The 128,254-nt window shown below is 48.1% G+C and overlaps 1 protein-coding gene across 18 annotated transcripts; it reads left to right on the top strand.

Moving 5' to 3' along the window:
- Nucleotides 1-36,934: 36,934 nt before the first annotated feature.
- Nucleotides 36,935-112,702, top strand: TSPAN11 (tetraspanin 11). 18 transcript variants are annotated; one of them, XM_054238205.2, is made up of 10 exons: nt 36,935-37,278; nt 37,572-37,750; nt 67,754-67,848; nt 79,220-79,411; nt 94,233-94,307; nt 95,569-95,673; nt 98,774-98,932; nt 99,305-99,391; nt 99,547-99,685; nt 108,069-112,702. In XM_054238205.2, the coding sequence occupies exons 2-9, from the start codon at nt 37,636-37,638 to the stop codon at nt 99,640-99,642; spliced, it is 924 nt and encodes a 307-aa protein (XP_054094180.2). In that variant the 5' UTR covers nt 36,935-37,278; nt 37,572-37,635; the 3' UTR covers nt 99,643-99,685; nt 108,069-112,702. The 18 variants fall into 18 exon arrangements, with proteins under 18 accessions (XP_054094180.2, XP_078195078.1, XP_054094185.2 ...); XM_078338952.1 differs by having other exon boundaries at nt 37,572-37,779; XM_054238210.2 differs by lacking the exon at nt 37,572-37,750 and having other exon boundaries at nt 36,935-36,961.
- The last annotated feature ends 15,552 nt before the right edge of the window (nt 112,703-128,254 follow it).

The raw sequence follows: 128,254 nt of genomic DNA, 5'->3' as shown, positions 1-128,254 counted from the left end.
TAGTCTTAAGAAATAGCAGGTGGCCAGTTTCCAGGTCAGACACCAGGGAGCTCTACCCCAGCTTTCCTTATTACCAAGATCAACCCTTGCAGTTCTAGAGAGGCAGTTTCCCTGAAATAGTGGGACGTTTGTCCAGTGGCCTGCAAGTGACCGCAGCTTTTGCCAATTAAAATGGTTGATAAAAGAGAAAAGAGCCGGGTGCGGTGGCTCATGCCTGTAATCCTAGCACTTTGGAGGTTGAGGTGGGTGGATCATGAGGTCAGGAGTTCAAGATCAGACTGGCCAACATGGTGAAACACCATCTCTACTAAAAAATAAAAAATTTAGCTGGGCATGGTGGCTTGTGCCTGTAACCCCAGCTACTTGGGAGGCTGAGGTAGGAGAATTGCTTGAACTGGGACCCAGGAGGCTGAGGTTGCAGTGATCCGAGATCGCGCCACTGCACTCCAGCCTGGGCTACAGAGTGAGACTTCATCTCAAAAAAAAAAAGAGAGAGAGAGAGAGAAGGGCCATGGCTGGGACCCCAAAACCATAACCCATCACCTGACACCTCTTAGTCGTGTGGGAAATATAGAGGCACCATAGAAAAGCTAGAGTTAGAAATGAGCTTCGGGATCATTTCACAGGTGGGGAAACTGAGGCCCAAAGAGCTGAAGGAAATGTAGGCTGCTGGGCTGCTCCATACCTCCAGGTGGATATGCACCCCTTCCAGAGCCCCAGATCAGAGCCCTCTCCCCAAGTCCCCACCTCACTCACTGCCTGCAGCAACTGGAAGCCCTCACGTGGGTTGCCCCAGGAAAAGCACTCAGGAGGGATGTCATGCAGCCTTGAGCTGGAGCCCACCTCATGGCAGGCGGCAGTGTGGCTGCGTGTCTGCGTCCCTGCAGAGGCACAGAGGGACCTTGCAAGCCCACCTAGCAGCCGCCTGGGCCCCAGTCTCCTTGGGCATTGTACTGAGTTATCCATGAGGTTAATGACTCTGCTTTCACATAAGTCAGCCTGACAGTCTGCTCTTTGAAACATTAAAATAAAACAAAAAAATGCTGTAATTAAACACTGTCTTCAAAGTGCCTCTTTCCCAGAGATGGCAGTTAAGCCAGAGGGGAGCCAGGATAAAAGCTCAGACCAAGTCCTTTTTGTCCCCAGGGGCATGTTTCAGGCTCTTGTGCCAAAACAACAGAAGCTGAGCAATGGGGTAGGAAAACTCCATATCTTTTATATCCAGCCCAGACCAGTTAGCGCGACAAATTGGCGGGAGCCCGGCCTCCTGCGGGCCCTGGCGCCTGCTTCCTGAGGACCAGGGATCTAAGCAAACAGAGGTGAGCTGACGGGTCCTCCCGGGCAGGGCAGGGAGGGATGGAGATCAAGTTAATCTGCTGCTGCCGCTTCTGCAGTCAAGTGAGGCCCAAACCCAACTTGGAAGGTGTCCACTTCTGAGGGAAGCCTGCGCCATGGCCAGCAGGAATGTCGTGCTGTCCTTCCTCACCAGGGAGGCTGCCAAAGCCAGACTCAAGACCTGAGAGACTTGGTGCAGACATAAATGTCTGCTCCTAGGTGCTTATGGACTATGGAGATGGACAAGTGCCTTTCCCCATTTTTTAAAGTATGTTTTTAAGCTAAATTGAAGACATGGAGGAGGAGTGGAAAGGCTCTCTATTGGTAAGATAAGAAGAATGTCTTCCATTTTCCCTGTCCTTTCCAAAACATAGTCACAGTATCTCATCTTCACAATGGAATCTGTCACTCAGTATAATTTTTGAATCCGTCATTTTGAGCATTATTATTTTGGCTTGATTAACAAGGTGTGTGCAGTAGTTGCTACTCTCCCCATCCCGCGGTTCCTCCCCTCCCCTCTGAGCTGCACTCCGGCTGCCCTGGAGCAGCCCCGCCTAAGCACCTGCGAAGTAGCTGAGGACCAAGCAGGTGAGCTGAGACTCGTGGCCCATCCACAGAAACTGACTCTGGTCCTCTTACAAGCATGAATGGAATGCACCGAGAGGAAATCAGTCTGCTTCCAGACCTGACGAGAAAGCATGGAGGAAAGCAAGCAAGTTCACGCTGCCGGAAGGGATCTGGGCAGCACAGTGACCACCACCGTCGTCACCGTCACTGCAACCCCCCACACCACCACATCTACTGGACTCACTCTCAACTGGGCCTGCATTTTTGCATTGTTCTTTCTTTTTTTTTTTTTTGAGACAGAGTCTTGCTCTGTCACCAGGCTGGAATGCAGAGGCACCATCTCAGCTCACTGCAACCTCAGTCTCCCAGGTTCAAGAGATTCTCCTGCCTCAGCCTCCCAAGTAGCTGGGACTCCAGGCGCACGCCACCATGCCCAGCTAACTTTTGTATTTTTACTAGAGACGAGGTTTCACCATGTTGGCCAGGATGGTCTCGATCTCTTGACCTCATGATCCACCCTCCTCGGCCTCCCAAAGTGCTGGGATTACAGGTGTGAGCCACCACGCCTGGCCGCATTATTCTTAAGACATGAAGACCTAGGCATGCTCAACTCAATCCCTCTCTGCCAGGAGTCAGTGACCGCATCTGGCTTTTTCATCTTCCCAGTGGGAGACAGTCCCTGCCATGGAGGCTCATATCGTAGTGGGTCCCCAACATGGAAGGAGGTTTATAGGCTGTGCAGCCAAAACATGCAAAAAGACAGTTGCACAGTAGGTCACCTGTTATCTCCATTTTACAGATGAGGAGACTGAGGCCCATAGCTTCATTACATGACTTGCTCAGTGTCACACAGCCACTAAGAAATGTCACGCCTCTTATGGGTTGCTGTGCTTTGCTCACCAGAGCAGGACAAGCTATCTGGAGAGAGAGCGAGCTTCCAGTTTGCAGCCTTGCCACCCACCTCTGAGTCTGAAGACAGTGCTCTAGGTTGAGAATATCTCATACAAAGTGGGTGTTTCCATGCTAGCAGACAGGTCAGTACAGGCAGGCTCAACCTTTCCCCCTCTCCCCATTCCTGTGATCTTTCTCTGGATCCCTCTGGCCCCATCACCAAAGTATCCACACCACAATGGTCAGGGAACTGAACATCCTTCTGGCTGGGGAGCTGTATGAGGCCGAGCAATGGACAAGTCGGGAGGAGGCAGGAGCCTTGTGCTAAGGTGTGGGGGCTTCATTTAACCAGAGGCTGCTGGGAGCTTGGAAGGGTTTTCAGCAGGAGAGTGACCAGATTAGGATTTAGGAAGTAGGAGAATGGATAGGAGGGAATGAATAAAGAGTGGATATGAAGAGGCTTATTAATAGGCTTATAGTAGACGGGGTCATAGTGTGGATGGAGAAAAGTGAGCGAGTCAAATATTAAACAGGTGGAATTCAAGGTCTCAGTGATGGGTTAGACACAAGGTGGGTAGGGAGAGGGTAAAGGGGAAAAGTCAAGCTGCTTGGACAGCTGAGAGCTCTAAGGAGGAAATCCCTAGTAGACAAACAGGTAAAAGGAAATGTGATGCTTCTGGGGCTCAGGAAATGGAAAGGTCAAATGCAGCCTCCATTTGAGGGAGTGTGGATCACTCCCCTTCCTGCCTCTGTTCCTCCAGCTGAAGGCAGTGGTCGGTCAACCTCGCACTTCATCACCAGGTGTTGCAAGGCAAGTTAATCACCCGAGGCAGCAGCTCCGACAGGTAACAGCACGAAGCCAGGAGACCTGGGCTCTCCATTGGTTCAGCTGCAAACTAATTTTGTGGCCTTGAGAAAATCCTTGAGCAAATCTGAGTCTTGGTTTCCTGGCCATCACCAACATTACAGGGGTTTAGGAATGCAATGTGAGGAGTTAACTGCTACGTAAGTGTTTACTGCTAATAATCAACCATCCACAAAACACCTGTGTATCACCTAGACAACCTAGCGGCTATACAAATCTTAAGTGGCTCTTGTTCTTCTGATTCATCACATTCTATCCATTTAACTTCCAGAACAAATTTAGCCCTCAAAATATCCTGTACCTTTTCTACCCACCCCTTACTCTTTAAATCCTACATCGTTTAAATGCCACCTCACCGTTTCTGCACACTTGTTACCCAGCACGCCCTCATCCTTTTCCCCTTGAAGCAGCCAGTCCAGCCCCTCCCATGCTTCCTCCAGAGGAAACAAAGCTACTGGAGACTCTGCCTTTGGCAGAGAACAGAATGTGGGTCTGTTCCAGCCACATTCTAAAAGAAAAATCAGCAGAGCATCTCAGGCAGGGGCAGGGAGAGCAGGGCAGGGGAGGAGGGGAGAGGAGAAGTTTGCAGTCAGTGAATAGGTGCAAGGTGGCTAGAATTAAGGTTGTCAATTAAAATAATTTCAACCTACACACACGTGGCAGCCTTGAAGCCACAGGATGCCAACCGCAGCATCCGTTTCAAGACTTTCTGATCACCAGCTACTGTGCTGGCATCAAGCAGCCATCAGGCGGATCAGCTTGGAGTCCTAGCCTGTCCTATCACTTATATGCCCCATCACCTGCTCAAGGAACGACTAGAACTAAGGCTGGCCCTGTCCTGCCAGAAGCATTTTCGTTAGCCACTCTCAGTTCATGGTTACGTTAAAAAAGAAAAAAGCCTCCGAAATATCTAGTAATTCCCTTAAATGCAGGGCTTAGAATAAGCTCTGAAGGTTGCTTAAGAAAGAGCTGAAGAGCCTTTCAAACTGTTTGCAGTTGAGAAATGAACAACTCAGAAACGTTTGCCTCCTCTGGCAGCCTTAGCTATGGGCTCCTCTGCAGTTGGCTGGGGCTTAGATGGGAAATTCTTTCAGAGCAACAGGTGCCACCATCATGAAAGCTAACAAGAATGATAGAAAATGTTTACTGAGCACTTACTTTGTGCCAGAAACTGTTCTAAGCATCTACATGCATTCACTCAGTTACTCCTTACAACAACTGTATGAAGTAGCTACCATTATTTTTCTTCATTCTACAGATGGGGAAATCCAAGTACAAAGAGGTTAAATAACTGGCCCTAAGCTCCCCAGCTGGTAAGCAGAAAACCTGGGATGTGAAACAGACAGGTAGCTTCAAATAAGGCCTCTCTGAAGATAAAGCACACCCAAAGTGACTCAAGGAAAAACCAGTTGAGTAGATGAGACTTTTGTCTCTTATTCCTACCTCTTCTCTTCCCAGGTGCTGTTCTAAGCCTGTTCAATGATGAGAAGAAGAATTCCCAAAGCCTCACCAGAGAGATGTATGTGACAATACGGAACAAAGGCCTGATGGTGAAGTTTCAGAAACTGTAGTTCCTGAGAGTGCATCATATTTTAAGCTGAGGTCAAATTGCCAATCCCCTTGAAATGATGTCATGCTATCTCAGTGATACATAAGGTTCCTCCTACCCTGTCCAGCTCTTCTTCCTCATCCTCCCTAACAATTAAATCACCGAAATGAGATGCTTTGGATGACCTTTAAAATCTGCTTTCAGCCAAGTGTGCTGGCTCAGGCTCGTAATCCTAACACTTTGGGAGGCCAAGGCATATGAATCACAGGGGCAGGGAGAGCAGAGCAGAGGAGGAGGGGAGAGGGGAAGTTAGCACCAGTCTGGCCAACATGGCAAAACCCCATCTCTACTAAAAATACAAAACTTAGCCAAGTGTAGTGGTGCATGCCTGTAGTCCCAGCTATTTGAGAGGCTGATGCACAAGAATCCCTTGAACCCAGGAAGCAGAGGCTGCAGTGAGCTGAAACTGCACCACTGCACTCCAGCCTGGCTGACAGAGCAAGACTCCGTCTCAAAAAAAAAGCTACTTCCAAAACTCTGAGGGTCCTATTCTTTGTGAATAACATGAGAACTGGACACGTCTCTGCATTCCCAGCAATTTCTTAAATTAGCTCATGTTGAGTGACTAGCTTTTATGAAAGTTAATTCCTTGAGCTTAACCTCTGAGAATCTGCCAAAAATCTCCAGCCAAGGTGAAGACAAGACTCATTCTCTCGCCCCATCCCTGTTACTCTTTGATATTTGATCGTTACACCAGCTAATTCTAATAGGATAGACTTGAAATCCTTCCCCCCAAATAGACCTCTGTGCTGCAAGGAAGAGACTCCCAAGATTTATGTACTCTGCATCTCTTATTCAAACATCCTTGGTTTATAAATCTCCTAGACCTCCCCACTCAATTACAAGCCTCTGCCCAGGTACCTAATGGAAAGCCATTGAAAACCTGAAAAACTCTGGCTTCGGATCCACGTGGTAATTCCCTTGAAAAGGCTCCTTCTGCTAAAGAACTGAAAGTACCACTTTCTCCAAGCCCAGCACATTGGCTTATCATTATTATTTGCCACCAGAAACCTCACATACTGTTTGTTCTCTGCCCAAATTCATATTCCAGTTATTTGTTCTCAAGGCCAGCCCAACCCGCACCTGAGAAAAGGGACTGAAACCTGCAGGGGCCCAGCCTCACTCCAGGCAATTTCTAGTCTCTCCAGACCTGGGTTCCCATTACAGTGCCTCCTCCTGACATTTTCTTTACCTCCAACAGCACAACTTTTTTTTTTTTTCCAATGTCTGCTCCCTCCTGACTCAGGATCCTCTTAAATCTTTCTGAAACGGACACCAGGATCAAGGGAGGAAAAACCAGGCAGCAGAAAGCCTTTGCCAAGCTCCTGTAACAAGCTCTGTGCTGCCTGCTCCTCTTGAAAACCTTCTGCCAGCTCTTCCTAGCTGTGCCCCAGACTCTCACGAGCACATTTCTTGCAAGCAGCCCATCAGTCACTCCATGGGTGTTTACTTAGGCCCGCCTCATGCAAAACATTGTCCTCCATCCCCAGGAGCATGCCTCCCTACAGGAGAATTGATTCCTATCTTCCAAGACCCCATTGCCTCTTCAAGCAGATGCAAAATCAGCCAGAGAAAATACAAAGCCTGAAGAACCCTTTCCACATGAGAGGCAGAGGCTCTACTAGCTGAAGCAGCTGAAGATGAGATTTAAACCTTTAGGGATAGGTAGGAGAGAGGGAGGGGGAGAGATGCTCTTGATAGGAGATCAAGTGAGCAAAGACACAGACATAATTAGGGGCAATAAGTCCATGACTCAACATGAAACAACCAGAATAGGATTGTGGGAGTTTTCAGGAGTTACAGAAGAAGCCAGAGAAGCACGTGCAGTGGGGGGACCTGGGCAGTCTGAGGAGGGCTTTTTTTTTTTTTTTTTTTGACAGGGTCTTGCTCTGTCATTCAGGTTGGAGTGCAGTAGCACCATCTCAGCTCACTGCAATGTCTGCCTCCTGGGTTCAAGCAATTCTCCTGCCTCAGCCTCATGAGTAGCTGAGACTACAGGCACTCACCACCACATCCAGCCAATTTTCTTATTTTTAGTAGAGATAAGGATTCACCATATTGGCCAGGCTGGTCTCGAACTCCTAACCTCAGGTGATCTGACTGCCTCAGCCTCTCAAAGTACTGGGATTACCGGCATGAGCCACCACGCCCAGCTCTGAGGAAGTTTTTGAATGCTACACTGGAAAGGTGGCTCGTAGACACTGCCATCTCTTGTTGAAACTAACTTCTCCCCAAGAAAATGGAAATAAAGTAAGGAGTGGAGGGGAAAAGGCACCAACAGCCATGGCCTGGAGGTGCTTCTGCCTGGGAAGGTCCAGCTAGATCCTTCACTGGCAATTCTAGCCCAAAGCTATGGTCCCAGTCCTGCAAGGGGGAGCCCTGTGACTTCCCCAGCCTGCATTTACTCCACAAATTCTTCTGGAGAGAGCACCAGCCTGGGAACCAGGGGACCTGGTTCCTGACTCAGCACTTTTGCTAACTAGTTGGCAAGCCATACAGCCTCATAAGCCTCTGTGTCTGCATGTGTTCAATGACCATGAGAGGTTTGGAGAAGATGTACAAAGTCCTTTCTAGCTCTTAGGTGTTATTTTGCAATCATTTCTGTAGCCCCACCTTCAATCCTCCATTATTCAATAGGTCTCATGGGAGATATTTTTCAGTTCCTGGGTTGTTGTAATATTGTGAAATATATATATTTGGTCTTTATCCACTTTCCTGGAATACAGCTCCAAATCTCCATAGTGATGTCTTTTTGTATGCCAAGGAGTTGACTGGTGGCTGGCAGCCCCTAAATAGCTTCAGAATGGGGGCTGGTCATCAAGACTGAGGCTGGATGAGAGAACTGGGACTTTCAATCCTGTTCCCTGGCCTCCAGAGAAAGGAGAGGAGCTGAAGGTTAAGTTGATCACCAGTGACCAATGATTTACACAGTCATACCTAAATAATAAAGCCTCTATAAACACCCAAAAGGACTTCCATAGCAACCCCAACAGGTTTAAAGAGCTTCCAGATAGCTGAACACATGAAGATTCCTGGAGGGTGGCACCCAAGGAGGGCATCGAAGCTCCACACCCCTGCCCACCTGTCTTTCCCTAAGCATCTCTTCATCTGTATCCTTTGTAGTCGCCTTTACAATAAACTCAGTATTTCCCTGAGCTCTGTGAACCACTCTACCAAACCAACTGGACACAAGGAGGGGGCTGTGGGAACCTTTGATCTATAGCCAGTAGGTCAGAAGCACAGGTGAAATAACCTGGAACTTGCGGTTGGCATCAGAAGCGGGGGGCAGTCTCATAGGACTGAGCCCTCAACCTATGGGCTCTGACGCTAGTTCCAGGTAGGTAGTGTCGAAGTGGAGGACACCCAGCTGGTGTCCACTGCTGGAGGATTGCTGGCTGGCTGGTGGGAAGAAACTCCGCCCCCCAAACACATGTCTGGTGTCAGAAGTACTGTGTGATTGTGTTGAGAGAGTACAGTAGGAAAAAACTGGGCTTGTTATTCCTGTATGCTCTGAAGGTGTCATCCTTTTTGCCAGCTTTCTTCCTCTGCCTGCTATTTCCTGGCTGCCATCCTTTTCAAAATTCACATTTTTAAAATACGAAAAGACTCATATTTATTACAGAAGATTTGGAAAATACAGGCAGCACAGAGATAATATGGAAATCATCTATAATTCAACCATCCAAAGACAACCACCATTAACTATTTGACCTATATCTTTCTGGTCTTCCTACACAGACAGTTGTCCCTCAGTAGCCCGAGGGGAACTGGTTCCAGGACCCCTGTGCATACCAAAATCTGTGGATCTCAAGTCCCTTATATAAAATGGTGTAGTATTTTACATAACCTACACATACATCTTCCTATATAGTTTAAATCATCTCTAGAATACAATAGAATGTAAATGCTATGTAAATCATTATACTGTATTTTTATTTGTATTATTTTCTATTGTATTGTTTTTTTCCTGAATGGTCATGCACTGCATAATGACATTTTAGTCAATGACAAACTGCATATGTAATGATGGTTCCATAAGATTATAATGCAGCTGAAAATTTCCTATCACTAGTAACATCATAGCTGTCATAACACAATGAGCAATAACCTTACTCATGTTTGTGGGGGTCCTTTCAGAGGTATTCCAGAGGGAGGCATTGTTATCATAGGAGATGACAGTTCAACGCGTGTTATGGCCTCTAAAGACCTTTCAGTGGGACAAGAGGTGGAGATGCAAGACAGCGATACTGATTATCCTGGGCTTGTGTAAGCCTAAGCTCATGTGTGCTTTGTATCCTTGTTTTTAATAAAAACGTTTAAGAAGTGAAAACTAAAATTAAAGAATTAAAAAATAGCAAAAGCTTTTATTAATAGAATAAGAAAGAAAATATTTTTGTACGGCTGTAAAATATATTTGCATTTTAAGCTAAGTGTTATTACAAAAAAGTCAAAAAGTTTTTAAAAAGTTTAAAGTTTGTAAAGTAAAAATGTTACAATAAGCTAAGGTTAATTTATTATTGAAGAAAGAATAACTTTTTAAAATAAACAGTGTAGCCTAAGTGTACAGTGTTTATAAAGTCTACAGTAGTGTACGGCAATGTCCTGGGCCTTCGCATTCACTCACTACTCACTCACCAACTCACCCAGAGCAGTTTCAGTCCTGCAAGCCCCATTCATGGCAAGCGCCCTATACCCGAGTACCATTTTGTAGCTTTTTTTTTTTTTTTTTTTGAGACGGAGTTTCGCTCTTGTTACCCCATTTTGTATCTGTTATATCATATTTTTATTTCCTCTTTTCTATGTTTAGCTACACACTGACCATGGTGTTACAACTGCCTACAGTGCTCAGCACAGTCACATGCTTTACAGGTGTGCAGCCTTGGAGCAATAGGCTGTCCGGTAAAGCCTAGGTCTGGAGTAGGCGCTACCATCTAGGTTTGTGTAAGGACACTCCTACGTTTGCAGAGTGATGAAATTGCCTAACAATGCATTTCTCAGAATGTATCCCTATTAAGTAATGCATGACTCTATATTCCATCCTCAGTTGGTTGAATCCATGGATATAGAGAGCCGACTGTACATTCATACTGTCTTAGTCCATTTTCTGTTGCTATAACTGAATACCAGATACTGGGCAATTTATCAAGAAAAGACATTTATTTCTTAAGTTCTGGAGGCTGGGGAGTCTAATATGAAGCTGCCAGCATCTGGTGAGAGCCTACTTCCTGCATTATAATGACAGAAGTTGTCATATGGCAAGAGGGTAAGAGCATGCCAGCTCAGGTCTCTCTTCTCTTATGAGGCCCACCCTGATGACCTTATCTCATCCTAGTTACCTCCCAAAGGCCCCACCTCTAAATATCATCAACATATTAATTTAATGATTCAAGTTTCCAAAACATTCAAACCATGGCACATATCTACATGCTTTTAGTTTTAGCCAAGTTAGTATCATACAGCACATACTGTTTTGAAACCTGTTTTCTTCTTCCCAGGAAAAATTATATATTGTCGACAATTCCACTTCCTGTATGGACTGACTAAGTTGGTTTTGGACCTCACCTGAGAACTAGAAAAGCTGGATAAACATGTAATAAAGTCTGTTTGAAGGCTTCTGAAAAATGATCAAAGCTATGAGATTTTGGGGTGTTACAATCTGAAAGAGAAAGGAAATCAAGTGAAATGAACCTGGAATTTGGGGCCTCTCCACCCCTCAAAGTAACAAATAAATTCCGTAAACAAGAAGAGTGACTGGGGACTGAGAAATCAATGAACTTTCTGCAGTCTGGTGAGGCAATGTAGCCAAAATGGAGGCCAGGAATCACTAGGGAGGAGGGATCCTGGTAACACCCCAAGAATTCTGCTGGGACCCCAAAGATCTATGCTCTAGTTATAAGAGTAAATCCACCCTCACAAAGACTGAAGCCAAGCTTCAAAGAATGTCAATTCTATCTACCCTTTGACTAGCTAACGGCCAGAAGCAAGCCTTCCTCTGCTGGAAGATAACATCCCCTAAAAACCTCAGTTTATCCCTGTGTTTTTCAAACACAATGTTTGACCCTCAAAAAGGTATATAATAGAGAATCCTAGAAGGCTGTCTTCACTGGGGAAATAGCTGTGGCAGATCATTGCACCATAGAATGTAATTAGAAAAGAAGATCAATATGCAAGAGTCATCAGAGAGCTTAGGAGCCAATAAGAACTGTACAAATCAGATTCTAGGGAGGGGAGTCTGCAGAGAGGAAGCTGGGGTTCTCTGTCAATTCTGTGAACAGGTTAAAAGCTGAGAAACTTTGCCCAGGCAGTGAGAGACTACCAGGGGATTGAGAATCCATCAGAGCTTCAGAAGTTTCATGAGGTGTAAGGGATTACAATTGGAGACTTGAGGACTCTCAAAACTATGGTTTGTTTCTGCCTCAAAAAGTTGGCCAAATTCTGTAACTGTACAAGGCAGATGGCTAAAATTTCAAGCAGAGAATTTTGAGCAGTTTGATGGTGTTGAGGAAAGAAAGATTAGAATTTAGGGACTGCTCAGGAAACAAGCCTGAGTGAACATTTCAAAGACTCAGTTAAAAACCCTGGAGATCTATACCCCAGGATCAGGAGCTAACCAGAGGTAACAAGCTGCACTGGAACCAGAACTCCTCCATCACCCTCACAGTTGCTGCTACACCCTTCCTCTCAGGCCCTGAGCTGAAGCAGCACCCATCTCCCAGGGTATCAATACCTTGGCTACCCAGAGCAGTCACACTCCCTGGTGCTCATGCTAAAGTGCCACTGTGTCTCCAGGGAATTCTTGCCTTGGCTACTCAGGGTAGTCACACCCCCAGCACCATAGATAACCCACTGCTCCATAGATAACTATGGAGTTACCTGGAATTGGTATTGACATATGTGTTGACATTTCAGGTAATATATTCAGAGAAGGGTGAATTGAGAGGCATCAGGCATCAGCATACACACACACACACACACACACACACACACACACACACAGTGTACAAAGTGTTTAGGGAATAAGAAGGAAGAGGCCTGAGAGGGGAAATCAATTCTTACATGATCTTAAATATCACGTTTTTCTTGTCATGCCTGGATTAAGACAGATGAGAAATGCTGTCTCCAGCTGCTATAGGGTAATAAGCAGTAAGAGTGCAGGCTTTAGAGACAGACAGATATGAGTTGAAATCTCAGCACTGCCCCTTACTAGCTGTGGGACTTGGAGCAGGTTTCTTCATCTCTCTAAGACTGGTCTTCTCATGTAAATATATGGGTAAAAATAATGTTTGCCTCCCAGGGTTATTGTGAGAGTTTAAATGATAATGCACAATTATCATCAGTGGAAGCTAAAACCACTAGAAAAAGACTTATGGGGTTAGTCACACAACCTCAAAATATCACTCCAGACTACTGTTCAGACTCTTCAAAACTGTCAATGTCATGAAAAGGGGATGCAAAGGTGGGGGAGTGGCTGTCGAGAAACTTCTCTAATTAAAGGAGACTAAAGAAATAGGAAAAGCAAATGCAATGTGTAATCCTTGATTAGATCCTAAACTGAGAAAAAGAGAGGAAGGAAGAGAGGGAGGGAGGAAGGCAAGCAAGCAGAAATTATTGAGAAATTGGGGAAATTTGAACAAAGATTATAAATAGATAATGGAATTGTTTTAATGTTAACTTTCCTGAGTGGAGAGAGAGAGCAATTCATAAAACTAGACATTTCATTGCATATTCTTCCAGCTTTTTGCAGGTGTTAAGCATTTTCAAAATAAGGATTAGGCAGAAAGGATAATGCATATAAAGTTCACAGTCCATAATAAGGGCTCAATGCATAGTAAATACGATATGCTGGTGGTGATATCTCGACTTGATTGAAAATATTAAAATCTCAAAATGCTTATTTTATCTCCACATCTGTTTCTGACTTGCTATGTGAGTTGGCTCAAGCCAGTAACCCATTCTGAGGTTCAGTTTTCCCATCTAGAAAGCAGGAAGACATCAGAGCCATATGTGGAATGCCAAAAAGAAACAAATACTGAGAGGATGATAAAGATTATACACATAATGAAGAAATCAAATTCCTCTCTAGGGTTGGAATACATTAATCCGTGTTACTATAATTATATGGTAACACTCTCTGATTATTCAAATAAACTCTACCCTGGTGTATTTTTTTTTCTTCCTGCATCCTCCTTCATACTCTGATAACTTTACTGTCACTCTGTGCTTTTAAAATGTGCTATGAAGCTTAAAAGGGGGAAAACAATGCCTGTTTAAGAAAGCTTGAAGAGAAGGCAGGCCCCATTGCATGAGTAACACAATTCTACAAACATTGAATGAATACCTTCCTCTGTGTCAGCCACTTTGGATGCAAAAAGAGCAGTGAGATCATTTTCTGCTTTTGCTTAAAGCCCTCATGACCTATTGGAGAAAGAAACACATAATCAAGAAATTAGTCATATGAACCCTTTGCTGAACATTGCATCATGTAAAACACAGCAGGTTCATAGTAAGTAGGTATTCACTAAATCACTGTTGAATGAAAGAAGACTGGATGGATGGATGGATGGATGGATGGACAAACAGGCAGACAACAGAATGGAGAGAATGATATGAGAACCACCAAAAAGAATAACTAATTTCATGTGAAGTCTTTAGAAGGTTGGGGAAAGGCCACTAGTTTATTGGTATTTGAAGTGGATGTTGAAGGAACAGGATAATTTCATTTGAGATGAAAAGCATCTTAGGGGAACAGCATAATGTAAGGAATAATTTTTTACTTTTCAATCAAATCTGTCCTATTGGGAGAAATAAACCAGAGGAATACATTGTTAGTGATGTAGTCACCTAGGTAAACCCATTCTGAATCAAAAGAGAGGATGATAGCACTTTCTAGAAGAGGAACAACACAGTTTTGTTCCATGGGCATTACTGAACATGGACCATGTTGAAACCATTTCTCAGTCTGATGATACAAAGTCAGACATTGCCATGGGCCTGAGGGGCCTATAGCTCGGTTGTAAGATTTTTTTCTATAGATCTTTCTGTACTGACCCACAAAAATAAAAGTTAAAGGACAAGAGAAGAGCAGTCAAACTAAACACTAGCTCTTAAGTAAAAATCTTTGCTCACCAGTGGGTGGCATGTAAAACACAGTAGGTTCAGAGTAGGTAGGAATTCAGCAAATCACTGTTGAATGAAAGAATGGCTGAGTGAATGCATGGATGGATGCATGGATGGATGGATGGATGGATGGATGGATGGATGGATGGATGGATGGATAGATGGATGAATGGTTAGGTACATGGATGGACAAGTAGATAAAAGAATGGAAAAGTTGATCACAAATAACTAAATACAGGCAAAATAGAAATGCCCAGGGAATTGCCTCCTGAATAATTAGTCTATACTTAAGCTACCAGGGGTTGCTTTGGGTTCCTGGAAGGCTTACACAGGCAAAAGAGCTTTAAAATGCCTGAAATCACTTAGAAAATGTAAAAGAGTAAAGAAAGCCAAGGTTTAGAAAAGGATAATTGAAAACAGTACTTGAGTGAGACAATTTATACCCATTGCCATATTTTGATTTTGCCCTAATTATATATTTTCTTAAGAAATGTAAAGCCTACGTTATAATGATGATATAGCCTAATAGTTTAACTGCTGATCTAATAAGAAGTTTTCTTTTTAGAAAAAGCAAAATAATATGGCTGAATCATACTTTTCATCTCTTACCCTTTCTCTGTCATACAGAACTGGAGTAAATGTATTCATCTTCCCTCTATGATTCCTCTAGCTGGTAAGAAGGAAATGAAATTGTGGATACAGTCTAGGAGAAATTACCTGGCTTTTGAAGAATGTCTTACTACCATCCAGAATAAATGACAGTAAAAAACAACAGACTGGGTGTTGTCCCCAGCACACTCAGGGGCCAAAGTGGGCAAATTGCTCAAGCCCCAGGATTTCAGGACCAGCCTGGCTAACATGGTGAAACTCCATCTCTACTTAAAAAAAATACAAAAAAAATTAGCCAAGAATGGTTGTGGGCACCTCTAGTCCCAGCTACTCAGGAGGCTGAGATAAGAGAATCTCTTGAACCCAGGAGGCGGAAGTTGCAAGGAGCCAAGATTGCACCACTGCACTCCAGCCCGGGAGACACAGCAAGGCTCCATCTCAAAAGAAAGCAGGGAGGGAGAGGCAGAGACAGAGGCAGAGGCAGAGGCGACAACAAAGGCTTATTTTACTGGGGAAATGGGGTGGTGTAGCAGCTAATTGTGCTGACTCTGGAATCGGTGTATGGGCAACATCCTTAATCTTCCTAGGCCTCAATTTCCTAATCTGTAAAATGGAAACAATGAGAGTACCTATCTCATAAAGATGTTATAAAGATTAAAATTATAGAGGATGTAAATCATTAGCACACTGTACCTCATAATAAGTATAAAATAAATGTTAGCTATTGCTGAGAGATGATGAAAAATAAAAGCAGATAATTGGGAATTTGACATATGGTGTTCAACTGAGCCAATTATGGCTTGGTCACTCCACTGGCTGACTTCGCAGTGAATCAAAATTTGTTTAAACCAATGGCTGTTGATGGGAAGTGGTATTACCTCCATGAGAAGTTTGAAAGAAGTTGTCATGGTGACTAGAAAACTCCACTGGTGCTTACTAGGTGAGGGCCAGGGATGATACACGCCCTCCAGTGAGCAGGAGAATAAACTGTCATCTAAAACACCAGAAGCACCCTAATGAGAAATCCTGGATTCAACTCTCCTTGGGATTCCATTCCTGTTTCCATTTTCCCGGCCAGATTGCTTCAGCTTTGGATATGTGCCTGTTTTGGCCAACAAGACATAAAAGCCTATTGGGATTCTGAGGAAACTTTTCTTTGTGATAAAAAAAAAAAAATGCACAACCCCTACTGGGAGCACTTGGGGCCTCCGAGGCTGACTCGCAACCACGAGGGGAAAGTCCAGAGACACAGAGAACGCCCAGAGCCCTGACATTCCTGAGATGCTGAATTAGCCGGCCTTGGAGCTACCTACCTCCAGGTGTCTTTTGGGGCCAAAAAATTCATTTCTTTTAATTTAATCAAACTTTAATCCAATTTAATCTATCATTTGCAGCCCAACGCATTCTGAATAGTATATTTGGCCTAAAGAAAGTGAAAGGAAAAAAATCTTAAGATGATAGCTTTAATCCCATTAATTAGGGCTCTGCCGTCATGACAAATCACTTCTTAATGCCACCACACAGGGGATACAAACACATATGAATTTTGACGGGACACAAACATTCAGCCCATAGCTGACTTGCATGCTAAAAGCTACAAAACACCGTTGGAAGAATCAAAGATCTAAATAATGTAGAGACACACTGTGTTTGTGGTTTAAAAGACTCAACAGAGGAAAGATGCTCATTGTTCCTCAAATATATGTACAGGTTTAACACTATTTATCAAAATCTCAGCAAGGTTTTGATAGATATCACTTATCTTAAAATGTACATGGCAAGACAAGGGAACTGGAATAGCTAAAACAAATTTGAAACAGAGGAATAAAGCAAGTGGAATTAGTCTACTTGCTTTCAAGACTTGTTTTTTTTTGTTTGTTTGTTTTTTTTGAGACGGAGTTTCGCTCTTGCTACCCAGGCTGGAGTGCAATGGCACGATCTCGGCTCACCGCAATCTCCGCCTCCTGGGTTCAGGCAATTCTCCTGCCTCAGCCTCCTGAGTAGCTGGGATTACAGGCACGCGCCACCATGCCCAGCTAATTTTTTGTAATTTTAGTAGAGACGGGGTTTCACCATGTTGACCAGGATGGTCTCGATCTCTTGACCTCGTGATCCACCCGCCTCGGCCTCCCAAAGTGCTGGGATTACAGGCTTGAGCCACCGCGCCCGGCCAAGACTTCTTATTTTGAAATACGTCGCTGCAGTGACCAAGACTGAATGGTATTGATGGAGGGATAGACTCATAGCTCACTGGAACAGAACAAAGAACCCAGAAATAGACTTGCACACATATGCACGAGTGATTTTTAGAAAAGGTACAGAAGCAATTGGATGGAGAAAAGAGAACCTTTTCAACAAATGGTACTAGAGGAACTGGACATTTACAGGGGAAAAATAGCTTGCCTTACTATTTGCTATACAAAAATTAACTCAAAATATATCATGGACTTATGTACAACTATAAAACTTCCACAGAAAAGCACAGGAGAAAATCTTCATGATAGAAGATAGTTGTTAGACTTGACATCAAAGCATGGTCCATAAAAGGAGAATTTGATAAATTGGACTTCATCAAAATTTGAAACTTTTGCTCCATGAAAAACCCTGTCAAGAGGATGAAAAACAATCCACAAATAGAAAGAAGTTACTTGTAAACCACATACCTGACCAAGAATGAGTATTTGTAATAATAAGAATTCTTAAAACTCGACAGTTAAAAAAATTAGAAAATAGGCAAAAAATAGAAACAAATATTTTATCAAAGAAGCTACACAGATGGCAAGTAATACAAAAAGACATTCAACATCACTAGTGATTAGGGAAATGCAAATTTAAACCATTAAGATATCATACACACTTGCCAGAGTGACTAAAAGGTAGTTCCAATGAATGCAGCTGAGGACAGAGAGAAACTGGATCTCTCATACACTGCTAAGGAAAATTAAAATGGTACAGCCACTCTATAAAATAATGAGGTGGTTTCTCTAAAAACTAAATGTACAGCTGCCATATGACCCAGCAATTATACTCCTTGGCATTTATCCCAGAGTAATGAAAACTTACATTTACACAAAAACCTGTACACAGGGCCGGGCACGGTGGCTCAGGCCTGTAATCCCAGCACTTTGGGAAGCCAAGGTGGGTGGATCATGAGGTCAGGAGTTTCAAGACCAGCCTGGCCAAGATGGTGAAACCCCATCTTTACTAAAAATACAAAAAAATTAGCCCGGCGTGGTGGTAGGTGCCTATAATCCCAGCTACTCGAGAAGCTAAGGCAGAGAATTGCTTAAACCCAGAAGGCAGAGGTTGCAGAGAGCCAAGATCGTGCCACTGCACTCCAGCTTGAGCAACAGAATGAGACTCCATAAAAAAAAAAAAAACTCTGTATACAGGTCAGACATGGTGGCTCATACCTGTAATCCCAGCACTTCAGGAAACTGAGATGGAAGGATTGCTTTAAAAATTTTTTTAATAGAACATGCCTGTAGTCCTAGCTACTCAGGAGGCTGAGGTGGGAGGATCACTTGAGCCCAGCAGATCGAGGCTGCAGTGAGCCATGATCTTGCCACTGCACATCAGCCTAGGTGACAGAGCAAAACCCTGTCTCAAACAAATAGACAAACCAAAAAACCCTGTACACAAACGTTCATAGCAGCTTTATGCATAAAAATCAAAACCTGGAGACAGCCCTGATGTCCTTCAGTGAGTGAATGGTTAAACATCTATGGTACATCCATACAGTGAAATACTGTTGATACAGGCAACAACTTCTTGAATGTCCAGAGAATTATGCTGAGTGAAACAAAGAAAGTCAATCCCAAAAGGTTACATACTGCATGATTCCATTTGTATAGCTTTCTTGAAATGACAAAATTACAGAAATGGAAAACAGATCCGTGGTTGCCAAGGGTAAAGAAGGGGGCTTGTAGGAAGAAGGGGAGTGGGCATGGCTATAAAAGGGCAACAGTGATAGAAATGTCCTCTATCTTGAATGCGTCAATGTCGATATACTGGCTATGGTACTGTACTATAGTTTTATAAGACATTACCATTGAGGGAAACTGGGTAAAGGGTATGTGGAATCTCTTTGTAGTATTTCTTACAACTGCATGTGAACCTATATTCATTTCAAAATTAAAAGGTTAATTGAAAAAAACCCTGCGCCACAATCAACAAGTCTGTGGAGCCATGCAGCACAGAGCTGTGTGGCATGGACTTAGAAACAAAGGCAAAAACAGGCCCCTCGGGTGAACAAGAGGGAGGAAGCCAACAGCCCCACATGGGGTCGAGATAAATGTTCATTGATATTACATTTGCAGAAAGAGGAAAGGAAAGAAATCACCATATGAGCTGATTTACAAAAGAATCTTCTTTCAGCCTGAATCCATCTGAAGCCAGAGATTCCATTCAACCTGGCACACATTCAGATAGCAAGTCTGCCTGGTGCAGAAATCAGGCTCTCCTACTCACGCTGAGTAATTTGATCCATTTACTCCAAGTCAGCAGTTTGGACATATGTTTGCAATCTGAGGCCTTCCTGTGAGGTACACAGACCCATAATAACATTTTTTATGGGAACTTTCTGGTTTTGGATGCCAGGCCAGACTGGAGTTGGATTGCTGTCATGGTTGGATGTAAACAAGGGTTTTAAAGGTCAGTTCGCCAGCCAGCAGGCTGGACTGTGTGGACCTTGACGGTGGGTGGGGAAACTGTTCTCAATGGGTTTTCTCATAAAAAGGATCATTTATATGTGTTTCCTCATATCAGAGCAGAAAAACCCCACAGGACTTTTCCCCTTTGCTTCTGCATCTGATGGGAGGCAGAGGAAATGGCACAAAGCCAGTACCCGCAACCTTCACCCCCAATTCTCCCAGTCCAGCCTTGAGAGAAATGCTAGCATGCTGGGTCCCACATTATGCAAAGCCACTGCCTCTCCTCCCAGCCCCTTGGAGAGCCACTGCGCCCCACTCACCCTGGCTTTAGCACGGGGCCAATTTTACATAAGTCACTCCTAAAGGAACAAATTATCTTCCCAATGTGCTCCTTAGGCATTTCAAGTGATTCTGTAAACCACATGTTAAAAAAGTAATGTTCTCATGTATTCATTTGACCAATACCCCATCGAATATGCCCCTACTGCTCTCAATGTATTCTGCCAAACACAGGCATCTGGAAAAGCTCATTCTTTCTTACTTAACACTAACACCCTTTTAACAATTTAATCTCCTCCTTCTGCTGCAGGAAATAAAAACTCGGAGTGTGAAGGGAACACTCCCTTAAACTGTAGATACAGACACTGCCTCTGTCTGTGGCCTTTGATCAGTAGTCCTCATGCCTCAGTCTCCAAAGGGCTGTCCTCAAAGACGAGGGGCAAAGGAAAGTGGACTAATTTGGCAAGAGGCTCTTGACCAGGGATTCCTAACTCATCTGTGTCCTCTCCAGCCCCCCAGACAGGAAGTCTATAGTATTATAGGGAGAGTATGAATATGCATGTCTTCCACATATAAATAGATCTTTCTCATTTCCTATGCTTCTCTTCAACGGGGGATGGTGAAGGGCACAGACAGAAGGAAAACACAAAACAGGTCAAGAAAGCAAACTGCCCAAAGAAGTAAGAAACCTCGTGCCAGAACGGGTGATGAATTCTGAAGTCCTGGCTCCTGGCTCACAGGAATCAATCTCATGTCCCAGTGAGTTGCAGGGAGTGTCTTCCTGAGCAGGTGAATGGGGCAGTGGTGTGGCTGCTCATCACCGTTCATTGCCATACTGTGAAGGTCACATGGAAAAGCCACAGAGCAGATGAGGTGTGGGGCTGAGAACACTGAAGCTGGAGGTTCTCACTGTGGATTCAGCTATGTGATTATGTGCTGAGACAAGCCCATTGTCCTTCTGTGCCTCAGTTTCCTCATTGACAGGATTCAAATGTTAATATCCATCTCAGGAAATGATTGTGAGGAGTCAATGTTAGGAATGTGTTCTGCTGCAAGTAACAGAAAGCCCAACAACTATACCTAAACAAATTAGGAGTTTGTTGTTCTCACATAAGAAGTCTAAAGGTAGGTATTCCAGGGCTCAGATACCTGTGCCATTTTAATTGATTCCAAAACACATTGTTTTTCACATTTGAATATCTTGGGAATCTGATTGTGTCTTAAAAACAAGTTAAGTTGTAGTTTAATTAAGAGCAGTTTGTCTTTCCTAATGGTACTTAAATATTGCTGTGTCTTATAATATTGCTTATATATCCAGTGAAGACAGTATCGGGGGCTAGACTCTCTCCAGCGTTGATCTCCATCATCCTTAGTTTGAGGACACCTTGCTGCATCCTCAAAACCTCATGGTTGCAACATAGCTGCTGCATCTCCAGGAATCACGTCCATATTACAGGCAGGAGGGAGAGAGAAGTGGGAAGAATACAAAGGGAAAGAGATGTCCTCTCTACCAACTTTCACTTAACATATTATTGGACAGAACTATGCCGCATGGCCAGCTACCGAGTGCTGGGAAGTTGAGAGTTTAGATTTCCAGGCTCTCTAAAAGAGGAAGGAAGGCAAGGGAGGAAGAAGGTGTTTGGTGCTGAGTGAGCCTACCTATTGTGTCTGCCACAGTATTTAAAGTACCTAGCACAAGTCTCTGGCATGTATCAGATGTCAAGAGAGAGAAACCCTGTATTTACTACACACACACACATACACACACACACACACACACACATACACACATACACACACGTGATTTGTTTTGGAGATGAGGGAAGCCAGCCCACCAAACAACTTCATTTCTTGGAACACTACAATCAACACTCTGTAGGAATGCAAATGAGGTTAACCCAAGAAAGAGTGATAAATGCACTTCTGTCCTTTTCAATTCTACAGAGCCGTTTCCATAGGCTCATGCACCAGAAGATTTTGGCTCAAAATAAATTTAAAAAATGGTTTTGCTTTTCTCACACATGAGTTTTCCTTTCGTTTCCCTCCACCAAGCTGAGGCTATCTCTCCCTTCAGCTCTGCAGCAGCCAAAGCCCTGCAGCCCCTGCTTTCCTCAGTGGGAAGCATTTACAAGCTGGCATCTGTGAGCCATCCTCACTGCAAATCTGTGAGCAGGGGATAAGCATTTCTATCTGCCAAAACTGCATCTCAGAGAAATTAGGAACACATTCAAGGTCATCCAATTGGTAAGTGAGGAGCCAAGACAAACTGAGGTCGCTCTGGTGCCAGTACCCTTCCTTGTACACCTCCTTGCCCCCGAAGGATTGCTTTCTGTTTAACTGTCATTTCAGGCCAAAAAAATCAGGCATCTCCCCAACATCAGGATCCCATGTCAGGGTTGTCATAGTGATGATAGAAAGTGAAGGGACTATAGGGTTTTCTCTGTCCCCTTGTTCCTGGGCGGGCCTGAGGGGTCTACAAGCCGCCTTGGGACTCAACGAAGACATCTACACAGCAGAGTCCATCTCTGGGGGCTCACCTAGGGACTCCAGGGACTGTGTGCTTCTTTCTACTCAATAGATGGGAGACACTGAGACTTCTGCCAAGAGAAGGCAACACCCAAGGTCATAACAGGACTGAGAGCCTGTGTGAGGGCCAGACCAAGAGCTTCGTGCTGCCATCTGTCTGGGACCGAGGCTGCACTGGCTCCTGTTTTGTCCTTGATTAGAGATACCAGCTCTCAGGCTTCTCAAGATCACAGACAGTAGGGCTGAGCTTGGAGGGGATGGGTTGGGAGGGAGGGAGGGATACTGAGCTAAGACAGTGAGTCCTTGAGCAAGTGTTTGTTTAAAGAGCAACAGGAGAAGGAATGAAGTAGGGAAGTGGTGGAAGTGTGCAAAGAGCCATGGTCCTTGGCCGTTTTCGAGACTTCATCAGGGAGGCCTACCCTGACCTCATGATCTAAATGAGCCTCTACTTCATTATTTCCTCTGTTCCTTTCCACTGTGGCCCTCATTACAATTTTCTTTGTGCGTGTTTTTCTTGTTCATGTCTGTCCAGGCCACTAGACTCTAGAGTCCATGAAGGCAGGAAAGACATTGGTTGTTCATTTACCCAGGACCCAGAAGTGCCTGGAATATAGTAAGTGCTCAACAAATATGTGATGAGAAAATGGTTTTGGGGTTTGTTTCTCTTTTAAAATTCCTGATTCAGTTTGGACATTGATATGAACCAAAATGTATGATCACTGAATAGCCGCAACTTGTGTCTGTGAGTACTCACCATTAGGTACAAGTTTAAAGCAAATGTAATCTATTACAAAAGCAGTTTTTTGATCATCTGTGGGTTTTTTTAGTGCTGAGGCAGATAATAAAAGATTAGGCTGGGTGTCGTGGCTCACGCCTGCAATCTCAGCACTTTGGGAGCCCAAGGCAGGAGGATCACTTGAGCTCAGGAGTTTGAGACCAGCCTGGGCAACATGGCAAGACACTGTTTCTACAAAAAAGAAAAGTAAGATTAATATATTTTCCAATAGACATGAGTTAACTAAAAGTATAAGATTATTTTTGATCTTATTATTTCTCATATTTACTTCACAGCATAATGATCAAGTCCAGCACATCATGGTTTGCGGTCTGTCTTACTTTTGCGTAGAAAATGATGTTAAAGGGGTTTTTATTTTGCTTCTTTGACAGGAGAACATAGGGTAGAAGGTACATTTGAGCTTTATAAGGTACCCAAAACCCCCAGGCCCACTACGCACAGCCTCAGAAGGTACTGTTCCTACTGCTGTTCCGGTGAAAGGCACCCCTGCCATTGAGCAGTGTGCACCCTGCACAGCCTTGCAGGAGCAGCCTTGGGAAAACCCAAGCTTGACAGCTCATCTCCCTGTTTTTAGTCTTGCCCCTTTCTGTTCTTCCCATGTCATCCAGAATGATCTTTTCAAAACTTAAGTGAGAGCCTGGGATTTGTCTCCTTTAAAATCCTCCAGTGACCTCTCATTGTATTGAGAACAAAAACAAAACCCCTCTCATGGCCCTCGGGTCCCAGAGAATCTGCCCTTCGCCTGTTTCTCCTACCTGTTGCTTACCCCCACTCTCTCCTTTGCTCACTGAACTCAGGTCCTTGGTTAGCCAAGTTCATACCTGACTCAGGGGCTTACACCTCTGTGCCTTCTGCCTGAACTGGGTCTCCTATCTGGCTTTCTAGCTTTGACTAATCTTCATTGGTCTATCAGTCCGCTTTCACACTGCTGTAAAAGAACTGCCTGAGACTGGGTAATTTATCAAGAAAATGGGTTTAATTGACTCACAGTTCCGCATGGGAGGCCTCAGGAAACTTACAGTCATGGTAGAAGGCAAAGAAGAAGCAAGGCACATCTTACATGGGAGCAGAAGAAAGAGAGCGAGATCGGGTGAACCACCACACACTTAAACCATCAGATCTCACAAGAACTCATTAGAACAAGAAAAGCATGAGGGAAACCACCTCCATGATCCAATCACCTCCCACCAGGTCCTTTCCTCTACACATGGGGATTACAATTTGAGATGAGGCTTGGGTGGGGATACAAAGCCAAACCACATCAACTGGCTATTTTCTTCTCATCACCCAGATCTCAGCTTAAATATCACCCTCAGGGGGGGCTCTTCTCTGACCCTGATTCTGAAGTGCACTCCTCAGTCATCCTCCATGACGTCTCTGTGTCTCTCCTCTCTACAGAACTCATCCCTATCTGATATGTCCTTTTTTCTCTACATTTATTCACTCATTATCTGTGTGCTCCCCTAGACTTTCAGCTCAGTAAGAGCTGGGGCATTATCTTTATTATTCTTTGCTCCAGTGCTGAGAACAGTGCCCGGCCCTTGGTAAGTGCTCTAGAAACATTTACTAAATGGAGGAATGAAAATCCACAAGGAGATTTTGTGGCTCCCCAGCCTGGCTTGCTGAACAACTGGGGGAGTCTATCTGAGAACTCAAGAACCAACAGGATGTACTGGAAAGAGTCAAGAAGTCAAGAGGCCTGAGTCTCCTGCCTTTTCTTGTCGCAGCCATTAGCCTCTGTCTCTTTCTCCCTCTGTGTCTCTCTCTCAGTGTCTCTCATTATCTCAGAACTTCCATTTCCTCATCCATCTTATGAGGCATTTGGATTGGGAGGTCTCTGAGGTCAGAGGCTGCGTATCTTTGGGGTAGCCAAGTCTCTAACTCTCCCGAGCCACTGCAGGCCCTGAGCCTGGGACAGGGCCAGATCACACGCAGGCTTCCAAGAAGACACAGCTGCAATGTCCGTGTGCTGGTCCCTTCCTCAAGGCCACAGAAACAGGTGCTTGAGACAAAATGAGGAAGATGATAGGAACTCTTTGGTTGAAGAGACTATGTGGGTTTGGCTTCTGGGCACTGTATTCAACATTCAGCCCAGTGTGAGTGAGTCTCCCACTGCCTCAGTTGTTGGCCTCCACCCTCAGCCTGTACCCATGAGAGTCTGGCTGATATTCTGACTCTTCATTAACACAAACCCAGCAGTGCCAATGTGGTATTCCCAGACAGAGGCCTAGCTGGCCCTCAGCACTGCTGACTGGGGAGCAGATAGACCTTGCTGCCATTTTCTCTCCCAAACCCACCTGGGTTCAGCTCTGCCACCTCTTAGAGTAGGACTAGGGAATGGCCAAAGAGTAGCTAGGGGATAGGCAGGAAGAAAAACTGCCACAGACCTGAATGAAAGGAAGGAGTAAGGCACACCCGTGATCACAGGAGGGAGAAGGAGTCTCCAGAGGCTATTCAGCCAGCACCTGACCGTGTGGCAGCCCCTCCCTCTTGAGGGATCAGTCTCCTGATTGTGAGATCAGGCTAGATGACCTCTAAGCCATCTCCCAGCCCTAGAATTTTCAAGTTCTCAGTAAGTGCTAATTTCTAAAGCCGTGCTCATCACATGTGCTATGTAGGAAATGGGGCAGGGAGAGAGACCGCAGGAATTCCTGTCTGATAAGAAGAAAGTGCATTGGTCAGCTGACTCCAGGCTTGCTTTCAACAACACCACGTTGTTAAAGGCTAATTGAGAGTTTAACATACTCCCAGGGATTTTTGTGGACTTCAGTACAGATACAAAGGATCCAGGGTTATGCATGATTCTTAGAGGCTGGGGATTAGGGGTTGGGGTGACAGCTATAACATTTACCATATCACACTAGTGTACTAGACACATTTAAGAGCCACTTAAATCTGCACCAGCAGACCAGATTGGAAAACGTACATTAACAAGGCTATAGACCAGGCCCAAATCATGTTGCACATCATCAGCAGAGTGTCTTGATGGTTTTATAATTTATTCTACATGTATTAAGTTATCTTATTGCCCAGCACTGTACTAAGGCCTAGGGAAGTAAAGATGAAGAGAATCCAGCCCTTGCTCTCTAGCAGTTCCCAAAGAACCTGCTGTGGCATCCAGGTTTGCCCAAGCCAGAGCCCCCACCATACTCCAAATGATACCTTTTGTGCAAATTTTCAAAAGGCCTGCCTTTGAGACGGATGCAGACCAGGGTGTACACAGTCAGGTGAGCACATTAAACTGACCATTGGTTTCCTTTTCCCCCACCCTGGTGCAGTCAACAATCCGTGCAATTGATCCTGGTGATCACGGCGGGCTGCCAAATTTCAATTAATACCTGACATATATTTTCATTCTAATGGGATATACATGTTAGCAATGTCTGTCACATGGAGCACAGACCCAAAAAATCATATCACAGTGGAGCATGGGCACATACGCTGACTATGATATGAGGTAAGAAATGTAAAATCTGGCCAACTTGGTGTTTATCAGAACATAAAAATGTAACAGAACAGAAAATCAGTATTAAAGAGAGACCAAATAATAGTGTGGTAACAGCTGGATGCTTCTACAGTTGCTCTGAAAGCCATTCATACCGCAATAGTAACTGCATTGCAATGATTCCTGACTTGTTTAGTGTGTGTTAGTATTTTAATGCTGTGACGTATGCACACACACACAAAATTGGGAACCATCACTCTAGTGATTATAGTGGAAAAGAAGTATATAAAAAAATTCTGTTCCATGATTAAGTTCTTCTTAGAGACATGAGATTAAAAACAAGTCACTTAACTCTACCTGGAGAGGCCAGGGAGGGCTTCCTAAAAGAAGTGATAACTCAAGCAAAATTTGAAGATTATATAGGAATTCACCAAGCAGACAGGGTGGGAAAGGGCGCTGCGAGCAATGGAAACCACTTGGGCAAATGTGTGGAAGAAAGGACAGGTTGTGTGTACTGAACTGCAAGCTGTGATACGGCCTGGAGAGGAAAGCATGAATAAGAGCATCAGGAGGTGAAGGTGAAGCCAGCTCACAAGAGTCCTAATGGATGTGGCTCTGGATCCTTCCCACAAATTGAAACCTCCCACCACCGCCTCCAATTCTGAAGTAAAGGTAAGAATTTTCCCAAGACACACATGATGTGTTTTCGCTTTGGGCTCAGTAAAATGCCACAAGCTTTAATCTTTTAACTTGGGTAGAAAATGTATAACACTAGCTGGTGTTTCGCAGAAATATCAAGGACCAGTACAAAATGAAAACATGGAGCCTCTTTCTCAAAAATTATTAAGAATTTCAGGATAGCAACAGCAGAGCATTAAATGAAGTGCTAGGTGCCTCTAAGTGTGGGGCCTTGTGTAACTGCACAGATTACACACCCATATAGCAGGCCTCTGAAAAAGGAAGAAAGAAAGAGTTGGGTGGGGAGGAGACAGAGAGAGAGAGAGGAAGAGAGATTGAGATGCTAATTCTAGGCAGTCCAAACCCTTTTTTTAAATTGAACTTCCTAAATTTTGTCCTCAAATATCCCTAGTAACAAGAAGGATCTATAGGAGAGCAACCGTCCACAACCACATAATTGATTTGAGTTCTTATGTCACTGAAAACTATTTTGCGTGAACTCTTTGTAATGATACATCAGTGTTTAATATGAAAAGTGTCTTTAGTAAGGTGACTGGTTATGAGGTAAATCTACAAAAACGTACATCTCATGATACATCAGGGGGTCAGAGAGCACACCAGCTTCTACATCTTCACCTACACAAAGCACCATGAAATAACAGAAATTGTATTTTGAAAAAAATAGATTTATAACATAGCTGGAAATCAAGGAAGAAGGCTACCTGCAGACTAAAAATATTGAGTATAATTTTTTTTATAAAGACAGGACTGAATTGATTAAAAAAAAGAGAGAGAGGGAAAGAAAAAAAAAACAAGCAAAAATTAGTAGGAAGAACTACACAAGGCAAGATAGTTCCAGAGCACCCCAAATGAAGAGTAATGAGATCCATGTGGGGAAGAGAGTCTGGGATCTCAGTGTTATCAGTTGAATATTTCAGAATAGCTGAGCCAGTCAGGTCTGTCCCCTTCCAGGCCTCCACTAACATGGAGCCATTTGTAGACAGGGCATTTCCTCCTAGGCTCAAGCTGTTGTCACTGCACTCCGAAAGGGGAGTTCTGACTCAATAAATCTTGTGAGTAGGACCTCTGGTGCCACGGACTTCCGAGAGAGATAGAGAATTCCTGCCATCAGGGTCATGCTATCTGCAGACCCCGCCTGCATAGACACCTCCCCATAATCACTGGGGAGGGCAACAGAAATTGGTATAGGCAATGGAGATTTCCATCTGAGCTGGGAAAAGCATTGTGGTTGGATATCAGAACCTTTGCCATAGCTAGTTTTCAGATATTGTTGAGATCTTCCCATAGTCAGGTGATTGATCAATTTATAAATATTGTGTGACTGAAAAGAACATAAAATCTGATAAGTCAAAATGTTTCTTTTATGTAATTATTATCCCATATCTGTTATTTGTGTTCATTTAAATCCTCTTCAGTGCTGTCCAATAAAAATACAATGAGAAACACGTTATTTTAAATTTGCTAGTAGTCACTTTAAAATAAGCAAAAATAAACTGATGAGATTAATTTTAATAGATTTTATTTATTTATTTTATGTTGCAATCTTTTTTAACTTTTGTTTTAGGTTTGAGGGTGCATGTGAAGGTGTGTTACACACGTAAACTCATGTCGCAGGGGTCTGTTGTATAGATCATTTCATCACCGAGGAATCAATCCCAGTACCCAATATTTATCTTTTCTGCCCCTCTGCCTCCTCCCCACCTCCACCTTCAAGTAGATCCCAGTGTCTTTTGTTTCCTTCTTTGTGTTCATAAGTTCTCACAATTTTAATAGGTTTTATTTAACTCATATCTAAAATATGATCTTTTCAAAATATAATATTTAAAATATTAGAGCTATTTTACTTTATTTTTTCATACCAAGTCTTTGAAATTCAATGTATGGTTTTTTTTTTTTTGAGATGGAGTTTCACTGTTGTTACCCAGACTGGAGTGCAATGGCATGATCTCGGCTCACCACAACCTCCGCCTTCTGGGTTCAAGCAATTCTCCTGCCTCAGCCTCCCAAGTAGCTGGGACTACAGGCATGCACCACCATGCCCAGCTAATTTTTGTATTTTTAGTAGAGACGGCGTTTCACCTTGTTGACCAGGATGGTCTCAATCTCTTGACCTCGTGATCCACCCGCCTCGGCCTCCCAAAGTGCTGGGATTATAGGCGTGAACCACTGCCCCCGGCCGTATATTTTACACTTTATAGAACATTTCAACAGGGAAAGTGGACTAACTAGATTTGAAGTATCAAATAACCTAGTGACTATTGGCTATGCTGTGTGGCTAGTGGCTACTATATTGGAAAGTGCACCTCTCAATCCTTGGTTATTTTTCGTCTACTTGTCCTATCATTTTTGCTTTATGCATTTTGAAGCTATGCACGAAGGTTCACGGTTGGACGTGAAGAAAATCAAAGGTCTTCTTTGGCTGGGCACAGTGGCTCACTCCTGTAGTCCCAGCACTTTGGGAGGCCAAGGCGGGTGGATCAGTTGAAGTCAGGAGTTCGAGGCCAGCCTGGTCAACAAGCAAAACCCCATCTCTACTAAAAATACAACATTAGCTAGGCATGATGGCATGTGCCTGTAATGCCAGCCACTTGGGAGGGTAAGGCAGGAGAATTTCTTGAATCTGGGAGGTGGAGGTTGCAGTGAGCTGAGAAAATACCACTGCACTCCAGCCTGGTGACAGAGCAAGACTCCATCTCTAAATAAATGAATAGTCTTCTTCAACCATTAATTCTTTTGGCTTTTGATTCATTTTATCTCATATTAATATTGGCACATCTACTTCTTGGTGCCAGCATTTCATTAGTTAATATATTTTTTCCACTCCTTTATTTTGAAACTTTCTGTGTTGTTTTTTCATGTGTCCTAAAAGGGACATATAACTGCATTGGTTTTGTTATCCAGAGAGTTGCCGTCTTTTAACAGACACATTAACCAAATTATATTAATATGAAATATGGGCATATTTGGACTTACTTGTCCAGATGCTTGTACTTTTTAGTTACTGTGTTTTCTTGTCTCTTTTATTTTTTTTCATTTCTTGTTTTGTTGGATTAATCAAGGTTTTAGGTGTCCAGCTTCCTTTTTTCTTCTTTTAGCAGTTTAACATTTACACATCCTATTTCTATTCTTCCAGCAGTTACCATTAAGTTTTTTCAGCAGAGGAAGCAGATTGTTTTATTTGCAATGATGTGTGATTGTCACTTGATAACCACTTTATCTTGTCCATTTATGGTTATTGGTACCCTTTAACTAATTTTAAGTTAAACACATATTTTCTCCCTGTGAAAAAACTAAAACATTATAGGTTTGGTCAAGTTTCTCTAACTGCATCCCCAATCCCAGTCTTTTCTCAAGAAGTAAGAACTATATTTAAGTTTAAAACATTTTTTATTTTTTATGTATGTCTATATGTATACATACATATGCATGTATACGTGTGTGAATGTCTCTATATATACATATATATGTATGTCTACATGTGTGTATGTGTATGTGTGCACATATCTATATCTGTGTGCATGTGTGTGTCCAGCTATCAAAAGAAATACTTTCTGTGACTCACTCTCTAGGAATTTGCCATAAATAATTGAATAAGTAGGCAAGTATGTATATGAAAGAATGTTTCATAACATCATCATCAACATTTTTTAAAAATTGAAAACATCCCAGCTAGGCACATGGTTCATGCCTGCCATCCCAGCACTTTGGGAGACCAAGGTGGGTGGATCACCTGAGGTCAGGTGTTCGAGCCCAGCCTGGCCAACATGGTGAAACCCCATCTCTACTAAAAATACAAAAATTAGCTGGGTGTGGTGGTGCATGTCTGTAACCCTAGCTACTCAGGAGACTGAGGTAAGAGAATCAACTTGAACTCGGGAGGTGGAGGTTGCAGTGAGCCAAGATCATGCCACTACACTCCAGCCTGGGCAACAGAGTGAGACTCAAAAAGAAAAAAGAAAGGAAAGGAAAGAAAAGCTCCTAAATATTCATTCATAGGGTTTGGTTAAATAAATTGTGTTATACCCATATATTACATTTAATATGATGTATTATATTCTTAAATCCATTGACATAAAAAGCTGACTAGAATATAGTCTATAATTTTAAAAAATCAGATTACAAACACATATTCACAAACACACGAATAAAAGATATTCACCAAAATACAAAATACAGTGATTATTTCTGATAGGTAAAGAGTTCAAGTGACTTTTTACTTTCTTATTAAATATTTTATACTGATAAAATTGTCTAAAATGAGCATAGATTAGTTACACTTCTGAAAATACTTTTTTAAAACATAATCCCTTCTTTCCAAAAAATCTTATATAAAATCTTAAATAGAATAGTTGCTCCAGGAAAATTCATGACATTTATCCAAAGTGACCTTGGGTCCAGAGAACCTGCCTCCTTACAGAAGCAGGCTTTAGAAAGCTGTAAATAATTGTCATTTTGTATGTTATTTATATATTTGCTCAGTTGTCTATACTTATGTTTTCTGTATACTAAATGTGCTTTTCTGTTTTGCCCTCACTAATGTTCTCCCAGGAAAGAACCAAACTGTAAGTTCCTTCATGTAGAATGCCAAGAGAGCACAGACATTTGAGCAATGCTTTTGACACTGCTGATGAAGATCAATATTTCAAGCACTAATTAGTGCAACTAATGTTCTTGGTATGATGGAAGTATGCCTGAAAACAGTTGAAAACTTCTACTTGTAACATCTTTTTCATGGGAATTATACGGGTTCAATTCCATAGTCATTTCTTTACCTATTAAGTCCCAGGTATTATTGCAAAAATCAGCAGGCTCAGTCATCAAGTTCACAGCCAAATGCAGGCTGCATTAAAGATAAGCCTAGCTGATCAATATTTAACATCTGTTCATTCCCCAGTCCTTCCAGAAGAAAGGTAGATGCTGAAAAATGGCTTTTTAGCTCTATTTTTCACATGGATAAACCAAGGCTACTTTCCACTCTCTAAGAGAGAAGAAAGAATCTTAAGTTTCTCCCCATGTTAAAGATGGAGAAGCAGGCTGAGTGAGACTAGCTGTCTCTGATGTATATCCTGAGGGGCATGTTTTTATTAATATCTCCAAGAACCTAGCTGTTCCTCCTCAGAATGGCTCAGTTGAGAGTTTATACAGCATACTTATCAGGGCCTTATCAGGACAGCAGCTTAACCAAGCATGAATGTCAGGGAGGCAGGAGTAGCTTCATTTCCTTGCAACCCTCCTGGGTCATGACTAGAAATTGTTTTGAAAGACAAGCTTGTGCTCAGAGGATGGAGAAAAGCAAGTTTTACAGTTCCTGACCTATGAGGGTTTACTGTGCAACCTGAATGCCAAGTTAATGTGCCATATATCCTGAGGATGCCAACAATAACAGATCATTCTCTTCACTGTTTTGTGTGTGTGTGTGTGTAGCCATCCACAAAACAAAAAATGGTATTTTCTGTAATTCCATTTCTAGGAATGGATATAGATACTGTTGCCGGGTAGAGAGGCTATCAGGCCCTGTGCTGGCATGGAGCAGGGTCTCACAAGATCTACACTGTATCACTAAGTAGCAATAGATATAGGTCATTTCAGATAAAAAAACAAGGAAGTCTAAGTTTTGTTTTGTTTTTTCTAAATTTCTAACGGAGTCTCTACAAACTCTACCACTACTGCATCCACTGACAGATCTCCCTATCAGACATAAAGGCAGGGAGATAGTGCCAGAGCATGGCCTAAAAGCAGAAGCTGCCAGCATCCCGCCAGGGACAGAAGATGAGCTACAGGCCTGGGGCTGTCTTTGTCAGTTTGTGTTGCTATAAAGGAATATCTGAGGCTGGGTAGTTTATAAAGAAAAAGGGTTTATTTGGCTCACGGTTCTACAGACTGTACAGGAAGCATGGTGATAACATCTGCTTCTGACAAGGGCCTCAGGCACTCAGGTGGAAGGTGAAGAGGAGCTACATATGCAGATCACAAGTTGGGAGAGGTGGCAGAGAGTGTGGAGGAGGTGCCAGGTTCTTTTCAACAACCAGTCCTCACAGGAACTAACTGCAAGCACACTCTTGCCAGAATGGCACTAAGCGATTCATGAGGGATCCACCCCCATGACTTGAACCCCTCCCACCAGCCCCTACCTCCAACACTGGGGAGCAAGTTTCAACACGAGACTTGGAGACGACAAACAAACCCTATCCAAACCATAGCAGGGGCACGGGGCACAGGGGCATAGGCCTCCACTGGATTAAAACTCTCCTTTGAAGGATTTTACTTAGTGCCTTCCATTTTTTTTTCCAAATAAGGGATTACTCTTCCCATTTTGCCAGTGCAGGAAACAAGACCCAGACTTAGCCACATCCTAGGGTTTGTGACTCAACGAATGCTCCAAGCTCATGAGAAGCTGCTAAAATGGTAGACTGTGCAAACAGGAGTTGTCCTGTACATTCTCACAGCTCCATCCATTCAGTCTCTGCAGTACTCAACCTGGCAGATAAATCGCCTTCCTCATACGACCCCAGAACAACAATCAAATGGAATCTTTCTAACTCCTATGTCATCTTCCTCAAACTTTTTCTAGTCCAAGCTGAATTCCCATCTCTGTTTTCATAGATCGTGGATTCTCAATCATCCCCCTCACCTTCTTCAAGTATGTTTAGTGAAATAAGATGGAATAGGTTAGGATATTGTTAGTGGTGCAATGCTGGTAGAAGAGGTCCATTCCTTCATAAAAGGTGAGGACAAAAGAAAGTCAAAATCAAAAGTTCTAGGAATTAGAATTCCAAGCCTGTGTGGTCTGATATGGTAGCCACTAGCCACACGTGGCTACTGAGCACTTGAGATGTGCTACATGCAACTGAAGAACAGGATTCTTTATTTCATTTAATTAACATAAACAAATTTTAAAACTGATTTGATTGGACCATTGGAAAGCCTAAGTATGTATGCAGCAACATAGGCTTGTAAATCTATTTCCTCAACCATAAATATTATGAAATCTAAATGCACATTGAATATTTCCAATGAAAATGTAGTGTCAGAACTTAGATGTGCAATACACATAAAATATAACCAGAGTTGGAAGACTTAGTAAGAAAAATGTAAAATAGCTTGTTAATTTTTCATATTGACACATGTTGAAATGATATTTTAGATATACTATATTAAATAAATCATTACAATTACTTCCACCTGTTTCTTTATATGCATTTCTTTTAAAGGTGGCTCATGGAAAGTTTTTAATTACATATTATATTTCCATTGGTTCTCCACTCTAGATGTTTAATGTTACTGGGGACAGTGCTGGAGAGGGAATACCCTAGTCCAGAGCTTCATTCGCCACTCACCCTCTCCTACTGCTAGTCACTCCAGGCCGTTTTCCAATCCTCACCTTCCCTGTTGCTGTTTTAATATTATTAACTATGGTGAATATTGACTTCCCCGCACCCTTACCCTCTTCCAGCAATCCTCCCCTCCTAAAGCCTACTCCACTCTTCTCTCTTCTACCTGGCTTTTGAACAGTCATATTCCACTGGGAATAAGCTTCCTCTTCGATCTTTTCCCAGGCTCTTCCCTGCACACTACCTTCTCTGAGTCTGATCGTCCTGTCTATTTAAACTGCTCCGTTAGAGGTCAAGGGGAGCGGCATCGGGGCATGTGCTCATTCAGGCCTCCACTCCCGCAGGCACTTGAGGGGTGGGTTTTACCTTCATTCCATGTTTTCTTTGTCTCCCGTGCCCTTTCTCAATACCCCCCCACGCCCCCCCCCCCCCACCTTCGGTTGGATTTCTAGGAAACAGACTCTGTATGGAGATGAAGATCAGTACGTGGGAGGTCTCCAGGGAGGTGCTCTTGGGAACTACACCTTGAGAGAGTGAGGGAAACAGGATTCGGCAGAACATAAAATTGAACGGTGCTGCTTTCCACAGAGGCCCCCGCGGATACCCTGGGAAGCTATGGAGCTGGGTGGCCCTTCAGGACCCTCCCTAATGAAAGAAAGAGATGAACCTTTGTATCTCCGCATCAACCAATTGGATCCAAAAGACTCCTCCCCCACCCCGAAGGAGTGGCAACCTGGTTTATACAACCCATCACTCACATAGTTATCTTGAACTTGCCCAGAGATCTCCTAATTTCTAAATATAAACCTGTTTTCTTGGGCGTCCTCCTCCTTGGTGTCCCTCTTCTCCTGGTCCCTGTCAACCCGCACAGTCCTGACCCTCCCTCATGGTTTCTCCTGATGGTTTCCGTTCCTTTTGTGGGCTCCTTCTCCGTAGACCGAGGTTCTGTCTTCAGCCCCGTTCTCTCTCTACCTTTTCTACCCTCTCCTTCCACCTCTCGTGTCTGCCCAACTTCTTTCCAGACGATTCCAAAATTTGCAACTCTTGCCTCTGCCTCTCCCATGAACCCCAGAATCACCTTTCCAATTACATTTGCTGGATATCTGTCCCTGGGAGAAGGTAGTTTCTTCTCCAATCCAACTTGCCCCACGCTAAACTCAGGCTCACATCACCCCAGGTTCTCCTCCAGTCTTACAGCCCGTGCGCTCCTCCCGCACCACACACAGCAAGCTCTGTAGACTCTCCTTTGCCGCAGCTTCCGCACTGATCCCCCAGTTAAGGTCTTCATCTCACGGGACTATTGCAATCATCTCCTTCCGCGAGGCCCTCCTGCGAAGCTCTTCTCAGCAGCCAGTCCGGGTATTTAGAACACTGGTGCTCCAGGTGCAGTGGCTTCGTCAGCATTCCCTGCCTCCCGTGGCTTCCCTAATCTAGCAACCTGCTAAATAGGTAGTCTTACTCACTGCAGCTGAGTTTCAAAAGAACTCTGTTGGATAAGCACGAGGCCCTTGTTACTTTGGGAAACACATAATGCATGCCTCTCTGTTAGGGTCGGTGCAGTTAGGGCCAGCTTTGCACCTCCACCTGGGCACAGCAGGAACAGATGGCCTCTACTCTCAGCTCTTCCTTTTAGCTTCCGAGACCTTGATTCTCCCCGGGATCCAGAGAATGTAAAGCTGATGGTCCACAGGACTCTCAGAGGGACAGGGCAGTGACGGGGGTGGTGACGAAAGGGAATGGAGAGGTTCTCTCTTACCAGACAGGCTTTGGGAACCCCCAAAGGCCAACCTCTCCCAGGGGCCAACAAACGTAGGCGGCAGGGAGACCTAAGCGGGGAGCTGAAGAGGGCGGGGAGTTTGAAAGCCACTACACCGCGCCCCGCAGGGATTCCCCGGGCAACCGCACAGCTGCCTCGCACTCTGACTTAATTCTCTCCGCGTGCTCTGAATCGCAGAAAGCCCAACTCCCAAACAAAGAGCCGGCAGCTCGCGTGCGGGGCTCCTGGGCGCGTCCTGCCGGCGGGGCTGGGAGAGCCGGCGCCTGGGCGTCGCGGCGGAGCGCGGGCGGGGGCGGCAGGAAGACTCCGTGGGCGCCGGGGCGCGGGCCGGGCTGCCCGCACGCTGACCTTCCCCGGCTGGGAGGGACGAGCACTGGCTGCCAGCGGTGGGCGGCCCCGGGAGCCGCGGCTCTCCGCCTCTCTAGGCGCTGCTCCCGTCGCCGCGTCCGGAGCCTCTGGCCGGGTAAGTGCAGACGCGCGCCGGGGCAGTGGGGGCGCCGCGGGAGAGGGCTGGGGTCCCGGAGAGGCGCCGCCGCCTCCGCTGCCCGCCCCGCCCGCGGTGCCAAGCTAGATACACTGTCCCGAGCTTTCCTCCGGGCAGGCAGAGGGAAGCCGGCTGGGAATGAGGAGTGGAGGAGGCAGGAACGCCTGGGACGCTCGCGGGGCATGGGACACTCAGCGCGGCGCCCGTAAGCACGCGCCTGAGTCGGCTTTCTGCACTTGTGCCTTGGGAGAGAGCTCTGGGGCCCTGAGGGCCTCGTGTCGTCCAGCGTGCCTGAGGTATGTCTATCCTCTTGAAAATGTCATTCTTTGTCCACCCTAGCGGCCGCTCATGCGGACACCAAGATGACAGACCCAGAGTTGTCTTAGCAAGTCGCTCATGGGGTGGGCCTTGGCAGTGTATGCGGGGGTTAAGTGCTGGCAGCTGCTGTATCTGGTGCACTGGCTTTCAGAGGGCCTATCTGCCTGTGCAGGGGTGTCCCCATGTTCCCTGGACATATCTGTGTATTTGTGACAATATGGTTCTGTAGGCCTTGTAACCTGTGTTTTTGTGCCCATCCTTGCACGTGCAGTTGGCCGGCTCCATGTGAAAAGAAGGTGTGAAAGGTTCTGGAGTGTTTCCTTTTCACCAGCGGTATGTGCAGTGTGCACATGTGTGAATTGGCTGGCAAGTCTGAAAGGGAGGCGGCCCAGTTGGCCTGGGCGGGACAGCATCTTAACTTGAGTCTCAGCTGCTGTGTGTGCAAGAGGAGTAAGTGGTCCAGAGGTCTCCAGTTCGTGGCAAGTATTGGGAGGTGGGGGCAGGGGTGGGAGGTGGGGAGAAGAGGCAACTTCTGGGAAAACTCCTAAGTGCACTCTGGGGCATAGGGTGTGTGCCGGGCAGAGAGTGAGGAAGAGAATGAGGGTGGTATTAGGCCAAAGTGGATAGTCTGTTCAATTTGTCGGCAGCTGGATGGTAGTGGAAAGCAGCAGTTGGAGGCTGGAGGCAGGTTTGAGTCAGCACTTAATGGTTGTCACTGTGTCAGTAGCATTGTTCCCTGGACAGGTAGGTCATCTGGGGTTCAGTTGCTTTGTGTGCAAAATGAGAGTAATAACCACTGACCCACCAGTCTCCCAAGGGACTGGAGGGTCCAATTACTTAATGCCGGGAAGTGCTTTGATGGTAGGTAGAACTCTTAAGGCAAGGGGCACTACTGGCCCACACGTGCCAGGTTGGTTGTCTGGCCAGTGCTTAGGTGGCCCAGAGCTGTTTGGTTTGTGGGTAGCAGAGGGAGGAATATGCATGCTGCTTCCCATAATATTCAGCACAATAGACATTTTACACCCAACTTTGGACTCGTGTGTAAAATATGTACAGACCTATGTGAATGCCTGCTGCAGAACGAGAGGAAAACTGACTTTGATGTCTTTAAGTCTCCCTAGAATACTTTGAGTTTCCAGAGAGCCTTTCTCCAGATGAGCCCAGGCCGTTTATACTCGCCAACTTGCTTTTATCTTTATGCCGCCAAATGAAGCGGGAAGGAGCACCCTCCGCAGTTTACAGTTTGCAGCCAGCGATAGGAGATAAAGAAGCTCTCTGGCCGGGTGTGGTGGCTAACGCCTGTAATCCAAGCACTTTGGAGGCCAAGGCGGGTGGATCACCTGAGGTTGGGAGTTCAAGATCAGCCTGACCAACATGGTGAAACCCCATCTTTTATTAAAAAAAGCTTTCTCAGCCAAGGTCACAGGTCTAGGGTATCCACCACAGAGTTCTGTCTCTTTGGTTACAGCACCTTCAGACCTAGAGCCAACCCTGAACTGGGCTGAAGAAGGAGGGAGGGCATGCACAAGTGGGGTACGGTGGTTCACACCTGTAATCCCAGCACTTTGGGACGCCAAGGCAGATAGATCATGAGGTCAAGACATTGAGATCATCCTGGCCAACATGGTGAAACCCCATCTTTACTAAAAATACAAAAATTAGCTGGGCATGGTGGCACACACCTGTAGTCCCAGCTACTCGGAAGGCTGAAGCAGGAGAATTGCTTGAAGCTGGGAGGCAGAGGGTGCAGTGAGCTGAAATCTCACCACTGCACTCAAGCCTGGTGACAGAGTAAGGCTCTATCTCAAAAAAAAAAACAAAAAACAAAAAAAAAAGTCATACACAGACAGCACCAAATTCCAGGATGTGGTTGGGTGGTTTGTCCACCCTCGGATGTCACCTGTCCCTGAGACTTCTTTGCATGTGGTAGCTGTGCAGTAATATTCGTAAAAGAAAAGATCCTTGGGTGGGGGATGCCGGCAACCCAGGTCAGGTCCCAGCTCAGCTCCCTGCCTGGGGAAGGTCACATCACCTCTCTAGGTCTACTTCCTCTTTGGTCCAAATCAGGGCATATTTCCAGATTATCATTCCGATTTCAATTGGGTTTTGCTTCCTCAGAGAGGCCTTTCCTGATCCCCCATCTAAAGTAGCCACCTCACAGCCATGATCACATTCTTGTTCCCTCATAGCTCTTGCAACCTGTCTGAACTTAGCTCTGCCACATCCTACTACAATGTGGACTCACTGAAAGCGGGGCTGCCTTTGTGCTGTTACCTGCTGGCTCCACCTAGAACACAGTAGATACTCAAGAGTTATTATTGTGTGAACGAGTGAGTGAACAAATTAATAAGGGGGTGTGCATGTGTGTTTTTCAAATTGTACTCCCAGGAGCTTTCGAGGGCAAGAGCAGGATCCATTGGCAGGGCTCCCGGTCCCTCATACCAGCAGTTCGGGGTCAAATTAAATTACATGTCAGCTTCCAGATAGGATCTCCTTTGAAGAAAGAGCTCTCCCACTAAAATAAAACTAGAAAACCATTGCACCAGAAGACTTAGAGGGGTTTTTCAACTCCAAGTAAAAATAATAGTACTGCAACTGGAAGAAATGAATGCTTGGCCCTCAACGAGGATTATAGGCAGGATTCAGACGTACAAAGTAGTTATTCCACAAACCATTTCTGCTTGGCCATGGAATTCATCCTATGGCTTTTTTTTTTTTTTTTTTTTTAAATGAAGTCTCACTCTGTTGCCAGGCTGGAGTACAGTGGCGTAATCTCAGCTCACTGCAACCTCCATGGAGAGTGTGTGTGTGTGTGTGTGTGTGTCAGTCGCCAGGCTGGAGTACAGTGGTGCTATCTTGGCCCACTGCAGTCTCCGCCTTTCGGGTTCAAGCGATTCTCCTGCCTCAGCCTCCCAAGTAGCTGAAATTAGAGGTGCGCACCACCACACACAGCTAATTTTTGTATTTTTCATAGAGACAGGGTTTTGCGATGTTGGTCAGGATGGTCTCAATCTCTTGACCTCACCGCCCACCTCTACCTCCCAAAGTGTTGGGAGTACAGGCATGAGCCACCACTCCCTGCCTCCTATGGCTGTTTTTATGCTTCCGGTTTAATTTCCTGAATTTTGGTCAGAGTTAATGTAGAAATTTTGCTTACAACACAGCAGCAAGGGTGATGTGAGAACTCTGACCCATCTATGTGTGAGACAGGTATTAGATAGGGAGAACACAGAACATCTGCAAGGTGGACAAGGTGTGCACAGACATTTGAGAGCTACCTATCTGGGGTGACTCTGTCATCATCCCCTATTGGGGGTATTCCCAGACATACTGCCCAGACGTGCCTCATCCCCAGTAGATGCCCACTCAGCATTGTTTTTCTTGAGTAGTTGGTGTGCAGAGGAACTCTGGTCTCTGAGCAATTACTGGCGAACCTGGCTATATTTACACATGATGTCCCTGGCCTATATTTATAGCAGCCATACTTCCTGGGGTTTCCAAGCTCTCCTCCACATAAAACAGTCTCTTGTGTTGCCTTTTCCTTGAAATACACTGGGAAGTGGCAGCACAACTGCTGTGTTCAACACCGTGCCTGGGTCTGGGGCACCGAATCTAGATTTACCACCCTTTTCTAAGCCCCGCAGGAGGAGCATTAATGACCATGCCCATGATAGAAGAGGAGGTGGTGGTGTCCTGTTTGGTTGGCTTAGGTTGGTTGTTGAGGAGGGAGACTGGAGAGAAGTGGAGAGAAGAGTCGGGAGTACAGAACTGGACCCTCCATTCATTCCTTTTGATGCTGCCCTTGCTTTGTGTAGATGCCCTGCTCTGACTCTGGCGGGTTTCTGGGTCTGGGTATATAAGGTTTATACCCACAAGACAGCACTCCACAGGGTAGAGAGAGTTGGGGAGGGGCAGCAAATAGACACTGTACATGTATGTATTCCAAGTGCCTGCTGTGAGCTTTGAACCTCCAGGCCCTGAGACAGGCATCAGGACCCAGCCCCTGACCTCTGAGCACTAGTTGTTGAGGGCATTAAACTCATTTCCAGGAGGGATGAGAAAACAGCTGAGTGCAGACTAAGTGGCACTCCCCCAAGCCCCAGCTGGAGCTCTGAGAGGGAAAGGTGTGCTGAGAGTGCAGGCAAGGCAGCCAGCAGCAAGGGTGGCTAGAGAGCCCACATCTGGGGCCAGATGGTTCAGGTGCAGATCCTGGCTCTGCCCCTTCCTTTCCGTGTGACCTTCTGTGTGTTATGTGACCTTGTTAAGCTTCAATTTCCTCATCTGTAAATCGAGGAAATGACCTCAACTCCTAGCAGGGTGCGTGGATGCCTGCCTGAGCTGAACTTGGGAGAGGGATACAGAGCACCCAGGTGTCTGATGACCACAGTGAAGGGGTTTGAAAAAGGGCTCATGGCAAGGAGGGGACTTGAGGGGTCGGTGACTACTGTGGGACCTTGTCTAATGCTGGTCTCCCCTATAGTAGTCAGGAGATCCGTGGTGCCCTACTGGGTAGGCCCCAGGCCAGCCAAGCACTCCCTTTCTCCCTGGGGTGCTTTTCCACTGGCCATGTGAGCTCCACTCACAGCTATGGAGAGGAAAGTAGCTGCATCCTGGCAACTTCTCCCTCCCTCTCTCACTGCCCTGCACAGTGTACAAGCACATGGTCCTGCTTAGAGGCTTAAGGATCTTTGCTGTAAAATACCAAGAACTGGGTATGTTACAGAGGTTCAGGAAATGAGGAGAATTGCTCTGATGGTTCCCTGGTCTGTTTTGAAGCAGAGAGTAAGGGACCCTCCCTAATGGTAGTATGGGATAAACACCCCAGTGGTTCTCAGCCCTGTCTCGACTTAGGTATTCATTCTTTTTTTTAAACATATACTTCGTGTTTTGTCTGCCAAACTTCAATATACATGAGAATTTGTTTCTCTATCTTAAAAAGATTAATAATCAAAGACCCTATAACTGATAGTTTGATTCCTGTCTGCATGATAGATACCAGTTTAGGTCATTTGCTAGCAAATGCTAGTGTTTAAAAGGCTCAGAAGGAAAAAGGACAAAGGACAGAAGCAGACTGGTATTGTCTGGTTTGTCTGAGGTCCGGAGCAGTTAGCAAACATTTAATCACATAGCTTCACTGAAGCCTTTTTGTTAGGTAGAAGTTCAAGTTTCTATAAGCATTCTTGAAATGCTGTAAAGAGATTTCTCTCTCAGCGTTGCCTTTTGTAGATAAGCACTAGGATTTTGACAGTTGGAAACCATGGTCTTATACTCTGATTTTAGAGTCCTAGGCTGGGCACTGTGGCTCATGCCTGTAATCTCAGCACTTTGGGAGGTTGAGGCGGGCAGATCTCCTGAGGTCAGGAGTTCAAGACTAGCCTGGCCAACATGGTGAAACCTCATCTCTATTAAACATGAAACTTAGCTATGCGTGGTGGTGGGTGCCTGTAATTTCAGCTGCTGGGGAGGTTGAGGCAGGAGAATCATTTGAACCTGGGAGATGGAGGTTGCAGTGAGCCAAGATCACACACCACTGCACTCCACCCTGGGCGACAGAGCCAGACTTTGTCTCAAAATAAGTAAATAAACAGAAGAATTAGAGTCCTCATCCTATTTGAGAATAGAATTATGTTTATTGACATTTTATCCCTAGCAACTAGTACAAAGCTTGGCAAACGGTAGTTCAATAAATGTTCATTAAATGGACATTTCAGGAAGAAGCTCAACTGTCATCACTGAGACTGTGTCTCGAGGAGAAGTTCCTCAACCAGAGCCAGATACGTAATTTGTGGGATCCAGGGCGAAATGAAAACATGGAACCCTAGCTCAAAACGCAGGAAAAGAAACCATTAAAGGAATCTATACCTTTATAAATACAAGTCCTTTCCCTTCTTCCATGGTCTTTCTCTCAACTTGTCATGTGGTTTTTTTTTTTTTTTTTTTTTACTATTTAAGGATATTTAAGTAAAGAGAAATTAAAATTTTAAGTTATTAGCATGAATTTTACTGTTCATCCTTATGTTGTGCAATTCCAGTTTAAAAGACTTTGAGCATTTAACGTGTGTAGAATCGGCAAACTATACAATTCCTATTTCCTAGCTCACATATGCATACGTATTTTGTTCTTGTCAGAACAGTGGCATGCTGTGCTCAACTACTCATCAATGCACTCAACATTGCTAACTCAACTGTTTTTATTTCACTTCTGGATACCCACACATTCTACCAACACTCTCTACCTTCAGCCTAACGTTAGGAAGGACTGAAAGGAAAAAGAACTATACAAGGCTGTCTTTTCCTTCTATGTCACCATTTGCATGTAAGTAGCTGGTTATTGTGGGAAGTAACACAAATAAGAAGGTAAAGGACATGGCCAGGCACAGTGTTCATGCCTGTAATCCCAGCACTGTGGGAGGTCAAGACAGGCAGTTAACTTGAGGTCAAGAGTTCAAGACCAACTTGGCCAACATGGTGAAATCCTATCTCTACTAAAAATACAAAAATTAGCCAGGGGTTGTGGCATATGCCTATAATCCCAGCTATGCAGAAGGCTGAGACAAGCTAATCACTTGAACCCAGGAGGCGAAGGTTAGTGAGCCAAGATTGCACCACTGTGGTACAGCTTGGGTGTCAGAGTAAGACTCTGTCTCAAAGAATAAAAAATTTTTAAAAGGCCAGGTCAGTGGCTCACACCTGTAATTCCAGCACTTTGGAAGACTGAGGCAAGCAGATCACATGAGGCCAGGAGTTTGAGACCAGCCTGGCCAACATGGCAAAACTCCATCTCTACTAAAAATACAAAAATTAGCCGGGGCAGGGTGTAGTGGGTCACCACACCTAGCCTACGACTCTTAAAAAAAAAAAAAAAAAAAAACAACCTGTAATCACAACACTTTGGGAGGCCAAGACAGGCAGATCACTTGAGGTCAGGATTTCAAGACCAACCTGGCCAACATGGTGAAATCCCATCTCTACTAAAAATATAGAAATTAGCCAGGCCTGGTGGTGTGCACCTGTAATCCCAGCTACTTGGGAGGCTGACACAGGAGAATCGCTTGAATCCGGGAGGCAGATGTTGCAGTGAGCCAAGATCCTGCCACTGCACTTGAGCCTTTGCCACAGAGTGAAACTCCATCTCAGACAAAAAAAAAATTAGCCGGGCGTGGTGGTACACATTTGTAATCCCAGGTACTCAGGAGGCTGAGACACGAGAATCACTTGAACCCGAGAGGTTGAGGTTGTGGTGAGCCAAGATCGCACCACTGCACTCCAGCCTGAGTGATAGAGCCAGACTCCATCTAAAAATATATATATATATAGGATGTCATAGTGTTCCTTGTTTTTTCATGTTTCTTAAAATATGTAACTTTCTTTCTGCATATGAACCAAGTTCTGGTTCCAACCCAGAGCATGATGTGCTTTCTCTGTCACAAGCAGATACCCTGCCTTTGAGGCTCTGAGCACCCATGTATTTTGGATCCCTGGAATTCTGTGCTCATGGGCATCATGAACACTATATGCAACTGACACAGCAAAGAAGAATGGACACACATGCATATCTCCTCTGTTCATGTTCATGTCCCACTGTTCCATTAACCTTGACTTTCAAAACACACATTCAAAGATAAAATTATTTAGGAATTTCAGCCAACAACAGGGCATTAAACCAAGGGCAGGGCCCTTCCAAACATGAGGCCCTTTGAGTCTACACAGGTTGCACAGCCATGAAGCCTGCATGGCCTCAACCCTTGGCGTCCCTTTGGGGTCAAATTTTTGGATGCTGGCCCAGTTAGAACAGAACGATTCATTTCAACAGATGAGCCATTTGCATGCCCTAGGCTTTCAGTTAGTTGTTTTATCTTTGGAAAATAGTAGACGCTTTGTTTCTATATTCAGGTCTTCATTATTCTGCTTTACATCATTTATGTTTTGTAAAAGCTTAGGTGGTTTACTAACAGGTGATGTGTTTAAAAGGCTCAGAAGAAAAGAAAAAGATAAGAGTAGAGGTGGATATTGTCCATTTTGTCTGAGGTTTGGAACAGATTGAAAAGCAAAAAACTCCTAGGAATTCTTAGGACCATTCAAAGATACCTGCTCACCGTTCTAGGCTTGATCATTTTTATACCAAAGCCGAGCAGATAGGTTGAGATGAAGGAGGAAGGGAAAGAGTGGCTTGGTTGTGAAGGGAGTGTCCTTTGGCGGGGAAAGAAGAGAGGTACAATGAAGAGGACATGAGAAAGTGCCAGGTAACTCTACATTTTGGTGTGTTTTTTGCACAAAGAGGCTTGGGGCAGCCAGGCCTTCCAGAAGAAACCACCACCTCTGTATGGGAAGAGAGGGTGAGACAGGAAGTTAGGACTAGAAGCACTGGGAGAGAATGAAATGCTAGAAAGGCGGTTAACACTTTCTGATAGCGCTGAACAGATAGCTAAGGGCTTTTAACTTGGCTGGAAACCTGAAGTTCCTTCAAAGGACTAGGAAGCAAGACTAGTACAGTGAACTGTAAAAGGAAGGGGTGCAAGGAAGCCCCTCCTTGTCTTTTGTTAATGTACAAAGGAGAATCGGGTTAGGAAAGCAATGAGGGATAACAACAGTAAAAGTTTAACAAGAAGCAGCCACATTTGCATTGGACCTTTAATTCCTTTAAATAGCTGTACATTCTGCCTTGGTCTTAATTTATTGTATAAATAATGCTAATTGTGAGTAGCTATTTTCATCATTAAATTTGATAGATACATGACTGGCTGATACACATTCTCCAAGGGGCCCACAAACCATTTCTACACTATGACCTGGAAGCTAAGAGTCATTTTTTAAAAACATAAAGATTTGAAACAAAAAAACAAAGAAAAATATGCCATGGAAACCATATATGGCTTGCAAAGCCTAAAATATTTACTAACTGGTCGTTTGTTCTCTGCCCTCTAATCTCTCTACCCTCAGCCCAGATGATCAACAGCTAAGTGAACCCTGTGCACTGAGGCTGCTGCCACTCTGAGTACCACCCTCTGAGATCCCAATTTAATTTGCCTGGGGTACAGCTGGGGAATTTTTTTTTTTTTTTCCCATTTCTCAGGTGGTTCTAATGGATATCTGAGGTTGAAACGTGCTGGCTGAAGACAGTAGTTCCCTAAGTGAGGTGTGAGACCAACAGCATCAACGTGACCCAGCTTGTTAGAAATGCAGAATCCCAGGCCCACCCTGTACCTGCTGACTCAGAAACACTTGGCTGGGGCCCAGCAAGAGTTCAGGGTGATTCTGAAGCATGTTGGATTTTGAGAACACTGCTTTAAGGCTTGGCCTTTCAAACCTAAACCTACTCATGGCGGGCAAACCTCACAAATGGGTAGGTTGAAAGCCTAGGAGGAAAGGTAGAAGCTGATGAGGGAGAACGGCAAGGCCTCAGGTCTCAGGTCTCAGCCTGAAAATAACAACTGTTCCTTACGCAAAACTGAGGCCCTGGGATATGAAGTGAGCTGCAGGAACCCCAGCCAGGACTAGAAAAACACTACAAACAATAATGAATTCCTCCCTAAAAAAAATCATGTATAATAATTGTAGCTTTGGGCCCTTTTTTTATTTTTTATTTTTATTTTTTGGTCTTGAGACAAAGTCTTGCTATGTTGCCCAGGCTGGAGTGCCCTAGCATGATCTCTGCTCACTGCAACCTCTACCTTCCAGGTTCAGGCAATTCTGCCTCAGCCTCCTGAGTAGCTGAGACTACAGGCGTGTACCACCACACCCAGCTGATTTTTGTTTTTGTTTTGTTGTTAACATATATTTTATTGCACTTTAGGTTCTGGGATACATGTGAAGAACATGCAGGATTGTTGCATAGGTACATACATAGCAATGTGGTTTGCTGCCTCCATCCTCATCACCTATATCTGGCATTTCTCCCCATGTTATTCCTCCCCAACTCCCTACCCCCCACTGTCCCTCCCCTAGTCCACCCAAACAGACCTCAGTGTGTAGTGCTCCCCTCCCTGAGTCCTTGTGTTCTCATTGTTCAACACTTGCCTATGAGTGAGAACATGAAGTGTTTGATTTTCTGTTCTTGTGTCAGTTTGCTGAGAATGATGGTTTCCAGGTTCATCCATGTCCCTACAAAGGACACAAACTCATTGTTTTTTTATGGCTACATAGTATGACATGGTGTATATGTGCCACATTTTCCCTGTCCAGTTTATCATCGATGGGTATTTGGGTTGGTTCCAAGTCTTTGTTATTGTAAACAGCGCTGCAATGAACATACATGTGCATGTGTCTTTATCCAAAGGATTATAAATCTATTATATATACTCAGTAATGGGATTGCTGGGTCAAATGGAATTTCTATTTCTAGGTCTTTGAGGAATCACCACACTGTCTTCCACAATGGTTGAACTAATCTATACTCCCACCAACAGTGTAAAAGTGTTCCTTTTTCTCCACATACTCTCCAGCATCTGTTGTTTCCAGATTTTTTAATGATTCTAACTGGCGTGAAATGATATGTCAGTGTAGTTTTGATTTGCATTTCTCTAATGATCAGTGATGAGCGTTTTGTTTGTTGGCCTCATATATATCTTCCTTTGAAAAGTGTCTGTTTATAACCTTCACTCACTTTTGAATGGGCTTGCTTTTTCTTGTAAATCTGTTTTAGTTCTTTGTAAATTCTGGATATAAGTCCTTTGTCAAATGGGTAGATTGCAAAATTTTTTTCCATTCTGTTGGTTGCTGGTTCACTCTAATGATTATTTTTTTTACTGTTTAATTGGATCCCATCTGTCTATTTTGGCTTTTGTTGCCAATGCTTTTGGTGTTCAGTCATGAATTCCTTGCCTATGCCTATGTCCTGAATGGTTTTGCCTAGGTTTTCTTCTAAAGTTTTTATGGTGTTAGGTCTTATGTTTGTCTTTAATCCATGTGGAGTTAATTTTAGTGTAAGGTGTCAGGAAGGGGTCCAGTTTCTGCTTTGTGCACATGGCTAGCCAGTTTTCCCAACACCATTTATTAAACAGGGAATCCTTTCCCCATTGCTTGTTTTTGTCAGGTTTTTCAAAGATCAGATTATTGTAGATGTGTGGCATTTCCTCTGAGACCTCTGTTCTGTTCCATTGGTCTATATCTCTCTTTTGGTACCAGTACCATGCTGTTTTGATTACTATAACCTTGTAGTATAGTTTGATGTCAGGTAGCTTGATGCCTCCAGCTTTGTTCTTTTTGCTTAGAATTGACTTGGCTATGCGGGCTATGCGGGCTCTCTTTTGGTTCCATGTTTAAGATGGTTTCTTCCAGTTCTGTGAAGAGGGTCATAGGTAGCTTGATGGGGATAGCATTGAATCTACAAATTACTTTGGGAAGTGTGGCCATTTTCATAATATTGATTATTCTTAACCATCAGCATGGAATGTTTTTCCATCTCTTTGTGTCCTCTATTTCTTTGAGCAGTGGTTTGTAGTTCTCCTTGAAGAGGCCCTTTACATCCTTTCCTGATTGTATTCCTAGGTATTTTATTCTCTTTGCAGCAATTGTGAATGGCAGTTCATTCTTGATTTGGCTCTCTTTAAGTCTGTTATTGGTGTATAGGAAAGCTTGTGATTTCTGCACATTGATTTTGTATCCTGAGACTGCTGAAGTTGCTTATCAGTTTCAGGAGATTTTGGGCTGAGACAATAGGATCTTCTAAATATACAATCATGTCATCTGCAAATCGAGACAATTTGACTTCCTCCTTTCCTAACTGAATACCATTTATTTCTTTTACTTGCCTGATTGCTCTGACTAGAACTTACAATACTATATTGAATAGGATTGGTGAGAGAGGGCATCCTTATCTAGTGCTAGATTTCAAAGGGAATGCTTCCAGTTTTTTCCCATTCAGTATGATATTGGCTGTGGGTTTGTCATAAATAGCTTTTATTATTTTGAAATACATTCTGTTGATACCTAGTTTATTGAGAGTTTTTAGTATAAAGGGCTGTTGAATTTTGTCAAAGGCCTTCTCTGCATCTATTGAGATAATCATGTGGTTTTTGTCTTTGGTTCTGTTTATGTGGTGGAATACATTTATAGACTTGTGTATGTTGAACCAGCCTTGCATCTCCAGAATGAAGCCTACTTGATCATGAGGGATAAGTTTTTTGATGTGTTGTTGCAGTAGTTTTGCCAGTATTTTATTGCAGATTTTTGCATCTATGTTCATCATGGATATTGGCCTGAAGTTTTCTTTTCTTGTTGAGTCTCTGCCAGGTTTTGGTATCAGGATGATGTTGGTCTCATAAAATGTTTGGGGAAGGATTCCTTCTTTTTGGATTGTTTGGAATAGTTTCAGAAGGAGTGGTACCAGCTCCTCTTTGTATGTCTGGTAGAATTCAACTGTGAACCCATCTATCTGGACCTGAGGGCTTTTTTTGGTTGGTAGGCTATTAATTGCCATCTCAGCTTCAGCCCTTGTTATTGGTCTATTCAGGGTTTTGACTTCTTCCTGGTTTAGGCTTGGGAGTGTGCAAGTGTCCAGGAATTTATCCATTTCTTTCAGGTTTACTGGTTTATGTGCATAGAACTGTTTGTAGTAATCTCTGATGGTAGTTTGTATTTCTGTGGGATCTGTGGTGATATCCCCTTTACCTTTTTTTATTACATCTATCTGATTCTTCTCTCTTTTCTTATTAATCTGGCTAGTGGTCTGTTTTGTTAATCTTTTCAAAAACACCACGTCCTTGATTTATTGATTTTTTTTGGAAGGGTTGTTTTTGGTCTCTCGCTCCTTCAGTTCTGCTCTGATTGTAGTTATTTCTTGTCCTCTGCTTGCTTTTGAGTGTTTTTGATCTTGCTTCTCTAGCTCTTTCAATTTTGATGATAGGGTGTCAATTTTAGATTTTTCCTTGCTTCTCATATGGGCATTTGTTGCTATAAATTTTCCTCTAGACACTGCTTTTAATGTGTCCCAGAGATTCTGGTATGTTGTGTCTTTGTTCTCATTGGTTTCAAAGAACATCTTTATTTCTGCCTTCATTTTATTGTTTATCCAGTCAATATTCAAGAACCAGTTGTTCAGTTTCCATGAAGTTGTGCGGTTTTGAGTTGGTTTCTTAATCCTGAGTTCTAATTTGATTGCACTGTGGTCTGAGAGACTGTTTGTTATGATTCCCGTTCTTTTGCATTTGCTGAGAAGTTATTTACTTCCAATTATGTGGTCAGTTTTAGAGTAGGTGTGATGTGGTGCTGAGAAGAATGTCTATTCTGTGAATTTGGGGTGGAGAGTTCTGTAAATGTCTATTAGGTTTGCTTGTTCCAGATCTGAGTTCAAGTCCTGGATATCCTTGTTAATTTTCTGTCTCATCGATCTATCTACTATTGACAGTGGAATGTTAGACTCTCACACAATAATAGTGGGAGACTAAGTTTCTTTGTAGGTCGTTAAGAACTTGCTTTATGTACCTGGGTGCTCCTGTATTGGGTGCATATATATTTGGGATCATTAGCTCTTCTTGTTGCATTGATCCTTTTACCATTATGTAATGTCCTTCTTTGTCTCTTTTGATCTTTGTTGCTTTAAAGTCCATTTTATCAAAGACTAGGATTGCAACTCCTGCTTTTTTTTTTTTTTTTTTTTTTTTGGCTCTCCGTTTGCTCAGTAAATCTTCCTCCATCCCTTTTTCTCAGCCTAGGTGTATCCTTGCATGTAGATGGGTTTCCTGGATGCAGCACACCAGTGGGTTTTGACTTTTTTATCCAATTTGCCAGTCTGTGTCTTTTGATTGGGGCATTTAGCCCATTTACATTTAAGGTTAATACTGTAATGTGTAAATTTGATACTGCCATTTTGATGCTAGCTGGTGGTTTTGCCCATTAGTTGATGCAGTTTCTTCATTGTGTCAATGGTCTTTACCATTTGGTACAGTGTTGGAGTGGCTGGTACTGGTTGTTCCTTTCTATGTTTAGTGCTTCTTTCAGGAGCTCTTGTAAGGCAGGCCTGGTGGTGACAAAATCTCTCAGCAATTGCTTGTTTGTAAAGGATTTTATTTCTCCCTCTCTTATGAAGCTTAGTTTGGCTGGACATGAAATTCTGGGTTGAAAGTTCTTTTCTTTAAGGATGTTGAATATTGGCCCCCACTCTCTTCTGGCTTGTAGGGTTTCTGCCAAGAGATCCACTGTGAGTCTGATGGGCTTCCCTTTGTGGGTAACCTGACCTTTCTCTCTGGCTGCCCTTAGCATTTTTTCCTTCATTTCAACCCTGATGAAGTTGCTCTTCTTGAGGAATATCTTTGTGGTGGTCTCTGTATTTCTTGGACTTGAATATTGGCCTGCCTTGCTAAGTTTGTGGAGTTCTCCTGGATAATATCCTGAAGAGTGTTTTCCAGCGTGGATTCATTCTCTCTGTCACATTCAGTTACACCTATCAAATGTAGATTAGGTCTTTTCACATAATCCCATATTTCTTGGAGGCTTTGTTCATTTCTTTTTACTCTTTTTTCTCTAATCTTGCCTTCCTCTTTTATTTCATTGAGTTGATCTTCTATCTCTGATAGTCTTTCTTCTGCTTGGTCAATTTGGCTATTGAAACTTGTGTATGCTTTGTGAAATTCTGGTGTTGTGTTTTTCAGCTGCATCAATTCATTTATATTCTTCTCTACATTGTGTATGATTGTTAGCATTTTGTCAAACCTTTTTACAAGGTTCTTAGTTTCTTTCCATTGGGTTAGAACATGTGCTTTTAGCTCAGAGAAGTTTGTTATGAAACTTTCTGAAGCCCGTTTCAGTCAATTCATCATATTCATTCTTCATCCAGCCTTGTTCCCTTGCTGGTGAGCAGTTGTGATTCCCTTGGAGGAAGAGAGGCATTCTGGTTTTGGGTGTTTTCATCTTTTTTCTGCTGGTTTCTTCCCATCTTTGTGGATTTATCTACCTGTGGTCTTTGTAGTTGGTGACTTTCAGATGGAGTCTCTGAGTGGATGAACTTTTTGTTGATGATGAAGTTATTTCTTTGTTTTTAGTTTTCCTTCTAACAGTCAAGCCCCTCTGCTGTAGGACTGCTGAGGTCCACTCCAGGCCCTGCTTGCCTGGGGATCACCCGCACTGGCTGCAGAACAGTAAGGGTTGCTGCCAGTTTCTTATTCTGTTATCTTTGTCCCAGAAGGATACCTGCCAGATGTCAGCCTGAGATCTGATCTCCTTTATGAGGTGTCTTTTTGGATATACAGGGCTTGGAGAGCTGCTTGAGGAGACAGTCCCTTATATTAGCTCAAGTGCTGAGCTGTGAGCTCCACTGTTCCTTTCAGAGCTGCTGGGCAGGTACATTTAAGTCTGCTGCAGCAGAACTCAGAACCACCTTTTTTTCCCAGGTGCTCTGGCCTGGGAAGGTGGGGCTTTATTTGTAACTTCTTGATGTGTCGCTGCCTTTTTTCAGAGATGCCCTGCCCAGCGAGGAGGTAAGATAGTCACAGTCTACCAGCAGAGGCGTTGCTGAGCTGCCACGGGCTCTGCTCAGCTGCTGTGTGAACTTCCTTGCGGTTTTGTTTATAGAGGTATAGTTAGAATGCCTCGGTAATGGCAGTCTGCCTCAGTAATAGTGGACTGCCTCTGTAAGGGCAGACTGCCTTGGTAATGGTGGACGCTCTTTGCCTGCACAGAGCTGGACTGTCCAGGGTCCAGCTGTGCTTGCTGTGAAATTCTCAATTCAGAGCGTTTCAAATTGCTGGTCTTTGTGGGGGTGGGACCAGCCAAGCCAGATCACCTGGTTCCCTGTTTCAGCCCCCCTTTTTTTCCAGTTGAATGGATGACTCTGTGTCTCAGGCAATCCAGGCACCGGTTGAAATGGCCGCCCAGATTTTTGTGAGTTTTTGTGGAGAGACCTGCTGTGCCAGCTGAAACAGCCGTGCTGGAGACTCATGGCACTTTTTTGCCTGGGCATCTCCTGGTCTGTGGGCAGTAAAAACTTGTTTGGAAGTGTAATGATCACTCACCCTCTGCGTTCTTGCTGGGATCTGCACTCCAGAGCTGTTCCTATTCAGCCATCTTGGATCGAATCTCTATGGTTCCTCTTTTGTCCGCTCTCCAAAATTGTCTCACACTCCCATCCTTCCTTGGTCTCCACCAGCAAAAACAACTCGGCAGTGCAGATGGGCTCCGGGTATAGCAGACCTGGCAGGCTCTGAGGTGGTGACTGGTGGTGATGGGGAGCCTCACCTACCGTGGCTGCCACTGGGGCTCCTGTTTTTGTCCTGACAGCAGGACTAGGCATCTCCAGTTCCAAGCTGCATCCCCCCAACTCTCTTTCTAAAAGAAAGGAATGTAATGGGAGTTATACTGAAGGCTTACCATGTGCCAGGCACTGTGTGAAGTGTTACATTATCTCCTATAATCATCACAACCCTATACACTCAATGTTATAATCCCCATTTAATAATTGTGGATATTAAGTCACAGAGAGGTTAACAACCTCCCCAAAATCCCACAACTGATAAATGGAAGAGCTGAGATTCAAACCTAGGGAGGTCTGGCCTCAAAATTGATGGGGTTAGAAGTGGGGAATCCTGTTCATGGTTAATTATAATGTGACATTTCAATACATCTAAATGATTGAGCCTATGAATGTCCAAAGCAATCATTCCTGGCTCTCCCAGGTCTTGTCCATTTTCTTTTGTGCCCTGGGCACAATATGAGCCCACACCATACAAAGGTTGGATTGCTGATGTGCCCATCTTAGAAAGAATCTAAGGACCAGAGGCATACAGGGCACCCAGAGATAAAGACTTCATCCAGGTCATCTAGAATGCAGTTGCCATCAACAGAGCTGTGTCCTTAAATTCCTTCTCCTTCATTTTCAAAAGTATCAGTCAGAACGATGTGTCAATGTTACATCTGACCATCTTCATCAATAATATTGAGGTATCCTTTTAGAGCTCCTCATGTCTCCAAAGCATTGCATGTTCATTAGCTCCTGATGTCCTAGTATTTAATAACGCTCATGCCTTTGTTACAGTCAGAGGCCAGGACTGCAGGGGTCAGCACTGTGAGTCTACAGCTCCCCCACATCTGTAGCACTGAGCTGAGAACCAGAGATATGGCTTTGAATCTCAGCACTTATAAGACTTGTTAGCCTTGAGAGTGGAGACATGACTTGCACCTTCTGGGGCTCCCCAGCCAAAAGATGGGAGTGGACCAATTTCTACAGTTCCTTCCCCAGGTGGGACATGCAGCCAGTTTTCAAAACCTTGGAAACATGGGAGCCATGAAGGTGGTGATGCTGTAACTAGTACCTGAAGAGGGGTCCAATTAGGGCAATATCTAGGGTGTTCTGATGTCAAGTCCATTTCTACAACATGCCCCCTCAAGAACTCATGGAACTAAAGTTCTTCCTTCTTTTTTTTAAAGAATGAGGGCAATAGTGGGGTTGTTGGTTAGTCGCCAGGTGAGTGCACAATTTCCTTGCCCAGAGAGGTCAAGTATCTTTTTAAAAGACAAGTATCTATTTATGCTTGGCTCTCTAGCAAGGAGAAAATTCTAATGCTTTCCAAAGGGATTTATAAGTCCCTAGAAAGCATGTTTTCCAGGCCTGAGATGGAGAAACATGCTTTATTTAACATGGAGCTTAGCAACTTCCAAGTGCTCTTAAATAAGTTCTATCACTTTCTGGACTTAAGACCCAGCAGATTTATGTGCAGGTACCCTGGTGAACATTAGAATTTAAATCTGGATGCAGGCTTGTTCTCTTCTTGCCCTCATTACATATTTATCAGCCAGGTGGTGTGGGAGAAAGCCAGCTAAGCCAGGAGCCTGGACACCTAGGATACATAGCTTCTAGCTCCAGCTCTGCTTCTAGTAGCATCCCTGGGGCTTGCTGGGTCTTGAGACTGTGCTGGGCATATGGTCCTTCTCTTGAGAGTTGATAGTTCAGGCCTTATCTCTGCCTACCTAAAAAAGAAGGAAGGGTTGGACATCAGTGGTTCATAACCTATTTGTATGAGGGAGTCACAAACTCCTTTGGAGATCTAAAACCTGTGGAACTGCAGCACACAGATGGTAAAAAATATATATACAATTTCAGGCCCCTACCCCCAAGTTATAACTGCATGGAAGGAATTGTCTTTTAGGCTTATTGCTATGCCATGGTATCCTGTTCCAGAAACAAGATGGGGTCTATTTTTAAAGCATATTAGAAATTGTTCAAATCCTCCTATCTGGGAAAGCAGATGACATTTTATGTCATTTGGCTTTTTAAATTCAATTCCTGATGCCTGGAAGGGAATGACACTGCCTTTCTGATTCCCAGTGGGCAGGTCGTAAATGTCCTTAAGCATGAAATGACGTGGTCCACGATGAAGGCTCTTGTGGGAGAGCCCCTCTTTCCACCCCACAGGCTGGACTCTCCTCCAGCCTGGCTGGCCGCTGCCAGAGCCACAGGATGACAAACCGCAACCATCCCCCCCTCACTGGGCTGCAGCTGCTGCTCTACTGGGGAGAGGCAGCTACACATCCAACCAGCACTGACTGAATTCAGGCACAGGCTAGGGCATCATGGTCACTTTCTGAATGATCCCTGCCCTCTAATTCCACTGGGCAGAGGAGGACACTGGCTCAGGCAGGCTAGGTGACCTGCCCAAGGTCCTGCAGCCAGTAAGAGTGACATTAATCTTAACCACCATGTATGTGATAGCCCAGCCTCCAAACCAGACATCAGAGGACCAGGCTCACGTTTATGTTCCCCCTTCCAGTTCCCTCCTCTCAGCACTGGGGATGGAGGAGGAGGAAAACCGCCCCCTACTTGTGCCCAGAATGGTGCAGGATCCTCTCCACCGAAGACTTCTTGCTGAAGCTCGTGGGTGTCCTCTGCAGCATCCAAGCAGAGTCATTGCCCATCTGCCTCTCAGAAATTGTCAGGTCAAGCACATAGTGGCTACAGCTGTGGGCCTGGGAGGGGCTGCTCTGGGGACCCTATCCAGTGGAAGGTATAGCAGTGCTGTTGAGGCCCCTGTGTCTTAGACTCTCGGTCCCCTGCGTCAAGCCTGACGATGAGCTCTTGGTTCAGACTGAGTTGGGATCATTGCTGATTTGGTGCCTGAGATGCCTCCCACATCCTCTAGATAGCCAGTTACCTCCCCTTGGGTCCCTCCCATAACACCTGGGAATTCTGGGAGATACAATTCAAGTTGAGATTTGGATGGGGACACAGCCAAACCATATCACCTGGGCAGAGTATGGGGTCCAGAAGGTCTGGCTTCTTTCACTTAATGTAATGTTTTCAAGGTTCATTAATGTTGTAGCATAGATCAGTACTTCGTTCTTGTTGATAGCTGAATAAAATCCCATTATATGTGTGTGCACCTTTTGCTTATCCATTCATCTGCTGATAGACATGTGGGTTGTTTCCACTTCTGGGCTGTTGTGAACAGAGTTGCCATGAACATGCATGCACAAGTCTTTGTTTGGACACCTGTTTTCAACTTTTTTGGGTAATACTCAGGAGTAGAATTGCTAGATCATGTGGTGACTCTGTTTAACTTACTGAGGACCTGCCAAATGGTCTTCCAGAGTCCCACTCCTTTTCTGAGTACTCTATCTGTCATGGAGAAGTGCCCCACTTCAGCATACCCTAACTCAGAAGGCAGGAGCCCCCGCTTACCGGCCAGGGTGGCCTGCTATGTCTGCCTCTCCAGGCTTTAGCTCCCTGGTTATTTGCACAGCAATGGTAATAATGATACTGTGTGGGCAGTGCTCACATTAGCTAAGGCACTCTTGGGATCCCCAATTCATAGATAATTCATTCAGGGACACATTGCATTGTCTAAAAGACAAACCCATGCTCTGCTCTACTGCCTCCACTGCCCTCCAGGAGCCTTCCTGACCTTCGCTGCTTGGAACAGTCTGGCAGATCCCCAACCAGGTCCTGGTGCCTGCCTCAGGTCCTAGCTGGTTCCTGAGGTTGAGCTGCTTCAGTTTCTGTCACTGCCCAGGCTTCTCTGATTAGTGCCCAGCTCCTGTGTGATGAGAAGCACCAACACCCAGCCCTGCTCTGCACCCTGAGGACCCTGGTGCCAGCTCTCTGCCCTCTCCAAGACAGCCCTGACACTTGTAGACTCACATTGTTGAGTAAGCGGGGATTTTGGAATACTTGGGGATCTTGGAACCAGTCCCCCGCATATACTGCGGGACAACTGCTGTTAGTAGCATGCCTAATGCATAGTACCTGATAAACAGTAGCCATGGTTACTCCTACACGCACAAAATACAGAGAGCCTTAGGTGATGCAGAAATGGTCTGAAACTATTGTGCCAGCAGTAAGTCTTGCAATCAGGCAGCATCTTTACCCAACCCAGTAAGGAAGATGGTCACTCAGTTTTATAGGTGAGAAGAACTGAGGCCCAAAGGCAAGGAGCAAGTTAGAAACAGAACTGGGACTAGAACCCAGGTCCTTGGGTGTAGATCTAGCCTCCCTTAAGTTGCAAGTGTGTTGCGGGCCTATTGAGAAGGGAAGGAATGTGCAGGGGTGACCCAAGCACCAAGACAGCTGTCAACCTTCTGGAATTAATAACCTCACTGGCCTTGCTGGGATGGCAGAGGCCCTACCCGTGCTGCCTCCTGGAACCCCACCCACAGGGCGCTCCAGTTGCAGCCCTGCCTGGGGGCACCTCTTTCCACCCCACCAAGGGTGCTGCTCCTTTTGCTGCACCTTGCTGCTATGTTGAAAACAGAGATAAGGGGCTTCTCTCACTCTAGCACTTATCATTGCCTTTTCCCCACTTCTTTTAAATGACTTTCCTGTTGGAACAAATCTACTTTGTTAAACTGAGGTCTTGGTTTTCTCTAAGTGGATTTCTCATGGCCACCTGGGGACAGGGTCTCCCCTCAGAGTCATCTAAATAGAATACACTAGCCGGCTGGATAGGTTTAGGGGCAGAGGCCCTGAGACAACATCACAGCCGTCAGATTCAGGCTCTGGTTGATGTACTTTTACAGTTACCCAACCTTTTCCCATTGCCTTTCATTGGGAAGCTCCTGGAGACTTGGGTCTAATCATTCCTTTACCCTTGTCTGGCACTGATGCCGTAAAATTGGAGTGCACACTGATCTTGCAAATTCTCCATCCCATTTGGTCATCAAAGCCACCCTGCAAGGAGACAAAGCCAGCCCAGCATCATCTCCATCTTACAGAGGATGAAAGGAGGCTCCTGGAGGTCACGGGATTTGTCTAGGGTCATACTGCTGTAGGTGGCAGCTGTTAATCACACCCAAATCTTCAAACCTGCTGACTAATGGCTGTTTCCTGTTTGCTTCGTCACCTATTTTTGTCACAAGCACTAAAGAAGTCCTCATTTCATAGGTCAGACTGCAGTTAAAAAAAAAAAAAAAAGATCTAGAAAAAACATAGCAAAGCATCCAGAGACTGTGTGTGTGTGTGTATGCATCTAGGAAATAAAGACAAGACTAGCCACTCGCCCAATGACAGGAGCAAAGACCTGACTAAGACATGGAATGCAATTCGTTACTTGCAAATGAAATAAAAAAATAGTCATGTACTTAGGAAAACATGTCTCTCAGGGCAGAGAGACAAAGAATTCTTAGTGCTAAAGTTTTAATTCAAGTTCTGCCTACAGCACCAGCCACATGGCTCTGTAGTTAGCAATCTGGACCCTAAGTTTGTAAGTTTGGCTCAAAAAAGTTGCCTGCATTCATTTACAGACACACAGTGAACATGGTGATAGAAAAGACCAGTGGTTGCTCAGAGACCCCAGTCCAGCCTGTGCCTCACTGCGGCATGGGCAGCCACTGGATCTCCTGGCCTCAGTCAAGGAGACAGAGGACTAGGGAGAAGGTGTGATTCCCTCCAGAGGGTTCTCCAAGCAGTTGGTTTCTTTACAGTGGCAGCCGTCATGGCACTCCTGACTCAGGTTCCCTTAAGGGTCAGAGAACACTGGCCCTGCTGCCTCCCACAACCCTGACTAGGGTCTCTGCCCAGGGCAGAGCCTCTCATTCTTGGCTTCCACCAGAGACCACCAAGCTAAAAGAAGCTATAAGAAACCTAAACTAGACCTGCTCAAGGAAGTCAGACATCTGCTCTGGGTGTCTGGGTCTCCACTTACTGTTCTGTGCCTGTTTTCTCCTCTGTAAAGGGGAATGACAATTCCATCACGGGATTATTTTAAGGATTAAGTTAATTAATGCATATATACCACTTGACTTGCTGCCTAGCATTTAGTTAGCATTTAGTAAATGTTTATGTTTGTAATTATTGTATCCACCAAGCAAAATCTTGTTGGTCGCTGTGGAAAGAACACTGGCCTGGGAGACAGGAACCCAGGTCCTGCCCTGCCACTAATCTGCAGTGTGATTTTGGCCACAGTGTGACCTCCTGTTCCCCCACCCCAACCTCCACCAAACTGAGGCTCAGCTTCCTTGATTCTCAGACAAATGGACTGAGCTCAGGATCGTTTTGGTTCCTTCAGCTGCCCCATTCCAAGGGTCTAGAGAAGTCTCACTTCTCTGACTGCTTCAGAAAGATGGACAGTCACAGTGTCCACTCACTGGGAATGGAGCAGGAAAGTGAAAACTAAATAAGAGAAATGGACACTGAAGGACAAGGCTGTTAGTGTGGGGTGTGGAAATCCACCATGCAGGGGCTGTAACCAAGTTTCATTAGAGGCCTACGTTAAGTTATAAATTAAACCACTTAGACTCTTTGGCCATCAAGCAAGCATGACCTCTTGTTGGCCAAGAACTCAGAGGTAGAAACTGGCATTTATTTAACCAAAGGGGTGGGGAGTGGGGCCTGGCTTTCCCCCATATCGGACACACTAGTTTTGTGGGGAGTTTTTTTTTTTATGACAGATAAGATTGTATTTACCATATACATTATGATTTTTTGAAGCATATATACATTGTGGAATGCCTAAGTAACATAGGTAGTACTTCATATAATTATTATTTTTCACAATTTTAGTTATCATGTTGTACAATGGATCTCTTGAACCTATTCCTCTTGTCTAAAAATTCTGTACCCTTTGACCATCTCCCAGTCGCCCTCACAACCACCCCAGGCTCTGGAAACCAATATTCTATTTCTATGGGGTCAACGGTTTTAGATATCACATGTAAGATCATGTGTTGTCTTTCTCTGCCTGGCTTATTTCACTTAACAGAAGCCACTTCTGTGTCTATATCCAAAGGAAGTGAAGTCAGCATGTTAAAGAGATATCTGCACTCCCATGTCCATGTCAGCACTGTTTACAGTAGCCAAGATATGGAATCAACCTAAATGTCCCTCAGCAGACGAATGGATAAAGAGAATGTATGTACATGCAATCGAAGACTGTCTGGTCTTGTTTTAAAAGAGGAAATTCTGTTGCTTGTGACAGCATGGTTGAACCTGGAGGACATTATTTACCATGAAATATGCCAGCTTTGTTTTTATTTTAGAAGCCCCAAGTTCCCCAGAAGCCCTCCCCTGAGTATGGGGTGCTCCCCACTTAGAGAGTCAGTGTTCCCCAACATGAGCTTTTGCTAATGGGAACAAACAGAACAAGACATTGATGAGCTCCCAGGAGTAGAGAGTGTGGGGAAAGGGAGGGAAGTCACAACTAAGTGAGGCCAACCAGACTGTTCCAGGCCTTAATCCGACTTCCTGTTGCACAGGCCCATGCTGCCCAGCCAGTCCTCCAGGCCTTTGCTCACACTGTTCCCTTGGCCTAGGCAGCCCCTTCCTCCTCTTCTGCCCTCAGAAACCCTGCCTGTCCTCAAGAACCAGATTAAATGCCCTTTCTTTTTGCCATCCCCCTGCCCCACCACCCCTATCAGGCACAATGGATATTCCTCCCTCTGTGTTCACATTATCAACACAGGCCAGCATCTAGAAAGTGCTCCCCAGTGTCTGGAAGTTGAAGTTCAGTGATTCTAAGTACCAGGCCTGGCATCTGCTAGGGACTCCATACATGTTTGAGCATGTAAAGGATGCAGCTGACCCAGGGCCTGAAAATGCCTTGTATTTATGTATGATTTATAAAAAACCAGCTCCCAAGCAATCCCCAACTCCCTACCACCCATCACCATTAAAGGACTCAGCTCTGCCCCTCAGCCAACAGTTGTGATCCCTCTGCTCCTGGGTGCTGGTCCTGGCTGGAGCCTTGCCCTGTTCAGAGGGACTCCTGGCACATCTGGCCAGCCAGCTGGGCCCTTTCTACATGTCCCTTGTCTTCTCTGTGCTTTGAGCCTCATTCACTTAGGGAAGGGGGGATGCAGCTGAAGAGGCAATGATCCCCAAGTCTCACAGCCCATGACATTACACATCCGGCCTGATGAAAGTCGCCAAAATACATCACATCACCATCAAGGCATCTGCGATTGCTTTTCTGAGATGTCCTATGGCATGGGTCCTGCCCATGACATTAACGGCCCTCAGGGCCTGCCAGCTGCCCCTGAATCCCAGCTTTGTTCTGCAGTCAGAACCTCAGCCTGGACGAAGGCCTGTTACTAAGATATCTGGGAAATCCTTGACATTTCAACAGGAACTGTGTCCTAAATGTGAGTTTCTATGAGAGGACACGGCCACGCTTGTGCTCCGCCCACTCAGTAAGTTTGCTTCAGATGTGAAGGATACTCTTGCACTGCAGGGTTGTGGACTTTCAGAACTGGAAGGGGTCTTGAAGAACATTGATTCAGAGTGTGGTCCCAAGACCAGCATCTGGGAGCAGTGGCCAGCCATCCTGGTTTTCCAGATTTAACACTGAACAGCACTACCATATTCCAAGAAATTCCTCTGTCCTGGGTAAATGGGGATCATTAGTCAGCCTGCTGGGAGCAAATTCTCCACGGTCTCACCCTACACCTAGTGAATCAAACATTGGGGGTGAGCCCAGCAATTTGTGTTTTAACAAGCCCTCCAGATAATTCTGAGACTTGTGCAGGAACCTCTCTACTGATAGCTGGGAAAAGAAACACCCAGAGAAGACAGTAACATGCCTCACCATCCACAGGCAGCAAGGAAGGGCAGAACGAGAGAAAGGGTCCTGACTGCGCCGTGCAGCTCAGCTGCCTCAGCTCAGCCAAGTTACCCACAAAGGGAAGTCCATCAGACTCACAGCAGATCTCTCGGCAGAAACCCTACAAGCCAGAAGAGAGTGGGGGCCAATATTCAACATCCTTAAAGAAAAGAACTTTCAACCCAGAATTTCATGTCCAGCCAAACTAAGCTTCATAAGAGAGGGAGAAATAAAATCCTTTATAAACAAGCAATTGCTGAGAGATTTTGTCACCACCAGGCCTGCCTTACAAGAGCTCCTGAAAGAAGCACTAAACATAGAAAGGAACAACCAGTACCAGCCACTCCAACACTGTACCAAATGGTAAAGACCATTGACACAATGAAGAAACTGCATCAACTAATGGGCAAAACCACCAGCTAGCATCAAAATGGCAGTATCAAATTTACACATTACAGTATTAACCTTAAATGTAAATGCTTCAAACAAAAGACACAGACTGGTAAATTGGATAAAAAAGTCAAAACCCACTGGTGTGCTGCATCCAGGAAACCCATCTCACATGCAAGAGTACACCTAGGCTCAAAATAAAGGGATGGAGGAAGATTTACCGAGCAAATGGAGAGCAAAAAAAAGCAGGAGTTGAGATTTGGGTGGGGGCACAGCCAAACCTTATCAGCTTCCTTTCCCAGGCCTCCCAGCTGCTTCCCTCCTAACCTTGTCATTTAAAAATACCCACCACCATGGGACACGGTGGCTCATACCTGTAATCCCAGCACTTTGGCAGGCAGAGGCAGGTGGATCACAAGGTTAAGAGTTCAAGACGAGACCAGCCAATATGGTGAAACCCCAACTCTTCTAAAAATACAAAAATTAGCTGGCCATGGTGGCAAGTGCCTGTAGTCCCAGCTACTTGGGACGCTGAGGTTGCAGTGAGGCCAGATCGCACCATTGCACTCCAGCCTGGGTGACAGAGTGAGATTCTGTCTCAAAAAAAAATCCACTGCCAGGTCTCATTGTCTCATTTCCTCCCACGTAATGGTGCATCCCTAACCCCCAGCTCGTCATCCTCCATGGATGAAAGTGAGCCCTTGCTAGTCCTCATGTGACTGAGAACTCTTAGCAGCATGCGGCACTGTGGACCTCCCTGGCTTCCAGGACCCAGCACTCCCCTGGTTCTCCTGCCTTCTCCCTTGCACATCATTTTGCTGCCTGCTTTCTTCTTCCTCCCCTGGCTCTCTCTTTAGAGAGCAGGCCTCCTCAGAATCTTTCCTCCCCTGCCTCTTACACACTCTGCCTGCCTGATGGGACCTCCCCTCTGTGCTGTTCAGGCATCTGTCCCCTACTCTCCATTCCCCCCACCCAATTCTCTTTCTAGAATTTAAGCAACACCATCCTGGTGTTGGCATCACCTTCAGAATGTGAATCCAAGTCCCAGATCTTGGCGTGTAAGGTCGCTCTTGACTTGACCCCCTACCTACCCTTCAGTTCTCACTCCATTCATACTCTGTACCAGTGGCCTCCAGAGTAGAGACAGACAGTACACGGGTACAGGGAGGACTTACTAGAATCTCTATTCCTTAATTATTTTTACCTTTAAAAAAATGCAGAATTAAAATTTATCCACTGGGCATGGTGGCTCATGCCTGTAATTCCACCACTTTGGAAGGCCAAGGCGGGCAGATCATGAAGGCAGGAGATTGAGACCATCCTGGCTAATGTAGTGAAACCCCATTTCTACTAAAAATAAAAATTAGCAGGGTGTGGTGGCATGTGCCTGTAGTCCCAGCTACTCAGGAGGCTAAGGCAGAAGAATCACTTGAACCCGGGAGGCAGAGGCAGCAGTGAGCCGAGATCACACCACTGCATTCCACTCCAGCCTAGGCAACAGAGCGAGACTCCATCTCAAAAAAAAAAAAAAAAAAAAAAACCCTGAATATCTGCAATATAGGTTAACAATAGTACATGAATAAAATTTATCAAGAAATTAGTGAGGGCAGTTGTAGAGTCAGAATTGCCTGGAAACCACTGCACGGCCTCACCTCTGGTCCTGCTCTGTAAGACCTGCCATGCCCTGGCATGAGATGCTCTCACACACCTTAGGACCCAGTGCTTCCTCTGCTGTATCCGGGTGATGTTAGCTGTGAGCAATAGCATATCCAAACTTGTACTACAAAGAAGCTACACGTTGTCTTTCTCTCATGTAAACTCAGTCTGGAGGTAAGCAGCTCAGGGATGGTATGGCAGCTGTAAATCATCTGAGATCCAGACTCCTTGAACTTATTGACCTGCCCCTTTCAACCCATGGTTTCCAGCTCATGGCCCAGGATGGCTGCTTGAGCTCCGGCCATAACATCAGCATTCCAACCAACAGAAAGGGTGAAGAGAGACATGTCCCCCCACATACATTAAGGATTACCTCTGGTTATTACAGATAAAGAATGACATTAATGATTAAAAGTTTAATCCACTGGAAGATCACAACTCCAAATTTCTTTATACCCTATAAAATATCTGCCAAATATGTGAGGCAAAAGTTAACAGTATTAAATGATAAATTCACCATCATAGTGGGAGTCTGTAATATACCTTTTTCAATAGCCAACAGAACAAGTCAGTAAGGATATAGAAGATGTGAAAAGTACAATCAGCAAATTTGATCTAATTAACACAAAGAATTCTGTATCCTATAATGACAGAATTCTCATTCTTTTCAAATGCATGTGAAACATATCAAAAAATGGTGCTTCTAAAAAGTTGCCTATACCACTTCTTATATACCGTTTACTGGCCAGTGGTGAATCCTGGCTATACCTAGCCAGGTGATTAAGTAACTAAAATGGAGAGGTTCCATTCCTAAAGAAAAATGAGAGAACAGATATTAGGGGAATCAGCAGTCTCTGGCCCCTCCCCTTCCCCCTTTGCCCTGGCAGGCCTGGTCCTGTGAGTACTGCACAGTGGGTAAAAGCTTGAGCCCAGACGCAGAGATTATTTATTCACCTCAATTATTTGTCACTGACTTGCTGTGAGTTTGGATGAATCATTTAACCTGTCTAAACCTCAGTTATATTATGAAATGGGAATAACCCTATTTCATAGGGGTATTAGGAAGATGGACTAAAATAATGCTTGTAAAGCACTTAGTTCCAAACACAGTGTTCCATAAATATTAGCTACACAGAGAGGTTAAATAACTTGCCCAAGGTCCCACAGCCAGTAAAATGGCAAGGCTGGCTTTCAGATTCAGTCATCTGGCTGTAGGCTGGTGCTGACGCTTCTTTGGGGCCTCTGCCTCCCCCAGCACAGGACCCACCCATGGTGTTAGGGGAAAGCAGCACTGAACGGTGGGGAATAGGAACCTCAACTACAAATTAGCCATGTGACCTTAGAAAAGGCATTTTTAAATGTGCATCTTAAATATGTAAGTCTCCTCATTCTTTCTGCAGAAAAGTGAATTAAGGGAGCCCAAAGGTTTCCCCTGACCCTGACATTTTGTGGTTCTATCTTCCCTACCACCAGTGGCTGAAATGTTACCATTAGGATGGTTTCTTTTCCTTAAGCCCTGTCTTCTGCCTGAAGTTATTTTTTAAAAATACAGTTTTCCTTTAGAGGGCAGGGCCCTGACTCTGTGGTTTGAGTGAGTGAATCAGGCCCCTTTCCCACAAATAGAAGGTTCTGGGGCAGAAGTGCAGGGGTCCTGGCTGGAGGGAAGGGGTGTGCACAGCAAGAGAGACTGCAGCCCGGAGCTGCCAGACCCCACAAACTCTGCCTCTCGCTAAGGGCCTGCAGTGGCCCAGGACACCCTGCACCTGGCCTCTTGTCAGGACTGACTGCATAGTGACCATGAATCGCTCCAGTTAGATCCCCTGGTCCACCCCATCCACAGCCGTTTCTTACAGGCTTCCCTTTTTTCTCCTTCTATATATTTCTTCCACCATCCTACCTCGAAAACTAAATTGAAGAAAAGTGAGTTTTGTCTTTTTTTAAAACAAGAAAACTAACAGTCTTAAATTACCTTCTTCAAAGTCTGCAAATAGAAATCACAAATAAGTCAGCCACATGGTCTTTTCTCTCTTCCTGGCTCAGTGAGCCCATGAGCTTGAAATAAGAGGCAGAGCAATGGCTCAGGAAATAATTGGGGCATGGCCCAGCACCAGCCCAGGCAGCAACAACAGGATGAAAGGAAGGCCCAATTGGGGGGTTGGAAATAATGGAGGAAGAGATGGAAATGCTAAACTGCCCGGCCCAGCATGTGTGACTTCTCTGCAGGCTCAGCAGCCATGGTCCATTGTAAGACTGAACCGGACAGCTGGCTGAGCGTCTCCCTGAATAAGCATAAACCATGCCTTATTGCTTATGGTTCTGAAATAAAAGAGGTTCTCAAAATGGGGGTGATTTCTTAAAGAGCAACTACTCTGTGAGTGTGAGTATCCAGGTGCCCAGGGGCACATGTAGCTTAAGGAGAGGAGGAAACCACAAAGGCTTCAGACTTTCTGAGGTTAAGACTGAGAAGCAAACAGGATTACCAGGCACAGTAGGCCCTGCCTTCATCATCACCATTGATGTCATACTTCCCAGAGAGTCCATCAGGGGGCATCAGGACAAGAGACAGCATGGTGCTAGGGTAGAGATGGGAGCTTTAGGACTGGAGTCTTAGGCTCTAGCCCCAGTTCTATGACATGTAATAATAGCTAAGGTTGATTGAACACATACTTCATGCCAAGGACTATGCTAAACACTTCACATAGATTATTTCATTAATCTCCAAAACAACCCTATATGTGTCATTATCCCCATTTACAGATGAGAATGCTGAAGGATGGAGGTCATGTAACTTGCCCTACGTATCACACATCTTGTGACAGATCAGGGTGTGAACCCAGGGAGTCAGACTCCAGAAGCTCTTGTACTTCTTCCTGCCAAACCACCAGGAGTGGCTGGGCCTGCTTCCTCGTCTGGAAAGTCCAGCTGCAGCAGCCAGGTCGGGTGGCCTGGGTGATCACTGGGGCCCTTTCCAGCACAAGTGCTGTGCTCTGGGGCTCCTGCCACAGATGCAGACTGGGACTCTGCCAGTGGATGCAGAGTCCTGTTCAAAGGCAGAGTGCAAGTTTCCTGTGCAAAGCAGTGATGCTGAACGTCTGTATGTGTCTGTGTGTGTGTAGAACAGGTACACTTGTGTCCTGCAACCCTGATGAGACTGGAAAAGAGATTAAGAACACAGTAAGACCCGTGCAAAGTCTGTGGGAGACTAGGTTAGATCTTGTCAAGAGGACAAAACTGACATCCAAAGGTCTGGAAGATTCCACCCCAATTCACCTCCATTTGGTATCCTTTGCAATTCCCTGATCTTTGCTCCCTGCTGCACACACATAGCCTCAAAGCCCCCGAGAGATAGGCTAATGAGCCCTTTGATGGGAGCCTTGCCAAGATGCTCTGGCTCCAGGAAGGACAAGGTGGTTCATGATTCCCTGGCCCAGCATGTGTGTCTTCTCTGCAGGCCCAGCAGCCATGGCCCACTTTAAGACTGAGCAGGATGACTGGCTGATCGTCTACCTGAAGTATTTACTCTTTGTCTTCAACTTCTTCTTCTGGGTGAGTGAATTCTGCACACACATATCCCCTTCCCCAGGCACTGAATGAGTCAATCCACCTTTTGTTTTTCGTGTCACCACTTTGAGGTTGATATCTTCCAAATCAAAAATCAACCATGGGTGAACTCTTCCCACTTTAAAGCAAATATGTACATTTGCTACTGAGAAGGAAGAAAAGAACTGGGTCTGCAGGTTGGCATGGAGCTTGTACCACATGGCATCTGAATAGATGCACAAACATAACAATAAGCTTTGTGTTCTAGCCCTGCTGTGCAAAGGGTCCAGTTCCTTCTTCCCCACTAACTTGTTGCTCCCATGCCTTTTGGAAAATGTGACTGCCTGAAATAATGACTGGAGTCCATTCACCTTTCATGGTTAACATTCTCCAGGCCCCAGGCAGAGAGAGTCCTGGGGGCTCCGACTGCCGCTTCCTGTGATGAAAATAATCTCTATGGTAACTCCCCTCAGGAGCCTGCCTGGGTGAGGTCTTCCAGAGGGGTGTAGTCCATCCACTTGAAGCAATCATCTGGGTAATTGGGAGCAGAATACCATCAGTTCCCACAAATAGACACTGAAATGTATATATTTGTTATTATAGTCTCACTAAATTTGAGAAGGTAGAAGAGCACCAAGAGTGCAGGCTTTGCAGGCAGCTGGACCCATGCATGCTCTGCTGACTATTAATGGTGCAGCCTGGGGCAACTTACTTAAGTTCAAGGAAACCATTTCCCCAGCTACAAGTCAATGATAATTTCTAGCCTGTTGGGGTTGCATTCAATAAATGCAGTATTTTGAATACATTAGATGTCAAATGCCTGAAAATGCCACCAAGTCAACCTATGGTAAGGCAGATCTGGGCTTCCTGCTTCCATGGTAAGGGAGAAGTCTTTCTGAGTCTTAGAAGCATCTCAGAAAGGCAAATGCAAAGGTGGAACATGCCTGAGTTTTCAGGGTCTTTCTTGCAGGGGCCTGCTTAGGATTGGAAAGGAACATAACATGAGAGTTTAGGATGGGTAGACACGGCAAGGCAAGAGTTTTGAAAAGTCTTGAAGAATAAACCAGTCAAGATGCTATCTATTAAAAAGTTGGGCAATCTGCTATTTGTTTAAATGTTGTTTGCAAAGTTCCTGAGAGGAATAATATAATAATTGGTCACTTATCTTCCTGGGCAAGAGTTTCCTGGAATAGTGAAGTCATGATGATGAAGATGGTGTGATAATAAAGCTGTGTTGATATGGACAGTAAACTGTGTGGTAGAGATGGTTTCCATTCTGAGACACAAATTCAGTAGGATGATTAGGAATCCTGCTAAGTAAGCATTTCTGTTTAAGAATATTTATTTCCTGGGGAGGATCTAAGATGGCCAAATAGGAACAGCTTCGAGTGCAGTTCCCAAGAAGAACAACACAGAGGGTGAGCACCCCACCACATTTCCAAACAAATTTTCACTGCCCACAAACCAGGAGATTCCCGGGCTGAAAACACCAGGAGTTTTCAGCACAGTGGTTTCAGCTGGTGCCAGGTTGGTGCACAGAAACACACACAAATCTGGGCAGCCATTTCAACTGGTGCCTGGAACACCTGGGAGACAGAGCCACCCATTCAACTGAAAGGAAGGGGGCAGAGAGAGGGAGCCAGCAATCTGGCTCAGCAGGTACCACCACCAAAAAACAAGCAATCTGAAATGTTCTGGATTGAGTTTTGCAGCAAGCACAGCTGGATGCAGGATGGTCCAGCTCAGTGGGGGGAAGGCAACCACCACTACCGAGGCAGTTCACACAGCAGCTGGGCAGAGCCTGCAGCAGCTCAGCAAATCCCTGCTGGCAGACTGTGACTAGACTACTCCATGTGGCACAGGGCATCTATGAAAAAAGGCAGCAGCATGACAGAAACTTATAAATAAAGCCAACCTTCCTAGGATAGAGCACCTGGGAAAAGAGGCAGTTATGAGTTCCGCTGTGGCAGACTTCAGAGTACCTGCCCAGCATCTCTCCATGGAACAACAGAGCTCACAGCTCAGCACTTGAGCTCCTATAAGGGACAGACTGTCTCCTCAAGCATCTCCCCAACCCCCATATACCCAAAGAGACACCTCATAAAGGAGAGCTTGGGCCAAAATCTGGCAGGGACCCTTCTGGGACAAAGACAGCAGAAGAAGAAACCAGCAGCCACCCTTACTGTTCTGTAGCCCTCGTGGGTGATCCTCAGGCAAGCAGGGTCTGGAGTGGAATTCCAGGAGTCCTGCAGCAGAAGAGCCTGACTGTTAGAAGGAAAACGAAAAAAAAAACAGAAATAACTTCATCACACCGAAAACCAGAATACCTCTCCTTCTCTAAGGGATCACAACTTCTCACCAGCTAGGGATCAAGGATGGATGGAGAATGAATCTGATGAATTGACAGAAACAGGCTTCAGAAAGTGGATAATAACAGACTTCTCAGAGCTAAAATAACATGTGCCTAAACCAATGCAAAGAAACTAAGAACCTAGAAAAAAGGTTAGATGAGATGCTAACAAGAATAAACAGCTTAGAGAAGAATATAAATGACCTGATGGAGCTGAAAAATATAGCACAAGAACTTCACGAAGTATACACAAGTTTCAATAGCCAAATTGACCAAGCAGAAGAAAGGATATCAGAGATGGAAGATCAATTCAATGACATAAAACAAGAAGGCAGGAATAGAGAAAAAAGAGTGAAAAGAAATGAACAAAGCCTCCAAGAAATATGGGATTATGTGAAAAGACCTAATCTACGTTTGATAGGTGTACCTGAATGTGACAGAATGAATCCAAGCTGGAAAACACTCTTCAGGATATTATCCAGGAGAACTCCCCCAACCTAGCAAGGCAGGTCACCATTCAAGTCCAGGAAATACAAAGACCACCACAAAGATATTCCTCAAGAAGAGCAACCCCAAGGCACATAATCGTCAGATTCACCAGGGTTGAAATGAAGGAAAAAATGCAAAGGGCAGCCAGAGAGAAAGGTCAGGTTACCCACAGAGGGAAGCCCATCAGACTCACAGCAAGTCTCTCAATAGAAACCCTACACCAGAAGAGAGTGGGGGCCAGTATTCAACATCCTTAAAGAAAAGAACTTTCAATCTAGAATTACAGATCCAGCCAAACTAAGCTTCATAAGCAAAGGAGAAATATTTACGAACAAGCAATTGCTGAGAGATTTTGTCACCACCAGGCCTGCCTTATAAGAGCTCCTGAAAAAAGCACTAAACATAGAAAGGAACAACCAGTACCAGCCACTCCAAAAACATACCAAATGGTAAAAACCATCAACACAATGTCCTTCTGAAACTATTCCAAACAATCCTTCCCAAATCATTTTATGAGACCAACATCATTCTGATACCAAAACCCAGCAGAGACTCAACAAGAAAAGGAAACTTCAGGCCAATATCCATGATGAACATAGATGCAAAAATCTTCAATAAAATACTGGCAAACCAATTGCAACAGCACATCAAAAAGCTTATCCATCACGATCAAGTAGGCTTCATCCCTGGGATGCAAGGCTGGTTCAACATACGCAAGTCTATAAACATAATCCACCACATAACAGAACCAAAGACAAAAACCACATGATTATCTCAGTAGATGCAGAGAAGGCCTTTGACAAAATTCAACAGCCCTTTATGCTAAAAACTCTCAATAAACTAGGTATCAATGGAATGTATCTCAAAGTAATAAAAGCTATTTACAACAAACCCACAGCCAATATTATGCTGAATGGGCAAAAACTGGAAGCATTCCCTTTGAAATCTGGCACTAGACAAGGATGTCCTCTTTCACCACTCCTATTCAATACGGTGTTGGAAGTTCTAGCCAGAGCAATCAGGCAAAAAAAAAAATAAAGGGCATTCAGTTAGGAAAGGCGGAAGTCAAATTGTCTCTATTTGCAGACAACATGATTGTATATCTAGAAGACCCCATCATCTCAGCACAAAATCTCCTGAAACTGATAAGCAAATTCAGCACAGTCTCAGGACACAAAACCAACGTGCAGAAATCACAAGCATTCCTATACACCAATAACACTTAAAGAGAGCCAAATCAAGAATGAACTGCCATTCACAATTGCTACAAAGAGTATAAAATACCTAGGAATACAATTAACAAAGGATGTAAAGGACTCCTTGAAGGAGAACTACAAACCATTGCTATCCCCATCAAGCTACCTATGACTCTCTTCACAGAACTGGAAAAAACCACCTTAACCTTCATACGGAACCAAAAGAGCCTGCATTGCCAAGTCAATTCTAAGCAAAAAGAACAAAGCTGGAGGCATCATGCTACCTGACATCAAACTATACTACAAGGCTATGGTAATCAAAACAGCATGGTACTGATACCAAAACAGAGATATAGACCAATGGAACAGAACAGAGGCCTCAGAGGCAATGCCACACATCTGCAACCATCCAATCTTTGACAAACCTGACAAAAACAAGCAATGGGGAAAGGATTCCCTGTTTAATAAATGGTGTTGGGAAAACTGGCTAGCCATGTGCACAAAGCAGAAACTGGACCCCTTCCTGACACCTTACACTAAAATCAACTCCAGATGGATTAAAGACAAACATAAGACCTAACACCATAAAAACTCTAGAAGAAAACCTAGGCAAAACCATTCAGGACATAGGCATAGGCAAGGACTTCATGACCAAACACCAAAAGCATTGGCAACAAAAGCCAAAATAGACAAAAGAGATCTAATTAAACTCCAGAGCTTCTGCACAGCAAAAGAAACAATTGTTAGAGTGAACCAGCAACCAATAGAATGGGAAAAAAATTTGCAATCTACCCATCTGACAAAGGGCTAATATCCAGAATCTACAAAGAACTGAAACAGATTTCCAAGAAAAAAACAAACCCATTCAAAAGTGGGCAAAGGATATGAACAGACACTTTTTAAAGGAAGACACATATGAGGCCAAGAAACATATGAAAAAATGCTCATCATCACTGGTCATTAGAGAAATGCAAATCAAAACCACATTGAGATACCATCTCACGCCAGTTAGAATGGTGATCATTAAAATATCTGGAGACAACAGATGCTAGAAAGGATATGAGAAATAGGAACACTTTTACACTGTTGGTGGGAGTGTAAATTAGTTCAACCATTATGGAAGACAGTGTGGCACTTCCTCAAGGACCTAGAAATAGAAATTACATTTGACCCAGCAATCCCATTACTGGGTATATATCCAAAGGATTATAAATCGTTCTACTATAAGGACACATGCACATGTATGTTCATTGCGTCACTGTTTACAATAGCAAAGACCTGGAACCAACCCAAATGTCCATCGATGATAGACTGGACAGGGAAAATGTGGCACATATACACCATGGAATATGCAGTCATAAAAAATGATGCATTCGTATCCTTTGTAGGGACATGGATAAACCTGGAAATCATCATTCTCAGCAAAGTGACACAAGAGCAGAAAATCAAACACCGAATGTTCTCACTCATAGGTGGTTGCTGAACAGTGAGAGAGAATACATGGACACAGGGAGGGGAGCATCACACACTGGGGTCTGTTGTGGGGGTTAGGGGAGGGACAGCGAGGGGTAGGGATTTGGGGAAGGATAACATGGTGAGAAATGCCAGTTATAGGTGATGGGGATGGAGGCAGCAAATCACATTGTCATGTATGTACCTATACAACTATCCTGCATGTTCTGCACATGTACCTCAGAACCTAAAGTGCAATAAAATATATTTAAAGTGATTAAAACCCAGGTGTGGGGGAAAGAAAGAAGCAAATATGATGCCAAAAAGTCAGGCTAAAGCCAGACTGTAAGAGCCCTGAGGCCATGCAAGAGCTTGGGCTTGGTGCCCTGCGCATGGCAGCGGCTGAGGACGTCTCAGTCAAGGGTGCTGTGGGGAATCGGTTGATGAACGAGGTTTAATCAAGAGGCTAAAATAGGAGGCACACAAGATAGCCAATAAAATAAATATGAGGGTAATTATGGAACCATGTACAAGACACAGAGCTGGGACAGAGGACAGAATGGTTTGCTGGGAGAGGAGCCGGGGACAGCTCTAAGGAAGGTTTCCTCTGGGCTCTGAGCTGGGTTTGGAAGATGAACAGGTGATCTCATGTTCCCTCCCAGCTCCACCACTCAGTAAGACTCATGATTTTGCTCTTGTTTTAGGGGTAGATGGGACTGGGGAAGGCAGCAGAGTAGTATTCTGATTTATATTATCAAGGGCTATTTAAAACCAGAGAGCCAAAACCAAAAATGCCTTCAGGTAGAAAATGGCCCTTAGCATGACAAGCTTATCCTTGAAGGTTCCATAAACCAAGGCAGCAGGAGCATGGGCAGGAAGGAAAGGGATAGGGCAGGAGCCAGGACCACTTCAATCCCAATAAAGGAGGATCCTCTGGGCAGGGGAGTTCTCCACCCACAGGAGGAGCCCATGGTTCAGGAGGCAGGAAACACAAAAGGAGACAGGCAGTGCACAGGGTGATAGTAGACTCTGCATCTGCTGGCCACCTGCTACATGCCAAGCCCCACACCGGACTGAATCGCCTTCTGGGCTGGACAGGAGCTCACCCATGGGAACCACCCTTGTCATCTGTGCCCCTCCTCCCTGCTCAGTTTCATCTATGGTGCCATCACCCACCCATCCCAGACCCCACAGGGTCCCTATAGACTGCCTTCTCTCAGCAACAACCATGTGACAATTCCCATCTGCCCTCCAACCTGTCTCCATCTCCCCGCCACACTGCCCACCTGGATTCCCCACCGTGGTCACCCTTGCTTCTTCTCCGCCCACAGGCTGATTCCCCACGGCACCCTTGACTGAGACGTCCCCAGCCGCTCCCATGCGCAGGGCACCAAGCCCAAGCTCTTGCATGGCCTCAGGGCTCTTACAGTCTGGCTTTAGCCTGACTTTTTGGCATCATATTTGCTGCTTTCTTTCCCCCACACCTGGGTTTTAATCACTCTGAACTAAGTAGTTGCTTTTTCTTGAAAATAGTGTGGTTACCTAATAACTCGGGCACTGTTAGCAGAGTGGTAAACGGTGAACTCCTGGGCGCAGCACAGTGTCCAGTCCAAGCCCCTCTGTTTATTGGCTGTGTGGATTTGGATAAGTGAAACAGCCTTGTGGGCCTCAGAGAGGCGCGCTCTCATCCCTGCCCACCTTTCTCACATTGTCCTCTCTGCCCTCCCACTTCTGTTGAACTCCTACACACCCTCTAAGGCCCATTTTGAGATTTGGAGTGTGGCACCTGCTCTGACTGTCCTGGGCAGGTGAGTTCAACCCTCTCCTACATGTCTGTGGTGCTGCTCACCTCACAGCAGCCCTCAGCCCTAGGGGGTGGGGATCTCCCCTCACTCCCCTAAGAACGTGGCTCAGCACCTGGGAGCTGCCCCAGTAAGTGTGGGACTTGGTGGATGGGGCTCTGTAGAGGGCTGTGGAAATGGCATCTGCTCCCCCACCTGCCTCTGTCTGCTGAGCATGTTTCTCTTTCCTGCTTTATGGTTGTTTTGATTTTAAATGGGCAGTCCACAAAGTCCCAGCAGTCCCAGAGGGGAATGGGCTTTTTCTCTGGGTCATAGGAAGAGGCTCCTGGAAAGGCTGGGGTTGGACCCTAAGGATCTTAAGGCTAGACCGATGCTAGGTTATTCTCATTCTTTCTTTCAAACAGTACCCACTGTGCACCTGCTACAATAACGCCAGGCTCTTGGGCTGTCATGGAACCCATACTGCCACTGTCCCTGTCCCAATATCTGACTTGGTCAGGGTCTTTAGTCACCAGGGTGACTTCTGCTATGAAGAAGAAGAGAATGGGTCTAATTTGGGGAGCAAACACAGCATGGAGGCTCAGGGAGAGGACAGGGAGACTAGGACTGAACAAGGCTCAGTTTCTTTTAAAGAACAGCTTCCCATTCCCACATCCAAAGGGTCAGCTGAATCCCGGGCTGCAGCCCCAGTAGAGCACAGCTCAGCCCTATGCCCACATGCAGGCAGGGTGGACGACACCCCTGTCCCATGCCCAAGCAACCGAGCTCTCCAGGAGGGCACACAAAAGTGGGCATCAGGCGCTGCTGCTCACCCTCCTCATGAACGAGCTTCTCCGAGTGCCAGGCATACATTTCTCAGGCTAATGCTTCACCCTGTCGTGCTTCTTTCCTATGAATGGGAAGTTCCTAAAATTACACAGCAGGGGTAACCTGCTCCACCCCTCCCAGCCAGCTCAGCTTGCATCTTCGTTGCCTGGCTTCACCCTCTGCAGGGCTTGCTGGCTAGTTGGCCACAGGCTATGGCTTTGAAAAATGTAGTTATTGCCCAGGCAGTGGCTCACGCCTGTAATCCCAGCACTTTGGGAGGCCAAGGCAGATGGATCACCTGAGGTCAGGAGTTCGAGACCAGCCTGGTCAACATGGTGAAACCCTGTTTCTACTAAAAGTACAAAAATTAGCCAGATGTGGTGGTGCAGCCCCTAATCCCAGCTACTCAGAAGGCTGAGGAGGGAGAAACGCTTGACTTGGGAGGTGGAAGTTGCAGCGAGTTGAGATCACACCACTGTACTCCAGGCTGGGCAACAGTGCGAGAAAAAAGAAAAGAAAAATGTAGTTATTACCCCCATGGAAAATTATACCAGTTTCTGTAAAGAGCCGAATACTGTTGAATCAACTGTATGCCAATGGCTTTTGAGTAGCTCACTGGAGTCAGATCTCTCCCTGCCCCATCAGTCCCTCTTCCTGCTCTCTGCTGACTTAGGCAGTTTCCACGTGATCTGAACCAAGATGGTTCAGAACCATCTTGCCAGAGGTGCTTTGGCAGAAACTTGACCCTTGGTACTAACAGGGACAGTTTAACCATGTGGAAGGGACCTCAGAGGTATTCCCATCCAGTGCCCCCAGTTTACAGATGAAGAAACTGAGGCTTAGAGGGGCTGCTTTCTGTCCCACAGTCGTGTGGTTAGTCAGGGGCACAGGCAGAACTAGAACCCAGGCTGCTGACTTCTGCCCTCCCGTGAGCCCCTCTGGTGACCATCCAACAGTGAGCAGCATGAATTTTCCGATCCAGAGGAAAGCTTGTTTTCTAAAGAGCTGACCATGTCCCAAGCAGGAGGCCCCCCAAATGACTGAAACCTTCTCATTCCTTACCTATGGACGTAACACTCGGCAGAGAGGTGGAGGCCCTCAAAACATTAGATCCACAGGGAAAAGTACTCAAAGGGGTTCCCAGTGGTTATAGGTTGGAGACCACTGGTCTAATACAACTCCCTTATTTGAGAGATGAAGAAGCTGAGGTTCAAGAAGTTAAGAGACCATGTTTAGGTCACACTGCTAGTTATACAAAGTTAGGACCCTCACCTAAGCCTTCCAGACATGCTGTAGGGGGAAGAAAGAATTCTTTACAGGATATTTGGCTGCAAACCCTCATTTTACACAATTTTGTTGACCCAAACTCAGGAAATCCCTCACTAGTCATGGAGGCTGTGTGAGATAACCTATACCCACAGAGAATTTAAAAACCTACTGTATTCTAGGATTTCCTTGAATCTAAGATATCATCAGTGGTACAATACACTATTGTTTTTTGTACCACTAAGAAAAACTGCCAAGTATAACTATAAAATACTATCAGTCATAAGATACATCCCAATTTTAGAGATGTTAAAATGTGAGGGGAAAATGTGAGCATCATGGAATTGAAGAAATCTGCATGGTAGCTGCTCCCATTCTGTTTGCCATAGCCCTGATGGTGTCCTCCCACCAGGTGGAGGTGCCAATGGAGATAAAATGGCACTTTGAAGAAATAGCATCTCCTAAAGACACAGAAGTAGCGGAGCGGGCCCAGCCCAGTCTGTGGGATCTAAGACAGGTGGCAGAGAAGGCGGAGGACTCAAGCCCCAGCAGGGGAGTGAGATGACTTGAGAGCATCACTGGGGTGGAATCTGGGGACAGAGTCCTGAATTTGCTCTCAGGAGATGCAGGTTTGAATCTCAATTCTGAAACTCTAATGGTGTCATCTTGGGCACGTTCTTATTCTCTTCAAGCCTCAATTTCCTCATCTGCAAAACACAGAATATGTGCCCTGCCACCCTGCCCCATACTCACAGAGCTGTTGCAAAGCTCAGAAGAGAAAATGGTAAATACATGTCCACTTGCTCAACAGATGTCTGACTGCCCAGAACAGAGAACTAGGAAATGACAGGGTAGGTTGTGCGGAGTCTTCCTGGGGCAGTTGGGGAGCTCCTCTCAGCGACAAGGCTCAGGGGGGCATGCCCAGAGCACTTCTCTAGGTTTGAGCATGCCCAGGACCCCTTGAGGAAGTATCTGACATCCATCAATGGAAAGAGACCCATCCTTAAATGGAGACAGGGAGACTAGCGGGCAGAAGGCCATCTTCCCAGGAACAGATGGCAGAGAGGGTCAATCGTCCTGGGGTCCTGTCCCCAAATCCTGGGCAAACACCCTAGTACTCCCCATCTGGTACCCTGAAGATGCTGTGCGTGTGTACATACACACACATTATGCCCTGCTGGGTCTAAGAGTCACAGAAAGAGTTACTTGGCTTAATTGCAAATAGAGCCAGGCAAGCCGAGCCATCTCTGCTATATTTCCCAAGCACTACCGTTTCTAAGGCATCCCCCCATCTGCAAATCAGGAGTGCCCTAACCCTGCCTCTTCTCAGAACCAAAGGGGAATCAGACAGTTAGCAAAAAATTTCTCCTCCTGCAGTCCAGGCAGCTCCAGCCTTTCAAGCCCCCTGGCTCTCATCATAGAGACAGCAAGACTGAGTGGGCAGGCCCTGGGTTCGGAGTTCTCATCCAGTCTCTGTCCCTGCCCCTGCCCCCAGCTACAGGCAAGACCTCAGACAATTTACCTTTCCTCTGTGGGTCTCAGTTTCTTCCTCTGTAGAATAGGGATAAAAAGCCCAATGGGCAAACATAAGGTTTAAACAAGGGGTGTTGCTCAAATCAGCCCCACTGGGGAAGTGGGGCAGGGGAGGGAGTACACTGAGGGGAGAGGAGCCAGGGGTGGCAGGAGTTGGGGAAGTGAAGGGTCACAGATATGTTGGTCAACCCTGAAACTGCTGTCCTCTCCACAGCCTCAAATGCAATAGGCCACCAAGGTAAAAAGCACTGAATTCACAGACCTGGATTCAAAACCTGGCTCTTCAGGTTGCTTACCTTGAACAAGTCTCCTAACCTCTCTCAGCCTCAGTTTCCTCATCTATAAAATTGGGTAACCACGCCATTCTCACTGACTGAATGAGCCAGTGCAGGAGAAGACCCTGGCACCCTGTGGGCACTGAATGAATGGCAGCTGCTGAGGCCCCCGCCAGCCCCCTGCTCTAACTCAGTGGTGTCCTGCAGGTCGGGGGAGCAGCTGTCCTGGCCGTGGGCGTCTGGACCCTGGTGGAGAAGAGTGGCTACCTCAGCGTACTGGCCTCTAGCACCTTTGCTGCCTCTGCCTACATCCTCATCTTCGCGGGTGCACTTGTCATGGCCACCGGCTTCCTCGGCTTCAGTGCCATCCTCCGGGAGCAGAAGGGCTGCCTCTCCACGGTCAGTGCCTGCCCCATGCTCTACAGGGAGGGGGAGCCCTGCACTACTCAGTTGGCTTCCCAGCAAGTGAGAGGGGCCCCAGCCCTGGAATGGGAGGGCCTGAGGCTGTGGGAGAGCCAGAGATGGGGTGGTGGCTCCTGTTTGCCATGGTCTGCAGGTTCTTAGACGTAAGCAAGCAGGGCCGTCTGGGTCGCTGCAGCAGCAGCTCCTTCACCACACCTCCATCTTCGTCTCCTCCCACTCCCCTTCGGCCCCTTCCTTCTTCTATTTGTCTCCTCTTCTTCCTGCTCCACTCCTTCTCCTTCCTCTACTTACCCTTCCCCTCCTCCTTATTCCTTTTCCTTCTCCTCCTCCTACTTCCCCCCTCTCCCCTTCTCCCTCCTCTTCCTCCTCCTCCTCCTAGATTTTATTATGGCAACTTTCAAAGATACGCACAAATAAAGAGTACTTTTCATGAAGCTCTGTCTTCCCATCACCCAGAGCTCAACAGTTACCGTCTCAGAGCCAGTCCTGGTTCTGTCCACACCCTCACCTGCCCACTTCCTAACCCACGGGTATTCTGAAACAGTCCCCGACAGCCTGTCATCTGTCAGTGTTTCAGCGTATACCTCTAAAACTTAAGGACCCTCTTTTAGAAAACATAACATTACCATTATCACACTCTAAAACCATTAAGTCATTCCTTAATATCATAAAATAACCAGGAAGTTTCACATCTTCCCAGTTGACCCACAAACCATTGTTGTTGTTGTATATATGTTTGAGTTAGAATCTAAATTAGGCTCATATGTTCACACGGGTTGATTTGTCTCCTAAAGTGAAGGCCCCCAGAGTGTGGGTTTTGAGCCCTTTTCTAACAGGTAGGACACGTGTGCTGAGAGCCAGCCACACCACCACCTACCCCTACATGGGGCCTACCATGAGGATTTCCAGCAGGGCAATGCAGTCAGTCAGCCGACGCCCTTGAGCCATGTGGCATATCCCAGATCTGACCAACATATCGGGATGAAGGCATGTGGTGTGACTGAGTAAAACCAGGCATGTAGCGCAGCCTGGGGTGTTCCCTCTGTGTGGCACTGACCAGCCCTTATGGGGTCTGAGGCTTATGGGGACCAGTACAGTTGGGCACAGCGAGAGACCCCTCTCCTCTGCAGTGTCGGCAAGCCTGTCTGTCCTGGCTGGCTCTGCACCCCTTAGCAAGCAGGGCTTTCAGCTTGGCCTCAGGCTTCAGGCTGAGCCTCTGGCCCTGACACCTGGAGGTCTGCCCATGAGCAGGCTGCTGAGCCATCAGGTCATGTTGTTCAGGGAGGACAAGACTCACCTCTGGACAACCCAAGAAGGAATTCAGCAGCCCTCACCAAGTGCCTTCCTTCTGACCCAGAGCCATCTGTCCTGGTTCTGTGGAACCGGTAAAGGCCAGTGGTCCTCCTGCAACACTGGGAAACAGGCCCTGCATTCCTCCCCAAGCCCGATTAGAACACAAATGGCCACATTCACTAGAGCCACCTTGCTTTATCCTCACTACAGCAACCTGCAAAGTCCCAGTAATCTGAACTCTGTGGAGCAAGCACTGTGCTCAACATCCATGCACAGCAACTCAGTCCATGCCCTGCCCCAAAGAGCAGCAATTTTTTTGAAACAGAGCCTCATTCTGTCACCTAGGCTGGAGTGCAGTGGCATGATCTCGGCTCACTGCAACCTCCGCCTCCCAGGTTCAAGCAATTCTGTGCCTCAGCCTCCCGAGTAGCTGAGATTATAGGTGCCTGCCACCACGCCCAGCTAACTTTTTTGTATTTTTAGTAGAGAAAGGATTTCACCATGTTGGCCAAGTTGGTCTTGAATTCCTGACCTTGTGATCCACCTGCCTCAGCCTCCCAAAGTGCTGTGATTACAGGCAAGAGCCACTGAGCCCAGCCCAGCAACTCTTCTTATGTGTATGGATGGGGAGGAAACAGAGAGCAGAGGTGGGCGAAGCAATTTGACCAGAGTCACCTGGCAGTTGTGTTCCTTTAGGTGATGGTCAGTCAGGTGTGGCCACAAGAGGGGTCACAAGAGAGGCACAGGACAGCAGAGTTTATCAGACTCTTGGGTCCTAGACCTAGCTTGTCCAATCCGTGGCCCATGCAGCCCAGGATGGCTTTGAATGTGGCCCAACACAAATCTGTAAACTTTCTCAAAACGTTATGAGATTTTTGGGGGATTTTTTGTTTTTTAGCTCATGAGATATCATTAGTATGTTTTACATGTGGCCTGGGGAAGCCAAAAGATCAGACACCCCTGTCCTAGACAGATTCACTGTACACCCTACTGGGCGGCGGGGGGGTGTCAGGAGGAGAGCCAAAGACTAGGGCTCCCCCAAGCAGGCAGGGGACAGGCAGTGGGTGAGACCCTTTCACTGGGGGTCATGGTGGAGCCATAAGAAAAGTCAGAGTCCACTGGTGCATTTGAATGTCACTGGGTCACAGGGGAGGGTAGCAAGGGGAACTTGCAGCAGTGCCAGCCCTATCACACTGGTGCACCTGGTCACCCCAGCAGGTGCACACAGCCCACATATAGGGATGTGGAAGCAGCAGGAAAATGCAAAGTTTTAAAATGCATGATACACACTGCTGATGAGCAGCATGCAGTCTGCCTCCAAGCCCACACTCAGACCCACCACACTCTTCTGCGTCCAAAGAGGTCGTATTCACCTCCATTCTCCAGATGAGGAAACTGGCTGAGATGTAGAGCAAGTAATGGCTGGAGCTGGACTGTGCATTGCAGTCCATTGGAATCACCTCCAAGAGTCTACTTCCCTGGGGAGGCCAAACCTGATGGGAGGTAGAGGGACCAGAGGTCAAGGAGGAGGATGCATGCAGGGCACACCCTGCTCTCCATCTCTGCAGAGGTCTTCATGGAGCTGTAGCTTTTGGAGGTCTGGCTGGTAACAAGGGAGGACTCCCTGCAGCACCTAGCTCAGAACACTAGGGCAGGAGACAGGGGCATGCTGGGGGGACCCTAGAAGCCTCAGGCATCCAAGTGCCTCCTTTCTCCCATTATAGGAAGGAAAGAACAGCACACCTTGAGGGTCAGAGCATATTCAGTTTAGAAGGGAACTTGAGGATCAGAGTCCAGTGCTCCATTCAAAGGTTACCAGCTGAAACACTGGCTGGGTGAGTGGATGGGTCACCCAGGCATTAGTGGGAGATACTCAGATTTATCAGATTTTTTGGAGAAAAGTATAATCATAGGAGCTCTTAGCCTTGGCCATCTCAAAGGCCAGATGGGAAGCCTAAGCTTTAGCACCTGACCACACTGTGCTCTCCAAGCCACTGAGCACAGCCTCCCATTCCTCACTTCCTCTTACACCATCGGTTCATGAAATCTGTTCCACCATCCAGGCTGATCCATGAACAATGAACGTCTTCAGCCTCTGCATCTCAACCTGACTGTCACTTAGTCTGGATGAATGGCCCAGAGGGAACCAAGGCCTGTGCCTGGGGCATGCAGGAGAGATGTGGAGAGTCAGTGAAGGCAGTGAAGGTCAGGGCCTTGTGTTTGCCTAAAGGCTTGCTGGGCACCTCTTGCCATACCCTTCTGCACTTTGGGGAGTCAACAGTGAGCCTTGTCATCCCTCTGGGGCTTGAGGCATGGCTGGGGCACAGCAACTGTTGGAGAGGCTGGTGCAAGCTTCCGTGCTTCTTTTCAGTTCCATTTTACCCTCTTGTATAGAGACCTGCCTGTGTTCACTCCCATCCCACACGGAAGTGATGATCTCTCTAGTCTAAGTCACTAAACAGACACATCAGGGAGGCAACAGCTTGAAACTCTGGTTAGAAAAAAGTGTGCATGCACACACACATTCATGCGCACACATGCGCTCAGCCACCAACACAGGACTGTGGAGACAGGCATCTCTGCTGGGGCACTAGCAAACAGCAAACTCCATGGCCAAGAATCTGCTTTCTTTGCTTTCTCTGCCCCTCTGTGAAAGAACCAATGACGGAACTGGCCCAAGGACAGAGCAGGAGGTAAAGCAGGAGATCCTGACTAATCCACATCCCGGCCCAGCAGCCCGTGAAGCATCAAGCACTTGATTGTTTAAACCAAGAAGGTTAGCCTATTACCTTTCTCGCGCTCACACAGTAGGAATTTTTAAACCCAGGCTCCCGTTTAGAGTCCAGCGGCGTAGTTAAGGCAGTGTAAAAGTGCTGTATGACTCTTGGCAGGTCCTTCTTGGTTTCATTTCATTTTGTCCCCTCCATGTCTAACTTCCATTTGAAATCTTGAATCAGCCAACAGGTAAGGGAAGCCCCAAAGGAGAAGGGCAGTGAGTCTATCACTAGACAAAGCGGTCCCAGAGGAGAGGGAAAGCTGAAAGACCAGGCATCTGAATGATGTGCATCTACCTTGGATCAGGAGGAGCGGGGGAGGAGTTACCAAGGAATGACCCAGAGGGGGACCATCCAGCTTCCACTTAGGCACAACGTCTGTCCTGGCACAACCCTTCCTCCTAGCTCATCTACAGCACCTCAGGGTCACTTTCCCAAGAAGGAAGTGGCCATGGGGGACAGAAATAGCACATCTCTGCTAGTGCCAAAATGATAATCAGCTTGATATTGGAAATCTGCTGAGCAGGAACAGGAATGGGACTTAAATCACTCACCAGATCTTGTTTAGCAAAGACTGCATGAGAGATAATTCAGGCCATCTGAGCCTAAGGCCAATGACCAGGACAGAGGCCACCTACATCAAAAGAGAGGGATATTTTTAGAGTTTTGAATGGGGGCTCTGAAAACATTTATATTTTAAGGCAAATGAAGATCATTGTGGATGAATCAGACTAAACTGGGTCTTTTCTATTTAGGGGATGGATTCAAATGTAAAAAGTTCTAAAAACCAATTTCTGAAAACAAAGGGATCCAGAATTGCCATACCTCCATCAATTAGGCCAAGACTTGGTCAACCAAGGCACTAAGGTCCACAAAGGTGAAAATATCTAGGCTTGGGCCCAGAAGCTGGTTTTCATGTAGCTTGCCCAGCTTGCTCTGGCACCTGGGGTAAGTCACTCAGCCTCTGCCTGCCTCCTTGTGTTGCCATGTTATACAGGATGGTGTGAGGATAATGAAGTTGTATTTTCAGGTCTTAGGAAGAGAGTCACCACATTATATAAAGACGGTAAAAATGTGGCTCTAATGAACATTTGTATCACCACTGCCATCACCATGAACAAGCTCCCTGAAGAAGGAACCTAAAAAAATAAGGGTTATTCTGAGCCCCATGGCTCCTGGGGCCCTGCAGCCTGAGCTGGGCCACATCCTCTGAAGTAGCTGGTGCTGGTGGGAAGTTCAGGGTGAGGGGAACTGGACTGTGTCCTCCCTGGCTCATTTCCTACCTGCACGTTCTGTTGTGTTGTTCTGCCAGCCACCCAGCTCCAGGGTGGGCCTTGCCTCCTCTGTTTGATGGCTCTTTAACCTTTGAGTCAGCTGCCCCCACCATGCTGTAGAAGGGAGCATTCTACAGCCAAAGCTTGGGGAGCCCCGACTCCTCTCCAGCATAAGCCTTTCCTTGTCCACTGTGGCTTATGCAGTGCAGGCAGGAAATGGACCAGGTGGCCTCGGAACCCTGAAGACTCCTTGGGAAGCAGTATGCAAATATCCCTAAGAGCTGGCTGCTCAAGAGACTCACAGGGTCTGCGTGGACATCCACCCATCTCAGGCTGCAGCAGGTGTGCCTGATCACCACAATCCAGCAGCATTTTCTCGATGGGGTGGTTCTGTGGCCAATTAGCTTCCACCACCACCTTCCTCCAATTTTCTGCAATGGATGCTCCATATTGCATTGATGGGACTGCCTAATTCATCAACATCCACAAGTATTTCTAGCACATTCCTGGCATGTCCTGCTCTGCTGGACAGAGGCAGTGTGAGAAGGAAAGGAGGGAAAAAGGGACTCTGACCCAGTTCTAGGCTTAGAGCCTAATGAGGAACACGAGGTGCCTGTATTAAAAGGCAATGAGCCATGCAGGTAATTTAAATTTGTATTGGATTTGGTCAGAGGCTCTGACCTCTCTGGGCTTTCCCTAACTTCCTGTCTGCCCTGATCCCTGGAGCCTGGTGTCTCCTCCTTGTCTTTGGGAGCCTTCCCTTTCCACCCATAGCCAGTCTTGTCCTAGAATTAATTACCACTGCTAGGGACCCATTGCCAGCCCTGTCCTGGGGTCCCTGCCACTGCCCTTTGTCCTACCCTTGCCCCTTGCACAGGTGCCTGCAGGCTGTACTGTCTCTCCCACAGCCTGCAAGAAGACAGCCAAAAGGAAGGTCTGGGCCCTTCCAGGGTGCGGGGAGGAAGTGGCAATTGGTCACTTTCCTCATGCCTGAATCCATTGGACACCCGAATCCTCCGAGTTCCCTGGGCCATGTCTCCCTATGGGGGGTCTGGCCCTCATTTCCCCCAGCCAGCAGGCCAGGCCCTGCTGCCCACTCTGGGTGCCGCTCTCGCTCAGCCTGTTCAGACTGGGCTATCAGTGATCCTGGCTTGAAGCCTAGTAGATGCCTGTCTCTGGCTTGCAGTTCTGGAACTGTGTTCTCCTTCTGTGACCCTCTGTGCCCCCCAGAACACACACAGTGTGATCCCCTTAGACCCCCAACATTTGTGCTGGGACACTAAAGGGGCTCAGCCACATTTTCTTGATGTGCCTCTAGAAGACTTGCTGCCTCCCCGAGACCCAGTTTTTTTCCCTCCCTGCCTCTTCCAGCTGCTCTCACTCTGCCCACCAGCTCTCCTCACCCCAGCCCTGGCCCCCTTTTCTGCTCCCAGAACCACATGTGAGTATTGGACATTGGCCAGAGCACATTCTTGAGTCCTTACTGTACAGCCATTCCAGGTGGAATGGCTGAATACCAACCGCCGGCGTGGTTGCAGCTGGACGACCCAGGCGTTGAGCCCTGGGCTGGGGCCAGGAGGGGTAGAGGTTACCTCCATCCGTGTAACAGTGACAGGAGTGGCTGAAGGCTCCCAAATCCATGTCCTCTCTTCTCTGCACAAATGGACGGGCAGCTGCACCTTTGAGCTGATTGCAGTTAATGGTTAATTGCCAGAAAACAATTCACCCTGCGATCATTGCCGCTGAAACAGCTGGCTTCACTTTTCCTGTTTGGCGGTGGTTCCGAGCTCCCTGATCCTCCCTCTGGCTTCCTCTGTAATCCTCTCACACACACAGCCAGCTGGGAGCCTCAGGCTGGGCTCTCCTCCCTGCAACTTAACCTTGGCAGAGTCTTGGGTTTTCTTTGGCTGTTGCCACCCTGTTCTGAGAATAGGCTAGTACCTCCCTCTCATCCCAACCTGCCTGGACTGCCTTGGCTGTCTGGCTGTGGCTTGGCAGGAAGCTTCACAAACCCTGACTGTGTCTATGCAGAATGGTTGGACACACAGAAAAGGAATGCTTCAGTGAAGCTCCCTTCTTGGTGGCAGAATTAATCCAATGGAGAAATTTTGAAATTCCAAATTTTATAAAGTTCTTCAAACATACCTTAAAGACAGCACCAGCTGATGCTGAGCTGCCCTGTCTCTTATGCACCAGTGAATCTGCCCCCAAAATCTCTATCTGCGGCTCAGCTTGCCCCCACGTGATTTAAGTCCAATGAAACACTCAATTTCTGGCAGGGGGCATGGTGGCTCATGCTTATAACCCTAGCCTTTTGGAGGCCAGGCTGGGAGGATTGCTTGAGGTCAGGAGTTCAAGACCAACCTGAGCAGCATGGTGAGCCCCCATCTTACAAAAAAAAATTTTTTTTTAATTAGCCAGGCATGGTGGTATGCACCTGTAGTCCCAGCTACTTAGGAGATAGGATGATCACTTGAGCCCAGGAGTTCGAGCTACAGCAAGCCATGATTGTACCACTGCACTCTAGCCAGGGTGGCAAAGTAAGACCCTATCTCAAAAAAAAAAAAAAAGGACTCAATTTTTAATCACTCACCTTAATGTCACAGTGAAATATTTCCGCATATTTCCTGCGATGCCTCATGCTAAAAAAAAAAAAAAAAAAAAAAAATTGGTTTGGTTCAGAGAGTGCTATGCTGTTCTAGCTTCATTTTGGATCTATAGTTTTAGAAAGTATCTAATTTTGCTTCTAGTTCAAACTGTTCCATTAAAGAACTAATGGGAAATAATCACTTTGGTACAGTTGGAAAGATGAATGTTTGGAACCCACTTTATGCTTAACACACTGCCCTAGTTTGGCATATTTTTAAGTGGGGTAGTTCTCACCGAGGGCTCTGGGGCAGATGTTACAGGAGCTTTCTTTGGAATTCTCATTATCTGTTTCCATCAGACCAAGCATAGGGGGTCGCTTTTGGAAGGACCGACAGCCCTGGGTCTGCAGGGACAGACCAGTCACAGAAACCACAGTGGGGCTGGAGATCAATGGGGAAGGTTCAGGTCACATCAAGGGCATAGGAACCATGAAGGCAGAACGGGGTACAGATCAGAGCCAGGAGGACAAGCAGGGATCAGCCTCTACACAGGCCCGGGGGCAAGATAAGCAGAGAGGCACCAGAGTCAGAGGGAGGCTCAGAAACAAAAATGTTAGCAATGAGACCATGCTCCAAAACCTCTGACTCAGGGAGGGCTGCATGGAGGCTGTGCCTAAGCCGAGAGTGTTGGTGGCTGAGCAGCCAATAAATAGAGCATAGATGGGGTTGGGGCAGGGAATTCCAGGCAGGAGGAACAGCAAGAGCAAAAGGTACAGAGGCTGGAGGCTTCGCTATGCACGGCTCTGTGTGTACACACAGGAGTGTTTCACAGGCCTGTACAACAGTGACTAGCTTCTGAGGTAAGAGCGGACTGGGCTGAATAAAGTGAAGGGCAGAGGGGGCAGAGACAGGCACTAGAATCTATGGCCATGAACCCAGGATGGACCACAGGGTGGAGAGGAGCAGGGAGAAGCAGGTGAAAGATGCTCTTGTGCCATTCTTGACAAAGAGGAAGGCTGGCTGCCTGGGGGAGGGACCGCTGGGAGTATCTCTTGCCTGCCCCACTGGTGCCCAGGACAGCTAGAAGGGGACTGACCACAGGACAGTGATGGATGCTTATGCACCAGGGGAGGGCTTCCCTCTATTCCCTCCATCTTCACCTACTCATGCCTCACCTCTCCTGACACCCTGTCCTTTGTGGGGGAGCATTGACACCCCTGTGTTCACCTGAATCATACCTACCCTAAAATTCTGAATCCATCCTAAGCGAGCCCAGTGAGCTCATCCGTCCAGCCCTCCCCCATTTAGTGGGGACCGTACCAGACAGCAGGCCCGAGCACAGGTTCTGCAGCCAGAACTCCTGGGTTCTGTTCCTCACTCACCGCGTATTTACTGTGTGACCTCCAGCAAGCTGCTTAGCTTCTCTAGGCTCCTGTCCTCATCTGTGAAGCGAGGCTGATGCTCCTACCCACGTGGCAGTGCGATGAGCAATGCTTAGTACTCACCTCCGAGGGTGGATGGGAGAGACATGCTTGCGAGGGGGGCTGGCACCTGGAGAGCTTGTACACGTGGGCAGTTACTGTTACATGTGGGAAACATGTGCCAGGCTGCGCAGATGAGTAAGGCACTGCCTCTGCCAAGGAAGGGTTGGTTTTGTTTCTTTTGCTGGAAGGGATGCCTGTCTATTGCTTCCACTACAGAAAACCTGCATGCCCTCTGCTCCTCTACTAAGTTTTGAGAAGCAAGGCCAGCCCACCCTGGGTTGGGGTATTGCCTCCTAAGCCATGGCCAGTGATTCTGGTGGCTCCCTGCAGAGAATTCTGGGCTGTGTTGGTGGAGTGTGGGCCCTCCCTGGCACAGTGAGCTAGGAAAACAGGACAACATGAGGTCCAGTGAATTCTAACTACATGGAAACATGGGCTATCTGAGAAGTTCTTATTATTGAGTTTTGTATACTAATTCAAAAAACACCAAACCCAACTTAAAGACAGCAAAGAGTATTTCCAGAACCTTCTTCATGCTTCCTAGAGTCCACCCCTTACACAAACCTTATGGCGTCACACCCCTCATCGACTCACTGAGGTAACTGGAGGAATCCACGGCTGCTTCAGGAAACAGATGGTCCCTAAGGAAGCATTCAGAACTCTTGGGATACCCCTGGCCTCATGGAATTCCAGCCCCTGGGTCCCATGGGGATGTGAGCTGAAGCAATATAGGCTTCCCTGATCCTTCCTTGTGTCAAGGCCAGCAGTCTCCTGCCTCCTGCCCTCGCAGGTAGGTACAGTGCTGCACAAGCTTCCGTCCATGTTCATTTCCGGCTCCTTGGGAGCTAGGTAACATTCCTTGGGGACGAGTGCGGTGGCTTATGCCTGTAATCCCAGCATTCTGGGAGGCCAAGGCAGGCAGATCACCTGAGGTCAGGAGTTCAAGACCAGCCTGGCCATGATGGTGAAACCCCATCTCTACTAAAAATACAAAAAATTAACCAGGCATGGTGGCAGGCATCTGTAATCCCAGCTACTCAGAAGGCTGAGGCAGGAGAATCGCTTGAACTCGGGAGGTGGAGTTTGCAGCTGAGATCATGCCATTGCACTCCAGCCTGGGTAACAAGAGTGAAACATAAGCAAATCAAGTCTCAGCATCAGCCTGAGAACCTGAAGGTAAATGTGTGACCCAGGATTTTGCAACCTCGGCACTGCTGGCATCTTGGGCCAGATCATTCTTCACTGCAGGAGACTGCCCTGCGCCCAGTGGGATGCTTAGCATCCAGGCCTCGACCCTCTAGATACTCCTTTTGCCAGATACCCACTGGGTGCAAAATTGTGCCAGGCTGAGGACCTCTGGTGCAAATTTAACTACGGTAACTGTTCTGTGCTACTCTCAGATCAGAAAAAGATGAAGCTACTGTCCCCAGCATGGGGCTGGCATGCTCCAGCCAGTTCCTGCCATCTCATAGGTGTACTCTGTTAGAAAGTGCACTCCTGCGTCTTAATCAGTGGATGTCTGCCAAGCATATGTCTAGCCCCAGCACCATACCAGACACTGTGGAGGAGCCAGAAGCAACCTCAGATGTGGTCCCTGTTCCCTAGAAGGTCATAGTTCTAGGGGACAGAGTGGTAACACCTGTAGCAAAAGTACTGCTACCGAGCAATGGGGAAAGTTGTGTCCTTCATCCAGTGATGACCTACACTGAGGAACCACACAGCAGGCAGGGGAGGGACACAGGTGAAGCGCAGTCCAGCTGAGAAGAGAAGACGCAAAGCAGAGGGTGCAGGTGTCAGGAGACAGCAGACACGCGCGGCAGACATTCCGACAGCAGGGAGTGGCAGGTGCTCCCACTCAGGGATGGGCTGGTGGAGCCATGACTGAGCTGAGCCAGGTATGGAAGGACAGGTAGGCCCCTGCGTCAGGCAGGGGGACAGGCAGGGCAAAGGCCTGAAGGCTGGACGCTCAGCCTGTGTGAAGAGAACTGCGTGCAGCAACACCAGGAACACTTTGCAGCTTTGCACACAGAGCCAGCGTGTGCTGCAGGGGTCCTGAGATGATTCCGCCAGGCCCAGGGAGTCAGGAAAGGCTGGGTAAAGAGCAGAGTGGCGGGCAGGCGTGAGGGGTCTGTCAGAGCCCATGACCTCCCCCGGCTGAAGCACTAGCATCTTGATGATCGGGGCCTGTCTCACCTGCCTCCTGGGTCTGTCACACACCTGCCCAGGCGAGGCACACACCTGCAGCCTCCCTGCTGTGGAAGCTGCTGCCTGGAGCCAGCACCTGTGCCCACCAGCACCCAGCCTTAGTCCCCTCGAAGCCCCAGGCCAGCCCTCACTCCCCTCCCAGGCACCTTTACACACTGAAGCTGGAGAGGGCTATCCCCACACACCGCCACCCCTGCCGAGCGCCCTCCCCTCCTCCCGACCACTCCAGCAGGTCAGAGAGCCTGTTTGATGCCTCCAAACAGGCCTGTGGGGTAGCATGTACTGCCTCAGCCAGCCACTAAACCGAGGGGCGAAGTTCAGTATCTCTGCCTCCCCATCCTCCGTGTTCCCCACCCTGTCTTTAATAGCAACTGGGGCAGTGACTTACCCCAAGAAGCGGCATGACTCTGCCAGCTATCCAGGAATATCCTGTGGGCCTGACTCACAGCCCACGGTGGTGATGGAGAGAAGGAAGATGTTGAGATGTCAGGATGGGCCCTCCTAGCTGCCAGCAGCCTGGGTGTTCCTGTCAGTTAGGGGCGCTCCATCACCTCTTCCTCCCATGCCCCGGGGGCTCTGGGAGTGCCTAGCATCAGTGCCTTCAGGTCCTGTGCAGTGGGAGGGAGTCAGCCTCAGCACCATAGTTGGGGATGGTGGAGGGAAGTTTGGAGCAGGCAGGAGGGGCACACATGTCAGAGAGGAGCTGCAGGGCCCAGCAGCGTGTGGCAGGGGAGGGCCTTTTGGGTGGGGTCAGGGTGAATGTGTAGCCATGTTCTGTCTGATGGGCCAAGTGGCTCACAGAGGGACCACACCTGGCATGGGCTGGCTGTGCCTGCCACTGGCTGACAAGGACCACACCCCTCATGCTGTGTTACCTGGAGCTCTGGGAAGGCAGGAGGCGGGTCAGATCACTGAAAGCACATTTCCCCTCTCGTTGGGTCCTCAATGGCCCTGAAGTTTACATCCTACCAGAGGGGACCAGAGAAGGCTGAAATCCAGCCCCTGCAACTCTTGCTGAGTCATGTTTTTCTAATTTGCACCAAAGCATTAGCAGCCACCCAGCTAAAGCCAGCATGTGGTGGAGCCTGGACCCAACCCAAGTTCACAGACATTTCCCCCAGCCTTCCTCTGGGAAGTGTCAGGCCCTGCTTCCCAGAGGCTCCTCAAGCAGAGGGACCATCCACAGACCCTCTCTTCAGCCTCCTGCCTCAGCTTACCCTGTATACCACTTAGTACCATATACAGATCCAGGGCCCTGGCCTGAGGCCCTCCTTCATCTGCACTCCTCCCCAGGGAGTGGAAAGTCCGTAGGTCGAAGGGAATGTGCCCTTGTGGAATCTGCAACTCCCTTCCCCACTTCCTGACCTCCTAGCAGGGACCCAGGAGCTTGAATTCTCTGTCCAGATGACCTGCGCCTGCATGCACCTGCATGAGGCTGACTAGACCCATGGCACGTGGGCCCCTAGCCTGCACCACACCCAGTCCTCTCCACACCCCTGGCCAGTGGGCATCTGACTCTGGGGAGGGGCAGACAGGGCTCTCGGCTGAGGTTTTTCTTGGTGCAGTGAAGAGCCTGGGGTAGGAAAGGAAGGGTCAGGGACCTTGCTCTTTTGCTCTTGGCCCCAGGCCCCATAAATGATGGGGCTAGGCCTGACGCTGTTATTCTGAGACCGGAAAGTCTCCCTGTGTCCCTGACTGTGGGAGACTATAGGACACAGCAAAATTGTAATGAGGAGGGGGGTAATTCACTTCTTTTGAAAGGAAGCCTTGCTCTCAGGCCACAGTTCTTTCACTGTGAAAAGAAATGATCCCACCCCTGTATTCCTTAATCCCTGCCCATGCCAGGCTCGCTGCTGAGTGGTGCAGGAGATAGTTGGGTGAGGCCCATGGGCCCATGGATAAGCATTGCCCCTTAAATGCCCAGGAGCCCCTGTCTGTCCTGGGCACCACTCCCCACCCACCACCATATCCCTCCTGCCCACACTCCTTTGCCTGCTGAGTGACCCCTAGGGTCTCAGTCTCACCCACAGGCTGGGTCTTCCCTAGAATCCAGCCATCCCAGGGACCATGGGTAGCTGCCCTGCTGTGGCTGGGTGGGCAGGCAGTGCCTGGGGCAACCCCGGGTCGGAGGTGCTCATGAGTCGGGCTGAGCTTCCCCACAGTGGGGCCGGTTTCGATCAGCAGTGCTCCCCGTCGCTTCTCTTCTTTTGTCCCTGCCTGGGAGCTCTATGGCTGCCTGTAGCCGGCTTCATCCCTGCTCCTACAGGGTGGGGAGAGAGGGAGTTCAGACCTGTTGCTCCTGCAAGCAAAGTTGGTCAAGCAGGGTCCCAGGAGCCTCCCTGACTGTGCAAGACAGTGGGGAGTGAGAAGGAAGCAGGGCCCATGTCCTCCTACAGGTCACACTTGAGTGCAGGGCTGGGCAACCAGCAGCAGCAGCAGGGCTGTGAGTGGGGGAGCAAGAATGAGAACCCCTGCAGGGGTATGAAGGATGGGAAATGGGCATTGGGGCTGAGAGACAACACAGGAATCACCTGCCTTCCCTGGACCTCTGATTTGCTTTTTGCTGAGGCTTGGTTGCCACAGTCCACCCTGGTCCCTGCACTCCAGCTATATGGGCACCCTCCACTCCCTGAAGGCAAATGCCCCATGCCTCCTGCAGGCTCTAGGCTTTTCACTTGTTCTCCCTTCTTCTAGAATGTGCTTCCCTCCTTCACTTAGCAAATGCCTGTTCATTCCTTAAAGATGTTACTTAGGTGTCACCACCTCCAGGAAGTCTTCTCTGACTGCCCACCCTACCAGGAGCCTCCCACCATTTCTAGAGTGTACCCCATAGTTGCATTTGTAACACAGCATTGCAATCACTCATCTGTCTTCCCACCATCAATAACTTTGAGAGTAATAGTTGTCTTACTTACGCTACCTGGCATCTGGCATATAGCAGGTATTTAATACCTATTGGGTGGGTGGATGTATTACTGAATTGTCAGCAGACCAAAGAGGGAAGGAGTAAGTGGGGAACTTGGTGCCGGCAGCCAGTGAGGCTGGTATGGCCAGGAGGAAGATGATATGGATGATAGAGGTCCCAGCAGGTATCTCTACCACCCCCACCACTGCGGGGAAAGATCTGTCATAGCAGTGTCCCAATCCCAGTGGTGACCCTCCTCTCTCCTTGCTCCTAGTATTTCTGCCTGTTGCTCGTCATCTTCCTGGTTGAGCTGGTGGCAGCAGTCTTAGCCCATGTGTATTACCAGAGGGTAAGTGACATTTCCTCCTCCTGCATCCTCTGTCAGTGCCCTGAAGAAGCAGTGTGGGTAGGGAGGTTTGCATTGTGATGAGGGAAGCTGAGGCAGGCTCAGGGGTGGTCCTGTTTCCCAGGCCCCAGCAATCCCCCTACACATCTGCAATCCAGCTGCTGGTCCCAGCTCCAGCAATTCTGTGCTGCATCTGTTGATGCTGATGTCTTCCATGTGGGAGCTGGGGACGGGGGTTTCCCATGGGACATTGGCTCATCCTTCTCTCCTTCCAAAGATGGTCTAGATGATGAATCCATCTGTCAGAGACATCCAAGAAGAAAGGCCTGGACCAGGATCACATGCCAGACCCTGAACCAGGATCAGGCCTTGCCTGCCTGGCTTGGACAAGGACGGAGTGGGTCCCATCCACTCCCACCCTTGAGCCCTCTGAATCGGAGATTTGAGGTCATGACTGGGGTAATGTTTGGCTGGTAGAAACAGTGCAACCCTGCTGGTTTTTCAAGCCAGTGCTGGCATAATGCCCACAGGGTAACAATTATAATTTTTTTTCTTTGAGATGGAGTCTTGCTCTGTCTCCCAGGCTGGAGTGCAGTGGCACAATCTCAGCTCACTGAAACCTCTGCCTCCAGGGTTCAAGCAATTCTCCTGCCTCAGCCTCCTGAGTAACTGGGATTATAGGCGCCTGCCACCGCGCCCACCTATTTTTTGTATTTTTTAGTAGAGATGGGTTTTGTCATGTTGGCCAGGCTGGTCTCAGACTCCTGCCCTCAGGTGATCCACCTGCCTCAGCCTCCCAAAGTGCTGGGATTACAGGCATGAGCCACCACACCCGGCCCAATTATAAATATTTTCAAAAAAATAAAATTAAATTAAAATTAAAAAATAAATATTTTCACTGTCACCTCATGATCATAGTTAAGATCAACAGACATTTTAAACCACCCTATGTCTGGCCTCACCACCACCACCCACCAGCTGCTGGATGTGACCTTTTACCTGAGCCGTCTCCCCAGACTCTCAGCTCTGCCCATCGTACCTCTGCCCTAAGCAGGGGCCCAGTTTTTGCAACCTCCTCTCCATGGCCGTCTTCTGCACTGTCTCTGGCTGATGGTCCCTTCCACTGCCAAGAAACCTCTGCATCATTGCATCATCTGCAGTCCACAATGTTCTAGAATTAGCTGGGAGGTTTGGGAGTGGGCCTGGTGCCAGGGCAGGGTGGGGCTGGTCCCGTTGATGGCGCCTTCACTCCCGCCCTCCCCAGCTGAGTGATGAACTAAAGCAGCACTTGAACCGGACTCTGACCAAGAACTACGGGCAGCTGGGAGCCACGCAGATCACCGCCTCAGTAGACCGGCTCCAGCAGGATGTAAGCTGTGCCCCACATGGCCTTGAAGGCCAGGCCCACATGGGTTCAAACACTGACTCTGTTCTTACCTGTCTGTGTGACCCTAGGCAAGTTACTTACCCTCTCTGAGCTTCAGATGTCACATCCTAAAATGAAGCCTCTTTAGGGCATATGAGCATTAAATATGATCACATCCGTAGATGTCCCCATCCGCCATGAAAAGTACCTGCTGAAGCCCGGTTCCTCTCCTTCCCTGACTACCTCCTCCAGACCCCACCCCTGCTGCCTTCCTATTCTGGGGCCTCTGTGGCCAGGAAGCTGTCTATGCCAGGAGAACTCCATCTTCTGCCAAGATCTGGGCCAGGAAGCTCCTCTCCAGCCTGCTTCCATCCATGGGGCTGCCTTCCTCCTTCCTTGGGGAGCTGGCTGCTGCGGTTCCATAAGAGTGAGCTGTAACCAGCAGAGGAATTTCAGTTAAGCTGCCCCAAAACCTTCCAGTGCAAGCCATCAGGCAGAGTGCTGGGGGACAGAAAGGTTTTCTCCTTTCCAAGAAGAGTTGCAGCAAATCCCTCCAGGGACACCCGCTGGCCTGACCAGACGCAGGGGACGGGCAAATGGACCTCAGAGCTGTCCTGTCCAATATGGCAGCCACCACCACCCACAGGTGGCTGTTTCCAGCTCGGTTAAATATAACATTCAATTCCTCAGTCACAACAACCGCATTTCCAGTGCTCGTTAGCCCATGTGTCCAGTGAGCTCCGATTGGACAGCACAGATAGATGTAGGACGCCACCTTCATTGCGGAACGTTCTCCTGGACGGCGCTGCTCAGGATCCAGAGGTGTTCATGTCAGAAAATTCAAGGCAGCACCCCCTGCCCACTCTGGTCCCCCTTCTCTCTGCCACCCCACTCCTCACTCCCACTCCCTAGACCTGAGGTCTTGATCTTGGCCCCCGGGAACATCAGGCAAGTAAAGGAAGAAGTGGTGAGCTCTGAGCCCCAGGGGCATCATGGCTCAGCTAGAAGGCCCCTCCCATCTCTCCAAGACTCTGGCCCAGCTCCCAATGGGGGCTGCATGGAGGACTCTCTTCTCTGACATAGTGGCCTAGGACCCACATGTACATGCAAGTGCACGCCCACAGGCACACTCACACCCACGGGCTCAGCTCAGGACCAAGATGAAGCAACACACACTGCTGGTCAGCCCTGCACAAAACTAAGTATGCACTCCACCTGCCGGGCCTCACCCGTGAGGAACTTTGCTAGAAAAAGAGGAACAGGTCAGGATCCCTGCCCTCAGGGAAGCTGGACACACAGCAGTCAGTGCAAGGCTGGACCACCCTTCGAAGAGAGAGCAGGGGAGGTGGGGAGGCCCCCATGGAGCAGAGGTGGGGTTTGATTAAGTGAAGAGGATAGGTCAGGGCTAGGGGCAGATGAGGAAAGGCACAGCTAAGAGCAGAGGCTGGGTCGCTGACAGAGACCTGCAGGGTGTCTGTGCATGTAGACACCGCCCTCACATAGGCCAGAAACACTTAGAACCCCAAGCCACGTCTCATCCAGGAGACCAAGCCCCGGGATAGCAGTGGCTGCAGAGCCAGGGCCAGCATCAGGCCCTCCAGCGTGCCACGTGGATGTAAATGACACTGTATTCACACAATGGTGATGGTGGAAGTAAGAGTCTCTCCTTCACCACTGACTCAGCGGCAGGCTCTCTTCTAAATGCTTTATGTGAGTCACCTCTTTCAGTCCTCACAACAGCCTGGCATGGGGGTAATTTTGTTTTCTGCATTTTACAAATGACACAGCCATCTGGCGACACCAGCACAGACGGACAGAGTGATGTGGAATGCGCAGTTCCCCCGTGACTCCTTATGCACGCTGTGCCAGTCTCCACACTGTCTGTGTGCCGTCAGGCTCTCCTCAACTCCTGGGGCCCCTGTTCACCCTGTGGCTCTCTCCTGGCCCTGGACAGACCACTAACCCCTCCTCCTCTGTGCCACACACAAGCTTCTATTACCTCCTACTGCACGACAGTGGATGCTAAGCTACCGAAGACCAGGCCCCATGCCTTAATCAGGGTTCTTCACTCCAGGCACATTGTAGCTGCCCAGCAAACTCTTGTGAGTTGATCTAAACATACCTCCAACCCTCCCATCCCTAGACACACACCAGCGACAGCCTCGCAGCAGCCTGTTCTGTCCTGTGCGGGGGCTTTGAATCTCAGTGCCGCAACTGGGAAAGGCAAGAAGCAACCAGTGTCCGCTGCCTTGTAATCATTTTACAATGGGCTGGCACTTCCCTGCCCTGGAGTGGTGCAGACGGCCCCAGGTCTTAGCACTTACCGGCACCTCTGATTGACACTGGTCTGCCAGTGCCATGGGCTGGCTGGGGCTCTGAGATGTCAAAGCCTGAATAGGGGCCTCAGAGCCTCTAGCCAGGCTGGATCCCTGTCCCCGTGTCTAGACTACTGGATGGCCAGGAAACTCCCCCACCTTGTGGTTTTGCCTCCACCCTGGGCTCTGTCACCCAGTGCCACACAGACTCACTCTGGGGACCCACCTTGCAGACTCGCCCTGCCCCCAAGGCATAATCTCCTTAAAGGATTTGTGTGGCTAAAAAGCCTCACACCTGTAATCCCAGCACTTTGGGAGGCCAAGGTGGGCAGATGACGAGGTCCACAGAGGGAGACTATCCTGGTCAACATGGTGAAACTCTGTCTCTACTAAAAATACAAAAATTAGCCAGGCGTGGTGGCATGTGCCTGTAATCCCAGCTACTTGGGAGGCTGAGGCAGGAGAATCGCTTGAACCCAGGAGGCGGAGGTTGCAGTGAGCTGAGATTGCACCACTGCACTTCCAGCCTGGGTGACAAAGCCAGACTATGTCTCAGGAAAAAAAAAAAGCTGGCAAGCAGGTGTCCTGCAAGCAGTTTAGCACTGAGTCTAAGAGTGTTGGAGCGACCAGCTCTCTGCTCAAAGCAAGGGAAGGGAAAACACATGATACAAATACTAACCATGGTTCAGGTAGACAAATAAGGGTTGGGTTAGTATTTGAATAATGTGTCCTGCGGCCCTGGAACCCTGCACAGGCCTCTCACCTCCAGCCTCTGCCTCTGCCTCCAGTTCAAGTGCTGCGGAAGCAACAGCTCAGCCGATTGGCAGCGCAGCACCTACATCCTGTCGCAGGAGGCCGAGGGCCGCCGGGTGCCTGACAGCTGCTGCAAGACAGTGGTGGTGCTCTGCGGCCGGCGGGCCCACCCCTCCAACATCTATAAGGTGGAGGTGAGCATCCAACCTCAAGCTGGGGGTGATGAGAGGGCCCCAGCCTGGCGGTTCAGGAGCCCCAGAAAGGTTGGGTCAGGCAGATGGGTGTGGGAAAAGCAGGACACACGTGCTCCTTGGCCATGAGCCCACAGTGCCTGGAGCTTTCCAGGGTCTCTACAAAGCCCTGGGACAAGCGACTCATACCAGAGTGTCTAAGACATCACAGCATGCCCCTGGGGCCACTCAAGTAGCCTCTGATCAATTCAAGGTTGGGTCCAGCCCATGAGTCCTCTGGCCGGTCTCAGCCTCTGCTGCAGTGACAGCTTGCCCTTCCTCCCTGCCCATCCTCACTCCTGGCCCATGGCCACATCACCTGCCCTTCTCTTACAGGGAGGCTGCCTCACCAAGCTGGAGCAGTTCCTGGCCGACCACCTGCTGCTCATGGGGGCGGTGGGCATCGGGGTGGCCTGCCTGCAGGTGAGTTGCAGTGAGAGGACTGGCGGGGTGGAAGGGTTCGGAACCCCTCTCCCATTGACAGAGATCTTCAGTAACCACCTGGGCTGAGATAACCGACCCTTTGCACACCTGCGCCCTACGCTGCTCTCTTCTCTCCCCTTCCCTCTGCAACTAAGGTTGAATCCCAGTCAGTCTCTCCCCCAGAGAACATGAAGGAAGATACCTGGGGACAACATGAACTTATCAGGAACAGGGACCTGGGAGAAGTGTGAGTGTGGGCTCAGGCATGTGCACGCACCCCGTGTGCACACAGGGGTGAGTGTGCAACCCATCTGTGCCACGTGTCTGCATGCATCTGAGTCCATGTGGTTGGGGTTATATGCACATATATGTGCTCAGGGTGCTTGTGCATGTGTGTGAGTATGCACGTATCTGCATTCATTCCTTTGTGTGTGTGCATGTGTGTTTGTGTGTGTGTAGAGTCAGTCCTCCATGTCCGTGGGTTCTGCATCGTGAATTCAACCAACTGTAGATCAAAAATATTCCAAAAAAATGGATGACTGCATTTGTCTGCACTGAACAACCTTGTCATCATTCCCTGAGCAATGCAATATACCAGGTATTTACATAGCATTTATACTGTATGAGGTATTATAAGTAGACTAAAAGATGAGCTAAGGTATAATATATGGGAAGATGTGCATAGGTTGTATGCAAATATTGCACCATTTTATGTCAGGAACTTGAGCACCCATGGATTTTGGTGTCCAAGACAGTGATTCTGTGTGTGTGTGTGTGTGTGTGTGTGCGCGCGCGCGTGTGCGTGCACGCACTCATCCAGCTGTCTTCCTGAGGATGATCAATGCCTTTGGCTCCCATTTCTCCCTGTACTCTCCCCACTGGCTGCCACCAAAGGAAATCAGGGTGACTTCCTCAGGTTGCACTAGTCAAGAATCCAAAGGAGGGGAGCCAGGAGGGACTCCTCAGCAGCAAGGGCTCCTGCAGTCCCCACCTCATGGGCACTCCTGCTTCAGCTCAGCAGGAGCTGAGTGTGGGCTATCCTAGAGTCTTGCTGTCCTGCACAGCCCCTCCCACTCCAGGGCTGGGCACCCTCTAGAGAAGGGGAGGAGCAGAGGCTTTGGCCTCAGAAGGTCTGGGTCCAGCCCTGGCTCTGCTCCTGTGTAACCCTGAGCTACTTAACTTCCCTGTCCATTGACTTCTTCATCTGCAAAATGTGGACCATTTCCCCAGCTCTTAAGGTCTGAGAACAAGGCGACACTCATGACCCACTTACCAAGAACCTGGCAGGTAGGAAAGCCTCCGGAAATGGAAGCTGTCTTCCTCCAGTTTTCTGTAGACTTCAGAGGATTTCTGATTCTTCCTCTCATTGGGTCCACACAACAACCTGAGATACAGGCCAGACAAGAAGAAGTGTTCTTTGCTTTTTTTTTTTTTTTTTTTGAGACAGAGTCTCGCACTGTTGCCCAGGCTGGAATATAGTGATATAATCTCAGCTCACTGCAACCTCTTCCTCCCGGGTTCAAGCGATTCTCCTGTCTCAGCCTCCCAAGTAGCTGGGATTATAGGTGTGTACCACCACACTGGCTAATTTTGTATTCTTAGTAGAGGCTGAGGTTTCACCCTGTTGGCCAGGATGGTCTCAAACTATGCCCACCTCAGTCTCTCAAAGTGCTGGGATTGCAGGCATGAGCCATGGTGCCCAGCTGTTCTCCAAATTTTACAAATCAGAAAGTCAAGACCCAAAGAGGTGACTTACCCAGGGTCCCACACCCTGAACTGGCACCCAGGTCTCCTGTCTTTGGCCTTTTGCTTTCCCAGGCTCCCGACCACGACACAGAGGTCTGTGGGAAAGAGAAGCAGGGGACAGTGGCCTTGGCTGGCTTGAAGAAACTTCCAGTGCAGGGTGCTTAAAGACCATGGAGACACCTACTCACATTGTCTGTGGGCCTGGAGCTCAGCTGCAGCCTAACACACTGGGAGGAGGGTCTGTCGCCTCTGGAGGGACACCCATCTTGGTTCTGCCACCTACAGCTGTGTGACCTAGGGCCAGTTCTTTCATCTCTGAGCCTCAGTTACTCATTTGTAAATGGGGCTAGTTACACCTCATCTTGTGGCTCGTGATGGGAATTAGCAACATCCATATAAATCACTTGGCTCATTGCTGAGCAGATAGCAGGTGTTTGGTAAATCATACCCCTGATCTTTATATTTCTGCATAAGCACATTGTCTCAAAAAAAAAAAAAAAAAAACCCTGTAGTTGTTCCTTGGCCAGACCAGCCTTGTCCCCTTCATCCTCACTCACCTGCAAGGCCAGGGAGCCCAGGTGGCATTAGCCTTGCCCCTCTTTTGCACTTCCCCAGGGCAGGCCCTTCTGTCCCATGCGCTGAACCCCAAAGGAGTTGCCACTGGGAAGAGGGGAAGGGATGCTCAGCAGCACAGGGCAACTGAAGTTTCCAGAAGCCTGTTGCTCCAGGTGCTAGGGGCCTGCTCTGCATGGACACTGACCAGGCCTAGGCCATTCTGTCCATTTCTTCCTCACCTCTCTGGCCTCGAGAGCCTGTAGAAGCTGCAGACAAAGGCAGCGGGGCCAAGGGCAGGGTGTGGGGCTACAGATGCCCGGAGCCGCTGGTCACGGTAGACCACGCGGCTGTGACATTGAAGAGGTCAGGTTGTTGAGCAGTGGACTTGCAGGCCTGCCACGCCTCCTGCCTATGCACAGCCCCTACCATGTGTTCTGTATTCCTTCCCCGTTGCTGTGGAACGGCTTTTGGTGGCTCTGGACCTCTTGCCCAGTTTTCTCCTCTATGACCCACTGAGCCAGCCCTGCAGCAGCCAAGCCTCGGGTTAGAGCTCCCTTTGCCAGCCGACACTGGGCACTACAATGCTCAGTCCCTGGTGGGCCATAAGCCTTGAGAAAGGGCTCATACCAGTCTCTTCCCCAGGGTCATAGTTTCCCTCTCAGCAAGCGGACACCAGTCATTTATCTCCCCTACATACCCAGCCTGGCACTTCCAAGACCCCCAAGGCTGGGAACATATCACCCCAAGATGGTGTCATCATGTTCCCAGCTCCCAGCTACTGCAAGAAATCTTGCTTGGGAGTTACAGGGCCTGATTTGTAAACACAGCTCCACCTATTGCTGTGTGACCTCAGGGAAATCGCATTCCCTCTCTGAGCCCTTAGTGTCCTTAACTGTAAAATGGACAGATTGGATATTTGTGAGCCTTTTTAAAGCAGCAGCATCCTCTTTTCAATGGAAGTCTCACATAGAGCCCAGTACATGAAGTATAGGAGGTAGAGCTGTTCCAGGCAGGGACAAGCCTAGCACGATGGCCTCCCCTCACTGCTCCCCTTGGTGGCCCTGAGATACAATAGGAGTTTCCAGTACAGCTTGAAAGCTGTGTGTTAGGCTGCAGCTGGAACCTCCAGGACCATAGACAATGTGGGTAAGTGGCACCATGGTCTCCAAGGACCCTGCACTGGAAGTCTTTCCAAGCCAGCCAAGGCCACTGTCCCCTGCTTCTCTTTCCCACAGTCCTCTGTGTTGTGGTAGGGAGAACACAAAGAACCAAAGCCAGAGGACCGGTTCAGGGTGTGAGACCCTGGGTAAGTCACCTCTCTGGGTCTCAACTTTCTGATTTGTAAAATGTGGAGAACAGCTGGGCGCCATTTCTGGGGAACCTGAATCTCATGTGCTATGATTTTTCAGTAAGGTTCCCATCTCAGGAACCAATGACCTTGAGACTGATGTCCTGCAGCACCTGGAGTGTTAGAGCAAATGGTTTGTGAACTCTGAAAACTAAGCAGAATGTTTAGTGAAGGCAGCACACCTTGACTCAAGCCAGGCATCTGGCAATGCATCACTTGTTGCCTTGAGGACGTGTGGACCAGGCACTTGTATGCTCAGGAGAAATCGGGGCAGGCTGGATGTCCACGCTGTGAGAGGGAGAGGAGAGAGCTCACGCCGGTGGGCCATGGCCTTCAGTCTCAGGCCTGTCTCTTCAACATTTTTCTTGGTGATCTCACAAAGTCCCGGGAAGCTAAACTATTTACATAGCATGTCTGGTCTGTTGCATGATAAAGCCAGCATTGATAACAGAGCTTGTTGGACATGAAGACCTGAAACGAAGGGTAAAACATTTAACAGAGTTCACGTCCTTGCATTTGAGGTTTGTTTTGTTTGCATTTAAGCCTGTAACAGAGGTGGGGCATCTGCCTGAGTTACAGGAGAGGGTGCTGCCCACAGAGATGTGGCCTGGAGCTGCTTTGGTGGAAATCGTGGAGAGTGCTGGGGGTGGGGCTGCCGGCTCAGGCCACCCTCAAGGTGGGACCAGACCTCCGCAGAGCCCTCAGGGAGGGGTCCTCAACCTTGGCTGCACATTGGGATCACCTGACAAGCTTTAAAACCACCCCAGGCCTGGGCTGCCCACAGCAAAATGAAACAAAATGGTCTGGGGCTGGCACCCGGGCATCGTGTCTTCGTGAAGCTCTCTCTAGTGATTCCACTGTGCAGCCAGAGGCAAAGGGAGTGGCAAGGGGTGTGTGGGGCCCGGAAGTCAGATGTGCGAGAGGGCAGGGGATGGGGAGCAGATACAGCACCCTCATGGTCTCGAAATATCCAAGGCAGCCATGTGGGGAAGGGAGGGACTTCCTGGGAGGTCCAGAGGACAGAAGGGAAACAGTCGGTGGAATTCTTTTCAAGGAGACACATTCGAGAACTTTTGAACAATTCGAATTGCTAAACAGTGGCCCTTGCAGAGTACTACACTCTCTGTGGCTGCAGGCTGGAGAGAGGCTGGGGGTGGCAGGGATGCTGAAGGGCGGATCTCTGCACTTGATCGGCAGCGGCCCCTCCATGCAGAGCTTCTGCATTCTGGGAATGCACCTATCCCCTCAGCAGGGCCCCCCACCAAGCTTCTCACTCACCTCAGTCATGGAACAGCACCCAAAGGCAGTTTCAGACCTGTAACGGTTCATCACAGTGCTGAGGTACCCCCTGCCCCCTGCCGGTCAGACTATGCCACCTGAAAAGGCCTTACAGACTACCTGGACCAGTGCCACTGGCCCTGTCCGCACGCTAGAATGGAATCATATAATACATATAATTATATTATATAATTATATACTAGAATTATAGAATAAAATACCGTTGCGGCCACGTGCAGTGGCTCATGCCTGTAACCCCAGCACTTTGGGAGGCCGAGGCAATCAGATCACAAGGTCAGGAGATCAAGACCATCCTGGCTAACACAGTGAAACCTCGTCTCTAATACAAAAAATTAGCCAGGCGTGGTGATACATGCCAGTAATCCCAGATACTCAGGAGGCTGAGGCAGGAGAATTGCTTGAACCCAAGAGGCAGAGGTTGCAGCGAGCCAAGATCGTGCCACTGCACTCCAGCCTGGGTGACAGAGCAAGACTCCATCTCAAACAAAAAAAAAAGAAAAACATTGCTCCAGCGCCCCCACCACAAACTGGCTCAGATTGTCTGGGCTGAGGTCTGTGCACACGTATTTTTAAGCCTCCAAGGTGGGTCAAACGTGCATTTGGGGTTCAGAGCCCCTGGGCTCATCTTATTCATTCACGTTTGAGGACATCAAGCCCCACCACAAAGTCACCTGCTGAAGGTGACACAGCTGCTGTGGCAGAGTGGCCAGGCCTCCAGCTCACAGGCCTGCTTCCTTCGCACCAGCTTCCCCTCTTGTAGGTGGACTCTGGAGGCACTCCACTTTGAGGTAACTTTAGAAGCTAATTTCTACAATATTCTAGCTGGGGAACATTTTACTAAAAATGTCACAATAGCCCAGCCCTTTTCCTGCTGCTCTCCTCACATCAGCGTCCTGGGAGCCTCCACCCACAGAGCCTGCAGAGGAGGCTGAGGGGCCCGTGCTTGTGTTTACTCTGGAGCAGAGCTGCCATGTGCTAGGTGCTGTGGCCAGTGCCAGGGCCCCATTGCAGGCAGGGTGCCGTCCCTTCTCCCAGGGAGCTTTTGCTTGAAGAAAAGGGACAGATAAGTATGTGGCAGTCACAATGCAGTGCTAGGTGTTAGCAGGAGCGCTGGGGTTTAGGAAGCAAACATCAGTGGCCCTAACCAGTCACGGGAGGTCAGGGAAGGCTTCCTGGAGGAAGTGCCATCTCATTCAGTCCTAAAGGAGCCCAATAGGAAGTGACAGAGGGGAAAGCCAGGGTGAGGGAATAGCATGTGCAAGCCCCGGCTTGCAGGCAAAGTGAGGAGTGGGGGCTTTATCCTGAGGGCCCCGGCGAGCCACTGCCTGGCCTCTCAAAGGATTGGGGTGCTGGAAGGACTGGGTGCTGTGCTGTTGGTACCTGTTATTCTAGATTTTAAAGAATCTCACCAAGGAAGACCCTAGACCAGTGTAGAAACCAGATGTTTTCCTATTGGCAGAAGGGGGTTTGAGGCTGAGAGGGAGATAATTGTACCCAAGCTCACACAGGTCATTGGCGCAGCATCAAATAGAACCCAACTCACCTCCAACATGCTCACGTTGCAATATGGAAAGTCTCAGAGCATAGAAAACTCACAAGACAGTCAAGACTAGGGCCTGCAGGTCATTAAAAGGGAAACCAAGCAATCATCTTGGAAGGACTCCCCAGAAGCTCCCTGGCCCTCCATTCATGCTCTCTGCTGACAGCCAGGTGCTGACTCAGAATCCTCAGAGGAAGCTGAAGGCACACAGCCTCCCTGTTAAAAATGTCCCATGTGTGGCCAAGTGCCACACACAGGCAGTTGCCAGAAGACAGCACCAGGCACCGTGTGGGCTGGATCCGCAAGCCCACCCCTGCCCCGTCTGCCACCTCCAGTACCTGCAGTTAGCTGGCGTTGTGTTGTCTCTGCGCGCCCCCTGCTGGAGCCAGCCGTGCTGGTTTCTCAGTGTCCTCTGTCAGGAGGGAGACAGCACTTATTCTGGAACCAGACTGGGTGGCATCCTGTATCCCTCCAAGTGCTTCCACGTGGGGGTGTGCATGTGGACGCAGTGATGAGGGTCTGGCCCACTCACCTCTCCCCCTTACTGTGCCTGTCCTGGGAGGCTCCCTGGGAACACCCAGCTCGTGCAGGAGCCTGTCTGCCGGAGAGCGTGGCCCCTCCCTCCCCCAGCAGGAGATGTACATTGCAGGTGGTACAGACATGGTTTCCAGCATAAATCTGTGCCAGCCAAACAGCTCCCTTCTGGCCTCCCCCTTAGCACAAATTAGAAAAATCCGGAAAACCCCACAGGAAAATCATCAAACCATGAGGCAGGGACAGGGAAAGAGAACGTGCTGCACCACACCTGCATGGGTGGAACGGTGTGACCAACGCCTGCTTAAAGCTAGCGGGAGATGAGATAACCTCCTAAGCTGCCTTTCAGCCTGAGGTCCCAGGTGAATTGACAGCATGTCTGCAGGCTGAAAGCAGTGTTTATGCCCCACACTGTCCTCCAGGTTGGGAGGGATGGAGAGGAGGAAGGTGGGGAAGAGGATAGGCTCCTTCCGCACTTCCTCCCCCAGCTGGCCTGTCAGAGACTGGGTACAGGACACGCGCATCTACACCAGCCTGCTCTCCTCCCTCTGGCTAGAGCTCCAACTGCATCCAGGTTTGCACCAGCAAGGTCAGGGCAGCAGCAGCTGCTAGGAAAGTCAGGACACTGACTCAATACGTAGGGGAGCCACCTGCACCCCAGGTACCACAGATAGCCATGCGGCTGCTCTAGCCCAGTGCCCCTCTCCTGTGTGCAGACAGCCAAGATCCAAAACCATGTCATCGTCATCATCAGGATCATAATCACATCACCCTCAATGCATCCTCGGGTGGGAGGGAGGAGAGGAAGAGGAGGAAGGTGGCAGAGGAGAGCCCATGAAGGGCAAGGTGAGAGAACAAAGCTCCTCTGTGTTCTGGAAGTGGAAAAAGTGAGAAGGGGTATGCGGTGTGATCCTCCCAGGCCTGCGTGTGCTTTGGACTCCAGCCTCTCCTTGTTCAGCCTGTGGATACCAACAGAAAGGCTGGCAGACAGGACTCTCAGGGCCTGGGCGTGTTGCTGCATTCTACGCTGATTGACAGGGTGAGCTCACCAGCTCTATCATTCTACACTGACGGACAGGGTGACAGCTCAAGGGGCTCCTCCCAGAGTCTCAGTTTCCCCCATGGCTCCCGTATACTAGTCAAAGCATTGAAGATGGACCTGAGTTTATCTCTGGAGTCCAAGGACAGCAAAACACAGGCAGACTCTTTACTAGACAGTGCTTCAGACAGTTCTGATGAGGGAGTGGAAACATTACTCTTAGGGTCTAATTAAATCAGGCCATCTCTGGAGAAGATGGAGGACCACAGACCAGCAGCAGCAGCAACCGGGAGCCTGCTAGGAATGCAGACTCTCAGGCTGCCACCCAGGCCTGCAGACTTGTAATAAGGAGGTCCCCAGGTGACGCATGCCCATGAAAGTGTGGAAGCCCTGCTCTTGGAGAGTAGTTGGCAGATTGTGGTTCCCCCACGCACATCGCCATCACCTGGGAGCTTGTCAGAAATGCAGAACTTCAGGCCCAGCCCTTTGAGCAGGAATCTGCCCTTTGTCCAGGCCCCAGGGATTGGAGCAAGCAGCACTGTTCCAGGGCCCTGATGGCCGGCAGCTTCCAGGAATTCTGATTTCTCTTTGCTCCTCTGTTCTCTCCACCTGGCAGATCTGCGGGATGGTTCTCACCTGCTGCTTGCACCAGAGGCTCCAGCGGCATTTTTACTGATGGTCAACCACCTCCTCTTCCAACTGCCCTGCAGGAGGACAGGTGGCCACATGCCATCCACAAGGCCTACAGAGTTAGCACCAGCTCCACTAGGGCCATAGATGCCCACTCCTTTGTGCCCAGCATCTGCAAATACACCAAGTGCCTGAGACCATAGCTTCTACTGTGCCCACCCAGGCAGGGACCCTCGGACCCCCTCCTCCACTTCTGAGCTTCCATGGCCAGATCCTGGGCAGGGAAATGATCCTTTCAGGAGACAGCCAGAGCTCCGCACCAGGCACAGGGACACCTGTGGACTAGGGGAGGTTGACATTTAGGCTCTTTGCTCCCTCCCAGCTCTTGAACCTGGAACAATGGGCAGATAACCCAGGTCCCCTGGGTTTTCAGCACAGGATTCCCCCACCCATGCTCAAAAGCCCTGACCTTTTGCATAGTGTGGGGCGGGGAGAGCTGGCATTTTCCCCAGAAGACCTTGCTCTTTGACCTGCCCAATGTCCACACTGCCTCACCTGGAAAGCCACGTCCTGCTGGCCTCACTCCTTCCTGCAGGACCTGGGCAGGGCAGCCACAGGCTGGGTGGAGCTGCCCTGGCAGGGAGCAGGGAGCAGGGGGAACAGGGGGTGAGCACATGCTGCACTGGGAGCAGAGCCCTGTGCCTGCCTAGCAACCTTCCAGGGAGAAACCCCCTGGGGAGACCCTGGCCTCTAGGGACATGCTCCCCAGAGGGATCTCCTGTTCCGGGGCCTGATTCTCAGGAACATCAGGTTTTTAAACCATCTTCAGCGCCTAATGCTGGTGGGTGTCAAGCATTTCCTGGAGTGGACCAACTCACAACCCTTCAAAGTCAGAGCCACTGAGAAAGGGCAGCTCTGAGTAGAGGGGATCTGCCTGAGCCTCACTTTTCCTAGGGCCTCTCCTTGACCCCGTGGCCACCAGCGCTCTGCTTCCCCTCCCTCCCGTCCTAGAGTGAACAGAGCTTTTGCCTCGGGTTCTCTCTTGCATCACTAAATTCAGCAGGGAATTTTTCAGTAAGAACGTTCCCCAGTGCTAAGGGAGAACAGAAAGCAAACCCTAGAAATTACAGAGTATCTATGCTGGCAATTTTCCAGAGAACAGGTATCAACTTGTACAACACCCATAGGGACCCCCCAAAAATGGCTGTTACAACGGGGCAGCCCATTACACTAAAATCCCTCGCCTGGCTTCCACCCTCCCCAGGTTCTGCACTTCTCCCCCAGGGCAGGACCCTCTTTTGTGCCCCCTACGAAGGGGGCCACCTTGATGTGCTACCACTGAGGCAGAGACAGGCCCCAGCTCGTCTCCCCACTTGATCCAACTTGCACCATGATGAGCACGTTGCTAACCCAGGCCAGTCCTGGGGGAGGGGTGCTCTGTCTTCCATGCATAGGAGTGGCCTCCAGTGCTGACCCCAACAGGGCCCTGAACTGTCCAGATACTGCATCCTCAGCACAAGAAGTACCCACATGGACAGAGGGAAGCCCAGCTGCGGGGCCAGTTGCCTCCTCTCCTCTGGGTATTCTCCAGTGGCTTCTTGGAGGCTAGGCTGGTTTATCTCCCCTGCCTAAAAGACCCTGGAGTTGCTGATGCAAATTCGTTAAAAGCAAGACCAGATATCCCAGACTGCAGGAGGCCAAGAGAAACTGTGGCCGCCCTCCCACCTCCTGGGACTCACGCAGGAAATCAAAAATGAACTGTGACTCCCAAGCTCTCTGAAGGGCTAGATCACAACAGATAAGTAATAACAGATAAGAGGGAGAATGGAGAGAGAAAGAGGGTACTGGGCTAGAGCCATGTTCTTCCTGACGGGGCGTTGGGGGAAGCAGCAATGGGCAGGGGGTGCTGGGGCCTTATCTGTCTGCCCTGGTGGGGAAGAGAGACAGGTGGCAGGCAAGTGTCCTGTGCACAGCCTTGTCACTGCGGGCAGGCCCAGGAGAGCTGCCCCATCTGCCCCAGCCCCATGTGATGGTTGGGCCGGCCTGACTGGAGAGGGATTAGCTGCTTCCTGCCTTGTGTGTCGTCCAGCCAGACTGCCACTTGGAGGATGGCTGGTCCAAGCTGCAGACAGTGGCAGAACCACCCAGGGCTTCTTGGAAATCTGACCACCTCATCCATGCCAACAGCCTGGGAGATGAGACAAGGTTAGAGGAAATGGAGGCCCAGGATAAGGCAGGTTCTGCCTGGGAGTGCACAGCAGCTGGAGTCCGGAGTCAAGGATGTGGTCCCCAGCAGGGCATGCCCCTCCTGCTGACGAGGGCACAGATCCAGGCCCAGGTCAGTTCCTCCCACGCCTCTGCTTGGAGGCTGGCAGTCTTGAGAGAGAGAAGACATGCCTGTGGAACACCACCATCAATCCTGTGCAGGCGAAAGGCCCCTGCACACCGGGGCCCCAGGAAAGCAGCATCAGGTGCTGGGATGCCACCCAGCTGGCACGAGCATGTCCTTGCCCTGCACACACCATGCTGCCCTTTCCTAAGCTCGCAGGGGCAGACACCAAGAGAGAAGGGCACGTCAGCAGGTCCCCCCGGGTGACCTGCATCAGGACAGGAGGCAGGAAGGAAAGGTGGCCTTGGCTGAGGGGATGGAATGTGTGTGCCCATTCTTCTCTTTCTCCCTCCTGCTTCCCCAGCACTCTAACCCCATCTCCAGGAGCCCCTCAGGCAGATAAGTAGGGAGTGTGTCCGGGGATTTTTTGTGTTTATCAAGGGCCTGCTGTGCACTTAGAATCTGTCACCATAAATACTTATCTTGCAGTTACCCCAGTAAGAGGGTTACTTCTCACATTTTATAAATGAGGAAATTAAGGCTGGGCAAAGTTAAGACTTGCTTGTCAATGGTAATGGCTGTTGTCTTGCCACCGCAAGCCAGGGAGAAGGAAGGAAAGCTGGGCCAGGAGCCCCTCTCCTCAGTATCCCCCAGTTTTCCATCTCTGTAATGAGCCATTGGGCTGTCATTAAGGAACAAAGTGTCACTCAGGGGGCACTGTCACATAGCAGCCACCACCATACCACCTTCACATGTGCCGAGGGTTCAGAAGCCTGGCTCATTCAGGCTGACAGCTGTGCCCCCAGGTGCAGGGGCTCAGGCAGCAGGCAGGAGCCCAAGGGGCCAAGGCCCATGACAGCCACCCAGCCCATCACCCCAGGTGCCAACAATGACCCCAAAGTGAGAGCAGGAACTGTCCCTCAGCCCTCAGAGCATTTGTGCAGGGTGTGGAATCTCATGTCCACATGGAGATCTCCTCTCAGGCCACACCCACTCCCAGGGCAGGAAGGGGCATGCTGGGGGTGTGTTGACCACCTTCCCTTCAGGTGAGGCCATTCTCTGCCTTGTTTCTAACCCCTGCACGGAGCACCTGCTGTTGCTGGGGCTCTGGGGTGTACCCTGTGTGATTTCTTTCGGGGAGCTTGTGCTGTGCACAGCCAGAGGGCCCAGCATGGCCCTGTAGGGTGTGGGGGGTATATGGGAGGTCACTGTGATGTGGCTTGGGGCCGTCCTGCCCTGAAGCCAGCTTTGGTTTCAGAATCTGCTATTTGGGCCCCGCTTCAGGGTCTTGAGGCTGGAGACGTGAGTTGTAACAGCCATTGTCATCACCACCCACCCTGCCACCACCTAGAAAACATTCTTGATGTACTGGCCACTCTGGGCCTGAGTCTTTTGCATGGCTGCTGTGCTGGGCTCACATCTGCTGAGGGTATAGTGACCAAGCATCTAAACCAGTCGTTCTCAAACTTGGCTGAGCATCAGAATCACCTGGAAGGGCTTTTCCAAACAGATCGCTGGCCCTACCCCAGAGTTTCTCATCAGGAGGGGCAGGGCCAACATTTGCATTTCTAACAAGTTCCCTGGAGCTGCAGCTGCTGGCCCTGGAACCACACTTTGAGAACCACTGCTTTAGACCAAACCCCAAAGGAAGATGCGCCACCCTCCTTTGTATGTCACAGCGCTCAGGGTTCACAAGTCCCTCAGGTTCTCCAGCTGAGCTCCACCTGCAGCAGCTGAGATTCCCAACTCACTCCACCCCATGATCAGCTCACCGCCTACCAGGAAAGCCTCTCTGCAACGCATCTGTGCAGGGCCTGCTCTTCCTAGAGGACTCTCAGATGGTCTGTGATCTTGGTCAGGAGACCAGTAGCCTGGGTCCCTTACTGGAAGGGGACAAGTTACACACCCCAGCCCAGTTTTCCCACCACCTTCTACGTGCCTTGGGAGAACCTGCTGCATTTTGGCTACTCCCTTCCCCTATTTCAGCCGTGCCCAGCCCTGCTTAGAAACCTGAGGCCTGCTCCCCATGCCCTGCCCTGTGCAAGTGCCAGGCCTCGTTCCAGGTAGCCTGATGTTGGTGAAGCCAGATAGGCTCCTGGAACCAGCTGGCTGGTGGACGTGGATCATCACAGTATTCTAGAAACAGAGACGATGCCTACAGAGACCTAGTGCCTACAGAGAAATTATTCTCCTTGTAAACATACCCCTGTCCTTAGCTGATCTCGGTGGGAGCCCAGCTTCATGTGCTAGGGGGCATGATAATGATAATAAAGGAATTGTATCTAGCACTACCTTCTGTTGTTTTTTTTTCCTCCTCTGCAAGGAACTCCCAGGCCATCAGTTCATCAAATGTACATTTGATGAACTGCTACATCATGAAGCTGCTATGTCAACCATGGCTCCCCTATAAGGAAACCATTGGCCACATTGGATAGGGTCATGCTTACCCTTCTTTTGTCAGCCCTCATCACCGATGTGTTTGAACTGACTTCTCCTGTTCACAGGTGTTCTTAGCTGCTGGCTGCAACGGAGAGCCAGGCTCAAATATGTGTACTTAAGTTGTGCTCCTCTTCAGGCTTTCTCCCTTCGGTCAGTCCATGTTTTCATACCATTTACCTTGATGCACCACCAGCCTCTGTTCATGAGCCTGCAGTGAGCTGCAAGTGCCACCTCTGCTTGGCAGCAGATGCAGAGTGTGGTGAGAAGTCAGGAGCAAGGGGGCTCCGTCTGGTGAGACACACACTCCTACTGCAGGCTGCACTCCCAAGACCAACTAACTCCACTGTGACAGGGTTTCTCCACCATGGACCAGTTGATTTGTCCTCATCCCCAGACCTGGAGTTGGACACGTTTTCATTGCAAATGCACAAAGAGGAGTCTTTGCTGAGGGGACTAGTTGCCCAGTCCAGAGCTAAAAGTACATGTTTTTGTCTTCTATGATATAAAATGCTCATATTATTTCATTCACTATTCTGTCTAGAAAACTTGCTTGAAAGGTAATGTATTCATCTGTATTCACACTGCTAAAATGAACTACCTGAGAGTGGGTAATTTATAAAGAGAAGAGGTGTAATTGACTCACAGTTCCACAGGCTTAACAGGAAGCATAGCTGAGGGCCTCAGGACACTTACAATCATGGCAGAAGGCAAAGGGAAGCAGGCACCTTCTTCACATGGCGCAGGAGAGAGAGAGAGTGAGGGGGGAGGTGCCACCCACTTTTAAACAACCAGATCCCACGAGAACTCACCATCACGAGAACAAGAAGGGGGAAGTTTGCCCCCATGAGCCAATCAACCTCCCACCAGGCCCCTGCCTCAACACTGGGAATTACAATTTGGCATTTGGGGGACACAGCCAAACCATATCAGGTGGTGAGAAGCCTGAAGAGCACTCGGGTAGTCTGGGCTCAGGGGGATTCCCCAGACAGAGGGATGAGGATGGTCAGGGAGGCAGCTGAGGGCCGACCCACACAGCTGCTGTGAACCCAACTAGTCCCTGCCACTTGCGATGTAAGCACATTGATTCACCCAGGGAGGTCCCCAGGCAGGGACCCATTTTGCAGGGGAGCTCCAGCCACTCTCCTGTGTCTGCAGAGCCTCTTTGGTCAAGGTCCAGTTGTTCACCGAACAGTCGTAGCAGTGGCCTTCTGACTGTTTGGATGTTGGACAGGAATGGAGCCAGCCTAGGGCATGCTCACAGTCTTCTCTGCCACTGAGTGGGTCGCCTGCTCCCCTCCACCATCACTATGAGCTTGTGTGTGTGTTTGTGTGCACGTGCACACGCAAGTCATCCAACACAAATATACCAAGGACAGACAAGTCCCCTCCAGGCCCTTTCCTGCTGCAAACAGGCAGCACTGTTACTGGTTTACAACTTCTGCCTACACAGCCCCAACAGCCAACAAGGGCCTTGTCAGCCAGGCAGCCAGCACGATGCCATTGCTGAAGCTGTGCCTTTGGTGGCTGCTGGCTGGCCTGCCAGCTGCCACTACTTCCCAGCAAGTGCTGATGCCTCATGTCAGCCCCAAGGACCAAGTTATCATTGCTGTCCCTGGGTAGAAACCCTGGTTCCCACTCCCTCTCCACAGCTGAACAGAGAGACTGCCCATGGGAAGGAGAGGACATGGGGCAAAGAGCATTTTCTTCTTAAAAGCAAATGCATGAGAAGCCCCTACTTCCTTCTCCTTCTGGCTTCCGTCTCCAGCCGAAACCCTGTCTGGGAGTGACTTGAGCAGAAAGGGGAGGATCCTGCCAGGCACCTGGTGGGAGCCTTTGCATCAGGCCAGAGGACAAGAGGGAAAGAGTGAAGCAGGAATCCAGCCCTTTCCATCAGCAAGGTGCAAACGACGTCACTGTACTAAGGACATAACAAAGCCAGCCAGAGGCAAGAGAGTTAACGTTCCCACAATGGGGTGGAGGAGCAGCTTCCACTGGACTTTCAAAACACACTGTAGTCCATGAAGCCCAAATTCTACTTTAGAGAACCCTGAGTTAGGGGCCAGAGGTCAAATTCAACATGCTCTCCCCAAGTTACCCATTGATACATAAGAAGGCTGGGTCATTTTAGGAACTAGGGTCTCTTGCTAGAGAAAAGAAATATGTTGAGAATATACAGATGGGCCTCCACTTATGATGAAGGCTACCTCTTGATAAATACATTGTAAGTTAAAAATAATGTAACTAGGTTAGACATGTACTGTAACTAGCTGTCATCCCATGGGAAATTGAGGCAGGAGGATTGCTTGAGGCTAGGAGTTCCAGCCTGGACAACATAAGGAGACCCTGCCTTTACAAAAAAATAAAGGAAATTGGCTGGACATGGTGGCACACACCTGTGGTCCCAGCTGCTATGGAGGCTGAGGTAGAAGGATTGCTTGAGCCCAGGAGTTCAAGGCTTCAGTGAGCCGATGTTACACCACTGCACTCCAGCCTGGATGACAGAGCGAGACCTTGTCAAAAAGAAAAAGAAAACATCAAGAAAGAAAAGTCAAAAATGGATGTGATACACCTAACCCACCTATCATCATAACTTAGCCTGACCTGCCTTAAACGTGCTCAAACACTTACATTAGCCTACATTTTAGCAGTCATCTCACACAAAGCCTATTTTATAACAAAGTGTTAAATGTCTCATGTAATCTATTAAATACTATTCTGAAAGTGAAAAACAGAATGGGTTTTTGTATGGATACTGAAAGTATATTTTCAACTGAATGCATATGCCTTTTACACAGTCATTAAGTCACAAAATCATAATTTGAACTATCAAAAATAGGGGGCCATCTGTCTTGGGATTCCAGAAATTCAGTGGGGGAGAGTTAGGGTGGGATGAGGGCGGCAAAAGTCAAGGAGCCTCATGAGGTCATTAAAATTACAGAACATGGGTAAAGCTCCGCTCTGGACATTGGATATGGTTAACTTCCAGAACTCGGTAACCAGGAGAAAAATTTCTAGGCAACAGGTACTAACCACAGGGAACAGGTGCCAACCACAGGGAACAGGTGCTAACCACAGGGAACAGGTGCCAACCACAGGGAACAGGTACCAACCACAGGGAACAGGTGCCAACCACAGGGAACAGGTGTTAACCACAGGGAACAGGTGCCAACCACAGGGAACAGGTACCAACCACAGGGAACAGGTGTTAACACACAGGGAACAGGTACCAACCACAGGGAACAGGTGTTAACACACAGGGAACAGGTACCAACCACAGGGAACAGCTTCCAACCACAGGGAACAGGTGTTAACCACAGGGAACAGGTGCCAACCACAGGAAACAGGTACCAACCACAGGGAACAGGTGTTAACACACAGGGAACAGGTACCAACCACAGGGAACAGGAGCCAACCACAGGGAACAGGTGTTAACCACAGGGAACAGGTACCAACCACAGGGAACAGGTGTTAACACACAGGGAACAGGTACCAACCACAGGGAACAGGTGCCAACCACAGGGAACCGGTGTTAACACACAGGGAACAGGTACCAACCACAGGGAACAGGTACCAACCACAGGGAACACGTGCCAACCACAGGGAACCGGTGTTAACCACAGTGAACAGGTGTTAACCACAGGGAACAGGTACCAATCACAGGGAACAGGTGCCAACCACAGGGAGCAGGTGTTAACCACAGGGAGCAGGTGCTAACCACAGGGAACAGGTTTTAACCACAGTGAACAGGTGTTAACCACTGTGAACAGGTGTTAACCACAGGGAACAGGTACCAACCACAGGGAACAGGTGTTAACCACAGAGAACAGGTGTTAACCACAGAGAACAGGTGTTAACCACAGGGAACAGGTACCAACCACAGGGAACAGGTGTTAACCACAGGGAACAGGTACCAACCACAGGGAACAGGTGTTAACCACAGGGAACAGGTGCCAACCACAGGGAACACGTGCCAACCACAGGGAACACGTGCCAACCACAGGGAACAGGTGCCAACCACAGGGAGCAGGTGTTAACCACAGGGAGCAGGTGTTAACCACAGGGAACAGGTGCTAACCACAGGGAACAGGTGTTAACCACAGTGAACAGGTGTTAATCACAGGGAACAGGTACCAACCACAGGGAACAGGTGCCAACCACAGGGAACAGGTGTTAACACACAGGGAACAGGTGTTAACCACAGAGAACAGGTGTTAACCACAGGGAACAGGTGTTAACCACAGGGAACAGGTGTTAACCACAGGGAACAGGTACCAACCACAGGGAACAGGTGTTAACCACAGGGAACAGGTACTAACCACAGGGAACAGGTGCTAACCACAGGGAACAGGTGTTAACCACAGGGAACAGATGCCAACCACAGGGAACAGGTGCCAACCACAGGGAACAGGTACCAACCACAGGGAACAGGTGTTAACACACAGGGAACAGGTGCCAACCACAGGGAACAGGTGTTAACACACAGGGAACAGGTGTTAACCACAGGGAACACGTGCCAACCACAGGGAACACGTGCCAACCGCAGGGAACAGGTGTTAACCACAGGGAACAGCTGCCAACCACAGGGAACAGGTGTTAACCACAGGGAACAGGTGCCAACCAGAGGGAACACGTGCCAACCACAGGGAACACGTGCCAACCACAGGGAACAGGTGTTAACACACAGGGAGCAGGTGTTAACCACAGGGAACAGGTGCTAACCACAGGGAACAGGTGTTAACCACAGGGAGCAGGTACCAACCACAGGGAACAGGTGCCAACCACGGGGAACAGGTGCTAACCACGGGAAACAGGTGCTAACCACAGGGAACAGGTACTAACCACAGGGAACAGGTGTTAACCACAGGGAACAGGTACTAACCACAGGGAACAGGTGTTAACCACAGGGAACAGGTACTAACCACAGGGAACAGGTGTTAACCACAGGGAACAGGTACCAACCACAGGGAACAGGTGCCAACCACGGGGAACAGGTGCTAACCACGGGAAACAGGTGCTAACCACAGGGAACAGGTACTAACCACAGGGAACAGGTGTTAACCACAGGGAACAGATGTTAACCACAGGGAACAGATACCAACCACAGGGAACAGGTACCAACCACAGGGAACAGGTGTTACCCACAGGGAACAGGTACTAACCACAGGCCACTGTGTAGCCTTCCCTACCAATTCACCTGTCTCTGCTGCACACAGGGCCAAGGGAAACTAGGGAGTGCCCAGGTCTGCCCCTACTGGCTCTCAGCTATCTGATGATCTCTGGGGCTCCAAAGGGAAGTCCCAGATGGCAGCATCCATCAGGAGAGCTTGGTTCAAGTGTGCCCTGCGGAGGGTTGTTACTCTTTCTGTTAGCTTGAGGAGACAACAGGCTGCCTCATGGCTGTCATTCAACTCAGAAAAGCTAGATGGCTAAATCAGTAGCCTCCCAATTGATGATGAATGCTTTAAGAAGGGAACCATCCCAATGCCAGTATCGGTGAGTCCAAAATGACATTTCATCTGGATTCCCTCTTGCTTCTGTGGAATGTTGAGTGCTGCTGCTGAGCTAGCCCAGAGCAAACTGAGGCATGGGGAAGCTTGTTCCTGGAGCAGCAGCTCACCCACCTCAATACTCCAACTCCCCTTCCCAGACCAGCTCCCTCCCACACCACTCTCCTGTATCCCCAGCTTTCAGGCTGCGGGATGCTCTTCCTTGGGGACCTGACTTAAACTGAGGGATTCATGTCCAACCAATTTCCTGCCAAGCTCCTGTCCTGGTCCAGGAACAAGCTGGATGTCTCCATACACATGCTGTTATTTCATCCCCACAGCAACTCTGTAAAATAGACATTATCTTCATTTTACACATGCAAAACCAAGGCAAGTTCAATGACTGCCCAGGGTTCATACGGACACCAAATGCAGAGCAGGAATTTTTTTTTTTTTAGACAAAATTTTGTTCTTGTTGCCCAGGCTGGAGTGCAGTAGCGCAATCTCGGCTCACTGCAACCTCCGCCTCCCAGATTCAAGCAATTCTCCTGCCTCAGCGTCCCAAGTAGCTGGGATTACAGGTGCCTGCCACCACACCTGGCTTTTTTTTATTTTTTCTTTTGGTAGAGACGGAGCTTCACCATGTTGACCAGGCTGGTCTTGTACTCCTGACCTCAGGTGATCCACCCGCCTTGGCCTCCCAGAGTGCTGGGATTACAGGTGTGAGCCACCGCACCCAGCCCAGAGTGGGAATTTAACCCAGGTTCTTCAGCTCCCAAACCAGTGCCCTTTCCACCCACGCGATGATACTTGTCTAATGGTGAAAGTTCAAGCATGGTTGACAGCTGATAAGATAGTTTTGGTCTGGAGGGACCTCGATAATGTTTATGGGAGCATTCTGCAAGCTTTGACGCTCAATACACACAAAAGAGGTTTAATTACACCATGCTGGTCTCTGTCCTCTCCTGCACAGGAGCACTGAGCCCAGAAAATCCATTCATCCATTCATTTGGTGCAAACAATAAGTCATCTTCCTGTCCATGCTGGATGGATGGCAAGAATGCTCCCTCTCCCACCAACATATCTAGTTAACCACAAAGGCATGCATCTCTCAGATCTGCTGGCTCTGCCTCCACTCACTCCCCTTCCCTGCAGCTCTGTCATCTCTCACCTACATCACTGCAGTGCCTGTGCCTGATCTCCCTACAGCCTCCCCTGCCCCTCTGACCACACTTCACACTGCAGCCGCAGCCAGCTTTCTAAAGGCTAGGTCTGAGCCCATCACACTTGGGCTTAAAGCCTCTCCACAACTCCCAGTGCTCTCAGCCTAAACTTCAAGCTCCTTGACCAGGTTTTCAAGGTTGTGAAAGTGTTTCCAGGCACTCCCTCCTTACCCTATGTGCTTCCGCTAAGGGCCACATCCATCCACAGGACACATCTCCTTCCATTCACTGCCAAGTTAACTAATGCCTCCTGTCTTCAGCTCTCAGTGTCAACATCACCCACTCTGGAGGGCCTCCTTCTCCCCAAGATGGGTAACTGCCTCTCCCACATGGCCAGCCAGCATCCTGTGAATATCACATCAGCACTGACCTGCAATCACGTTCACTCTTCTGGGATCCCCCCTGGACAGTTGGCCCTGGAAGCACATGGACTGTGTCTGTATCCTCCATAACTGTCGTCTAGGTGCTTGGCATGAGTTACTTGAGTATTCAGTAAGTCTGAGCCAATAGACATTTGTGTGTGCAGGCACCAGGTTAGCTGCATGGAGGGCTAGCAGGGCTCCACCACGGCTCGTAAGCCCACCTTTCTCACTTGTGCTTTGCTGAGCACCAACAGAGAGGCAGTTCCTGCACATCACACAACAGTGCGGGGCTCCCAGAGCCATCCCAGCCACTCCCATGAACTGAGGAGCCCAAACCCATCCCAGAAGGCACTAGCCCAGACACCAGAAGTCACCAGGGAAGGAAGATGACCCTCTCATATATAGCCAGGACAGCCTGCCTTCCACAGCTTCACTTGTGTGACCAGGGCCCGGTGCTAAGAGAGAGGCCGGTGCATTCCACTGCCCTGTGAGCCACAAGCACACAGGTCGGTCCACAGACCCGGGGACAGGAGCCAAAGCAAGAACAAGGAGAGACGGGGTGGCTTCCACCCAAATTCCCACAACTTGGTTGTCCTCCACAGATTATGGGGGTCACCTGCCCCTCAGCCATGACCAGTCCTCCCCTGCAGCCACTGAGTCTCTCTCGGTCAGTCTCCTGCTCCAGCTGGACCTTTGTCAGAGGGTCCCCTCAGACACAGAGTGGTCTCTACAGGCTTTGAGACACGGCGGCTGCAGAATGGGACCCTGGAGGCTGTTGCTTTTGGACAATTCCACGTGGACCTGGCCACCCCCTTGAGAAAAGAAGGAAGTAGAAGTGCTCGCAGAGAGGATTTCGAGATGCCCACCTCCAACTTCTGTCAGACCCACGTGCACAGTCATTCTTTGTTTTTGTTTTTTTTGTTTTTTTGGACGGAGTCTTGCTCTGTCACCAAGGCTGGAGTGCAGTGGTGCAGTCTCGGCTCACTGCAACCTCCACCTCCCAGGTTCAAGCGATTCTCCTGCCTCAGCCTCCTGAGTAGCTGGGACTATAGGTGCTCACCACCACACCCAGCTAAATTTGTTTGTACTTTTAGTAGAGACGGGGTTTCACCATGTTGGCCAGGATGGTCTCCATCTCCTGACCTGGTGATCCACCTGCCTCAGCCTCTGGTGCTGGGATTATAGGCATGAGCCACCGCACCTGGCCTCATTCTTTATGCCTGCTTCCTCTCCAGGGACATGTAGTTCAGCAGTGACCCAGGGCAAGGGGAATTCTCAGCTTCTCTCATCTACCATGTGTCACTGTGACTGTGACTGTGACAGTGTGACAACCAAGGACCCAACCAAGGCCGCTGGGAGACTTTTACTGCAGCAGTGCAGTGGGACAGCTCCCAAACCCCGCCTCCTCAGAGTGCCCGTTTGGAGCAGGGACCCATCCTGGACTACTGCCTCACTGCAGCAGAGGAGCAGGCCAGACTCTGAGGGTCTGCAGGACAAAGAATGGACCCCATGCACCTGGCACCCAGGTCCCATCCTGTGCCATGTCCCTGCTAGTTAGCACCTCCACCTAGAAGGGCGGGAGAGGATGGGACAGTCACTTCCATCCACCTGAACTGCTCTTTGGCCACCCAACCCTGGAGGGATGGTCATCTAGTTTCAAGTCAATCCAGAGCATTTACAGGAAGTTCTAGGGCAGGGCAGCAACCTCTCCAGAGAGCCCAAGATCCAGGCCCATGTTGGAGGGAGAGGGAGTGACACTGCTCCAGCTGGGGTATGCGGGGAGGAGATCTGCACAGTTTTTGTATTTTTAGTAGAGACAATGTTTCACCATGTTGGTCAGGCTGGTCTCCAACTCCTGACCTCATGATCCACCCGCCTCAGCCTCCTAAAGTGCTGGGATTAAAGGCGTGAGCCACTATGCCTGGCCTCTGTATTTCTTCTCTTTGAGATCACAGAGGATGTGATTGCCACCTACCCACTGCTGATGTCAGTGAGCTCTGGGAAGGAGATAGGGATCCTAGGACCAAATGACATCTTTCCCTCCCTCCCAGCAGGGCAGCCTGCAGCTGGGTGAAGCCACCTTCACTGGCATCACAGGATGTGGCCCTCTGGGAGGTGTGGGGACCACTCCACAGGAGGGGCAAGGGACTTCGAGGAACATCTACTCTATGTGAAGGTGGCTTAGTGTCTCTCCTCAGTGTCTCCTGACTGTGATCTCATTGGGGCAGAACTCCCCCGAGTGAATTCCCTCACTTTGCTTATCCCTTGCCAATGTCAGAGTTAGTTCAATCAGTTCTGATGCAAGCAATTTAGAAACTTGTCTCAGAAAGTCCTTTTGGGTTTGTAGACGACTACAGGGGAATGTCTGATGTGGACTTGGCCTTTCTTTGCAGCCATCTCACAGACAAGGTCAGCAGGAAGGGCCTGATAACTGCCTCCAGGTGACTGGCAGGGGGTGTCAGGGTACAGCCAAGCACAGGGAGAGGCAAGAAGGCGGTTTGAGGACCTGTGAACAAGGCTCTGCAAACAGATGGATAAGGTGAAACGCCGTCTCAAAAAGAAAGAAGGTGCAGCCTCTGCAATAGAGAAGACCTCGAAGCCAATGGGCATCTCAGGTCTCCCTCACCACCACAGGCCCATTCAACACATGCACAGCAGGTAAACTGAGGCCAGTCATGCTGTGGCTGTAGAGTGAGCCCATGCTTCGAATTCCTCATTTATTAATTCTTATAATTATCCCTATATCCCTATGGCACTTTTTTCTTGTTTTATTTGAATTATATTGACTTAGAGTTTTAATATATGTTTCTGCCATGTGTATATTTCATGCAGGCAGCCCATTTTTCTGGGGGTGGGGCCCAGAGTTTCCCTTCAGGCTACCCTCCCTCCTGAGCTCCTGCCCTCACTTACACACTGCTTAGAACCCACGAATAGCCACTGCCCACAGCGCCTCACAGCTGCCACCAGTCTCCCATTGATGGATGGGTGGCCCCTCCCCACAGGTGGCCTCTGATGCTGGGGCCGGCTCAGATCAGCACACGAGGAACCCTCCTAGGCTTCTGTGTAGACTTACTGCCCACCCTCTCTAAAAACACAAGCACTTCCGAGACCTGGGTTTGTATCTTACCCATTGTTTTTCCCCCACTGTAGAACATGCCTGGAATACCAGATAAACATTTGCTTGAGGAATAAACAAATGAATGATGGTGATAGGTGGGGGCTCCTGAGCAGACCACAGCCCAGGAACACGCAGACCCACAAACCCACAGAGAAAGCCCCCTCTGAACCCTACCTTCCCCACTCCCAGAAACCCCAGAGCCCCCAAATTACTCCCCTTTCAGCCACTCTTGGCTCCTCACTGACCTGGGGCAGGTTGCCTGCCCTACCTGCCCCAGCCTAATCACAGCCCATCATACCCCCTGGCTATTTTAATCCCTGCTGCCTCATGCCTCTCTGTGGAGACACCCAGGTTCCAGGGGTTGGATGTCACTGGTGGCCCCCAACCCCAACCCCCTGAGCCTTCTGCCGCCCTCATCCCCCCTTTGCTTACAGAAGACTTTCAGATGCTAGGGCTCTGCACTCCATGATGCTTTCTGTGAGCCAGGGCCAGGCTCCACATTTCATAAATTAGTGGATGGGAAGATTTTTTTTAAGGCTTTAATTTCAAGCCTGACATGCCTGCTGGTAATGAACCTGCCCAGCCCTGGGAGAAAAAAACCTGCCAAGAACTTTGTCTCAGGGAGCAGGAACAACATGTCGGTGCCAGGAGTGCCCCTGCTTTGTATTCAGCACCCCTGGCTACCAGGGACCCCGCAGCTCCTCCATAGAGGCAGGGGCAGGGGAGGAGGGAGAACTGGATGGCACTTCCACTTCTTCATGGAAGGAAATGAAGGGTCAGAGACATTTTTGCCAAAGTTACCCAATAGGCAGAAGGACCACAGCTCCCTGGAACCACTGAAGGGAAGAAGCAGGCACACAGGGTCCCCAAGGATCCAAGTGTTCAACCTCCAACAACTTATTCCATTTCTTTTTTTTTTTGCATAACTTTAGTCAAAAATTCTTTCTTATTAACTCAAGAATCCCGCTGGGTGTGATGGCTCACAACTGTAATCCCAGCACTTTGGGAGGCCAAAGCAAATGGGTCACAAGGTCAAGAGTTCAAGACCAGCCTGACCAACATGGTGAAACCCCGGCTCTACTAAAAATACAAAAATTAGCTTGGCAAGGTGGCAGGCGCCTGTAATCCCAGCTACTTGGGAGGCTGAGGCGGGAGAATCACTTGAACCCAGGAGGTGAAGGTTGTAGTGAGCCAAGATCACACAACTGCACTCCAGCCTGGGTGACAAATCAAGACTCCGTCTCAGAAAAAAAAAGGAAAAGAGAACGAAAAAAAAGAATCCACTTTCCTGTGGCTAACACACATCCATCCTAGTTTTGCCCAAGAAATCTACCAAGAACAAGTAAAACAAGTCTTTAAATATTTGGAGATATGTATGGAACAGTTCAGATTACTCTGCTGAAAGCTGCCTGTCCACAGTTTCCCCAAACATGCCTAAGGTCACAGAGCTCCTCATGGTGCAGCCATGCCTGCTCCCAGCACCCAGAGCCCACATTCCCTGTCCTCCTTCCTTGGTGCTGTGCTGCTGTGGATGGTAATGTACCGGTGCCTGCAGCTGTTGTGCCCCAGGCTAAAGAGACCAGATTATGCGTCAGGAGCCGGTAGTGGAGAGAAGTGAGGAGGTCCTGCCTCCACTGCTTCAGCCCCAGCCCGCACACCACGGGGCCATTCTGCCGGCCTCCCAGAGCCCCATCCACCCAGGACCAACAGCAGCAACTACCCAGACAGGCTTTACACCCTCTGCCATCCTCCTGGGAGCCAGCTCGCCTTTCCAATTTGCAGGTATGCTTTCTTTTGGCAGGGAGCTGCTGCCATCTGTTCTCTGGACCATAAAACAAGTGCTCATCAATAAATTAAGATAGTGACTGAGATGGGAAGGCTGGCAGATGGGAAGTCACTCTGCAACACAGAAGGGGCCAAACTGAATCTAAAGCAAGACTGGGTTCCTACCCACTTCCCTGAGTCCCCTGTGCGCCATGAGCCCAGGCTTCTTTCTTGAAATGGAGTCTCGCTCTGTTGCCCAGGCTGGAGTGCAATGGTGAGATCTTGGTTCACCGCAACCTCCACCTCCGGGGTCCAAGTGATTCTCCTGCCTCAGCCTCCTGAGTAGCTGGGATCACAGCCACCTGCCACACCTGGCTACTTTTTAATTTTTAGTAGAGACGGGGGTTTCCTCATGTTGGTCAGGATGGTCTTGAACTCCTAACCTCGTGATCTGCCTGCTTCAGCCTCCCAAAGTGCTGGGATTACAGGTATGAGCCACCACACCCGGCCTCGACTCAGGCTTCTAAGAGAAGGAGAGACTTGGAAAGTCACCTGCCTCCCTCTGGCCCCATGACATCCTCAGGGTGAATAAGCCAAGTGTCACAGCAACAGGTAAGCCAGGCTTTCAGCAATGCCCTGAGCCAAAATAATGACCCTGATCTCTGTGTTAGATGAGCTAAGTCACTCCAACACTGTATGCCCAATGATTAACACTATAAAACCTCCCTGTAAATCAAAATGCTCTTCCCCCAGAGCCTCCTCACTCTTCAGCATAAACCTTAGCTCTTGCAAATGCATCTTCCACACCTCTGCCTCCCTACCCAGCTCACAGCACATCCTCCTACCCAAAAAGCCCTCCTTCTCTTCTCTGCACTGTTCTCAATCCAATCCAGGGCCTCCAAGGCCAGCGGAATCCCCACCTCCCCCTCCAGGCCTGCCCCCCTATCACTCTGCAGTGGCTCCAGCCGTCTGTACCCCCACCCCCATCAGCCTTACAGCATTCTCCCGCCCTGTGAGCACTGACCTTTGCTGGGTGCCTGTTCTGCCTACAAATGGCCGCGTGAGGGCAGAAGCCTCCTTTCAGACTTCTCTGTGCAGTGTCCTCACATCAAGCACGATGCCAGACACGAGGGGATCTTGTTCCTAAACAGCCAGATATGGGCTGGGTGAGCCATAAAGGAGGGAAGCAGTAAGCAAGACACGTTTTCAGCCCAGCAACAGAAGTGCCCCAGCCCCTCACCTTGGTGCGATGACACATGACTTCCTTCGGTCCAGCTTGTACAGCCCAGAGCAGATGGCAGGAGAGGGGCCATCTGTCCATCCACCACCACACACAGAGTGTGTGGTGCATGTGCTTGTGAGGTAACAGACAGGGAGGCCTTTAGAAGAGGCAGTGTCAGGAAGGCCAAACAGCGCCGCACGCTGACCACATGCTGCTAACGGGCCGCGCCATGCTGGGCGCCACTCACTCCTCTAATGTCCAAAGCCCTTTCCAGCCCTAAGAGCCTATGATTGCTCTTCTATTTAGTGCTCCCTCTAGCTTTATGAGATAAATAAGACAACTGCTATTCATTTATTTTACAGATGGGTGGGCTGAGGCCTCCAAGGCTAAGTGACAGGCCCGCGGAGCTAGGAGCTGGAACCAGGCACCTCTGCCTCCATAAGAGTGGCCTCACTTCTCTCAGAGAGGGGCACAGGAAAGAAATGATGTCCCCCAAGTGCTATGTGAGCTGGGCCTGAGAAGTGCTGTTACTTGCCTTTTACCCCCTTGTGAGATGACATCATGAGCTAAACCCTTGGCTCAGGAAACCAAGGCTCTTAATGTTTGGTCCCGGGACCAGCAGTATTAGCATCACCGGGAACTAGTTCTAACTGCATATTCTCAGGCCCTACTCTAGACCTTTGGAATCAGAAATTGTGAGCATAGGATCCAAAGATCTGTATGTAACAAACTTTCCACATGATTTTGATGAAAATTAAAGTTTGGCAACCACTGGCACTCTTAGTCCATCTTCTGCTGCAACATCAGAATACCACAGATTAGGTTATTTGTTTATTTATTTATTTATTGAGGTGGAGTTTCGCTCTTGTTACCCAAGCTGGAATGCAATGGTGTGATCTTGGCTCACTGCAACCTCCACCTCCTGGGTTCAGGCAATTCTCCTGCCTCAGCCTCCTGAGTAGCTGGGATTACACGCACGCGCCACCATGCCCAGCTAATTTTTTGTATTTTTAGTAGAGACGGGGTTTCACCATGTTGACCAGGATGGTCTCGATCTCTTGACCTTGTGATCCACCCGCCTCAGCCTTCCAACGTGCTGGGATTACAGGCGTGAGCCACCGCACCCGGCTGGACTAGGTAATTTATAAACAATGGATGTTTACGTGGCTCACAGTTCTAGAGACCGGGAAGTCCAGAAGCATGGCACGGGCACTTGAAGAGGGTCACCCATGGCAGAAGGTAGAAGGGCAAGTGAACATGCAAAACAGACAGTGTAGAAATTGGGCCAAACTTTTCCTTTTTATCAAGAGTCTACTCCCATGATGAGTAACCCACTTCCTTAATGATAGCACTAATTCATTAATGAGGGGGGAGCACTCATGGCCTGATAATCACCTCTGAAAGGCCCCACCTCTTAATAGTGTTACAATAATAATTAACCTTTCAACACATGAACTTTTGGAGGACACATTCAAACCATTGCACTGGTTTACAGTGATTATTTCTCCTCTCTCTCATGCCTGTCCTAGAACGTAAACTCTAAGAAAATGGAAGTCCATCTGTCTTGTTCAGCACAGTACCTCCAGCACCACGCATAGCAGGCACTCAATAAACAGTTGTATGGTGGAAGATTGAGAGATTGATGAATGACTGAGCAACTGCTCTGGGATCTGTGTCTCAGGAGCCATGTCCGGGAAGGCCTAGCAGATGGTCCAATAAAACTGAGTCCCAGGGATCTGTCTGCCATCTTTCCACCACAGTCTGGCTATGTTGCTCGGGATGGAGTAAAACGGTTGTTGACAGGCACAATCATAGTGCACTATAGCCTCAAACTTTAACTTCTGGGCTCGAGCAATCCTCCCACCTTAGCCTGTGAAATGGCAGACTACGCCGGGGTGGTGTCTCACACCTGTAATCCCAGCACTTTGGGAGGTCAAGGCGGGTGGATCACCTGAGGTCAGGAGTTTGAGACCAGCCTGACCAACATGGTAAACCCTGTCTCTACTCAACATACAAAAATTTGTCAAGTGCCATGGCTCACGCCTATAATCCCAGCTACTCAGGAGGCTGAGGCAGGAGAATCACTTGAATCCAGGAGGTGAAGTTTGCAGTGAGCGGAGATGGTACCACTGCACTCCAGCCTGGATGACAGAATGAGACTGCCTCAAAAAAAAAATAGCAGAGACCACAAGGCTTGTGCCACTGCACCTGGCCCCACCAGAGCTTTTA

Source organism: Callithrix jacchus, chromosome 9 (assembly GCF_049354715.1).
Source record: "Callithrix jacchus isolate 240 chromosome 9, calJac240_pri, whole genome shotgun sequence".
Classification (NCBI taxonomy): domain Eukaryota; kingdom Metazoa; phylum Chordata; class Mammalia; order Primates; family Cebidae; genus Callithrix; species Callithrix jacchus.
Note: the sequence above shows the minus strand (reverse complement) of the source record. Positions and strands in the feature narration are given on the sequence as shown.

Bases quoted from the DNA above. Each gene is read 5' to 3' on its own strand.
- TSPAN11 (XM_054238204.2), top strand. From the start codon at position 67,066: ATGCTGAAGGATGGAGGTCATGTAACTTGCCCTACGTATCACACATCT. The intron at 94,308-95,568 runs GTAAGTGACATT...CGCCCTCCCCAG, and splicing joins CCCATGTGTATTACCAGAGG to CTGAGTGATGAACTAAAGCA. The intron at 99,392-99,546 runs GTGAGTTGCAGT...TCTGCAACTAAG, and splicing joins TCGGGGTGGCCTGCCTGCAG to GTTGAATCCCAGTCAGTCTC.